The 121896-nt window shown below is 38.8% G+C and overlaps 8 protein-coding genes and 1 pseudogene across 16 annotated transcripts in view; 5 read left to right on the top strand and 4 right to left on the bottom strand.

Moving 5' to 3' along the window:
- Nucleotides 1–239: 239 nt before the first annotated feature.
- LOC143848764 (GTP-binding family protein) lies at nucleotides 240–13512 on the bottom strand. The gene is made up of 8 exons (XM_077357803.1): nucleotides 12734–13512; nucleotides 11255–11344; nucleotides 10150–10298; nucleotides 5418–5576; nucleotides 5223–5293; nucleotides 2794–2897; nucleotides 2570–2709; nucleotides 240–711 (listed from the first exon to the last, which is right to left on the bottom strand). The coding sequence occupies exons 1-8, from the start codon at nucleotides 13247–13249 to the stop codon at nucleotides 612–614; spliced, it is 1329 nt and encodes a 442-aa protein (XP_077213918.1). The 5' UTR covers nucleotides 13250–13512; the 3' UTR covers nucleotides 240–611.
- Nucleotides 13513–16352: 2840 nt separating this feature from the next.
- Nucleotides 16353–40569, top strand: LOC143848965 (uncharacterized). The gene is made up of 4 exons (XM_077358006.1): nucleotides 16353–16937; nucleotides 23674–24159; nucleotides 39501–40016; nucleotides 40111–40569. Exons 1-4 carry the CDS (start codon nucleotides 16443–16445, stop codon nucleotides 40192–40194), a joined length of 1581 nt encoding a protein of 526 aa, XP_077214121.1. The 5' UTR covers nucleotides 16353–16442; the 3' UTR covers nucleotides 40195–40569.
- Nucleotides 40570–44093: 3524 nt separating this feature from the next.
- LOC143847919 (disease resistance protein RPM1-like) lies at nucleotides 44094–46813 on the top strand (annotated as a pseudogene).
- Nucleotides 46814–49607: 2794 nt separating this feature from the next.
- Nucleotides 49608–57746, bottom strand: LOC143848721 (pentatricopeptide (PPR) repeat-containing protein). Of its 2 annotated transcripts, XM_077357721.1 has the most exons (3): nucleotides 57614–57744; nucleotides 56683–57319; nucleotides 49608–50967 (listed from the first exon to the last, which is right to left on the bottom strand). In XM_077357721.1, the coding sequence occupies exons 2-3, from the start codon at nucleotides 57172–57174 to the stop codon at nucleotides 50194–50196; spliced, it is 1266 nt and encodes a 421-aa protein (XP_077213836.1). In that variant the 5' UTR covers nucleotides 57175–57319; nucleotides 57614–57744; the 3' UTR covers nucleotides 49608–50193. The 2 variants fall into 2 exon arrangements, with proteins under 2 accessions (XP_077213836.1, XP_077213835.1); XM_077357720.1 differs by having other exon boundaries at nucleotides 56683–57746.
- A 7788-nt stretch (nucleotides 57747–65534) lies between these two features.
- LOC143848295 (uncharacterized) lies at nucleotides 65535–67710 on the top strand. Its single transcript, XM_077357200.1, has 5 exons — nucleotides 65535–66297; nucleotides 66406–66482; nucleotides 66600–66636; nucleotides 66748–66856; nucleotides 66939–67710. The coding sequence occupies exons 1-5, from the start codon at nucleotides 66045–66047 to the stop codon at nucleotides 67516–67518; spliced, it is 1056 nt and encodes a 351-aa protein (XP_077213315.1). The 5' UTR covers nucleotides 65535–66044; the 3' UTR covers nucleotides 67519–67710.
- Nucleotides 67711–74118: 6408 nt separating this feature from the next.
- LOC143848293 (Mitochondrial substrate carrier family protein) lies at nucleotides 74119–98440 on the bottom strand. Of its 7 annotated transcripts, none has more exons than XM_077357199.1 (9): nucleotides 98338–98440; nucleotides 97299–97986; nucleotides 94297–94372; nucleotides 91853–91948; nucleotides 79130–79646; nucleotides 78367–78502; nucleotides 76515–76785; nucleotides 76335–76420; nucleotides 74119–74332 (listed from the first exon to the last, which is right to left on the bottom strand). In XM_077357199.1, the coding sequence occupies exons 2-7, from the start codon at nucleotides 97413–97415 to the stop codon at nucleotides 76597–76599; spliced, it is 1131 nt and encodes a 376-aa protein (XP_077213314.1). In that variant the 5' UTR covers nucleotides 97416–97986; nucleotides 98338–98440; the 3' UTR covers nucleotides 74119–74332; nucleotides 76335–76420; nucleotides 76515–76596. The 7 variants fall into 7 exon arrangements, with proteins under 7 accessions (XP_077213314.1, XP_077213310.1, XP_077213311.1 ...); XM_077357195.1 differs by having other exon boundaries at nucleotides 74122–74332; nucleotides 76335–76429; XM_077357196.1 differs by lacking the exon at nucleotides 74119–74332 and adding an exon at nucleotides 76098–76143 and having other exon boundaries at nucleotides 76335–76429.
- Nucleotides 98441–102987: 4547 nt separating this feature from the next.
- On the top strand, nucleotides 102988–109563 carry LOC143849012 (ammonium transporter 2-like). Its single transcript, XM_077358062.1, has 5 exons — nucleotides 102988–103329; nucleotides 103723–104090; nucleotides 105173–105458; nucleotides 105738–105841; nucleotides 108904–109563. The coding sequence occupies exons 1-5, from the start codon at nucleotides 103056–103058 to the stop codon at nucleotides 109324–109326; spliced, it is 1455 nt and encodes a 484-aa protein (XP_077214177.1). The 5' UTR covers nucleotides 102988–103055; the 3' UTR covers nucleotides 109327–109563.
- Nucleotides 109564–113893: 4330 nt separating this feature from the next.
- LOC143849196 (BAG family molecular chaperone regulator 4-like) overlaps nucleotides 113894–121896 on the bottom strand; it is an 18004-nt gene continuing 10001 nt past the window's right edge. For both annotated transcript variants that reach the window (XM_077358258.1, XM_077358259.1), the window contains exon 6: nucleotides 113894–117228. In XM_077358258.1, coding sequence (XP_077214373.1) covers nucleotides 117031–117228 — 198 coding nt within the window. In that variant the 3' untranslated portion in view covers nucleotides 113894–117030. The remainder of the gene's footprint in view (nucleotides 117229–121896) is intronic.
- Nucleotides 114894–117391, top strand: LOC143849195 (ammonium transporter 3 member 1-like). The gene is made up of 3 exons (XM_077358257.1): nucleotides 114894–115669; nucleotides 115833–116118; nucleotides 116214–117391. Exons 1-3 carry the CDS (start codon nucleotides 115010–115012, stop codon nucleotides 116720–116722), a joined length of 1455 nt encoding a protein of 484 aa, XP_077214372.1. The 5' UTR covers nucleotides 114894–115009; the 3' UTR covers nucleotides 116723–117391.

The following is a 121896-nucleotide window of genomic DNA, read 5'->3' as shown; positions in this document are numbered from 1 at the left end:
TGTTGAAGATTTTTCACATGGGGTTTCTAGTATCCGATCATCATCATGGATCAGAGTCACGGATTCCCGCAGTCTTTCTGTTACGATACGAGACCAGCTTCTGTAACCAAAATAGATAAGTAGAGCAGTCATGACACCATTGCTAAGTGAGTATGTCACATTTTCCATAGGAACTAGGTACATAATAGGAATCATGATCAAATACAGGATTAAACACAGCTTCATATGAGCCCACAACCGAAAGGAAAACATTGATGAAATAAAAGATAAAATTCAAGTACAAAGAGTCCCAATTTCATATATTTTAAGGGTAAACAGAGAGCAGAATATCAAGGGCCGGACAGTCTTAAAGAGCTTTTCCTATGAACAAACACTGGTCGAAGTCAACTCGGTTGCAGGCCTACCAATCACAGAGATTTGGAACATTTGGCATCTCTACATAAAGTACATCTAATGTAGACACAATGAGAGCTTAAAGATCTTTTCCTATATCTGCATTTTCTTCAGATTACTGTTGAACTAGATTCAATAGTTCTATAACCAGATGTAGAATAAAAAGTATCTACTCGCTGATGTTCAACAAGAACAGAAAGTGGTGAATGGCAGCTGACTCATCTCTTGTTGCTTCGAGAGACTCTAACCTGAAGAATAAGATGCACATCCCTCTTGAAGATAGACCTCAACTCTTCATTGGCCTCCATGCCTATTCTCCTGCATTTAGCACATGTGCATTGGGCAAAAAACAAATCGCTGTGTTAAAAATGAAGGAAATAATATACGTATGAACATAACGAAAGTAGTATAACCAGAAAATCTTTTCTACTTCTATTAGATACAAAGTGTGGGGTAGGGGGAACCAGAAGGCCTGAGGCATAACTCAAAATATTTAGAAAATCTATATAAGCCGAAAACCTATGATTTGTGGACACGGACATGAGTGTCGAGTGTCGACACGGACACGGACACGGACACGGACACAGAGTGTCAGACTCGGCAAACTCCCAAAATTTAGAAACGGGGACACGGCTAAAATACAACGTATATATAATCATGATTGCAGATATGGATTCTTGTGTCGGGTTTCGACACGGATACGAGTTGTCTAACATGGTAACAGATTAACATCTAAAATTCTTGAAACAGTGATATGAACATACATATAAAATTACTGATTGCTATCATAATTAGTAACAATATAAATATGGTGTTCATTTAACAAACTAGAAGTGTCCAAAGGGGCCTTGACACATGTGGACACGCGTGTCTTGTCAGACACAGCAGGACACGTGTGTCGGCAATAAATTCAAAGTATCGGCTAAATCATAGCCGAAAATAGATAAGTTTCAATGACTGCATCAGAGTCAGACAATCCACAGATGGGTTGACTTCTCTTTCGCTTTGGAACTGTCTAGAGATGTTCAACCTCTTTAACAAGGTCAAGCATCCTTGTTCGCTAATCTGCACATGTGCTTAAACTTCGGATTAACCAATGCCACTAGATCTCGAATTTCCATGATTACGTCCGCTAGAGTCCAAGGTCCCATCGTTTTCCCGCTAGCCCACGATGTAACATTTGACGAATCACTTTTGATGATTCATTAGAGGCCCGACACCATTGGATAAGGACCACTTTAACCCCCATAGGAGCGCCCGAGCTTCCACTTCATTTGAGTCGCAAATGCAGACCAACCCGGAGAAGGATAATAATATAGTTTGCACATTGGAATCTAGGAATAACCCTCTAATGTCCGCTTTCCCCGGTTTCCTTTTGAGCTTCCATCAAAGTTTAATTTGATCTATCCAAGAGGTGGCGAGCTCCATTTAAGTTTAATATTTGCTTTCTTCTTCTTCTCCATCAAAATCTCCTTCCAATTTCTTAGAATTCCACTAACAATATAGCTTGGTGTCTCTTTTCTCGATTTCGCTAGCACTTCAGCAGAAGTTGTACCCCATATTTTATTGTTAAATTTTAGCACCATCTGATGTTATTGATGATGATTTGAACTGGAGGGGAAGCAGTAGTACCTCATTCAATATTGTTATCCTCTTTTTTTTTGAATGGCTAAATATTGTTATCCTCGTGGTCTCAAAAGTTAATTTCTTAAAAAAAAAAATTACTGATAAGGTGGTTTTTTCAAGGCATTCATTTTATAATAGGATCAGAGATGCAAATTTTTATTTACATCTTTAGTCTGGGAAATATTAATTGTATAATGTATCAAGTCTTTAACTGTTACCGATTTCTCAAGATGATTATGGAAGTTAAAGTCCAAATCCAATCTATTTGAATGTTTCCAACAACTTTCATGCAATGCTGCACAAATATAAGACTCATCTACCTTCAGCCTCTTTGGGGAGTATAATACAGGATAAAAACCCAGAAAAGAAACAAATCAGACATATGCCAAGATAAAGAAAAAATCGAGACACCACACCACTAGCTTTCCAAGGAAATCCAGCTAGTAATAATGAAAACCCATATAGGCTCCAACAAAGAATATCTGCAGAAAAGAATAGCAGCTAAACAGATAATAAATAAAAAACATTATGATAAATTCAGAATCAATACCCTATTTTGGAACCATTCTTCCCCACAAGAATTCTCCGTTGACTATCTTTCTTTGTGATAAAATGTTGCTCCACTCTAAGAGAACCATCCCTCAATTCCCTCCAGTCCATCAAACGATGTTCAAGAGTGTAGGGAATTTCCTGAAACGGGAGAATATCACCATATGAATTTCTCAAAAAAAGAAAAAAAATGAACGCATGCCTTAAAAGTACAACTACTAGTACCTGGTGAATTTGATCTAACATCTTTTCTCGGACCACTTCTAATGATATACTCTTCATGACATCTTCATTCATGGTAGTAGGATCTTCATCCCAGGGTCTTTTAACTGCCTACGCAGAAGAAAACCAGTGGCATGCCAGAGGTAGGGGTATTACATAGACTGGTAGATTGAAGATAATCGGAGGCAAGCATTAGAACAATGTGCTCTTAAAACAAGATGGCGCAGAATATGTATTTTTCATGTAAAATTAAACAATATTTGCTTGTCAAATGCAATAGTAACAAACAATGCTACATCCTCAGATATTGCACATACTATTGTCACAATATACGAACATATATAGCCATTTTCTCATATTTATCCAAAAAGATGAAGTGAAACCAACATGAAAGGCACAATATTTACCATAAAAATTTGGCAATATTTTCTACAAAATAAGACCAAGGTATTTTCAGGATTCTTCCTGAGAAGCTTATATTACTTTGAAAAGATGGTAGTTTCACATTTTCAAAAAAAAAAAAAGACGGTAATTTCTATTGGTGGTACTTAGCGAAGAGTTAAGTTCTCCATAAGATTACAAGAAGCACTTAATTGACATTCCCGGAATATGTCATGACACATGACTGAATGCATAAATCATGTACATAATGGAAGAAAGTAACAAATTATAGTATCTCACTCTAAGCCGCATGCAAGGGCAAGTGACTGCCTTAGAATGAAATGCAAGGGCCTTCGAGAAATTAAAAACTCGTGGATATATAACCAAACTATACTTCGAACCTGAAAGCAATGTTAGATATCAAAAGCTATAGAGCCAAACAATTTTCAGAACCAAAGACCCATTGGTAAGCATGTGAAACGTTTTCTGAAAGACACGAATATGCAAAAGTTTTTATCATAGGGGTTTCAACTTCTATAAGATAAATCAAAGTTACCCCCTACTACTTCCTAGCAAACAAGTTATTAATTTAGATACACTTTGTATCCCTTTCAATGTCGACAAAGTTGACCTTATGCTTTTAGCGCGGAAATATTAAATTGAGCCCACTCGGGCAGCAGAACTCTCAGGTTTTACAGCTGGATAATGGTGTTCTAACGAATAGATATGGAACTGTGAAAAATAAACTGTCATATGCAAACAAAGATTCGAAAAATGATGTTAGGCCAAAGGGGCAAGTCACAAAGAATGCCAATACTAAATTAATCAACAGTGTAGGAGATAATATGCAAAAATAAGAGAAACAGAGACCAATATATCCCTGACTCTCAAAACACATCATTCTCACTTAGAACAACTGCATGGTTGCCTTCCTCCTCTCAACAAGATAGATGACCATTGAATACCTTTACAAGCGGAAGAAAAAATAGAGATAATAAAATAAGGAACTGATACCATAAAGGCGTATGGAATAAATAGGTATGCAAATCAAATATGGACATGATATTTATCTTTAGGCATGATACTGAAATCAGTTAGAAGTCCAACCTCCATTGGCATCAAGCACAAGTAAATTTCATGGCTCCAACCTTTGATATAAATAGAAAATTTGAAATTACCAAACATCAATTGCTCTGCAATGCAATACGCTATCCCCACTCCACCCAGTCAAGAGATTTGCCCATTCTTTGCAAAATTGGACACAAGTCATTAATTCCTAATCAAGGTCCTCACCACTATTAAATGTAGGTCCCAGCATGAATTTCTATGCCTTCTAACTAGGGTTCAACTTTGGTCCACTTTTGAGAATTGGGGCTGAAATTTTACATTTAAATTGTGTCAGATTAGGATAGAATCCAATTCATTTCTAACCAATAGGTCCCCACCTTTGTGGAATGATGAATTTCCATTCTAACACTATGATATATTGCTCTCGGAACCTACATTAGAAAAGGGCTGCATGGATACTTCCTAGATTAACAGCAGTCACTACTGAAATTTTGTAAATCAATATGAACCACAAGTTAGCAATGCCCAAAGGTTTGTCACTGTGTTGAAGATGTTGATCAAAGTAATGTCCACTGCCAAGATAAGAAAGCACCCTTCACAACAATATTTGTAAAATATCTATGTCTATTTCACACAATCGATGCTTATGTCACTAGACGTAGCAACAATGATAAGGAGAAAGTTCTAAAGATACGCCAAGTTACTGAACAAATGGGATAGGCATGTATTGGGTAACAATTTTGGACCTAATAGTTGATGTGGAAGAATAGCTAAGAACTAGTAGTGCATCAACTAGACTAATTTAGTTGGCAATATTTACATATGAACAAATTATATGTAAGAAATAGAAATAAATAATTAAAACTTGTGGCAGGAAAAAAAATTACAGCAATCATCAGTTCAGCGAAAGGTAAAAGAGAGATACAGAACTATTATCGGATATGTCAGGAAACATTATAATAAGTCGATTGAAAGATGGGAACATGCCTGCTCAATCAAATATTCAGAGAGAGCTTTTACTCCGGAACCTTTGAGTCCTGAGATCATGAAATATCTAAAACAAATAGGATAAGACACGGAATTACAATCATTTTCCAAAAAAAGAAAGAAAGAAATGGAATTACAAAGAAATCTTTCAAACAGCACTAATTCAGAATCACAGAGGACAATAACCCAACCTTTCATAGCCAGGAAGATCTCCAAATTCTTTAGCGACTTTCAGCAAGTCTTTCTTCACTTCAACTAGATCAACCTTATTCATGCACAAGACCCTTTTTTGTTTCGGGTGTACCTTTTCTCCCATAAGTTTAATCAACTTTATCACCCTTTCATCAGGCCTATGCAAATATAAAACTTAACCTGGTCAAGGGATCCTTGATGCCACACATTTTATTAGAACCATGAGATATGAACGTAAACGTTTTTTCTTTGAAATGTAGTCAATATTGACTACATGATAGAATTGTGTACTAATTTGTAGCATGCTGGGGCATAAAAAGGAGCTACTAAAGCATGATCACAAAGTAGAATACAAAACACTTGTCTATAATAAGACACGTCAGATGTAAAAATTCAAAGAGTAATGGACAAGAAAATGCCAGAATTCAAAGAGTACATGAATAAAAAATATAATGAGAAATAACACACATAAAAACAATCATCATATACATATTTGGTGAAGGGGGTTTCCTTGAAGTAAATAGAAGGATCAGGGGTTACTCAAAATTCCACAGAGATTGGCAGATACTATAAGTCATTGCTTTGATGCATCATTTTTTCTAGTTTGGGCCTTTGAGTTTTGGATATTCCTTTTTCTTTTTGTTTTTCCCTGTTTTTTTAATTGAATGGCAAAAAATGTTACATATCGGGTTTGAGCCCGTGCGTCAGTTGGAAATATTAAGACCCTGTTCGTTTTGGATTTTGAGAATTGATTATGAGTTCAAAACTGATGATTTGACTCAAAATTGACAAATCAGTTTTGAACTCAAAATCTCAAATGAAGAGGTCCCAAGTGCGGCAACCACGAGTTTGTGATTTCAAGCCAGCTTACTTTCTGAAAAAAGCTCCTTATCGATGTAGAAAAGGAAAAAATGGATTCATGGCGTATGATACTATGACGAAGAAGAAATCAAATCAGATTGCCTCTCATTCGCTTTCCATAGTATAATTTTCCTTATTATTTATGCAAATAGTGTCCAATTTAGTGCTGGTTTCCCCATATTTTCCTACGTAGTTTATAATTTTAATACCGAACATGTTAAAATAAAGTAGCCACAAAAATATTGGAAATCTTTTGAAGACATCAACTGATCACAAGAACTTAACATAGAATACGACCATTCATAGAGTGTGGAGCATTACAGCTCCGCTTAGGGTGGTGACTTTGGCTGGACAGTCGTGCTAAACAAGATCCTCACAGTAGATGACCTGCGCAATCGCCGCATGTTTATTGTAGATCACTGCGCATTATGTATAGAAGCAGGTGAGACGGTGGATCACATCTTCCTTCACTGCAAAATGCCGAGGTTCGTGTGGGCAAAATCCTTAGGAGATTCGGCATTTTTATGTCTGTCCCCAACTAGGATAACCGACTTCCTGGAAAGTTGGTTCTTTGCTCCATGGCGAAATAAAGGAAAGATCCTTTGGAATGTCATATTGCAAGCCATCTTCTTGGTATTCTGGAAGGAGAGGAACACCGGGGTTTTAGGGGCTTAATTAAAGGTCCTCGATACATTTTGACTAAGATTGTTGAGATAACAATCTCATGGGTGAGGGCCCTTCCTAGTTTCATATTCGTTTTGGCTTATAACCTGTGGCACAGTTGGAGGTGTGTACTAGCGGTGAAAGGGTTCTAATTTCCTAAGAATAGGCACCTCCTAATCCGGGCAATCTAAATCTAAACTTTAATGGCTCTAGCATGGGTAATACAGAGCCAGGGAAATCTCTCCCACCCTTGGTTGTTTGCTTATTGGATAGATGAGATTATAAACCGAGAGGAGGGATCCACCATACAAGGTTTTAAATTTCGGTTTCAGTTTTGGTTTGGGACATAGCCGAAACCAAAATTTCAGCCGAAATTCGATAAGAAAAAAGCAAATTTCAAAGTCATGCCAAAATTTCGGCCAAATTTTTGAAAAAGAATTAAAACATTACAATTTCCTGAAATTTTGGACGAAATTACCGAAATTTGTGACTCTGGCCAAAATTTCGGTTTCAGCTGATATCGGTTTCGGTCCCAACAGAAATCCGAAATTCCGGTATTTCATCCGAAATTTAAGACCATGCCACCATATCATTCCGCCAGTAAGAAGATCGGCAAATAGTTAAGCTGATAGACTAGCCATTGAAGGAGTCATGAGGGGTGTATTACAGATCTATGACTTTCTCCCCCATTGAGGGTTTCTCTCGTTGTCCTATTTTTCACTCTTTTCTTTTAATTTTCCATCTCTATTGATTGACCATCTCGGTCAGGTCGTGGGGCTCGCCCCTTTCTTTTTTCTCCTTATTACTATAGTTTTTTACCATTTCAGAAAAAAATGACCATTCATCCAAATCTAGTTTGTATGGTACCATTGTCAGAAGTATGATCAAAAGGAACAATCCAAGTTAGTCCTTTAATTAGCAATGAAATGAAAATGTATGCACCTTACACAAAGAGGGAGCAAGTTTTTAAATTCATTTGTATCTAACAAGATCTTGAACTTAAATTAGATGGTGATTGTGTTCATAAAACTTGGACTGTCAGTGTCGAGATTCCAAAAACCATACATGGTACCAAATATGCATATTTTAGCTGATGACATAAGAGAGAAGATTTATGAAGCTGGAGTGGCACCCGGTCAGAAGATTATAGTATTAACTATGGCAGAATCAGAAACAAACACAGGACATGTGTACCTCAAAGGACTGAATAAGATCACAATTGAGCATCAATTCATAATTCCTCAAATAGACAACATAGTAGTAATGTTGGAGGGATCATAATGTTCTCGAAAACTTATCTTAGTGGGTACCATTAAAATAGAGATTAGAGAGATAAATGGAAGACGGATTTTAAAACTAAGGATTGTATGGGTGCTTAACGATGATCATTAGGGTTGTCAAATGCCCCAACCACATTTATGGGATTAATGAATAAACTTTTAGAGCATTCATTGGACGCTCTGTGGTAGTGTACCTCGATAATATCCTCGTCCATAGTCGTAACAAGGATAAAATTTTCAGCATCTTTATGAGGCTCTATACACTTAGTTAAAGAACAAATTTAATCAAAAGTTCTGCTTTATGCCCCTAGCCTCATCTTGGGGGTACATGGTGCCAAAGGATGAGATTAAAGTCGGTGAAAATAAAGTGACTACTATAGTAGAATGGCCTAGACATAAGGCCATGGAGAAATATGAAATTTCCACCATTAGGCCACATTATATGCAGGGTCATCAAGAACTTAAGTTTGGTAGTTCCTTCATTGATTTTTTTGAAGAGAATGGATGTAAAAGTTTGTTGCAAAAGCTAGTTTCTGATTAATATGTCCAAACTCTAAAGTGCCTGTTTTTGCTTTAGTGCTTTACGACACTTCAACAAAGTGTTTATTTGATGCCTCCCATGGAGGGATGAGTCAGAGGTTTTTTTTATTATTCTTAATTGAATGACGATCTATGCTTGGAAAATGAAGCACAATATTTTAGAATTTTTAGTTTTTCTTTGACTATTTTCAACTCAACTGTGCAATCTCTTTTGTTATTTTAACTTGAGGAGATAAGTGTAACCGTAGATCAACATCTCATAGTTTACTTAAGTGGTTAATGAAGAGATTTGCCTCACAAAAATATTTTACTCAAACAGTTGATAAAGAGATTTACCTCTATCACCTTGACAAGATTTGCCTTCAAGATTTTGAATGTTCCTTATATGTGTGCGCGCACACACACACACATACAAAAAAGTGTTCCTGCACTCGAGCGCAGATAGCTTATCTGTGCTGGAGTGCAAAAAAAATCATGTGGGCCCACTTTTTTGGGGTGATCCAAAGCATTCATTTGGAAGGCTCTTACCTAGATAGGATGTGGACCAAAAATCAGATCCATAGAATCATCCTAACCCAGCCAAAAGTGGAGGGAAAACTGGACAGACACTGTTCACAAATCTGCCCATTTTCGCTCCACTTCTGGATGGGTTAGGATGATCCTATGGATCTGATTTTTGGTACACATCCTATCTAGGTAAGGGCCTTCCAAATGAATGCTTTGGATCACCCCAAAAATGTGGGCCCATCATGTTTTTTGCACTCAAGCGCAGAGCGCAGGAACAGTAAGCCCATATATATATATGGGATTTGCTAGGGACCATCGCAGAAAGCATTTCGCGGAGGGTCTGTTGCATGAGAGAGCAACCACCTCATGAATAAAGACAAAATCTGTTGAAAAATGAGCCTATGTAGCTGCTCTCTCATGCAACAGACCCTCCGCGAAATGCCTTCTGCGATGGTCCCTACATTTCCACATAGTTAACTACTTGGAAAAACTAGAGAAGATTTGAGGTCTAAAATAATGTACATGAGGGTGACCGAAGTTTGCATAAGAAGAAGGCTTTCAAATGTTCTAACAATATATCCAAACAAGGCTTTCCAATTTTAACTTCAGATTTAATCTCGAAGAAAATAAACAACACTAAGACGGCCATGTAAGAATCAACAAACTGCAGCCTTGAAATGATCATTCACATTATATTCATGAGGGGAATGGTAGCCTTTAAAAAATAACAAAAACATAAAAACAGATTTCCTCGTCTTTACTCATTCAAGGTCAGCACCAAAGTCTCCATTTATCTATGTTTAAAGAAAGAGAAATAAATAAAGAGAAAACATAGATGTCATCTAAAGAAAGAAAAGGTTTAATGAATTTGATCCCTTACATTGTAAGATGCCTATGAACATCAAAAATAACTATAAGCAAATCATAGAGATCGACTGAGCCCCAAGCACTTTCCACACGAACGGTGACATCGGTTTTATAAGGGTATCCACCACGCTTCAACATGAGTCCTGGGGTGTCAAAAAAACACTGGAGGAAAGTAATCAGTACAGTTTGACATAGAAAATACAATACCAACCCATCTAGAAACATAGCATATGGTTCATTTTACCACTTCAAAAAAAAAAACCCTTTATGGTTCACTTTTACCATGCACCATGAGTAATTATAAAGAAACAAAGCACTTATAGTTGTAAGGCATACAACTCAAATTTATAATGCAACATAGAGAAGACCCAAAAGAAAGGATAACCAAACATTATCATCAACAGTACAGTAGAGCCTCATTCCCCAAAAGCAAAGGCATGTCAAGTATTGTGAAAACATATTCATTAATTTTTTGATTTGCCTGCACCAATCCTCGAAACCTCCACCTAAGGTTTAAGAAATGTTCCAAGCATGATTCATTAATCATAACCCCTTTTTTTCTTTGTAGTGAATTCTATTCAAAAGAGGTAGAAAAAGACATTCGATAGAGATCCAAACCAAAAACTAGTGGAAATAGAATACATTTAGTACTGTTTTTTTTTTCACTTTTTGTTCCCAAAATGTTCATAATTCCTACATATAGTTCTTACAAAAAATACATTTTTATTGTCATAATTCAGAAGTTTGATTACATCTTCCATTGACTTTTCATACAGTTAATAATTTCAATAGCTCATTGAGTTGGCTCCTACTTCCAGACCTAAAACATCAATCTTTGAACAAAAAAATTCACAAATCTAATCATGATAATCTCCTTTCAAAAAAGTCATAATTTATGATATTCTCATAAAATGAAAAAAAAATATTAATAGCACGAAAAGAAAATAGCAATGCATCCTTATGAATCTTCACAAAACCAGGGAACCAATGTGGATACCCATGGCTCAATCAAAGTACCAACAATATCACATACACGACCTAGCAGTTTCAATTACTGCTTCTAAGTCATGAATCATGATAAGTAAAAAGTGACTTATTATTCAAAATAAGGAACGTACAATTTGAGTATTTCCTTTGGTCATCACTCCTAGAAGTTCATGAGTGGTCGTATTTGTCTTCCGTGAAACTGCAGCAACTTTGGTACCAACCTATATCATAAAGACATTAAATAATATGGCTTGGCAATTTTAAATATTTATATCATCAAAAGCAAACCAAAAATGGATTACCACCCAAAAAATTGCAATGCATCACATTAACATTAATATGACAATGTACGTCAGCTTTTGAAGACATGCTACAAGATTCAAATTAGTGGCATTTATATGTTACATTAGTATTTGAACAATGCCCTGAAATACTACAAGAATGATAATCATCTTTTGAGGAAAAAAAAAAATAAGAAGCCAGCAAGGGTTTTCTTTCCTCACTAACAGACTTGGTTATAATTTATGCAAGTCAAGCTGTAGCTCATTATATCTCCGAGTTCTTTCATTAACATGTGTAGTCATGTTGACTGAGGCATAGATCTTTTAAGACAGGATAGGAGACATGCCCCTGCTCTCCACATGAAGAACATCACAAAGTGGACCTATTTAATGAACATTACAGGGATATGGTACATTCTCCTTGATTTAATTTTTCTCTTTTGTCGCTAGTTCCTCTTTCATATTTTTGAATCACTGTCGGTTAATCATCTGATAGAAGGTAATCCGAAGAATGTGATCATTTGATTGACCATATGAGTGATCATTTGGTTGACCATATGAATACTTATTCTCAGAGGATCAGTTAGAAACCTCAAATCAATCATCGAAAGCAGCTGAAGTGAAAGCTCTCTAGCATTCACAAAAAACAAGGGATATTTCCAATAGATTAGCAAATATACATACTACGATCAGTTTTTTTTTTTTTTTTATGGCTATGTGCTAGGATCAGTTAGGTACGTAAAGCCAATCATCGAAAGCGGCTGAACTGAAAGCTCCCTAACATTCAAAAAAAGAAAGGGATATTGCCAATAGATTAGCAATTATGAGGGTGGGCTTAGAAATATTCCAGGCTAAGCAATTCCTCTGGAAACCTATGTTCACATTTCATTTTTTCTTTCCTTATCAAGTAAAGTGCCTCAGTCTCGGAAAAAGAATAAAAGCTGTTACTTCATAGGGGTTTTTTTTTTTTGAATGGCACTATTACTTTCTTAGGTTCTAGTAGAATAACACACAATGTGAGCAACGACAAAAAAAGAACCAGTTCCATAAACTCTTCCAACTAAATCATGCAATTATTGAAACACAATAGAATGATAATGCAGTAATCACCATTCTTCTATAAACAAAAATTAGGAAAATAAAAAGAAGAATGAAAAAAACTTGTGCTTCAACAGCTACATGTAAGCAAATGTAAATAGAAATACTAATGGTTGGTAATACAAAATTAGCTTCCATTCCTAATCACAAGAGAAACAAAAGACCATTAAAATATGAAACCAAATTTAGAATTGAATCAAGGAATTGGAAGCTCATTAAGCACATGACTACCATGAAATTCGTCAAGGCGGATTTTCCAGCATTGGGAGCGCCAATGATTCCCACCGACAAAGACCGCTGTTCTTCTTCCTTCACCACCATTTCACCTTCCACTTCGTCATCAGGCTTTTCTAACGCGGCCTGAAGAAGGGCTTTTGCTAGCCTATTTGCCCTCCTCTTTTTCTCTTCATCTTCATCCTCAATTTCTTTCTGGGTATCGACACCAAACAGAGTTTTATCGACTTTGGCCCGATACGCCTTGTTCCAAGTGGGTTCTGGAGGGGATTTCTGTGCGGGATCGGATATTGGAGGCCATGTGAAATCCTTACTGTTAAAGTCAGAAGGGTTGTCTTCTTCAAGGGTTTTGATGGGGTTTTCTTGTTGGGTTTCGGCGGAGTATAATCGAAAGAGGGAGGTGGGAAGGAGATGGGTTTTGTGTGATGTTGCTCTTACTTTTGTTGTTGAATAGAGAGGTGGAATGAAGGAGGAAGAACAGGTGAGAAGCCTGAGAGCTTTCCAAGCTCGCATTTCAGTTTTCAAATTCAAAAACCAAAAGAGGGCATCTAGTAGAGGGGGATTTCGGCTTCAGATAGAGAGAGAGAGAGAGAGAGAGAGAGAGAGAGAGAGAGTTCGCTGTGTTTTACGTTTGTTATCAAAGTGGTATGTTTTATTGAGCACCGAAATGGGAAAAACCCTAAACCCTGAAACCAGAGACAGAGAAAGAGACTACCAAATTTGGCCCACTTTGGCTTCTCATGTATTTCACCCCCTCTTCTTCCTTGGGCCAAACCCCTTCTAGTGTAAAAGAGTAGTGTGTTTAGGGAGGGATGTGGGGCAAGGTCCAAGGACAAAAATGGGGTGAAAATATCATTTACCAATTTGCTGATTGGAAATTTGGAATTAGGGATGGCAGTGGGCTGGGCCAGCTGACTATTCTAATTGGGCTTTTTTATAGGCCTCAGTTCTTATTTGAGCCTCACTTGTACTAAGCCCACACAATATGTTGGCTAAAACTCGGATTAAATTTGCAATAGTTGGTTACTATCTCGAGCTGTTGTATGATGCATGTTCACATTTTTCTTTGGAAAATATGAGCCCCGAGAGTATACGGGAGGCATGCTTGTTCAATGAACCAAGCCATTTGTTTGTTATAATGATTTCACTCCTACTATTTTTCACTATTGCATGCGTGTTTTTTTTTATCTTGAGTTTTTGCCATTACAAAGACATCTCCGGACCCGAGATACTTTCTCCGGTGGGGTTAGGGGAGCAACTCGAATCAGATTGGGTCGGGAAGAGGCCAGCCCAACCTGACCTGATTTCCAACCCGATGAGGTTCAACCCAACCCAAGAACCCTTTTTTTCCAACCCGAATTCGACTCGACCCGAGTTCAACCCGACCCAACCCGAGTTTTTAAGCTTACAAAAAAAAATTGATAAAATATGTCGGGTTTCACTCGGGTCGAGTTGCCCAAACTGGACCCGAACTCAACCCAGGCTGGGAAAACTCAACCCACACACGAACCTGACCCCGAGTTTCACCCCTAGGTGGGGTAAGATTTGGAAACTTGATCCAAGTTGCAACCCTACTTAGCATAACTCAATGGAATCATACTATACTTATCTGAAAGGACATGTTAATAACAAAAAACAAGCATGATTTTATGCATCTAGTATGAATTCACTTGGGTGGCTAACTTAGTTGTGACCAATTTTAGATAATTCAACTCTCTTTCCTACTATACTTCTGGGCTGGCCATTTGCATGTCAACCTAGATTGTGCACATAACATGCTAAAATATAGATGAGCCATGCGCCAATCAAACAATCATAATTATGCCAGTGGATCTCTAGCAATACTCTAAATTTAGTAAGTAAAATTCAATTGATTAGACGGCTAAGATTAGAGGTGCAACTTGGGTCGGGTCGAGCTTTTGCTAAAAAAATTGAATTGGAATCAACCTGTGCTTCAACCCAATTTTATGGTAATAGCTCAACCTGAGGGTGCGGCTCGGGCTGGCTTGGGTCAGGTTGAGGGCTGTCCTAACGCAACCGGAGTTAGTATTACCTGTTAGGATTTTTCAAAATCCATAAAGCAATATTACTGAAAAGTTGCAATCTTTAGTGACCAGTCATGATTCTATACTTAAGCATTGCAATCTTTGGTGAATAGTCATGATTTTATTCCAACAATCACATTTGATCTGAATGGTACATCTATTCGAATGAACAGGCACATTTGTTATGAAATTGTACATCTATGCAGATGAACAGACACATCTGTTCTGAAATAATGCATTGATTCTAATAAACATATCTATTCATTGATGATCTTTCGGAAAAGACATGTCTGTAGAAAGTGAACAGACACATATGTTCTGTAAAGATGCATTGATTCAAATAAAAAGACAATAGACTTGTCTATTCATTTATGATGTTTAGAAAAGACATGTCTATAGAAAGTGACTATTGGTTGGTTATAAATATGTAGCCTATGATTCAATTCTAAGAACTTCTTCAGATTCGTTCTCTCTTCTCTATTACTTCTGTAGTTTTGCTTCAATTACAAAACTACAATTTTGTAACTGAAACAGATTAATTTCTAGGCCTAAATTATCTTGGGAGACAGATTTGCTGATTACCTTTTGCAGATTTATAAAGAGCAAATTATGTATTAAGGAGAGAACGAATTACGTTCGATTTATGCATTAATTTTCTTCATTCAATATTTACAACATTACCTCGCTTTAACTCGTCCCAATCCGAACCTCAGGTTGAGGAGTGTTAACCCCAACCCAACCATCCTTTAAATCTCCCAACCCTAACCTAACTTGTCTAACCTCGGGTCTGGTTGGGTTCGGTTGGGCCCGAGGTAAAATTAGAAAATATATATATATATATATATATATATATATATATATATATATATATATATATATATATATATATATACAAAGAATGGATATTGAGTTCGGATCGGGTCTCGATAAAATCACCATAAAATTAGGGTGTTCCTCAACCTTAACACCCCATAATTAAATGGGGTTGGCTCTTCCCAATCCTATCCTAACCCCAACTTGTCCAAAGGCCGACCCAACCCAAGTAGAAATCGAGCTGGGCTCGACCCAAGTTGCACTCCTAGCTAAGTTCATCTGATCTCTACGATGTTTGGTTATAGAATCCCAAACACTATCAATAGAGGCTCAAAATTTACAGCATTGATGAACTGAGTTCCACTTCAACCCACCTAAACGGGCTTGTGAAAGAAGCCCGTTGCAGCCCTAATTAATTGGGCCTTGGAAAGCCCATTACCCTTGTCCCTTGAAAATTTTATTGGACAATCCACCATAAAACCTCAAGCAGCAAAACATCCAACAAAACCAGCTCTCTGCACACAACCCTAACCCAACTCGAAGTTAAATCGGATTAGCTTTTACCAAACCTAACCCAACCCAACCCGAGCTAAAATCACGTCGAGCCGGGGTAGGGTTCGGGTTGACCCCTACCCAAGTTGCCCACCTAGTTCAAGCCACGTATATGGGCTTGTCAAAGAAGCCCAATGTAGCTCAATTAAGTGGACTTTAGGAAGCCCATATTGAGCAAAACATCACAAAACCTCACAGAAGCAAACAGGCAACAAAACTCCTCCTCACAGAAGCAAACACAGGCAACAAAACTCTCTCTCTCTCTCTCTCTCTCTCTCTCTCTCTCTCTCTCTCTCATGGCAACCTCCCCAGAAGCAGAATCCAAACCCCCATCAGAAGAAGAAGAAAATGAAGAAAACGGAGACGAAATCGAAGAAGAAGAAGATTCAGACGAAGAAGAAGAAGAAGATTCAGACGAAGAAGAAGAAGTGGGACAAGAAGAGAGATTGGGCTCCGAGAGGAACAAACTGGACAATCTATTCCGTCGATTAACCAAAGAACGAGTAATCCTTCGAGTCCACGATATCATCATCAAGGGCAATAACAAGACCAAGGATTGGCTCATTGAATCTGAACTCGAAGCCCTAAAGAAGGCCACAACCATGCAAGAGCTCCTCCAGGCCTCTGCCATGGCCAATGATCGCCTTCAAAGGCTAGAGATTTTTGATTCTGTGTCTATTACATTGGATGCTGGCCCTCCTGAGCTACCAGGCACCGCCAATGTTGTAGTCCAGGTCGTTGAGGCCCGCAATCCGCTTAGTGGAGATGTGGGCATTTTCTCCAAGCCTGAGGTAATTTTTTTTCTTTATTTTCTTTGTTCGTTGTTTTGTTTTTCTGGGTTTTGCTTGTTTTGTTTAGAAATTGGGGTTCTTGGTGGTTTTTTGGATTGGGGATTATGAAATTATGAAATTGAAATTGTGGGTTTTGAGTGGAGATCTTATGTAGGCTTGCAAATGTAGAATGTCTTGAGTTTGATGTGAATGGGCGTGTTTGTTTAATCAAGAGCTAGCAAAAACATAGCGTAGGTAACTGCAGTGTTGAAAACCCGAATTGGGCATTATGAGATAATGAAATTGAATTTGTGGGTTTTGATGGGTCTGAAGGTCTTACATGTTTGCAAATGTAGAATGTCCGAGTTTGATGTGAACGGTTGTGTTCGTTTAATCAAATGCTAGTGAAAAATAGCCGAAATGTAGGTATCTGCAGTGTTGAAAACCGGATCTAATTTACCTGTGATGGGATCTGGAATCAGTAAAACAAGCCTATATGTTTTTGTTCAGCATGTTATAAAATCATGGGGGAAGAGGAGCGATTCCTTCCAAAATTTTGGAAACTTAGACCCTAGTCCCGTACTTGGGGTAATATTGCCAAGCCTGAGGTAATTTTTTTCTTTATTTTTTTTTTTCTATTTTCTTTGTTTGTTGTTTTGTTTTTCTGGGTTTTGCTTGTTTTGTTTAGAAATTGGGGTTCTTGGTGGTTTTTTTGTTGGGGTTTTTGAATTTATGAAATTGAAATTGTGGGTTTTGATTGGAGATCTTATGTATGGGTGCAAATGTAGAATGTCTTGAGTTTGATGTGAATGGGCGTGTTTGTTTAATCAAGTGTTAGCGAAAAATAGCGCAGTGTTGAAAACCCGAATTGGGTATTATGAGATTATGAGATTGAATTTGTGGGTTTTGGAGGGGACTGAATATCTTACAGGTTTGCAAATGTAGAATGTATGTGTTTGATGTGAATGGTCATCATGTTCATTTTATCAAAAGTGCTAGCGAAAAAATAGCGGACAGGTAGGTAACTGCAGTGTTGAAAACCCGATTCAGGCATCATGAGATTATGAAATTGAATTTGTGGGTTTTGATGGGTCTAAAGGTCTTACATGTTTGCAAATGTAGATGTCTGAGTTGATGTGAATGGCCGTGCTCATTTCATCAAATGCGGGCGAAAAATAGCCAGACATGTAGGTACCTGCATTGTTGAAAACCGTAACTAATTTACTTGTGATGGGATCTGGAATCAGTAAAAACAAGTCTATATGTTTTTGTTCAGCGTGTTGTAAAATCATGAGGGAAGAGGAGTGCTTCCTCCCAAAATTTTGGTAAAGACGTAGAAGTCTATTCAGAGAAATGGTCATTATAGCAGATTTTTAGTGCTGTTACTCTCACATCCATTGAGAAGGCAACAATTGCATGGATGCTCTTGCTAATTTTTATGTTACTTGTACGGAATTACTTCTTTGGCCTGAGATACCTATTTTGTTGTTTGTACCTCGTATAGGCTGCCTGTTGCCTGTTGCCTCTTGGGTTTTGTTTTCTCTTTTCCATATATCTATTCCATGTGTTAAAAAAATATGAGATCTGCTTCTACGGACTACAAAGAGTCATGTAGAGTTGCCTATTTCTCAACTAATGACTCTTCGTCAAGGGATTTAAGGTGCACTCAGTGAAACAAATTTTTTTCTTTTTTTCCTGAGATCTTGTCATAGGCAATTTATAATCTTTGTAGAGATAACTCATAGCTCTTTTCAACCAAGATTCAGAAGGAGATTTGAGCAGACCAAGGCTCCACACTTGTCTATTGCATTTGAAACACATCTTGCATCTAACTGTACGAGCCACTCTGTAACCTTTAATTCTGGTGAGGATCCTCAGTGCCTCAGCCTCCCATAGTCTCTGCGTATTTCATCATCAACGACACAACATACTCCTTGGCATGGGTTGCCCAAATCCGCTCCATCAAAATTCATTTCATACCGACCATGTGGAGAAGTCCTCCATTAACTTAAGTACATGGCAAACAAAATGGTTGAACATTTGAACAGTGCCAATTTAAGAGACTTCATAGTTCATGTTGTTCATTGGCAGATGCACATCAATTGTCTGTATTAACAAGGAAGCATTCCTTCATTGCTGTACTAGGGTAGGGTTTTGCCAATTGCGGAGGATCAATAGCCATATCCCCATGAATCTCTTGTTCTGTATGTTCCTCAAACTCTAGAGTTGATGGAAAAGCAGGCTAGCTATAATGATTTAATTCTTCCTTTGCAATGAGTGCCACACATCCACTATAAGAGAGAACTCTTGGCCAAATAGGAATGGATTACTCCATTTATCAGCATTGAAGATAGCGACAATGACAATTAGAAGAAGTATGGCTAATAGACTCGGTTGATGCTCACATGATGGGCAAGAAGTTTCTTCAATATGCATGAAGCTATACGTTTAGACATGCACATTCGCACAAGTACACACATTCATTTGTACATATGCGCATACATTTTTTTTGAAAGATCTAAATGTGTGTGAATACACGTACTCAACTCAACGCACCTAAGCCTTTGTCCCAAACTAGTTGGGGTCGGCTAATGAATCCTTTAGAAAATTTTCATGAAGAAGGTGAAAGGATTTACCCTGCTCAAATTGACTAAGTCTACTCCTGACACTAGTTGGGTTCGTCTACATGGATCATTTCCTTTCATTCTATCCTATCCAAGGTCATGTTCTCTGTTATGTTCCTAGCCCTCAAGTCTTTCCTCAATGTGTGTGAATACATGCGCTTCTACAAATATAATCATGTGGATTCATACATACACTTACAAATAAATAAAAATACGTTAGTTGCTCAATGTATATGCAATGCATGTAGTTATAGAAGCATACTTAATTACATGTTTGCATGTACATAAACTTATATTAATATGTATTGTATTTTATATACGATACATATACATATAAAATTACTTAATTACATGCATGCACATATAGAAACTTATAGACATTCATATTGTGTTCTCAAATTTTTGGATACTTTCCTTAATGAGCAGTAGAAGTTACAGAAAATACAGAGATTGGGGTGCAACTATGAGTTGTCAAGAACTTTAAGAATGGAGGAGGCTAATTGGAGACAAAAATTCAAGGCGCTCTGGGTAAAGGAGGGGGGCAGAAATATGACTTTTTTTCAAGGGGAGGAAAGTTGGAGAGCCAACCTTGATGCAGTTTAGTTCAACACTATCTTAGAAGCATTATAGTCATGAATACCATTTCGCCTGGCATTTCACTTTGATTAGTAGGACATGACATACATACCAATGGTCTGCCCTTTTTGGTGTTCTGTTTTGGAAAAGACACGACGACTGGTTTTTTAAACATTTAGGGGCTGTTTGGATACAATGATTTTAAAATCCTAGATTTCCTCAAAATCCTGAATGGGAGACGAGAAGAGAAGAGACCGTCCGTCGTTTTCTGATTTCTCACCCCTCTTTCCGTTGAGTGAGAGAGTAGGAGATCGTCTCGTGTTTCCTGGGTTTCTTACTTAAAATCCAAGAAAACAATTGATATCCTAGATTTTAAAGAAGCAGACCGTCTGTCGTTTTCTGATTTCTCGCCCCTCTTTTACACTACTTTCAAGCTAAAAGCTGGATTCAAAAATCCACGTATCCAAACAGCCCCTTAAAATTTTCGAAGTATGAAATTTTTAAAAAAAGAAGAAACTATCATCTCAACCAAATTTAAGAAAACAACACATTTTATTTCTTAAAACATCAAATTTATTGTAATACATCAATAAAACTAGGAAAATTTATTCATACAAAATGCTATGTGCTAACCGTAAATATTACAAATAAAAAAGAATATTGAATTGTTCAAAGTTCTCACAAGTCGCATTTTATCTCTCAAACATATCGTAATAATTCATCTCCTAGGGACTTCCATAAGCTGGATCATCACTCAATTGAATGACACCCTTCGTTGTCACCACTAACAGCTCCACGGGCATCATCATCAGGATCGATCCCTCATTTTCGTCATTCGCAATAGCAACATGAGTAGGTTCTTCCAATTGTTCTCTGTGGTGAAAATAACAGGATCATCTTCTGCTATCCAATCCATCAAGATATCAAGGTTATTTAGTCTGATGAGTCCCTAACTCCGTAAATTCATAATATTAAATTGACCATGCACAATTAAAACCGTTCAAAAAGATATTAAATTTAATAATTTCTAATAATTATAACTTTAAACTTGAAGTGTCCTATAACCCGGCCTTACAACTCTTATTGCATCAAAGGTTAGTTACCAGTTTGGAGAATTGACAACATTGAATGTGAGGTTCGCATCATAAAAAAAAATAAAAAAGATGTCTGATCAACTGTTTCTTTCAGTGCCAAAGCACCTTTTATGCTTGGCTAAGCTCTAATGGTCATTCATGGTGTAGAAAATTATTTCAATGCAATATAATTCTTTTTCTTCCTCACACTCTCTGCCCCTTCTGCAACTTATTTTCCCTAATGCCTCGAAGTAGCTACTCGGGGGCCCTAGTAATTACAACATCATCAGCTTTTTCACCTTCTTCAACTTCTTGTGGCGTACCATATGGATTACCAATATTTATTTTTAGATTTTTCCTCTTTTGTGTGCTTCTAAAATCTTCGGAACTATCCATTTATAATATGATGGGACCTTCTTACATATGCCGTCACTTCGCTTGGAACACCTGCTACATGTTTTTTTAATCTGGTAATATCTTCATCCTGGGTTTATTACAAAGTATGCAAATAATTTTATTCCATTGATCTGGCACCAGTGTACTATAAGCCCATGACGGGTCATGGCATCTAGCAAGAGCAGAATAAATAGATGAGGCTCCTCTGGAAGGTTACAAAGTTTTTTTGTTCTTTAAATTTAATTGAGATTGAAAAGAAAATTGAAATCCATCTAAAAGATACCCAAAAGAATGCAAATAAAACCTAAAATGTAGCATATATAGTAAATATATGAGGTACCTCTTTCTAATATACCATCTTGAAGGAAGCAAATACTCCACTTCCAGGCCCCTTTCGTGTAGAATTAGAATTAGAATCCTTTGGATGTAGAAAAATATCCTTTAGGAGTAGAAGAAATGTCCTTTGGAAGTTGTAGAAATACACAAAAAAAAACATGCAAATAAACCTAATATAATGACAATAGAAGAATTTGAGGAAGATAGAAATATTGAAGAAAAGAATTAAATGAGGGATTTGATGGATTTTTATCGCCCTCATTTATTTGCGGAGGTAAAAAGAGATGATATCCTTGAAATGGTTATAAAATAGTAACAAATAAGAAAGTAAAAAAAGTGAATACACCAAATATAGTCTTTGGAGGACTATTTTGGATTTTTTCAGAAAAAAAATCAGTCTAGACGATTCAGTATCAAATCAAACTTTGATCGATGCTCCTTCAGTAACCCCTGCCTGCAGGAATGAACAGGCGGTATCTTGAGGCTCTCAGTTGGGCAATTTCTTTCATCTTTTCAGGTCCTATTGATAAAACTAACCCAAAAAAGCCGAGGCTCATGCACTCCTAGAGGGTCTGCGTCTGTTTCAGAATTCCTGCATCGGCAGCCTTCAGATTAAGGGAACTCCTAAAATGTTATTGCCTGGATTAATGGGGACAGCAATGGTCCTTTGAGGCTTTCGTCCATTATTGTAGAAATAGTGGACAGAGGTAGGGGTCATGATTATACGGTCAGACTTATTCCAAGATGTGCTAGTGAGTTGGCAGATAGGCTTGTGAAGAGTGGTGTCAATAGCCTGTCCTTAGTCGGACAACCTCTACCCTATGACTTTCTATTTCTTTTTTGTCCCCCCTAATAAATCAGTTACCTTTTAAAAAAAAAGGGTATGTTATTATCTTAAAGCATGCATTCACTCATTCGCCTGCAAACTTGCATATAAACACCCCCGTGAACATGGGTGAGTTTACTCAGGCATATGCACTTGCCTGAGAGATGGATGCCTATTGTGCACATATACATTGGCAGTTGCACACACATGAATATGATACATACATACATACACACACACACACATTAATAGATTTCCTTATACATGCACTTGCACCTGTTTCAGTAGAAAGAATTGCATAGATATATACACTAAATAGTATATCATATGGATGTATGTATATTAATTACATTCATGCCTACACATATTACCTGCAGAACTATGTAATATGCACACACATAGATATGCGCCCTTAATAAAACAGAGAATGCTATCATCAAAACAAGGGAGTGCTTATATCAAAATTGATGTAACTTGAATTATTCGGTATTTAGAAATCATAAAGAAAATGCCAAAAATGGAGGTATGAAGGCTACGTACTGCCACTAGATTTAAAGGAAAGAAAATATTATATGCAGTTAAATGCAATTTACAAAGCCCCATGACTGCAACTAGATTTGAAGGAAAGAAAATATTATATACAGTTAAAACGCAAGTTGTTGCCATATTCCTGGTTGACTCTTCTTTAATGCAGTAATAGTTGTTCAACAGAGCAAGAAACTTTGTTTTTTTTTGTTGGGTTTCCTATGTTTCCTTTCTTCTCTTTATGGTCATCTCATCCTCTTTCCTCTTTCCTTTTCCTTTGTAATGGATCTTTGTTATTTCTCAAACATAATTTGTTGTGTTTGCTGACATCTATTAGAATGCTTATACATGTAAAATTTTGTGTCCTACGAAATTCTAAATTATTAGCATGCTTTTTGTAGGCTAGATCTTGGTCCTTTGAAGGATCCCTCAAGTTGAAAAATTTGTTTGGATATGGTGATATTTGGGATGGTTCTTGGGCTTATGGGTGGGATCAAACATCAGAAATAAGCACTGGCTTGTCCGTACCCAGATTCAAAGGATTATCGATCCCTCTAGTGGCTCGAATATCACTACTTTCGCAAGACTGGTTGAAATTTTCGTCTTATAAAGAACAGTTGTTGGGCCTTTCTGTTGGCTTGGTTTCAACCAAGTATCATGACTTGGCTTACAATCTCACATGGCGTACCTTAACGGATCCTTCACACATGTCCTCCAAGTCAATAAGGAGGCAGCTAGGGCATAGTTTAATTTCATCGGTGAAGTACACATATAAGGTTGATCGGAGAGATTCACATTTGAGGCCAACACGTGGATACGCCTTCACTTCTATGTCTCAAATTGGCGGCCTTGGGCCTGATAGTAGGAGCTTACGATTTGTACGCCAGGTACAATGGTCTCTCCCTATATTATATTATTATTGTTATTATTTTTAATTGTTTTGTAACGTTCTTCCAAGGTAGCATTTTTTGTTCTTGGTTGTTTCATGGATTTATTATTGATTGAATCAACAAATGCTATGCTCCTTGTTAATTTGGATATATGTATAGGAATGCGTGTTTGTACAGACACACATAAATTAAATGTATATGCATGTGTGTGTATGCAGGTACATATAGGTGGAAAAATTATATGGTGCTTGAACGCAAAGTCTTGTGTAGGCATTACGATAGGAGTACCGCCCTTGTTATTTGATCCAACAGCAGCCTCTTAAAAGTGGGCTGCTGTTGTTGGATCAAATATCAAGGGCGGTACTGCCTACACAAGACTTCATGCTGGGGCACCATATACAAACTCTGTATAGGTGTGTGTCTGTATATATATACATATATATATATATATATATATATATATATATATATATATAGAGAGAGAGAGAGAGAGAGAGAGAGAGAGAGAGAGAGAGAGAGAGAGAGAGAATTTTATATATCGCAGATAAGCTTTTCTGCGCTCGAGTGCAAAAACAGGGGTGTGCCCACATTGTTGGGGCGATCCAAAGTATTCATTTGGAAGGCCCTTTCATGGATAGGGTGTCCGCAAAAAATCAGCTCAATTGGATCATCGTAGGGTGTCCATTTGTGGGGTGAAAGAATGGGCAGATTAGTGGACAAACAGTATATGTCCATTTTCACGCCCATATATATATATATATATATAGGAAAAGGATTGTGAGCTTGAAGCTCATATAGCTTATATGAGCTTGAGGGCCCAAACACATGTGGGCCCACATTGTTAGGATGATCCAAAGCATTCATTTGAAAGGCCCTTACAAAGATAGGGTGTGTACAAAAAATCAGCTCCATAGGATCCTCCTAACCCATCCAAAAGTACAGGGCAAAATGGACAGACACCGTTTGCCACAAATCTGCCCATTTTTGCCCTCCGCTTTTGGAGGGGTTAGGATGATCCAATGGAGCTGATTTTTGGTACACACCCTATCTATGATGGGGTCTTGCAAATGAATGGTTTGGATCACCACAAAAAATGTGGGACCCATGTGTTTGGGCCCTCAAGCTCATATAAGCTATATGAGCTTCAAGCTCACAATCCTTTTCCTCATATATATATATATATATATATATATATATATATATATTTGGGTGATGATATTTTCACCCGCTGCATTACTTGCATGATCCTATGGAACTGATTTTTTGGGCACACCCTATCTATGTCAAGGCCTATCACATGAATGATTTGGATCACCCCAAAAATGTGGGCCCACCGTGTTTCTAGCCGTCACCTCATATAAGCTTATATGAGGGGCCGCTCATACTCACTTTTCCCCATATATATATATATGAGGAAACTGTTGGTGAGCTTAAGCGCACCAAACTTATGGTGCGCTTAAGCTCCCCAATCACATGGGGGCCCACTTTTCTGTGGTGATCCAAACCATTCATTTGCAAGGCCTTAGGATAGATAGGGGGTGTACCAAAAATCAGCTCCATAGGATCATCCTAACCCCTCCATTTGTGGAGGACAAAAATGGGCAGATTTGTGTCTGTCCATTTTTGTCCTTCACAAATGGAGGGGTTAAGATGATCTTATGGAGCTGATTTTTGGTACACCCCCCATCTATGTAAGGGAATTTGAAATGAATGCTTTGGATCATCCTAACAAAGTGGGCCCCCATGTGATTGGGCGCTTAAACTCACCATAAGTTTGGTGCGCTTAAGCTATATATATATATATATATATATAGTGGCTTGCTCAGGCTGCGCGATACCTCAGAAACCTCGTCCCCATATAAGGGAAAAGGTTTCTGAGGTATCGCACAGCCTGAGCAGCCCTCTAAATGCACCATTTCCCATAGTTGTTTGACTCATCCAATCCATTCATTCTGTAGGTTATAGGTAAGATTATGGTTATGGTTATGGTTAGGATTATGGGTTATGGTTAGGGTTATGATTTCTCGAGGTTTTGAAATGGATGGCTAGAAATTAGGCTCCTATAGATCGAATGGTCAGGATTATGGTATGGAGATGGTTTCTTAGGAACACCCTATCTATGTGAGATCCTATAGAATGAATGGGTTGAATGAGTCAAACTACATGGAGATGGTGTATTTATAGTGGCTTGCTCAGGCTGCGCGATACCTCAGAAACCTCGCCCCTATATATATATATATATATATATATATATATAGAGAGAGAGAGAGAGAGAGAGAGAGAGAGAGAGAGAGAGAGAGAGAGAATAGTGTTCCTACTCAGATAGCTTATCTGAGTAGCTGCTTCAAAAACTCATGTGGCCCACATTTTTTGGGGTGATCCAAAGCATTCATTTGAAAGGCCCTTCCATGCATAGGGTGTGTACCAAAAATCAGCCCTATAGGATCATCCTAACCCAAGTCGACTCCATATGAGATAAAATTGAGTGGATAATACGAAAGATAAAAGGAATAGGTTTCCTTGAAAAGGATTACAATTATGATATTTGACTCAGTGTTGCAAAATGTGGATGCGGGCCAAAATGTGGCCAAAACAAATAAATCCTAGTGGACTCGACGCAGCATAGCACGACCCGATCGAGTACTTGGTTGATGCATCCGACTACTCCATTGGTGTGGATGAGTACTTAGATGACGCGGTCATAACTCAAGAGTGTCAAAGGAGTTATGGTTGACTTTGTAGGGCAAAACACAGACTTGGACAAGAATGTTGCCAAGGTAAAAGGGAGTCGACTTGGGTGAGTTGACGATGATGCAAAGGAGTTTTGAAAGTATGATTTTACTTATCAAGGAATTATTTTGAGACTTCCTCGGTCGTAGACAATCTCATAGACACCTTTTCCCAATGAAATCCTAATAGCGGTGTGGGGGTACAAAACATATAGACATCACAATACTCACATTAAAGATGAGACAGGTGGGTAATAATATGATAAACTAAAGGAATAAGGTTTTCTTAAAAAGGTTTGCAATTATGCTATTTGACTTGTCAAGAAATTATTTTGAGACAATTATAAAGACCTTGTTCCTTCATAGATGTGGATCTCAGAAGAAAGCCTACCATCAGCATCATTCTCCATCTTGTATAATGGATCCCCAACTTGATTCTTTGGGAGCTCAGGGTGCATCAAGAAAGGGGGATCCTTTATTACGTATTTATCTAAGCTCCCTTCTTTCAAAAGTTGAAGGTAAGGGTTACATCCATGGATTAGAGCCGAGAAGAAACTCGATCCCCATCTCACATCTGCAGTTTCCTGATGACACCTTAATATTCCTACAGAAGAAAGTCGAGTACACACGTAAACTGAAAAGAATTTTCAGGTGGTATGAAATGGCATCCGGCTTGAAAATTAACTTCTAAGAGCCTGCTAGCGGGTTTGACTATGGAGAAGGGGATAATAGTGTAGCACGATTCCATTCTTGGCTGCAGATGTGAGGAGTTTCCAATAACTTATCTAGTTATCTTGGGTTGCCTTTAGGCTACGGAATTCCAAAGCCTCATTGTGGGATCCGTGGTGAAAAGAATGGAGAGGAAGTTAGCAATGTGGAAGAGACAATATCCTTGTCTCAGAAGGAGACTCACACATTTTTTTGCGTAGGTAAGCTGGGATCGAACCTCCGACCTCAAGGTTGAAGGCCAAAGCCTTTACCATTGAGCTGGAAGCTCAATCCCGGGAGAATCATACTTAAAAAGGCATTGCTGGTGAATATGCACGTGTACGATTTGCCTCTCCAGAAAGTTCTGCAAAAGGTAGCCAAACACACAGAGAATTGTAAAGATATTTCCTATGGGAAGGAAGGGAGGCTAGAGGCCATCTAAACCACCTCATGAGATGGGAGAAGTTTTGTAGATCGAAATCCCATGTAGGGATTGGCATTGGTTGAATCAAGATGAGGAACATATCCCTCTTGGGGAAATGATTTTGGCGGTATGGGGAGGTGGAGGAGGAGGCTTTATGGAACAAGATTATCGACGACAAATATGGGTGGAGATGGGAGGATTGGGAGTGTAGGGTGCCTTGTGTGGGAAAAGGTTCGAGGGCATGGAAGTCTATATGTGTTTCTAGATAGTTCTTTGAGCCTTTTGTAAGACTATCAGTGCGTGGGGAGAGGGTAACCCTATGGCTAGGGGAGTCTTGTTTATGTTGTGCTTTCTCGGACCTTTATTAGCTAGAGATTAATAGAGAGGCGAGTGTCAGTGACTACATAGATAGGAAGAGGGACGGGAGGCTAGATTGGATCATCAAACTCCGGAGAAACCTAAAGGATCACGAGATAGTCAGCCTTCCTCTGGTACTCTTTCCTTTCTAGAGTCTGAGTATTGTTCTCTGTTCTGCCTTGATTGAAGGATTTGGTCCCCTGATATTTCTGGCCTATTTTCCGTGTGCTCTTTTTTCCTTAGGTTGATTAGCGGCGATGACTCGAATACAAGTTTTCTATAATTTAGAGTCCCCAGGTTGATTAGTGGCAATGACTCGAATACCAAGTTCTCTATAATTTGGAGTCCCCCCAGGTGGAGGCGGCCTTTGTAATGACAGTGGTCAACAAGCGAATCAATTTGTGCAATTGCCTCAAGAGGCAGAATGTTTCTTTTGCCAACATGTGTATCTTGTGCAAGTCGGAAGAAGAATCCTTAGTTCACGTCTCGCTTCATTCCCCTTGCTCCTTTGCTTTCTGGAGGGTCGTTATTAGAAGTTTTGGCTTCTCTTGGGCTTTCCATAGGTCCATTAGAAGAACTATATTATGCTGGCTCAATAGCCCCTTTGGAAAGACGGGTCAGTCCCTATGGTGTTTGGTACCCTGTGCAATCATTTGGTACATCTGGAAAGAGAGAAGGAGGAGGATTTTTTGAAGAAAAAGAAGAAGTTTTGAAAGGATACTATTGGAAGTCAAGATTGACCTCATAGCATGGGCCAAAACAGAGGACATTTTGGCATCATATTCAGCGGCAAAAAGAAAAAAGAAAAAGAAAAAGAAAAGAAAAAGGATGGTTAAAACTCAATTTTGATGGAAACAGAAGGCAAACTTGTAGGAATTGGATGCCTCTTCAGGCTCTGTCTGGTTGCTCAAAGCTTGACATTCATTGGAGTTTTGAAGTGCCAATGAACTTCCAACGAATTCCGATTCATGTTTGGTTGCCAAATTTGCATTGAAACTCCATTTGATTCCCGGACATGTTTGGGACATCATCATTGCCTTTTTCCCTATCTGGCGGCCATGTGGCTCTAATGTTCCCTTCTCTCATCTTCCAACCAAATCTCTTCAAAATGGAGAAATTTGGGTGGAAGAAGAGTGGAAAAGGTCTTTTCTTATTCTCTTTCTCTCTCTTCCCTATCTCTCTAAATTGAACTCTATATTGGTAATGGCACCCTACATTTTCTACTCTTCTAGAGGATTGCTGCGCAACCAAATACTACTTACCGCTCTTCCACAATTCTCCTATGCAAATTCTAGACATCTTCCATGTTTGTCAACTCCCATTTGACTTCTTCCACCTTTGAGCAACCAAACAGGGGCTAAGGGAATCTGAAGGTCACACTTTGCTTTCTCTCTTGGGTCCTGCCGGTATTTGCGAATCAAACGAGACAGAAACTAGATATTTATTATGGGTCCTTAGGTGGTTCCTATCTCATCTATCCTGCCCTTTGATCGTGGTGGGTGATTCTTCAAATGTTCTAGCGGCTGAGCGATTCGGTGCTAGGTCCTTGGAAGCTCTCAAGTATCATCTAAAAAGTCTGCGAATGCTGCAACATCATTCACTCTCGTTTCTCACAAATGTACAGGTCCGCAAACGACAACGCGGATGACTTGGTGAAAGACGGAGCGGAGAAATCACGAGTGGAGGTTATCCAGCCAAGCTTTGCCCACTCAGCCTTGAATGTGACAATGGGAGGAGTATCACACTAAACGCTTTTTGTCACTTTTTTCTATTAATGTTCGCGGGGGGGGGGGGGGGGGGGGGGGTTGGCACCTTGTCACCTGCTTTGGCTTGTATTTTTGTATTTGAATTTAATAAAGTGACCTCTTTCAAAGAAATTATAGAGACTATCATACACACCTTTTCCCAATGAAATATTAATGGTATCCAAAACACCCGCATAGACTATGACAAAGGGAAATTCAGCTTATCTATGTAAACTACAACAAAGTGAGGGCAAGCCTTGGTGCAACAGTAAGGTTGCTACATTGTGGCCTGGTGGTCACGGGTTCGAGTCACGGAACCAGCCTCTCTGCAAAGCAGGGGTAAGGCTGCGTACATGTAGCCCTCCCCAGACCCCCGCAATGGAGGGAGCCTCGTGCACTGGGGCCCCCATGTAAACTACAGTGAACTTATGTAATCAATAAACAAATGATAGGACATTTGAAAGCTTCTTTGCCTGAAAAATATCTATAAAGGACTACAGTCACTAGGCTACTAGTGGTGGCCATGGGCATGCAGATAGCTTGTTCGTCAGGTGATGGGCTAACACAGACTCACAGTTGACAAATAGTATATTATGCAACAAATTCGTTTACCATTTAAAAAAAAAATGCAACAAACTCATTTTATTTTGTCATCATTGACTATATCAGATACTCATTTTTTTGTAATCTAGGTAGTTGCTATAAGTGCTGATATTATTTGCAAATCATAGCTTCACTTTAGTTTTATATTCCGTCTGTTCATTTGAATACCATTATATTCCGTCTGTTCATTTGGCACCTTGTCACCTGCTTTAGCTTGTATTTTTGTATTTGAATTTAATAAAGTAACCTCTTTCAAAGAAATTATAGAGACTATCATACAAACCTTTTCCCAATGAAATATTAATGGTATCCAAAACACCGCATAGACGATGACAAAGGGAAATTCAGCTTATTTATGTAAACTACAACAAAGCAAGGGCGAGCCTTGGTGCAGCAGTAAGGTTGCTCAATTGTGGCCTGGTGGTCACTGGTTTGAGTCGTTCGAGTCACGGTACCAGCCTCTCTGCAAAGCAGGGGTAAGACTGCTTACATGTAGCCTTTCTCAGCCTCGTGCACTGGGGGCCCCCCATGTAAACTACAGTGAACTTATGTAACTAATAAACAAATGATCGAACTTAAGGACATTTGAAAGCTTCTTTGCCTGAAAAATATCTATAAAGGACTAGAGTCACTAGGCTACTAGTGGTGGCCATGGGCATGCAGATAGCTTGTTCGTCAGGTGATGGGCTAACACAGACTCACAGTTGATAAATAGTATATTATGCAACAAATTCGTTTACCATTTAAAAAAAAGAAGCAACAAACTCATTTTATTTTGTCATCATTGACTATATCAGATACTCATTTTTTTTTGTAATCTAGGTAGTTGCTATAAGTGCTGATATTATTTGCAAATCATGGCTTCACTTTATTTATTTTTATTTTTTTTAAAGGTAACGAATTTTATTTGAAACCAGGGGACAAGATGTCCCACAAGTTGAAACAGTACAGAGTGCATGGGCACCAAATGACCCCAAAATCATACTGAATTACATCGCATTCTCATCCGCAGAAGGGTATACTACCCTTGGCTCCGTTAAGAAAACTCCCGCCTTAGCCAAAGCATCTGCGTTTGAGTTTGCAGATCGGTGCTTGTGGTTGAGCAACGGTTTTAAAACCCGAATCAAATCTCTGATTTCGTCTATAATCTGATATAGACGCCATGGACCACCACATCTCCCTTGTGCCCATGCGATGACATTGCTAGAATCGCCCTCGATCATCAGCGGCCCAAGATTGTTTATTGCAAACCACTTTAATCCAAATAGGAGGCCCTTCGCTTCAGCTTCATTTGCGTCGCAAATCCACGCCGAACTCGCATACGTCATTATGGTTCTACCATTCGGGTCTCTGATTATCCCGCCAAAACCCGCCAATCCCGGATTGCCTAACGAACTACCGTCGAAATTAAGCTTTAGCCATCCGCAGGGGGGAGGGGACCACATAGGTTTGATACAAGAATTACTTTTTTTTTTCCGACATCACCTGATTCCAGTTTCTAAGGATGATGCTAACCGGATAGGGAAGTCCACCCTTAGCCTTTATCCAAGCAATCAGTGAAAGTTTTACTTCTAACGCGATATGATAGAATCCCCTACTTTTGTTTAGGAAGATTCGGTTGTTCCTCTCCCTCCATAAGTGCCACAATACAGCTATAGGGATTGCCTTCCATAAAGATTGACCCAAACAACCATTAAGACTACCACGCCAATTCAGCACTATATTGCATATGCTTCCTTGGAACACCCAACAGCATCCGAACGATCTCATGATGGCCATCCACAATCTATAAGCATACGGGCACCAAATAAATAGATGATCGATGCATTCCTCCGCCTTATTGCATAAGACGCACCTACTCGCCATCTGGATTCCCCTTCTTTTCAATCTTTCACAAGTGTTAATACAACCAGATACCACGGTCCATGCAAATGCAGCAACTCTAGGAGGGATCGTTGTGAGCCATACACGTGCCTTCTTAGATTGATTGTCACTGCCTTCATTCATCGATTTAAAAAAGGAGCGAACCGAGAATACCCCATCAGCATCAGGGATCCATATCCACACATCCTCGCGGAAAGGAGATAAGTAACATTTTGACAAGGTGCTCAGTAAGCTTGCGAAATGGACGATTTCATCATCTTTTAAATTCCGACTCATTCTGATATCCCAAAATATTTTAGAGGAGCCAGTATCACGCACCACATAATCAGCAATTGCCGCATTTGGATTAACGGCCAATTGGAACAAATTCGGATATTCCTCCAATAGAAGACGCTCCCCACACCATAGATCACACAAGAATCTAACCTTGGTGCCGATACCCACTTTAAATCTGACGTTTCTGTGGAATTGATCCCTCGAAGAGGTGATAGATTTCCAAGCTCCTGAGCCCTTCCCTGCCACCGCACTGTTACAGTTCCATTCTCCCCAACTACAACCGTATTTTTCTTTTATTAATTGGTGCCATAGCGCTTTCTTCTCCACCCCAAATCTCCACAGCCATTTACCGAGTAGGGCTATATTACGACACCTAATCTTTCCAATGCCCAGCCCCCCATTCCGACGAGCTCTACATACCTTTTCCCACTTCAATAAGTGCTTCAATCTATTTCCATGCTCCTTTCCTTCCCAAAGAAAATCTCTCTGAAGCTTTTCAATTCTTCTAGCAATCTTAACCGGAATTCTGAAGGTAGACATAAAGTATACCGGCATATTGCTTAGGGTTGCCTTGATGAGGGTGATTCTTCCCCCAAAGGATAAGTATTGTTTTTTCCAAGTGCTAAGCTTTTTCTCCACCCTTTCCACAACAGAATCTGACAGCAATGCTTTTGGAATACCGAGACCCAGGGGCAGCCCCAAGTATTTAATAGGTAAATCAACATGCAAACAACCCATCACTGAGGCATATTCATTAATACGACCCGGGTCCATATTGATACTTGCCACAACACTTTTTTTGAAGTTGATCTTCAATCCCGATATAATCTCGAACCACCAAAAAATTCTTCTGATATTAACTATCTGCTCAGGTCCATCCTCCAATAATAAGATGGTGTCATCATCAAATTGAAGATGAGATATTGAGGAGACATTTGTGCATGGTTTGAGGCCCTTGATATAGCCCTTCAATTCAGCACAAGATATGAGGAGGCTTAACGCTTCAGTGATCATGATGAATAAGTACGGTGATAACGAGTCTCCCTCTCTTAAACCACGAGAGCTTTGGAAAAACCCCGTCACAAGATATGAGAAGGCTTAACGCTTCAGTGATCATGATGAATAAGTACGGTGATATCGGGTCTCCCTGTCTTAAACCAAGAGAGCTTTGGAAAAACCCTGCCGGAGATCCATTAATTAGTATAGAGAAAGCTGCCGACGAGATGCACCCCTTCATCCACATACGCCATCGCTCCCCAAATCCCATCCTTCCCAGCACGTAATCAAGAAATCCCCAATCGACATGGTCATATGCCTTTTCCAAGTCCACCCGCACAATTAATCCGTTCAAACCATTTCTTTTTGAAGAGTCCAGCACTTCGTTGGCGATAAGAATTCCGTCGAGGATTTGGCGATTGTTGACGAAGGCACCTTGGAATTTAGATATAATGTCCCCCATGACAGAAGATAATCTACGAGCCAATATCTTGGACAACAACTTATACATACCGTGGATCAAACTGATAGGACGGAAATCCTTGATTTCAACCGCTCCATCGATCTTAGGAATAAGTGTAATGAAGGTAGTATTGGCCTCCTTATTGATTACACCTCTCTCGTAGAATTCAGCGATGAAGTCCGCCACATCCTTTTTGATAAGACCCCAATGTTGCACATAGAATGCAACCGGAAAACCATCCGGGCTAGGTGCTATATCCTTTTTAAGGTCTTTTAGGGCCTCTTCAATTTCTTCCAATGTAAAGGCACGTTCCAACCATTCCTTTTTATCTGCAGATAGAGTCTTGAATTGGATTCCATTAATTTTCGGCCTCCAAGAATCAGACTTTGAGTAGAGCTTCTTGTAGTACTCCACAATGATTTCCTTGATGTGATCCGGTTCTTCCACCAGAGACTCCTCCACCCGAAGACAATTAATCTGATTCGTCTGCCTCCTAGCACTCGCCATTCGATGGAAGAATTTCATATTATTGTCTCCTTCTTTTAGCCACACAGCACGGGATTTCTGTCTCCAGGAGATTTCCTCCCGCCTAATGATATCCTCAAGTTCCGTTTTTAACTCTGCCCTTTGTTGTTGATTCTCTTCCCCCAATACACTTTCCTCTTCCATTGCCTCCAATTCACCCAGTTTCGACATAATTTCCTCCTTTCTTTTAGCTTTAGATATCCTTGATGCCCATTCACGGATTTTTTCCTTTAACAATTTCAGCTTGCGACAGAGGATAAATCCCTTCCATCCAGATACAGCAAACTCCTTCCACCATAGACCAATCTTATCATTAAGATCAGATTCGTCACTCCAGGCCATATCAAACTTGAACGGTTTCGGTCCTCCCTTCAAATCAGAAAGCTGTAACATGATGGGATTGTGATCCGATATCGGTCTAGGAAGAGCACGCTGGAAAATGAGAGGGAATAAGTCTCCCCAATCCTTAGAGATAAGAGCCCGGTCCAATCTACTCAAAACCAATCGATCCTGTTGATTTGTCCATGTGTATTTAGCACCCTCAAGAGGAAGGTCGATCAGCTCATTTTCCAAAATGAAGTTCAATAAGTTCCGCATGCTCGTAGTAGTCCTTCCTGTAGCTTTCTTCTCCTCCGGAAATCGAATGGTGTTGAAGTCACCACCAACGATCCATGGATCACTCCAGCGGTCACGTATTCCTTTCAGTTCAGGCCATAATGCTCTCCTCTCCCTTGCTCTTACCGGTCCATATACAACAGACAGCATGCCAGAGAAGTTTGACGCTCGGTGAATCAAACAAACAGTTACTGAGTATTCACCCACGATAGCATCCACCAGTTCAAAACAGCTTTCCTTCCATATAATAATAATGCCCCCAGCCGCCCCTCTAGCTTCTTTCACGACCCACCTCCGATTTCCTCTTCCCCATATATCATTTATAAAGGCTTCTGTAACCCCCCGAGTCTTTGATTCTACCATAGCCAGCACATCTGGATTCCTGGTAGCACAAAGATCTTTTACCGCCAATCGCTTTCGCTCGGATCCCAGACCCCTTATGTTCCAGAATATAATCTTCATGGAAACTTAGCAAGTGTTAGCCCTCCAGATGCCCTGCTCACCGCAGCCGCATCAATTCCCTCTTCCCTTTTCCCTTTTTCCATCCCTTTATGGGAGCTTGTACTAGGATTATCCCTCTTCAAGATTTCCTCCACCCTCCTCCTTGTATCAGCGGTATTCTCCTGAAAATTGACACCGAGATCCTTTCCAATCCTTTCCATTTCTTGAGTTTTGATGGGGTTCAGAGATCCTACATCACTCGCAGCCACCACCGATCTATCAGCAGAAGAGATGTTTTCGCCTCGGTTGAGGCATTCTTCAATGTTATCCCTCAGTTCTCTTTCCAGAGTGTCATCCATAGAGAAGTCCCCAGGATCGCCGGAGCTCCCGTCATGGTAATTACCTCCCACGACTTTCGGACCTTCGCCTTGTTCCAAAACTCCGTTCTCTCCAATTTCTTCCGCCAATGTTTTTGTACGATCTCCGTTGTCAGTAGCTTCACATTCCCCAATTTCAATATCATCCTAGCAGGAACGGTTTCATCATCATTGCTCGGCACAGATTCCGGCACCGTTTCTTTCATGCCACCCAGGAGGGGTCCCTTTGACGAATCAGCAACCAGATTACTCAACATTGGATTTGTGTTCTTCATTTCCTTATCACGATCTGACTGAGTATTAGAGGTGTCTCTTAATACCTCAAGTCTCAAGTCCTTGCTTCGCTTCAGTTTGAGATATTCATGAGCAATTTCCTCCCTCCGAGGTGATATAGACGAGTTGTGCCGTTTGATAGAGTTTTGAAAATGATACGAGGAAGACATCTCCCTCCACAACTCCTCAATAAGCCTGTAAAGGCGAGGGTTGTTTGGGTTCTTTTGATTCTCCACACTGTTATTTCTTTTTCTATGTTTAGTCTCAGAACCCCCAGGAAAATGAACTTTGATTTTTCTTCTTAAACGGTTTTTAACGAGAGCCCCGGGTTTTTTGCCAGCGTGCCACCTCGATATCCGATGTCTACGCCGCGTGGGGCCCATCTGTCGATCATGCACCTTCATGGCTGGAACTTGTCGAGCATGCATATCCCTTCTATCCATAGGATCCCAGCTGTCTTCACAATAATCAAGAGGATGGGTACGTGATGTAGCATAAGAATAGGGTATTCGAAGATAGGGGCCCCATTTGTCATCCAGCAGGAATGATCGATCCATACGATTCGATCTGTTCCGTTTATTATCTCTTACACGTTCACGGGTCTCATCATACCGATATGTGCCACTTGCCCCACCGATTCTGGAGTGCTTATCCTTTTTCTGCCATCTATCCCCACCAGCATTATCAAAGCCAGCACGCTTCCCAACATCCGCCATATTAGCAGGCCCATGAGAATACTTTCCGAGCACGCTTCCTTCTACACGTGTCGATGGTGATATCGACCGGTCTCTTTTTGACATAACCTGCAGGTTGTAGTTCCCCATACGTCCAATGCCATGTGTCCCATCGAGGCGGTCATCCATCGCTGCCGTTAATTTTTCCGCCAAATATGTGTTTTTTTTGAAATTTGAATGGATGTTGGAGATCAAATCGTGCTCCTCTGTGTCTAGATCGACGGCTATTCCTTTCCCTTTCCTCTCCCTTTCCCGCACCCAATTAGGTTGCAGATGAGACGGAGAGCCGTTCGATTGTCTATTATTCCTAATCAACGGTGGATTGATCATCTTCCTCGTTTGACTGTCATCCCGAGGGGGAATGCATGGAATTAGTTTTTCATCCAATTGTGCTGGTTGTTGAACATACTTCTTCAATGGTTCCAGCTTCTTTGATGCCAACATTTGCTTCCCATCATCCTGCTGGACCTCCTCAAACGGATAGGGTTCGGGTTTTACAGTGCTCGACATGGCCCCCAATTTTAGTGCATCTCCATACTCACCAACCACTCCAATAGAGTACCACCTCGCTTTAACTTTTAATCGAATATATGAACGGAGAAATTGCCATTCAGAGGAGAAGATTTTTGCCCGCGCATACTCCATACAATGAGGATTTTTACCTTCCATCTTAATCTCCATCACGTTCCCAAATAGTTCACTGAGCGCTTTTACAGTGGATGACGCCCATGCATGCAAGGGTATTCCATAGAACCGAACCCATATTGCTTTAGCTCCAGTTTGATAAGCCGGGTTCCATGGACCCAGAGAAAGAAGCAGATTTCCAAAAGATTGAGCACCTTTACTGAAAACATCCATCGCCTGGCTTTCGGACTCAAAGCAGAATAATATTTCTCTTGAGTTGAGAAAATATGGTGTCGGTGGAGACGGGATTTCCTAGAACCATTTCGCCCATTCCCATGCTTCCTCCATAGTCCATTTTTCTTGCTTAACTCGTCCTATGAGGCATGTTTTCAGGAGCTTGCTTCTCACATCGACTTCTTTTCCATCTACCACAATCCTTGAGATGTCCCCTTCATCATGTACTTCAATTTTTCCGTCTTCCTGCCATTGAAACTTCATTGGGGTTGCAGGTTTTCCAGTTTCCTTCTTACGATTTACAACTTTTTTTTTATTGCACTTCCTGCATAGCTCCCTTCGCTTGAAGTTATGGTACCCACATGCAGGACACGACTAATCACCGGGGAGGATGGCGTTAGCCACTGCTTTGTTCTTCGGATATTCCATATCCTCAGCAGCCTTGGTGGGCGCATAGAGGATGGGTACTGCTTTATTCCATATCCGAGCACGCCCATGAGAATACCCAATGAAATATTAATGATATCCAAAACACCGCATAGACTATGACGAAGGGAAATTCAGCTTATCTATGTAAACTACAACAAAGCGAGGGCGAGCCTTGGTGCAACAGTAAGGTTGCTCCATTGTGGCCTGGTGGTCACGGGTTCGAGTCGTTCGAGTCACGGAACCAGCCTCTCTGCAAAGCAGGGGTAAGGCTGCGTACATGTAGCCCTCCCCAGACCCCCGCAACGGAGGGAGCCTCATGCACTGGGGCCCCCATGTAAACTACAGTGAACTTATGTAACCAATAAACAAATGATCGAACTTAAGGACATTTGAAAGCTTCTTTGCCTGAAAAATATCTATAAAGGACTAGAGTCACAGGGCTACTAGTGGTGGCCATGGGCATGCAGATAGCTTGTTCGTCAGGTGATGGGCTAACACAGACTCACAGTTGATAAATAGTATATTATGCAACAAATTCGTTTACCATTTAAAAAAAAAATGCAACAAAATCATTTTATTTTGTCATCATTGACTATATCAGATACTCATTTTTTTGTAATCTAGGTAGTTGCTATAAGTGCTGATATTATTTGCAAATCATGGCTTCACTTTAGTTTTATATTCCATCTGTTCATTTGGATACCATTATTTTATTGAACCATTTAAAGGTTAGTGGTTTTATCCCTAAAGCTTGAATGATCATAGTTAGTTTTATGTTGAAATTCTCACCAGTAATCTTGAGTTTCCGGCAGTCTGAGCTGATTTCATATGTTATGCTTTGATTTAACAAATATGAGATAATATTCAAGTTTTACTGAATGTATCCTTTGTATTTTGACAGGAGTTCGATCTCCGATACGCTCTCCCCTTGGGTTTTTATCGTTCAGCCCTCAACTTTGGGATTTCTGCAGGCGTTATCTTGCCATGGGGAAGGGGATTCATGAACATGTCCTCACCTCTTCCTGAGAGATTCTTCATGGGGGGTCATTCTTCTCCTGTTTGCAGCTTGGGTGGGCCCACGACACTGTTGGGATTCAAGTCTAGAGGATTGGGTCCAACTGAGTCCAGAAGGTTAATCATCGACAAAGACAAAAAAGATGACTCAACTTCCTCTACTGGGAGGGATGTCCTTGGAGGGGACCTCGCAGTTACGGCCTTTGCGGACCTATCCTTCGATCTTCCATTGAAAATTTTCAGAGATTCCGGAATCCATGGTCACATGTTTGTGGGTGCTGGGAATCTCGCAAAGCTAACAAATAATGAGCTTCGGTCATTTTCATTTCGAAGGTTTCTTGAATCATTCCGAAGTTCTGCAGGATTTGGCATAATCGTCCCCACCAAGTTGTTTCGAATGGAGGTTGGTCATCTTTCATTTATATTGATTGGCTCACTAAATTTAACACAACAAAGGTCTACTACTTCTCTAATGTTTTTTTTTTTTTTAATTTCAGATAAATTACTGTTACATATTGAAACAGTTCGAGCACGATCGTGGAAAGACTGGCATACAGTTTAGCTTTTCTTCTCCATCATAGATGTGTTAATGGAGAGGTAGATACCGACAAGTTATGACAACACCAGCATGTTGCCGCCATTGTTTTCGCATGCTGATCTTTCTCCGTACAAATAAGTGGGATAATTTCAGATGCTAGAAAGAAACCAGTTCTGTTGTTCAAGTTATTTTCATGAACAGTGAGGAGAGCTTGTTTCTTTCATCTAGTGGGATAAGGAGAATGACTTACAAACTTGGGTTTTATATTTACTTTGATGATTTGACAGTTGTTTCCTGCAACTCTTCATGCTTGATCCAAAGGCGTCAACGAGAGGAATCAAGTTTCTCATAGTTTCAGTTTATTCAAATAACAATTTGAACACCTATTGATTCTAACAATTGATTGCAGAGTTGATCATTGGGAGCTTTCAATTCATAGATGTGGATCTATAGGTTAAAGATAAGGTTAACTTGTTCAAAAATTCCGCCCCATAAATACACCATGATTTATTGAGCATTTTGGTTTAGTCCTTCCACCTTTGTAATCCCAACATCTGAATTTTGCCTGCAATTCCGACTTTTGGGAACTTTATCTATTCGACACTTTTACTTAAATGGATATTTAACCAACAGAAACATATTTCAATTAGCAATTAGCCACTGAGAATAATGAATTTAAGGAAAGGAAAAAAGTTAATTAAAAATAATCTATACATCTTGTTCTACAGATATCAACATATGGATGCTAAACATTTTTTTTTTAACAATATGCCCTTAAGTGAACGCGGAGTGAATTGGCCCCCAACCCCCGAAAGGGCTAGGGTGGCCATTTGATGGGTACACGAAATTGTCTTTCAAGTCACATGTTGCTTTCTACCACATTGTTTCAAACGAAGTTTTTCCATAACATTCATGTGGCCTCGAGCGGGCCTATCCATTTGTCAGAATTTCCCTTTTTTCAATCTAACTTTAACACCATGTTTGGCTACCATGAATTTTTTTCGGGGAACATTAGTTTTCTAAGTGGTGAGAAGTGAACAAATGGTGCTAAGTGGCTGAAAAATAAGAAAAAATATAGGAAAACACTATTTTGAGTAGAACCTTTCTTTTTACATGTTTTCAGCCACTTCTCATCCCTTCCTCATTCATGCTGTAACAATTTCCCCCCTCCCCCACCCTCCTTGTTCCTCTCCCCACCACTGGATTAACTAATATTCCATGGAAATTTTTTTCACAGCTGCCAAACATTACCACAAGCCAGGATTTTTTTTACCCAAACTTTTGGCTTTGATTTTCTTGTTAAAACTTCAATCTTTTTATGAAGGCCCGGGCCCAAAGAGGTCCAAATAATGTATTTGGAAGGTTGTGTGTATTTATTATTAAGAAGGTTGGTGTCCGTAATAGAAAGACACAAATAGTCACTTGTAATCGTTGTAGATTGTAGATCTTAATGGTGCCACTTCTAATGTTAATTTCATCTTCTTTGAAAAATATTTCTTGTGAGTTTGCTTTGAATGAATTGACATGCGAGCTGGGCTTCGCAGACTCCTCTCTGTTTTGTCTAAAATAATGAAAATCAGGGAGCAGATTTCCCTCCCCACTAACTTCTTTTGACCATTACGACTGCCAAAAAAGATCCACCGCCAATGCGAAGCCCAAAATAATAAGAATGGGTTGTCGACTTGTCAATATAAAGACAAAAAGTAGGGATTATCGTCTCCCTTCTAGAATGTGTGTTTTAGAATTTAACAAACCAGGCTTGTTGTTAAAAGACTCAATACCCTTGAAAAATTAACAACTAATTTGCTAGGGACTACATCAAGTAAAATTTCTAAGAAATAACTAGCAATCTTTGGCGACCAAAAGAGACAATGAGGATCAGTGTAATCTGTTGAAGTACACATGATTAAATAACATCAACTTTAACAGCTTGAGCTTCTGACTAATTGGTTGTTTCACATGGTATCAGACGTCGCAGCGGGTTCAAAACTTGAGAACACCTTGAAATTAACAATCCACATGTAGGGCCGACCCAAAAGAGGGGGCCACATATGCCACGTGTACAGCCAACCCAAAAAAGAGGGGCCCCACATGAGGGGGAGTGTTGAAGTATAAATGATTAAATAACACCAACTCTAATAGCATGAGCTTTTGGAGTAATTGGTTGTTTCGCATAATCAATCTCGGCTAGTCAATTGGGTTTGAGTAGAATCCATCCGGAGATTAATCTGAGTTGGATTCAGAATTGGACAGGCGGAGAGATTCCACAAATCAATTTTGGACTCATAATTGACGCTCTAAGTCCAAAACAAACTGGGCCCAAATGTAATCTTGAGTCCAATAATCAGTTTTTCGATTCACAATCGGTTCTCAAAATCCAAAACAGGCAAGGCCTTAATTTTTTAGTAACAACCAGTTTTGGACTTGCAATCGATTCTGAAAGTCCAAAACAAACAGGGTCTTGTAGTCCACTTCTAATGGTAATCTCATTTTCTTCTGTAAAATAATGAGAATGCGAGATCGCTCACCACCCACTTGTTTTGAAATGATCGTGTAGCATTTAAAGGGATGTGGGAGGATATTACGCTTCTCAAACTGCTCTTAAAACCCTTTAAATACTACACGACAAACAAGTGGAGCGCATGTTTATCAAAACACTTGAGCGCAGAAATCATTTCCCTTCATTTATTTTTACACTTGTCTACTTGACTGCCCTGATCCCAAAAAAGCGAACAGCCAATCAGCAGCTTAAAATAACAGGAATGGGCTGTCAATATCAAATCAGAAAGCGTGGATTTCATCACCCTTTTATAATTTGATAGACCAGGACACTTCTGAAATGGAATTGCGTCCAGGTAATAAAGACATTCAAGACAGCAGTGAAATAACCAATGATTTAGTAATTTTCTCTGTGTGTTTTTTTGCATTTCTTGGATTCGAGCTCCTCTCTTTGTTCTCTTGGTCAATGTCATGGTTTCAAATTTCGGTTTCGGAATGCGTTTTTGTCATCACCCAAACTGAAAATTCTGCTGAAATCCGACCAAATCAGTTTAAATAATATTTTTATCTCAAACAAAATTTCGGCTGAATTTCGGGAAAATATTAAAAAATGAACAAAATCAAGATTTTTGGGTGAAATTTCTTAAGGGCCCGTTTAGATGCCGAGAAGATTTTGATTTAGATTTCTCACATTTGCAGCCTTTTTTATTGTAATTTGGATCGGATGAAATTCTTGGATTTCTAATTCAGCAGCTGACAGTGAAAAAAAATTGTTTTCTAAATTTGCTATGGAAATAAGAAATTGGAAATCCACGGATCTGTCAGTTTCCTTCACTGTCTTTGCTCCTCAACCTCTCCCCTCCACTAGGAGTACCCCCTTCCCTCTTTGTCTCCCTCTACATGAGCGAGCTGCTAGATCTATTCATTTTGTATTCAAAACTCAATTCCAAATCTAATTACAAAATGGGAGGTATCCAAACGGGCCCTAAATTTCGACTGAAATTTCAGTCGAAATTTTGTAACGTTTGGGGTATACCCGATTTCAATTGCGGTCTCACCAAAACCTGAAATTTCGGATATCGGTTGAAATTTAAAACCATGGTCACTGTCACTCAAGAGAATATCTTGTTTTTTTTTTTTTTTCAAAACAAATTCTCGTTTTGTTAGCTAGCAAACCACTTAGACGAAGGGCATTTTTGTTAATTTGAACTTTCTATTTTTTTATTTTCAGATGGGCATCCCGCCCGTCTTAGAAGTCTTCCACTAATATGAATCCGGTATAATATTAGCACTAATGGGCTTGCATCTCGGGATGTGCATTGGATGAATTGTAGAGAATGCTCATATTATAAACAAAAACTAACAGAGTTTGTTAAATCAAAAGGGCAACTTTCAAGTGCAGAGAATTTCAAGGTTGAAGGTTGAGGGGGTGAAAAAGACAAGATGGTTCATGCAGTTATCGGAAGTGTATTGGGGGGATCCATGAGCTTTTTGCTTGCAAAAATAGATGAGGAAGCATCCTTGTTACGAGGAGTCCGTAGGGAAATAGATGAAGTCAAACGCGAGCCAGTGAGCATGCAATCCTTCATCAAGGATGCTGAAACAAATAAACAATTGAATGAAGGAGCTACAAATTGGATAATGAAAGTGAGAGATGTCACATATAAAGTGGAGGATATCATTGATGAGTTCATGTATCGCATGGAGAAGCAATTTGGGATGGGTTTTCTTGTCAAAGCAATTCGGCTTCCCAAGACCATTTTTGTGAGGCATCAACTTGCCACCCAACTACAAGCTGTCAAAAAAGAGATTCATGAAATTTCGGAGAGGAGAAAGAGATACGGTCTTGAGAAGGTCGAACAAGGATCAACTTCAAATGATGATACCGAAAGATGGGGACGTTATGCAGAATCTACATTATTCCTGGAGGAAGATGATATCGTAGGAATCGAGAAAAATAAGGACATGTTAATAAGATGGTTGATAGCAGAAGAAACATCACTCATGTTATTTGCGGTCGTAGGAATGGGTGGTTTGGGCAAGACCACCCTTGTCACTCAAGCTTACAAGTTCCAAGCCGTGAAGACATATTTTTAATGCCATGCTTGGATCTCTGTTTCTCAATATTATCGAATCGAAGAGCTTCTCAAAAGCTTGATCAAAGAATTGTTCAAGGAGAAAAAGTAGGCAAAGAAATTGGCATCATGGATTACAGACAACTAGTTCAGACGATCATCAACAATTTGCAGGGAAAAAGGTTCATGTTTGTTTTGGATGATGTTTGGACTATGGATGTTTGGTCTAAAATAAGTACTGCATTTCCAAATGATAAATGTGGAAGTAGGGTCATACTTACAACTAGACAAGAGGAGGTAGCTTCTTCTTTTTCTTCTTCTTTAGGAGGAATTGGAAGGCCTGTTTTCCACCTTGAGCCTCTGCACGATGATCAGGCCTTGACCTTGTTTTGTAAGAAAGCCTTTTGGAACATCATATCCCAGAAAGAATATGTCCGAGAGAGTTGGAGTTATCAACTCGACGCATTGTGAGAAAGTGTCAAGGCTTGCCACTTACAATTGTCGCTCTAGGTAGCCTCATGGCACTACGAGAGAAGACCATGCTAGAATGGAGGAAAGTTGAAAATAGCCTCGGTTCAGAAGTAAGCAACAATCCAATATTTGAAAGATTGAAGAGCGTCCTGTTGCTTAGCTTCAATGATTTGCCCTACTATGTTAAACATTGTTTCTTGTATTCTAGCATTTTCCCCAAGGATCATCTAATTATGAGGTCAAGGAAATTAGGGATAATATTCCATCAAGCATGAATACGTCTTGTCTTCGTTCTTTCATTATGTTTGTGAATGGCACTAATATTCCCTCATCTACTTTGAATAAAGGGTTTTGCTAACGAGTGCCCTAAGGGCACCCTTTAAGGTGCATTGGGAAAGAGATTTTTCACAAATTTTTACAAAGAAATCTCAAAAGTAGTGTAAAAGTATGATACTATGTGTAAAATGATTGGAAAATCTCTTTCCCAATGCACCTTAACGGGTGCCCTTAGGGCACTCCTTAGCAAAACCCTTGAATAAAATAACATCAAACTTCAGATTATTAAGGGTCTTAGATCTTCAGAATTCCTTAATTCAGAGTGTACCGGATGTATTGGGTGATTTATTTAATTTACGATGCTTGAATTTAAGGGATAATGAAGTTCGGGAGCTTCCGAAATCTTTACGGAAGCTTTATAACCTTCAAAGTCTTAATGATAGGCAAACCGAAATAGGGTGGTTGCCACGAGAAATATTAAAGCTACAGAAATTGCGACATTTATTAGCATACCAGGTTCATGCTGAGACATCCTCACGTTTTAATTGTGAAGATGGTGTGCAACTTCCCACAGAAATTTGGGAGTAAAGAAGCTTACATAGTCTTTCTTGGATCGAAGCAAAAGGGTAGATAGTAGAGCATGTTGGGAACTTGACCCAACTAAGAAAGTTTGGAATTACAATGGTGAGAAGGGAAGACGGAATAGAGTTATGTGCATCCATAAAAAAGGTGAAATACCTTCTCGTATTGAATGTAAAGGCAGCCAATGAGGAAGAAACTCTTGACTTGGAATCACCATCTCCTCCTCTCCTTCACACAATATTTTTGTTTGGGTCTTTGGAGAGCCTACCTCACTGGGTTTGCACCCTTGACAATCTCATGCATTTGACTTTGCATTGGTCTCAACTAAGAGAAGACCCACTTGCTTTCATAGGACGGTTGCCTAATCTTACTGTACTTATTTTATCAAAGGCATATGATGAGCAGGAACTGTGCTTCCATGCTGGAGACTTCCCTAAACTCAAGAGACTATTCTTAGAAGAGATGATTCAATTGAATTCTGTAAGGATAAAGGCGGGAGCAATGAAGAGTATAGAGATCTTATATCTTTGTCGATGTTGGGAGTTGAAGATACAGCCTTGGGACATTGAACGCCTTACCACCTTCAAAGAGCTAAGACTAGGGGAGATGCTAGAGCAACTGCTAGCGAGATTACGAGCAGAAGAAAGCTGGGACCGTTTCAAAGTTTGGCATATCCCCGTAATCACACATTCATTTTCTAAAGAAGGGGAATGGAAGGTTGAAGACTTGCCATATGAATTCTCCTTCCTACCGCAATAGCCTTGTCGAAAGGATGCTGTCAAAATGCTTTCACCATATTCTTTTTCTTATTATTTTTACCATTTATATTTTCAGGAAAAGGTTTTTGAGCTCGAGCTCATGCGCTACTCCCATAGTTGGTTGAGTCATCCAACCCATTTAGTTTATAGGTTATGCTTAGGGTTATGGTTATGGTAAGGGTCATGGGTTAGGGTTAGGGTTATGATTTGTGGAGGTTTAGAATGGATGGCTAGAAATTATGGTCCTATAGATCGGATGGTTAGGATTATGGTATAGACCTGGTTTGTTAGGAACACCCTATCTATGTGAGGTAGTGTAAACTGGATGGGTTGGATGAGTCAAACTACTATGGGAGATTATGTATCTAAGCGCTCAGCCTGAGCTAGAGCTCAGAAACCACGCCCTCTTATATTTTACCCAAAATGTAAATCCTAAGCTTCAAATGGTATTTGTGAGGACGTTCTCTACTTTCTGTCTATGTGCAGCTTGAGTTCTCATTCGGAAAAGGTAATTTCATTTGCAACTACTGTTTGAGACTTAAATTTCCCTAGAAACACATGGTGAAATACCCTTTTTCATCATTTTTCCTCAAAATAGCCAAAATGCCTTCTACTGGGTGATCAAAAGATTGAATCACGATGCGTATCTCGGTGGTCTTGACTTCTGGTGGTGTTTTTAGTTACAAAATTCTCTGAATAATTTAGTTTTTTTTTAAAACAATCTCATATGTTTGATTCTTCTTTTAAACTTTATAAGTCCTGAATAATTCAAAATTCTCATGTTATTTAATTTATATGCATTTTTTCTGAATCAAACCTCTTTTTTCCAAATTAAACACGAATTTGAAAAATAATTCGTTGATTACTTATATATTATCTATAAGAGAAAACTGTTGGTGAGCTTAAGCTCATCATTTTTTTGGTGCGCTTAAGTTGTTATAACGCCTCCCATTAGTTTAAATGTTTGGGTCCCACTGGGTCCCGCTTAAGCGCACCAATGTGAGGCGTTATAACAACTTAAGCGCACAAAAAAAATGGTGCGCTTAAAGCTCACCAACATTTTTCTCTATAAATAAATACATTGAGAAATTAAAGACGATTGAAAGAGACATTGTGGTGAAAACTAGACTCAAATTCTATTCCAGCAAACACACGAACTCAAACCCAGATATCGGGTAACTCTGATGCTGACCGCTTAGCTTGGAGAGGAGTAGAAAGAGATAGGCTAACTGTTTTTGACTTTTTACCTCTTTCAGAGTTGTACTGTTATCTTTCTGTTGTGTCCTTTGCTTTGTTTGTTCTTTGCTCTGGTATGTCTTTCTCTCTGTACTTGACCATCTTGGTCGCTGTAGTTTTTAATATTCTGCTTTCCAAAAAAATTTGAACACTTGCCTGACCGAATTATTCGCAAATTCGAACTTTGTGACTATGAGACATGAGTGGATCTCCCAGCTCCTTCATGATTCCTATCCTATCATGGAACTTTATGTCATGTCATGGAACAATTCTTTCACGAAATTTGATGGTCCAATGCAGTCATGTACTGCTATAATGGGTGACTTTCAAGCTCCTTGGGGTACTCTTATTCTTCAGGTTGGGATCTGCTCGTTTGAAGGCTTTATAACACAACTGACAAATTAAGGTTCTGTCTGCCGATCATTCTTTCCAAAAATGGTGGTCTAATAAGCATTACCATCCTCTGGGTAGCCAAACCCACAGGTATCCGAAGAGGCCTAAATCTGTCATGTTGCAGAACCTTAATTCTGTTGTGGCGTTCACTACTGTTTATGTGCTTTATGTTTTTGTTAGATTCTCCAATCCAGTGGTGCTAACACTACATTCTGGAGGATATATCCGCCTTAATTTGAGCTATATGCTCCTCTCTACAAAGGGTCAAACAATCTGGTAGGACATTTTTCCAAATTACAGATTTGTATCTGTTATAGTGTATGAGTTTTACACTCCATCATGACCTAATGTCATGGAAACAAATGCAGTCTAATGCATAAAGGAATTCAACATTCTTTGGCCTTCTAATGGGCATGAGGATTCCTTCCTCATCAGTTTGTATAGGGGCTCATCTATCCATTCCCCTGCAATATGCAGGGAGATGAAACTTGAAACTCTCCCCATTTATATGAAAGGTAACAGTAACAATTTTATTAAAAGCTGAAAGTGAATTACATCAAACGGAGACATTACATCCCACCAATGCATGCCATTATTAAAAACAGGGGAGTGCCGATATCATTTCCCTTTATATATATTGTTTTACGCAAAGGGAAGGAGGGAGTGCAGGTCATATTAGTGTTTGCAAGGTTGGGTTTTGCTTTTAGTTGCTGTATGAACAGCACAAAGGCTTATCTTTCAAATCTTCTTTACTACTCATTTTCAGGTTGAATTACTGCAGTCTCTATTTTGCTGAATCAACAATCGAAAGCAATCCAAATAGTACTAAATTGTTATGTAACTTACGTCTTGCTAAAAAACCAATTCAAATAGCCCAAAAGCAATCCAAATACTACTCCATGAATCATGAATCTACACCCCTGAGACTCGCTAAAGAATAAAAACTACGAGTCCATAAACAGAGAAGAACAAAGAATGTAAGTTTCAAATGAACGCAATTAATGTTGCAAACAGAAAAAAGTGACTGAAACATGAATTTGCTGCCTCTGAGAGAAAGGACAGACAACTGGGAGATATGAGGCAAAGATTGCAAGTTAAACAACGATGTAGAACGACTATAAGAGGAAAGAAATGGCAAATGTGAAAATTTTCAAAGTGCTTCACACTGATAACAAAAGATATTCCAAAAATACTTACATATGTTCATGCCCCTTCTAGTTACAATGAATGGGTACACCGTGTACATGATTTCATTTTAGTTAACGCAGCATACATCCGCATAATGCAAAGAAATGTTGGATAGCTGATTTTTTAACTTTTAACAGGTATACTGATTTTTCAAACCGCTATGCTTGACAAATTCTACAGTTCTTGACTCTATAACTATACAAATTCACATAGAAAATGGCCACACAGAAGCTCTTCTGCTACTGGACCTAACCCACCTGAATCCCGTGGACCTAAATGGTCATACAGAAGCTCTTCTGCTAGTGGTCCTCATAAACCACTACGCTTGGCAAATTCTACAGTTCTTGGCTCTATAACTATACAAATTCACATAGAAAATGGCCACACAGAAGCTCTTCTGCTAGTGGACCTAACCCATTTGAATCCCCTGTAACTACACAAATTCACATAGAAAATGGTCATACAGAAGCTCTTCTGCTAGTGGTCCTCATCAACCTTGCCAAACACAACCGGTTGAAGAGGAGGGGTGCCTTATCAGGGTCCCAAAGCATTCCTTTGAAAGCCTCAGAGCATTTTTACAATCCAAAGTTTAAGGTCATTTATATATAGATATATAAGACAGGGCCCAATTAGATCCGCATCAGAGAGGCGTTTACAAAGCTTCAGATAAGATTCAAGATTTCCAGACTGTTGGATGTTCTTTCTCAATCCTTGCAACACAGCTGCCCTGTCCAAATACTCAGGATGCAAACCCACATCGATCATTTTTATTAATGTTTCTGAAGCATCTTCAAAATGCCGTCCTTTAATGTAACCACGTAACAGCCACAAAAGTGTCTTCTTCCGAGGCATTGCATTCATAGCCTCCATTCGAGCTAGCAATCTCCGAACAGCCCCAACCTCTTTTTGGGAAGCACAAATAGCTAAAACAATGTCATAAAGCTCATTGCCGGGCTCCTTACCAGCGAGCTTCATTTGCCACAAGTGGTGCTCAGCCTCAAGCCCTCGACCGGCACATGTATACATTGCGAGGAGCCTTTCATGAACCACCCCTAAAAGTATAGTGCCTCCCTCTTGAATAGCCCAATCAGATAAACGGACCCCATTGTTGAGAAGATTTGATTGATAACTTTCAATTAGTTCCACGTCCTCTGCATCAAGTTCATGCATCAAATCAACCTTTATTGAACCTTTCAACTTACGTAGAGCTTTTGAGAACTCGTTCAGCTCTTTAACCAGCGCCGTCATTGCAATAAGATAGCAGTACACCTCAGGTTTCAACTCACATTCCTTAAACTCAATCACCAATTTAACTGCGTCCATATAGTCTCCATCTGACTAAAAAATTCAGTCAGAAAAAAAACCAGCATATTGTGAGTGACAACAGTATTGAGTGAATAATTGACTACAGTAGAGCTCACTACATATGAAGAAACTGAACGTGCTCCACTATGTATACAAAAGATTGATAATATCAGTTATACCACAAGAATAAGCTCTATGTTTTTGGTGAAATACAGATAAAATCATTGGCTCAGTGAAATGATACAACAAGAACAACATGGAAAACGACAACAGCATCTCGCTAAATCCAAAACGGCAACAGCATCTCGCTGAACCCTAAAACCATCGGACAGATTGGCCTTCAAATGGATGACAAAATACAAAATTGTCAACGGTTGATATCAAGTGGGATTCAGGTTGAGTCCAATTCATGTTTTAACAAAATCTCAACCAAATCAGACCCAAGTTTCACCTCTACCAAAGTTCGTTTATCAGAACAAAATAGCAAATGGGAAGAACATATGCTCAACAATTACAGGATATATAATGTGATCATAGCCAATGGCAGCAACACAAACATTGTGTCCTGGGCCATGGTGGACAAACTGCAGTTGAAAACCGAGAGACTTCTGATACCCTACAACATCAGTTGGAAAAAGAAAGTCAACGAGACAAAGGTATGTTAGCAATGCCGAGTTCTTTTGTCAAATGGAAAATATTACATGGATGAAGTATGTGAACATTGATGCATGCCACGTGTTACCAGGAGATCATGGCACTTAAATTAGATTTCACTTTCCTTCAGTGGTCTTACAACGAACAAGAGTTTTTCTACTATAAATTCGTATGGGGAAATCAGCGAATTTCTAGATAAATGAAGATCTGTATGACCAAATTTTGTAGTAAAAAGTGTTTTTTTTATTCCGAATCCAATAGAGCCTAGCCCCAGTGAGGGGAGAACCAACCCAATGTTTCAAAAGCAGAGGGCGGTCGTTCCTAATAACATTAGAGAAGACTTTCAAAGAGAAGGTATTAATTGGTGGAGGACCATCCACAACAAGGTACCGAAGAGAAGATCTGTCGATTCAAAGTGGCTTTTTTATTTTGATTTTATCTTCTATGTTTTAATAAGTCTCTGTAATCTTGTATAAATGTATTGTAACAGTTAGAATGTCATGTGAGTGTCTCTCATTAAATGAGAGGACCCAAGTAGATATACCCATCTCTCTCTTCTTAAAAGAAGGTTCTTTGTACATCAGTTTGGCAATGAATGGTGGAATGAATAAAAGAATTGAAGTCTTGTGCAAGTTAAAGTAATTTCATCCCCTCTTGATTGTGGGTGTGATTCACTAGAACTAATCTTACAGTGATTCCTTAACAACTAATTGTGTGATGCCCTAGTATTTATCCCTCTGCTAACTAGGATCATATTTCACCCTTTATTATTCTTTTTAATCTTCTCTTTTTCTTCTACTTCTCTTCTCAACCCTCAATTTTTCTCTTTCTTGAATTTGTAGGGTTGGAACCCTAGTTTTGGATCAATTTCAACCATTCTAGTTTCAACACCCTTAGTTGTGATTCTTAAAAGGCTTTTTGAACCCTAGATTTAGTCCCTTGATCAGTTACAGTCCCTTTGCTTCTAAAATCCCCACTTCCCTCCCAAAGGTTGTCCTTCATCATATTTATGCTGTAGTAACTAAGGGTGAGTATGTAGCAGCCAAAGGAGTGCCTCACAAACTAAGCCCGTTGATTAGAGAGTTTATGGAGACCATGCAAAAAGAATTTTCTAAGGGATTACATCCTATGAGGGACATCCAACATTACTATGATCTCATCTCAGGTGCTAGTTTTCCTAATCTTCCACACTACCCTATGATTTGGGAGTGTGAGTCCATGTGCATTACCAACACTTTTGACGACAATGAAGGATGAAAGTTAGTGCATGTGCTTCGAAATTAAGGGCATACATAAAAGTACGGTGAAGTATAGATTCTCTATACCTTGATTAGATGCCATGCTATAAAAGAGGGATCCAAAGTGTTCTCTAAAATTGATATGGGAAGTGGGTACCAGGTTATCACCTGAATAGACTGGGACACAATTGTAAATTTCGTTTCGTTTCGTTCGAAATGTTTCGGTTTCAGCCGAAAACTGGAATGAAATGACGAAAATTTCGTTTCGTTCTGGATTTTGGCCGAAATTTACCAAAATTTGATGAAATTTACTGAAAAGTTTCAAACGAAATTGTCCGAAATTTCGTTTCGGTAGCCAAAATGAAATGGCCACCGAAACGAAATTTACAACTATGGACTGGGAGGTAAGGGGAAGAAAGCCTTTAAAACTAAAAAAGGGTTCTAAGAATGATTAGTGATGCTGTTTGGGATTTAAAAAGCCTGAGTACTTTCATGAGGGTGATGAACCGAGTACTCAATGTTTTGAAAATCGGAATCGAATCGTAAATCGTAATCGAGGTCGAATTGTATCATAATGTAAATCGCATCGTAAATCGTAAGATTCATTCAAAAATATAAAAAATATGTATAATAAAAAATTATAAATAAATTAAAGAATAAAAGTAGCCAATTATTCATTTTTCATCCAAATTCATTAATTCAAACAGAAACTACCATGATTAGCATTCAATATCGTAATATGAATTGTTTGCTGACAAACTTGACACATACTAATCATCTAATTCTCATCCAAACATCTAATGACAAATGCTTTGTGCTCGACTGGTTCGATTCGTTCGAAGTCCTACTCCTTTGTCTCCTTCCTTCTAATGAGAGGGATTTCAAAGGCTTCTTGTAATGTAGAAAGGAAATGAGCTCTTTTGAAAGAAAGAAATATTTTCTTTTATACAAAACTTAATTTGGATAAATCACATAAATCGTATGAATCGTACGATTTACTATCGAATCGTAAGATTCATACAAATTAAGATTCAATCATGAGATTCAAATCATTTTGCCTAAGAATCGTAAATCGAACTGTAAATCGTAAGATTTTCAAAACAATGCGAGTACTCAAACCCCTCATCTGCCAATGCATTGTGGTATATTTTGAAGATATTATGATTTATAGCGACAATGAGGAACAACATCTCAGTCACTTAAGAGAGATGCTTATTGTCTTGAATGAAAATAAAACAGTGACGAACAAAATGTGAGTCACTTAAGAGAGATGCTTATTGTCTTGAATGAAAATAAGTTTTTTAAAAACCTAAAAAGTGCAGTTTCATGGCAGAGAGCCACATGTTCCAAGGCTATATCGTGAGCACCTCGGGCATTCATGTGGATGAGAAGGTAAAGGTTATCATAGAGTGGCCGACACCTAAGAATGTTATCGAGGTGATCATGGGTTGGCAACCTTCTAAAGGAAGTTTGTTGAGAATTTTATTAGTATTGTAGCACCCATTACAAAGTACATGCAGAAAGGAAAATTCCAATGGACAGAAGGTTGTGTAAGATTTTTTTTTCTCTGGCTAAAGAGAAGTTGTCATCTGCATGCATTTTAGCAACTCCAATGGACAGAAGGTTGGGTAAGATTTTTTCCCTTGCTAAAGAGAAGTTGTCATCTGCATGCATTTTAGCAATTCCAACGGACAGAAGGTTGTGTAAGATTGTTGTTTCCCCACCTAAAGAGAAGTTGTCATCTGCACACATTTTAGCACTGTCGAGTTTTAATAAGATATTTATAGTGGAGAGTGATGATTTACATAACACCATAGGGGTTGTCCTATCAAAAGAGGAAAGACCGGTCACATTTTTCAATGAGAAGTTGTGTTGATTGCAAGAAGTAATTGACTTAAGAGTTAGAGCTTTCTGCAGTGTGTCGAGTCTTATAAGACTAAAAACACTATCTAATACAGAGAGAGTTTGTTCTTTACATGGGCCATCAAGATTTAATATTTATTTATGGTCAAAACTAATGCTAATTAAATGCACATTAGATGGATTTCTTACATGTAGAAATTATTTTTGTATCGAAGCATAAATCAAGTTCGCAGAATAGGGTAGCAAACACATTGAGTAGAAGTATGACTTTATTAGCCACCATGGCTAATGAGGTTGTGTGTTCTTTTAGTGTCAAAATGAGCTATATAGTGACGACAAAGACTTCAAAGACATCTGGGATAAGTGGCAACTAGAGCAAGCAACATAGTTGCATGTTTAGGACAACTATATCTTCAAAGGAAATTGGCTGTGCAACCCAAGGTGTTCAACCCAATGTGTTTGCTCAGAGAGCGGATTATCCACAAGTTGCATACAGACGGATTAGGAGGACACTTGAGACGCGATAAGAGCACTGCTTTAGTGGAGGATAGGTATTACTTGCTCTAGTCGAAGAGAAACTTTTAAAAAATTGAATTTTTTTTTTTTTGAATGGCACTTTAAAAAAAAAATTGTATAGTTGTGCCATTTATGTCAGGCTACTAAAGGCCGAGCTCAAAATACTAATCTTTACACTCCTCTACCTGTCCCTAAAGCCCAGTGGGAAGATTTATCCTGCGTTGGGTCTTCCACGAACTGGACAAGGTGTGGATTTCCTGTTTGTGGTGGTTGTTAGATTTTCGAAAATGGTTCATTCATCCCATGGAAGAAGAAGATGAAAGTGCCTCGTGTAGCCAATCTATTCTTCCAAGAGGTTGTAAGATTACATGGGGTACTGAAGACCACTACCCTACTCCGTGACACCGAGTTCCTTAGTCACTTCAACATTGCAGTACAGCAATGCATACCATCCATAGACAGACAACCATACCAGAGTTGTCAAAAAGACCCCCAGAGGTCATATGAGATGAATAGCTGGTGCTAAGCACAAGCAGGACTCTTCACTTGCTTATGCCGATTTTGCTTTCAAAATATGGTGAAAAAGTCTACAAGAAAGTCTCCATTAGAGATAGTATATGGATGTGTGTTGGGGCATGCACTAAACTTGGTAGACTTGCCCAAGCTTTTATGTATGAGCATTGCAGCAGAAAAAATGACTAACAGAATCCAAGTTGTGCATGCCGATGTCAAGAAGCAGATTGAAGAGTCAACTGCCAAGTACAAGGAAAATGCAAATAATCACGAGAGAGTCATAGTGTTCCAGAAGGCAACTTAGTGTCAGTTCATCTATGCAAAGAACTACATATAATAAACTGAAGAATCAAAAGTATAGACCTTATCAGATAATCAAGGAAACCACTGACAATGCTCATGTTGATGAGCATTTTTAAGATACGGCTTCGATGTTCAATCGTAATGACTTGTTCGAGTACCATCGACTTGAGGAACCCCATTATCAGAGAGCAACTCGAGGTCGAGTTTTCTTCAAGTAGGGGAGATTGACATAAAACAGTGTGCCAAAAGTACGTAAAGTTGGAATATCAAATTAAGGCAGTTCAACGGGTTAAAACTTCAAACAACCTTAACTTCTGATCTGTGCATTGGATCAGAGCTTATAATATACCACTATTTCGAGCAATTAGGGTTTGTGAGTGTTACAGTTTGGCCCATCCACAGTAGAGCCCACCATTTGCATAGTCTAGAGCAACCTACTCTATGGGTACATTTTAGGTGGTGAATCTCTCTAATCTCTTGCAATGTACCAGAAACAAGCTCATAAAGTAACTCCATGCTAAACAGAAGAATAAGATAGATTCGAATCGACTGCACACATACTAAAGCAATAACGCAAGACACCATAGAATACAAACTAATTACAGAAACACAGATACCTATAAAAAAGAACAGTAAAGTTGGTACAATTAACAGGTCATACCATCATCTTCCAAGCAAGATACCCAGTTGGGCCTCCTCTATTGCCGTCACCATCATCGACCGTATAATCAACACCCCGCTTCAAAATCTCCTTCACAAAAAGCACCGCCTCCGCCTTCTTACCCATCTCCCAATACAAAGAAATCACCTTCTCAATCATACTAAACCTGGGTTTCAACCCAACACAATCCATATCCTTAAGCAAATCAATTACATCTTCCACAACATGCTCTCCTCTAACAAGTTTCTCCACCCAAACGCACATTATCGAAACCATAAGCTCCATGGTCTCCCCATCCACGCGGTTCTCCCTCCGAAGCCAATCGAAAACTTCCAATGCACACCATGAATCCCTCCCTTCTTGAGAAAAGTAGACCAACACAAGCTGAATCTCGCGAGCCGAGAGCCGTCCGTTCATTTCCTCCAAAATATCCGACGGTTCTCGTTCCATCAGCTCTAATTCCTCAATTGCCTCAAAGAATTGATCACTCATTTCATCTTCCTCAGTAGAGAGGAACCGGTACCGGTCCAATCCGACGGACCCAAATGACCGGAATCCCCCAATTCGGACTATTGGGTCAGACCCAGATGACCGGAATTCCCCAATTCGGACTATTGGGTTTCGACGATTGAGGGCTCTGAGACAAACCCTAGAACAAGTTTCAATCAAAATATTGGAATTGAACTGTAGAGCTGAGAATCGAAAACGAGTGAAAGATGAAGAAACAGGGGAACCCAGTTCCGTAACAGGGGAACTGAATCGATGGAGTGCTTCCATTTGTTCTTCAAAAATGTTCTGGAAAATGTAGGGCTACTTGCTTGTGATATCATCAGTTACAAAGAAATTTTAGGGTTTAAGATGAGAGTTTATAAAGCAAGAATTTGATTAGGGTTTATCATGAGAGAGAGAAAAAAGAAGAAGAAGTCCAAACCTTGGTCTTTTTGGATTGCTTGGTTCTTGATTTTGGGTCCGAATTCTGGATTTTGGGTTTTGGACAGTGGAAAGTGTTATCTGGCTTCATTGGTATTGCAGGAGAAAGAATCCGAAACGACAATAAAGCGCAGGGAGATGATTTTTTCGCCTTGCTGTAGGATAATGCGCCCCCCTCTTTACTTGAATTGTGGGCAGACTTTAGCGCTTATTGACGTCAAATCAATTTCAACGGGGGTGCATTATCCGACAGTGTGGCGAAAATATTATCTCTCTAAAGCGCATTGCAAACTGCGGAAGCGTGTCCGTACGAAGATGTGTCGGCGTGTAATAGAATTGACGGGTCGAGGACAAAAATTCACTTGGATAAGACAATCCTAACAGTCCGATTTGTGGAGATTTCTGTACGTCGATTTTGTTTTATTTTAACATTTCGTAATGTTTATGGTCTACGTTAACGGTTAGGATCATATAATAGGGAAGATTTTTCTCTCGTATCCTTTCTCGAAGACCAACAAAACAATGTCGGAGAAAATAAAGGAAGTTTTACCTGCGTGCGCGTGAACTCTTGTATTTTTTAAAGAGATTTGCTAGGCATTTTGCGGATGAGCTGTTGTTGCATGTGAGAGCAGCCACAGGCTTACTTTTCAGGAGATTTTGTCTCTCACATACCGCAAAATGCCCTTAAAAGGGATTTGCTAGGGACCAAGGTGCGAGGCATTTGGCAGGCCGGGTGTTCCATGAGAGAGCAGCCACATAGGCTCACTTTTCAACAGATTTTGTCTTATTCAATTAATTCATCATAGGTGTCTGCTATCTCATGCAACAGCCAAGCCTGCAAAATGGCTTCTGCAATGGTCTCCAGCAAATTCCTTTTTTAAAAAGTATAGTGGGCCCCACTTCATAGGATGATCGATCCAAACCGTTCATTTATTGGGCCACAATGTAAATAGGCTATACCCAGTAGTCATCTCCATAGGATGATCCTAACCCTCCACGTCCTATAGATCATTATATAGAAGCGAGGGTTAGGATCATCTCCCTATGGAGATCATGAACTATGGCGTACAACCTATTTACGTTTTGGCCCAACAAATGACAATTTGGATCATCCTATGAACCGGCCCATTGTACTTTTTAAAAATATTGGGCTTCAGAGCATATGAAAAACTCATAAAAGAGAGATTTTATAGCCTGTGAATAAGTTAGCATTAGGGCATCAAAATCCACTACTATTGGACGATTCTAACCAATTTGTGGCCGTGAGAAAACAAACAAGCAACTGTATTCACAGCCACAAATTGGTGGGTTAGAATCGTCCTCTAAGAGTAGATTTTGATACATGACCCATCCATGCAAAGTCTAACATAAATGGTTTGGATTATTGAACAAGTGGGGCCATCTTATACTTCTTCTACCAGGTCATATATTTTTTTTCTATCAGATAAATGGTTTGGGTCCACATCATTGAATTAATGATCCAAAGCTTATTTTTTGTGCCTTAACTTAAACAGCCCATGCCCAAAGAATTATCTCCATACAATGATCCTAACCCTCCAATCTAATGGAGGAAGTGAAATTGGAATTTTGTCATAGTCCTAATATTCAATGAGTCAACTCAAAGTTTGTCCGAGTTGTCTCATCTCTAGTCGAGTTATCGAGTGAGGCCATCAATAATTTTCTTATAAAATCCTATACAAATTACAGAAGTTTACATATATTTGAATAAAAATCTATTGAGTCTTGAGTGATTGTTGAGCTGACTCGACTCGGGAGTCTACCCGAGTTTTCCGAGTTACTGTCGGTGGACCAGACCGATCCACCAGAGAAGAGTAAACCAGGTGATTCTTTGGTATGGCCATGGCATGACATGCATTAGTGATGAGACATGGAGACAGACATCCTTTCTCATCAATGACCATCGATCTGTATTCACAGGATTCACGTATTCTCATGCAATAAAATAGCGATTTTGGGTTGACTTTACAGGTAAGGGTGAGGAAGTGAATCTTTTGAAACTAAACTTTTATTAATCATCACGTGAAAAAGATAATAATGACAACAACAAGCTATAATAAACCCCCTCTCTAAACCTGTATTAATTTCTTATTTAATTCACACCTTCACTAAATCACATGGTTCAGAAACTTAAACACATCTAGAATATCCCTATTCAATCGGATTACCTTTGCCTCCCTCTTATATCATCCACAATCACAACTTTCCTTCACTTACCAACCTTCTATTACATAAATTACAAATTATATGCAAACTACTGGGGCCTGTTTGGATACCTCATGCATTTGTATTTTGATTTGGATTTGAGTTTTGGATACAAAACGCATCAATCATCTTCATGATCTTGTTTTAAGAGAAAGAGAAAGAGAGAGCGAGGGAGGGAGGGATGTCTCGTTGCTGCAGGAGCAACATCGAGGAGCAACGATTGTGACGGAAGTTGCCACAAACGTTGATTTCCAAATAATGTCTCGCAGAAAAGATTTGAAAATCGGAATTTTTTGCACTGTTGTAACTTATTTGGAAATTCTAAGGATCTGATCTAGTTCAAAATATCAACTAAATCCAAATCTAAATTTTACTGGTATCCAAACGTGGCCGTACAGAATTTACCATCAGTATTCGTCTATTCCCTTTATTCCAATCCTCCTCAACACACTTTTTTTTATCAGATTTCCCATTTGAGACACAATTAACAATATTCGTATTATGCCACAAACACAGACAAGTAGACCTATTTCTCATGTCCACTTCTCCAATTTAATATCTCAGCCTATGAATTCTTCGCTAACTTCTAACTCAAAAATTACATAGCTAGTTCCATTTTTAATAGACCAAAACATATCAATTACCTATGTTATCTCATCACCATAAAGTCCTAAACAATAACATTCTAGGCAAAAACTATATTCGATCAATTCCTTTATAAATTCTTAGGACAACTCAAATGGATTCATTCAAGTTTAGCCAAAACTACCTCTAGCAAACTAACAAAATATAAAATCTAAGTAAAAGTTTCAACTACTATAACACTCCTAAGAACTTTCACTACCTACCTCTTCCATATATATGTTATCTTGGCTTAGTCATCTCATGACATCTCCTATAGCAACATCCTCTCATATTCTACAACTTTACAACTCACACTCATATATATGAGAACATACTATTAGATAAAGTAGGGTTCTTGATTTTCTCAACAAGATAACACGCTGGCAACAAGGATAACACGTTGGAGAAGTTGGGCTCCTTGATTTTCTACATCTTCTCTTATCTTGTTGAGCAAATCAAGAAGCCCAACTTTATCTAATACATACAAACTCGTAGGACTTGCCCCTATTTTTCTTGCATCACATTCATAGTGGAATATTTTTCATGTCATTTTCATATTGATGATTCGTGCCAAGTTGATAGAGAAAAAAGAGGTAGGGGCTAACCGAAAACAACTTGTGTAGAAACAATGAGAAAAGACTTGATGGCTAGGAACATAACAGAAAACATGACCTTAGATAGGAGAGAATGGAAGAAAATGATCTATGTAGACAAACCCAACTGGTGCCAGGATTAGACTTAGTCAATTTGAGCTGAGTAGATCCTTTCACCTTCTTCATGTAAATTTTCTAAAGGATTCATTGGCCGGCCGACCCCAACTAGTTTGGGACAAAGTCTTAGTTGAGTTGAGTTGAGTTTCATATTGATGATTCATATTATGTATGCTCGGGTAGCATTCATAACATCTTTAAATGATATTCTTGACAAACTTAGTACCTAAATGCCTTTTACATTGTATTTGGACTTGTAAGAAAATAAACTACGACTTTGCTTTTGATTATGGTTTTTGAGAACTTAACATACATACGCTTATAGTTCGGGATGATTCTGAACTTAATTATTATATTTACTTTGAAGAGGGGTTGTATGACTCTATCTATTAAGTAGACTTGATTTAATGGATTTTCCAAGAATTTTTCAAATAATATCTCATTAAATTTCTTCTCTCTTCATTACTCCTTATATTGCAAAAATGTTGGGAAATGATAAATGCGCCCCTTTTCATCACTTGGGACACCCAACTGCATTGTACCTGGCAATCAGGTCACTTCATTCCTTCAGATGTGAACTGCATCAGCACCTTTTCAGTCATAGATACACTGTAGCTGGGTTTCCCTAGTAATGAAAAGGGGCGCATTTATCATTTCCCCAAATGTTTTGTCTTGTTTTCATTGGCATATTTTATTTTAAATTTAACTACATTAGGTTGTGATAACTTCATTGTTGTCACCTATGATTCTCGCCAAATCAACATGATTAGTACACTATTTAGATGTCATTGTATGTTACTGCACTATGTCCTTTGCCATTTAGAATTAAATTTATTTTAATTTCCTACTAACCCTTCCTTCCCCTTTATTTTATCTATTTTCTTTGTTACACAAGCTAAGCAATCTATATGCATTTGTATCTTTCAAACTCACCTCCACTTCATTCGTATGTTTACTTCTTTTTCACTTTTTGCATACAAGGTGCCAAAGAGATGCAATTGTAAACACATTTCTTTCCAATAAAAATGACATTCACTACAAGAAAAGTGACATTCACCGACGGTCATGACCGTCGGTGCATATGCCAATGAATGTCGGTGTAAGTTACACCGACGCTTTTAGTGATCGTCACTGATACTACCGTGCCTAAAGGTATTTAATATATAAGAATGACGTAATGTCTCTAATTAAGTGAACTTCCCTGAACACATTGTTCTTTCCAATCTCCATTGTCCATAAAGAATTCTTCAAAGCCCAAATTTTGGGCTCTCCCTAAAAAATCCTCCCAAGAGGAGATCTCAAACAACTATTGTCCCCGGTGTTTCACTGCAAAACAGTAAGACTTGAATCTTATCTTTTTATTATTATCTTTGTGAAGCGCCACAATACATCATTGGCTTCTTTCAACAATCTTCATACAAGGGCTTTTGTGGATCCAGATGCCTACATCCATCCATAGCGGGGGTACCATCGATGATTGGAATGGGGTATCACAAGCCGTGGGGAAGTTCTAAACAAGCATTTATGTCCTTGTTCATCTATGGATTCATTGTTTACTTGATAAAGGCTTGATATTCTATTTATATTGGTGGATCAAATCGAACAATAAACATCATATACTACATAAAGAATATATTTGTAATTTTATATCACTTATCTCACACTCGTTTTTCATTAAAATCATTGTTTTCAAAGATATATTCGAGTCATCTCAACTAAAGGAGAAGAAAAAGAAACATGCATAGACATTCTTTTCGTAATGATCCTAATTTTATTATTTTTGAATTCAATATTCAATCACATACCTTTAAAATAATATAATTTTGTTCTCATACTGATCCTTTTTTTATTATTTTCAAATTAAATATTCAATCGCCTTTCAACTAATATAAATTTTTCTTATTTTTTCTGTTTCCAAAAACTTATACAGATGGGAAATGATAATTTTGCACCTTTTTCAGCATTTCCATTCCCCTTGTTTGCTTATTCCCAAAAGTATATGCATTTCTACCCCTCTTTGTTCGTCTTCTTGAAAAGTCATTTTCAAGTACAGACAAATAATTGGAAATTGAGGGAGTGTCTAGGCAATTTGGCACATATTCATTTTGTGGCCTTCTTTTTCAAGAGAGAAAACCACCTCATAGCTAAATTTGTTCATTTATGAGGTGGCACTTCACTCTTAAAAATGAGGTGTTGCAAGACTGCCTTGGCAAAATTGCTTAGACACTCATATGTGTGTGTGTGCACGCATGCATGTGTGTGGGCCAATATATATCTGCCTGACCATGTTTTGATAATGGGATGAACTCACCTTGTTTTACATTTCTTAACTAGCTGTCAATGGCGATTACAATTCCCAAAAAGTTCTCAACAGCCAATCAAAGATTTGCTTCTTCACTTCTAAGTTGTTTTATATGTAAGATTTGCATTCTAATAAATTTATCTCACTTCTCTAAGATATAATTTTCTAATTTTCTTAAAAGAAAAATGATATCTGCACTCTCCTGAAATGGTAATTGAGAGGAATTAAGTTGCATTTAAATGTTGGGGATTATGTACTAATTAACGCAAGAAACATTGGGTATTCACAATTCAGGTTGTATTTAGGTACCATCCCCCCTGTTGGGGTTTCACGCAAAAGCAAATAGTCCCACTTCGGATAAGTGAAATGGATGGGAATGGGTTATAAGGGAATGTGAATCCTCCCTCTAACGGCTAGCTTTTAGGGGTGAGTTCTACGCAGTTAGATTCCCTAGAAATGGTATTAGAGCTTAGGGCGTGGTAACCCCGGTTGCCTCCGAGGATGGGAATGTCCCTCGGGGAAGATATCGGAAACCCCAATGTAGTATCTCGTGGTTCACACGTTGCCGCCGCTCTAACAGCTAGGTTTTAGGGGTAAGTTCTACCCTGTTAGATTCCCTACACCCACTATCGGAGGAAAACGGGGATTAGGGATTCCAAAACCTTTATTATTCCTGGCTCCATTATACACAAACCAAACAGGCCCACAAGGAACCCAACTCGTTGGCACTGTCTCTAATCAAGGCAGACATGCTAGCTTCATAAGCCTCTAATCAAGGGTATATTGCAGTAGCCTCTAATCAAGGGTATATTGCAGTTTGATTTGGTCAACCACCCAACTTGCTGGTCGAGAAATTAAATTAAATTCTTGTCCTTATTCTATCCACCAAAAAAGAAAAGAAATTTGATTTTGTTTGCACCCGATAATTTTACCGATTGAGGGTGACACCCAAAACCAAATTAAGGAAAATTCATGTATTAAGTATCAACACTGGACTTACAGATCTGCTTTGTAAACAGTCTGGCCTTCCTTCATAGTACTAAACTTGTGGAGTCAACTCGAAAGTTGTCCAACTTGAGCCGACTTTCTAGTAAAACAAGTTGATTCACCAACAACCGGACAAGTATATATAAAAAAAGAGAAATTCAGTAGAACCCAGTCTCCTAATTTAGTAAGACACGATCTAATTAAAGCACTACAGATTGTACCTTTTTATGCATTAAACTGTAAGAAATATAAATATATCAACAAAATATTCAAATATTAGCAGGAAAAATGTGCTCGAGTTTTATGAGCCACCAGTCACTCGATCGAGTTAACTCGATTCGACCCACTTTAATTGAACCTAAGAGTTTAGGATTGGGTTTGAGCTTGAAATTATAGTATCTTTCTCCCAGGATAGCGTGATCCTTCGGGTTTAGCTTTTACCATAAAATCAGGTGGGGTTAGGGTTGATTCCAACTCATTTTTTTAGCAAAAACTCAACCAGTCTCAACCCAAGTTGCAACCCTATTCACCCCCTGGCTAGTTACACCAAACAAGTACATGCCAGTCCCATCACCTACATTGATCCCAAGTTGCACCCCTATTCACCCCCTGGCTAGTTACACCAAACAAGTACATGCCAGTCCCATCACCTACATTGATGCATGTTTCATTTGGGTCTCTTTAGAATTGTCAAAATTTATCCCATTGGGAGATGTGTTTCTTAGGAATCTTAAGAGTAATTAAGTAGAGATTAGGTTTTATTATATGGATTTCTAATGCAGGTGGTCTAAGGCAAGGACAAATCCGTGATTCTAGTAAAATGGCAGTGGCATTTTTCAAAGTGAGGGTCGGTATCACCGACAGTAGGCATCAAAGCGTCAGCAACGTGATCCGACACAGACTTCCCACCGCTTTGCTCGTGTATTCTCTTTCTTCTTCTTCCCATTATTCAAAGACATGCATGGATTGCATGCATACATACCATCCATCAAGTACATATCTGTACAAATTATAGGTATTGGTAGATAGATTGTTTGTTTACATAGAGAGATAGTTAGGTCCCCATCTTCTTCTTCAACCTAAGTTTCTTTGTGTGTGTGTGTGTGTGTGTGTGTGAGAGAGAGAGAGAGAGAGAGAGAAGAAGGGATTTTCTTGTTTCTACATATTAGGGTTGGGGTCCCCATCTTTTTCAACCTGAGTTTCTTTGAGAGAGAGAGTTTTGTCCTTACATGTCAGAATTAGGGTTTCCATCTTCCACCTTGTTTCTTTCTACACCCTTTACTCTGATCACATAGTACTACATCTATACCTCTTCTCCTCATCACATTCTATTGTAGGACCTCCAACTTGTAGGATTGATAGAATTCTTCTGTCAGAGATTGATAGGCAACCATCTTTTCCATCAATTGACAAATTTTTTGCTAATTATCATGGAAAAATGATGGTTAAAGGCAAAATAAGGGTGGATTAGTACTACCATTAAGTCTTTATGCCTATATGACTTACTTTGATCTAAATCCTTTTTTCTTTTTCTTCAAGAACTCTTAAAATTCTGAGCCCAAGAAGAAGAAATTAAAGGGACATCGATGAACGGAGACGATTGTACTGAAGATTCGAAGAAGCGGCCTTCTGACAATGATGAGGGTGAGGATGAGGAGGAAGATCGCGAGCTTAGAAGTCATGGGAGCTCGAGCAACAGCTTTTTTGAGGAGAGAGAGAAGAAGGGAAGCTCAGGGTCCATACGACAATACGTCCGATCCAAGATGCCGAGGCTACGTTGGACACCTGATCTCCACCTTTGCTTTCTTCATGCCGTAGACAGACTTGGTGGCCAAGATCGTTCGTGCCCCATCTCCTTCTTAGTAGCCCATATGATCTGAACAATCTATTTAACTAGAAATTATCCCTAATTTTTTAATTTAATATCATGTGTTGTTATTGGTGCAGGAGCCACACCTAAGCTAGTTCTTCAGCTGATGAACATCAAAGGCCTTAGCATCGCTCATGTCAAGAGCCACTTACAAGTATTTCAATCAAAATTTTTGTATCTACTTGTTTAAATTTTAAAAAACTAATTAATTTAAGAAGTGCTTTCAATTCTTATAATTACTTCATTTGGGTTTGTTGAATGATTGCATCAGATGTATCGGAGCAAGAAGATTGATGATTCTGGTCAAGGTACTCAGATTTCTGCAACTGGGCTTGGGTAGAACATGAAATTAGGCTATATGATTTTCTTAAGGGGGGGCATCTTTTTAATGTTAAGGGAATTTTGCATTTTCATTGCAGTAATAAACGAGCAAGGGAAGTTTGTAGAAGATGGGGCTCACCGTACCTTCAACCTTAGCCAACTTCCCATGCTACATAGTTTTAATCAAAGGCCTATTACTACTTTAAGGTATAGAATTTGATATTTACTTGTGTTCAAATGAGTAGGATTAGATTAACCTCATGACATGACATAATCACTTTCAATGCAGATATGAAGGTGCTCCATGGGGCGATCATCGGAACTGGATGCCTAGTCCTTACATCGGCCGTGTAATGGCACCTAATCAGGATTGTATTTCAGATGATCAAACTAGAAGGGAAATCCATGAAGGGCACGATGATTTCAGATTGTTTTATAATCATAAACACCATCAAACCCAATTTGTGCAGAGCCCAATGGAACCCGAATTCATATCCCAATTGCGTGCAAGAGGAAGAACTCAAATCAGTTGTTTCAGCAACACAGTCGCCCCAGCGACAATAGATCATGGACCTTTGCCTGTGATGATAAAAGAAGAGCAACCCATGGCAAAAAGGAAGGCTGCTGATTGCGAACCAGATTTAGATCTATCGCTGAACATGGCATCAAGACACTATGAGCGCCAAAGAGTTTTAGAGGATGAAGAAACAAATAGTAGTTTAACCCTATCCTTGTTCTCACCTCCTCCATCAATGGAGGGAAGATGTCCTAAATATTTTGAAAACCCCTCAAAGCTTAGACGGTTGAAGGATGAAGATGATAGTTGGGAGCATGAGAGAATGCCAAGTACTCTTGATCTGACTATGTGAAATTCACCTTTGTAGTGAGATCTTAAGTACTTGTCTAAGGGGCTATATAGATCATAAGGGTGTACCAAAATCCAAGGTAATGATAAACATTTCTCTTATTCTTTTAATTCCCTTATGCATGCATTATCAAGGTATTGACCTATTTATGCCAAACTAACATTGGAGGAAAAAGAAAAATTGGTTCCTTTTACATCTCCCTACTCCACTTATATATATCATATTACAAGACTTGTATCACATTTTACATCAAAAGCTTAAGTAGTTTATTCTCCTGAGAAAATGAGATGAGTGCAATGGAGAAAATGGATATATAATTTCAATTAAAGATTTTCATGCTCAAGCAAACTAAGCACTACATTTGTCCTAAGCTCGGGATTTTTCACTTTGACCTTTTTTTTACAATAGAGGAAGCCAAAAGAAAATTTGGTTATTCCTTTATATTTATGAAGTTATAAAACTTTCATCACATTTGACTATCAAAAGGTAAGTAGTTTATTCCTCTAACATGATGACATGAGTCCAAAAGAAAATTGAGTTCCTATCTAAGGTGCCTTCTAGTTCACTTCCTTGCTTAAATACGTACCTGATTTCAGAAGAACTGTTGGCCCACTTTGAATGGATTGATAATGTCCTGTTGTGATCAAAAGAGCAAGGTAAGGGAGCTTGGGAGATACAAGGCCAAAGGGCATGTGTAGAGCACTAGAGATCCACCAAAAATCAAGTGTAACACTGAAATATGAAGGACTTTTATATATATCAAAACAACTAACAAGAAATCTCTACCCTTCTGCCCCTTTGAAGCTTCTCTCTAAGCTTTCCCTTGAAGCTTTTTAAGCTTACAATCTCTACACAAAAACTCCATACATATAGACTCTAGACACACCTAAAGATAATAAACATTATACACCTTGATGCATATTAATTTGCTTCACACCTAGCTGTAGTCCCCATGAGTCCACTAGGTATCCTGAGAAACAACATAGGAGATCTACATTGAATCTTTGATAATCTAGCTAGACATTAAGAACACTAGAAAACACAAAAAACACTTACATTTTCCACACCAAATAACTACGTTAGAAGACCAAAATAACTTTTCACAAGACCATGCCAATATTAATTTTGATTTACAATTTCCAATATGAATGTCAATAAAAAGTCGATGATTACCTTATTCGGAGTCATTCCTGCAGTACAATTTCCTATTTAGATGATGAGATCACTAATCTCAATATTTATCTTACTCTAGATATGCTTGCCTTCCAATCTAGACTGCCTTCTAGCTTACCATCTATCTTGTGTGCATGCCTGTTTTGGGAAGAACATCAGGTGATGGATTGCCTTCTTCTCAGTAATTCCTTCATTAACAGAAGTTGCACAATTTGATTTATGTATTTTGGCAGGTTGTTCATTTAGAAGAATAGGATTCCCGAGCCTATTTGGTTCACAACGAGAGTTTAAAGGATTTTGAAGAGGAGAATAAAAGAAAAAATATGTGATAATTAAATAAGTTGCCTAAATTCGAGAGCACACGGAAACCTCCTAACTATCATTCAAAGAAACTTCTCTCTTTTTACAAGCCTCAAGATGGCTATTATTTAATAGTAAAATAACTGAAATCTAGTCTAAGAAATCGTAACATAAGTACTTCAGAAAGAAGGATAGAGACCTAAAGAGGAGAGTAGGAGATAAGAGAGTTTGGCCGGATCCTTGCAATTTGAATTTGGCCTAAAGTTTTATTTAATTGATATGGTTTTTATTCAACCCAATTCAATTTGATTTCCTGACGATTCAATTCATTTTTTGCAGATTCAATCTGATTTTGTCAATTCAACCTGACTTTTTTATTTTAACAGATTTTTTTACAAGTTGGACCTAACTCGGGTCGGGTTGAGGCCAACCCGACTCGACCCGAGGAACCCTTTTTCCAACCCGAACCCGACCCAACCCTACCTGACTTTTTAAGCTTACCAAAAAAATTCATAAAAAATTCCGGGTTTCATTCAGGTCAGGTTGCCCAAACCCTCAACCCGAACTCAACTTGAACCTGACTTTTTTCGGGTTGAACCCAACCCATGCTACCCCTATATTCAACACATTTTTTTTCAATCCAACCCCTTTTTTGTTGATTCGACCTGTTTTTTATTTAATTATCAATTTAACCCTATTTTATCGATTTTCTGATTTTAAGCCAATTTTTTGCTCATTTTTTGCCGAATCTTCATCTTCTTCTTCATTTTCTCTTATTCTTATAGTTCCTTCTCTTCTCTTCTCTTCTCTTCTTCTTCCTCCTCCTGCTCCTCCTCCTCCTCCTTTTCTTCTTCTTTTTCTTTTTCTCCCTCTTCCTCTTCCTATGTTTCTATAGATGAATACGATGACAAATAATAGAATGACGCAGCAACAAGGGGGCTGATGGAAGAGAAGAACAGTTGTATGGTTTACACCATATTTCAAATACCAAAAGAAAGGTTAGTAATGCACGTAACATCAAGGCCTACAGCTATGATTAAGGCTTTAATTCTTGTTTATCACGATTACTAGATTGAAATCGTGAAACAAAATCCCATTTGAATATGATTGGTCGTGTCCTGATGAAAAAAAAACATTTCGAATAAGAAATATATATGGGAACAAACGCATTTTACCACCAACAATTCGAATTTGAACACCATTAACTACCGACGATTTGAATTTTATTTATACTAAAGTTCTAGATGGCAGATTAAGGAATTAAATGGGGCATTGGTGTAGCACTTTACAAGTGTGAGGATTCGAAACGGAGATCGATCAAAATATGATTGCCACTTGAACTTAGAAACGGTTAGAAATTTAAATTCAAATCATGAGAGAAAACACGTAAGACAGTTGGACTTCTATGTGCATCATTTTGAATTCCCAGACAGTAATTCGATGAAAGTTGGATTAATTTACCTAATGTTGAAGAGACAAGGATAAGACATAGTGGTTACAGAGCGGTTGGTCATTAATCACCAGATCGAACCAAAGGGTATAAATACAAGAAGAGAAAATTGTGAAAAGCTCTCGCAAAATTGACATACAACTTGTATCTTCTCTTTTTATCTAGGAGTAGTTCGAAACGTAGATCTCGTCTTCCCTCTATATTCTCTCTCTGTAATTTGAATTGTATACAATGAAGGCATATTCAAGACATCAATGGACATTGCCTCGAATAAGATATTCTCTAGTCATGTCTTTGGGTGAATTTCTTTTCCTTTCACACTAAACGAATTATTAAGTCCTTGTTCACAAGGCATTCAAAATCATGATTTGCACTTTACTCGAATTCAAGGCACATTTTTATCAATTGGACAGGTATTCAAAAAACCTATTTTCTCTCTTATTTAAGTATAGCATGGGATTTTTGCACCAACACGGACAAAAACAAAATAAAAACTAGTAAAAAATGGCAAAATTGTCTTGTAAAAGCTAGTAAAAACTAGTAAAAAAAAGTTAAAATTGTCTTGTACAATGCCCTTCTCTGGTTGACAGTTTTGAGGGATTTGGTTGGGTCCCATCGCAGAAGGCATTTCGCGGATGGGCTGCTGCATGTGAGAGCAGCCACACAGGCTCACTTTTCAGTAGATTTTGTCTTCATTCTTGAGGTGGCTGCTCTCACATGCAACAGCCCATCCGTAAAATGCCTTTTGCAATGGACGCTAGCAAACCCCGTCTTTAAACTACAAATACAAAACTGTCCTGGGTAGACGACGTAGTTGCGGCCTTTCTGCCTTTTCCTGCTTTGAAACCGGGGAGAAATGCCTGATTGTTGGTCACAAATCTTTATTTTTCTTCACTATCTTTTTTTATTCCTGCACTTTATATTTCCTCATCACTCACTTCATATTTTCTGCCATTTACATATCCACGGACCAAGTGCCTTGCTTGCCTTCAAAATACCCTGGTGAAACCGTGAAAGACATGGGTGGCAAACCCATACTAAAATTAGCATTAAAATAATGGACCCTAACTCATCAAAGCATGAGTAAATTAGTGGGCCCGCCCCATGCATGGGATTGGGTGGAGATCGTCGGATTCATCGGACTCACCCCATTAAACAAATGAGGTAAAATGGTGGGCCCACATAATGCATGAGTGTGAGTGGAGTTGGTGGGACCCACCATCAAAACATGGTGTAAAATGACGGGCTCTACCCTAAGCATGGATTTGGGTGGATATGGTGGGCCCACCCATGGGTGTAAAATGATGGTCCCCACCATTTGCATGGGCTTGGGTGAAGATACTGGGCCTTACCTAGACCTGGCAAAAAGTGACCCGGACCTGCGGGTCCACCCGGCCCGCCCGTAAATTACGGGTTAGGGTCACCAATCAGTGACCCGTTTGAAATTGACCCGCGGGTCCACCCGGCCTGTCAAAACTGGGCCGGGCCAGGTGGACCCACGAGTGACCCTAGAGAAGTGCAAAAGGTTTTATTTTGGCACCGTTTTGACCTTTTTTCCGTAATTGTCATAACTTTTGGTTTTTCTATGTATTTTTTTCTGTAATTGTCATACCGTGTATTTTTTTTCCTTAATTGTCATATTTTAGAACATTCTTTCGGTTTTTTTTCCATATTTTTCTACTTTGCTTCCATTTTTCCGTAATTTCTCATTTAAAACTTAGTACCCCATCATTATTATTTATTGCTAGCCACCTTTTCACAAATCTTACTTCTGCCAATCTTTGCATTTTTCATCACGCGACAATGAGACAAATCTCTCAAACAGTCAAACATAAATGGTTGGCGAAGGTGGCTAGCAAATCCTTATACAAATAAAAAAAAATCTTAAAAAATATGTAAAAAATCCGGGTGACCCACGGGCCGACATGGCCCATACGGGCCGGGTGCGGCTCCAAGCTTAGTGACCCATAAAATTTTGCGGGTCAAAATGACCTGACTCGGACCCATACAGGCCGGATCAAACCCGGCCGCCCTGCCCGTTTGCCAGGTCTAGCCTTACCATATCAAAACATGAGATGTAAAATGATGGACCTCATCTCATCAAATCATTTGTTGTAAAATGAACGCCCCCATCATGAGGTGTAAAAAAAATTACCATAGAAAAAATTCCATTAAAAATTCTCCAAGTTGAAAAGAACACGAATGACAATGGAAAGAAACATGGTTAGTATATATTATAGATTATAGATAGATATTTGTGCTGAATCATGAACAATGTTTACGGGATCATAAGTTTAGGGGTGTCAATGGATCCACTTCGGATCGGATCCACCTATGTCACGGTCACGATCCATTCAAATTCCTTATCGGTTGGATCGGATTCGGATTGTTCTTTGGATCCTACTTTCCACGTCACGATCACGATCCATTTTAAATCGGACCGTCCATTGGAGTGTCCTATTATGTCCTACTAAGCTTAGTACACAATTAATTTTTTTTAAAAAGAATTAGAATGTCAGTCCACCATAATGAAAAGCAGTGATCGACTTCAAAGAAGTGACTAAAAATAGGAAAAAATATGTATCCACTATCCAGTATTCTAAGAAGATAATAGAAACCAAAAACTTAGCAGGAGTTTTCTGTGCATACTGCTCGGATGCTGGGAAGGCAAAGGTGCTGCGATGGCGAGGGTGAGAGCAATGACTAGCGATAGCGAGGGTGAGAGCAATGACTAGGGAGAGAACATTAATTAATGTCAATGGAGTAGATGGGTTATGGTTACCGATAGGAAGATGAGATGTTCGTTCCACAAATGGGGAAGGGATACTTACACGGGAAGGAAGAGGAGATTTATTTCGAAAAGGAGATTTCGTTCAATAAAGATGGAAACCGGTAAGTACTAAAAGAATATGACTATTTTAACGAGAATAATACCTTCACTTAACATTGATGTTTTAATGATTTTGAGGGTATTTCTGTAAGATGATTTCGGACGAGAGGAAGATGAGATGTTCGTTCCACAAATGGGGAGGGGATACTTACACGGGAAGGAAGAGGAGATTTATTTCGAAAAGGAGATTTTGTTCAATAAAGATGGAAACCGGTAACTACTAAAAGGATATGACTATTTTGACGAGAATACCCCCACTTAACATTGATGTTGTAATGATTTTGAGTGTATTTTTGTAAGATGATTTCGGATCGTGACTGTCCCTAAGGACTTTCGCAGCATGCCTGGATCCGATCCAAAAAATTTCGGATCATATGATTGGGAATAAGAAATATGCCCATGGACCCTCTTGGTATGCTTATATCCCGTTCATTAAAGTTCGGATTCGGATGGTCCATCGGACCGTCTAGATCCATTGACACCCTTACATAAGTTGATGGATTAAACTGTTGCACTTCTCGAAGTATATTCTATTAATTTTAATATTCCATTAATTTTTTTGTAGTATATTCTTTAATATTTAAATGCGTTAGAAAAACCTAATTTCCATTATGATGGAATGATGGATATTATCTAGCATGCAGATACAAAAAGAACCATCATTTTCACAACCAAAAAAAAAAAAACAGCAAAATTATGAGGCTAAAAAAGCATACCTTCCATATAACATACGATCTCGACTTCCATCGATCCGTGTAAGGGAGAGACCGAGAGACTATTCACAGCAAAATCAATGGTTCTAACTCTCACATTCATAAGAAACAGTATCAGGTTTTGTTACAGCTCTGGTTTACAGAAATCTGATTCTTTAAAACCAACCCACCCAATCTCCAATTCTAGAAGTAGTTTGGGCATTAAGAAAGAAATCTTTAGACAAGCTGAGCACCCTTTCCCACTACTGTAATCCCTTTGCAGAAGATCAAACTCAGCTGCTCTTGGCTTTTCTGCGATGGAGAAAGAAAGAAAGAAAAAACTTATATCAATCTTCTCTTTCTCTAACGCACGTTAATATCAAGAACCCATTCATCCCAAGTGTATGAGAATAGAACAAGACGTGCATGGTTTTAATCTGTCCTTTTCGAGGAACTTTATGTGATAGTTTTACATGAATGAGCTCATACTCAACCCAACAACATGCGGCATTCCCCATCTGGACCAGGCCTAAGGATTAATTTATGGGTCCCATGTCGAGGATATATGTATGTAATCCAGACCGTTCAGATCATAATGAAGCTACCCACATGAATGGACATCCCATCCGTAAGATGAAGGGCTATAAAAATCGATGGTTTAGTTGTTCTTGGCAGAATTGTGAACAGGATCAATCGGTCAAGGCGAGGTTAACGGCAATTGACAAGACCTGTGGTCGCCAATCATCGCATGAACAGATCTAATCACATCGCCATTCATCTATTAGGCTTTACAACGCATAGGCCATAAACCAAAAAGTTCCATGCATCCGAAATCAGTTCTAGACTCAAAATCAATTCTCGAAATTGAGTTTAATTTTGAGTCCAATAATCCGTTTTGGACTAAATCTCACAATCCAAAACAAAGCGGCCTTATCCATTGGTTATCTTCCCCATTCACAAACTCCAGCTCAATCTAGACTCTATTTGTTTTGGAATTTGAGTCTAAAAGTGATTATTCGACTCAAAATCAAACGCAAATTTTGAGCCCAATAATCAGTTTTGGATTCAAAATGAGTTCTTATAATTCAAAGGGAAAAACACACTAAGACCCCCTGTAATTTCTGACACATTCAACTTAACCCCTAATGTTTAAAAGGTTTTCAGTTTGTGTAAGGTAGACACCCTCAGTTGAGGGTTCGTCCGCAGATTGAAGGGTTAGGATGATCCCATGGAGCTGATTTTTTTAGCACACCCTACCTATGTCAGGGCCCGTCAAATGAACGCTTTGGATCATCCAAACAATGTGGGCTCAAACCCATACCCGAATCCAAACACTACCAAAAACACAGTGGGCCTACATTGTTTGGATGATCCAAAGCGTTCATTTGATGGACCCTGACATAGATAGAGTGTGCCCAAAAAATCAGCTCCATAGGATCATCCTAACCCTTCAATCTGTGGACGAACCATCAACTGGGGGGGTCTACCTTACACAAATTGAAACCACAGGGGGTCTACTTGTAACTTTTGAAACATTAGGGGTTAAGTTGAATGTGTCAAAAACCACAGGTGGTCGAAATGTATTTTTCCCTAATCCAAAATGAACCGGACCTTAGGAAAGCCTCGTTTATTGTTGCCATTGTGAAAGACCAATTAGTATGAACAGTGTATTATAACTAGGCCACACTATAAAATGACTAAAATTCCCTTTGTATAGTATTCAAGGAATGATAGATGCAAGGATCCTGTATGAACAAAATTCCCCAAAAACTGGAATAATTGTTATTTTTAAAGATAGAGAAAGAAGAATATATATAATGCTACAGAGAGGAGTACCATATGAAGGTAGTCTGAGGGCCCTGATTGGTTGAAGTAAAGGGGGCTACCTGTTTTCAGTTGGGAAAATGAAATACATAACTCAAATTCGGCTCCGCCCAAGGACAAACTTCAAATGGTGGTTCACGACTTCACGTCCTCCGCAGGAAGCCCATGAAGACATACTTACAACAGGAGAAGATTTGGTTGATGTTTCTTTCTATGGAGCATGTTAGTCTTTCCTAACTTGTAAGCCGTAAAAGAGAAAAAGATAAATTACATTTCATCAGCTCTTCAATACAATCAACCTGGAAAAAAGTGTTGTTCTGAACTTTCATTTGTTTAACCTCTATTATTTTCTCTGATAATGTAAAGGTATCCATTCTATATTTCATTCATGACTATCAAAAACTAAAATAAAAACTAATGAATTATTCCCTCTTTATCAACCGCAATAGAACATTGTAACCCAAAATTTGGATGAGGAGAAGAGGTTTACCTCCATCAATTCCTTTTTTTTAATGTTTGATTGGCTTCTAAAAGATTTTGGTGATTAATGTGCCTCAAACCCAGCCAAAATAGATTCTGCAAAACCTTGCACACAAAAAATACCTCACTGACTTGATACTGGTGGGATTCCATATGAACTGACAGTCAACCAATATTGTTCATGACATACCTCAAATATTCCTGCATGTAATGCATCTTCAAAGGAGATGATCAACGCCCAAGAAGTAACTCCCAAAAATTGTAAAGGATGCTTAAAGAAGATGATCAAGTGCCAAGAAGTAACTCCCAACAATTGTGAAGGATGCTAGTCCACAGCGGGCCATCCGCAATGAAATACCACGGAACAGAATATTTCTATCCGATGGTGAAATCCCCGCAACTCTCTCAAGCCAAAATCCTGGTGGTTTCCATCTGAGAAGCCTCCTCTCCATGGAGATATACTGGGGAAAGGGAACAACAACAATAGTCAACATATGTATATTCATCCTTGAGACTAATCATCTAGTTAGTCTTTGTTCCATATCCTGATTTATGTTTTGTAAATACAGGTGAAGAAAAAAAAAATTTGCAAACCCCTGGTGGTAAATGAACTCCGAAGCCCAAACAAACTGGCTTTGGGTACATTTAAATTACCGCATGACCCCACCCTACAGCCTCATTATAAAAAGATTAAATTCGAACAAAAAAGAAAACTTTGGAACATCAGGTGCTAAATATGCCAGGAAATGAATTTCAAGCTACAAGAATAGAGGACACAATGTAGCAACCTGTGAGTGCAACAGGCAGGAAAGATAAAAGGATAATAAATCATCAAATCCAATTTGACCCAAAAAGCAACGCTCCACGAAGCAACAACTCCAGTGATGAAAGGAACAAATACAACCTCGTCACTGAATGTAAAAATGAACATAATACTTTGCTCAAAATTGAATATTGTATTGGATAATTCATTTTTACTCAAAATGAAACCGGTATCCAACTTCAATGTGGCTAGGTAATGATATGTAAGTCAAAAGTATGAAGCTCATACAGGTAGGTTGAAGCATCAACTTCAATGTCGCTAGGTAATTAAGCTCATTAGGTACCTATATGGCTAAAACATAAAGTATATATCATCATGATTTGCCGACACGAAGACATGGTGTCTGACATGGCAACCCTAAAAATCTAGAAATTGGGACACATCCATACACGTAGATACATATAAAATTATTTATTACTATAATAATTTGCAACAATATAAATACGGTATTCATTTAACAAACTAATAAATATTAGGATCAAGCAAATACAATTTAAAACAAACATGAGATAATCAGATAACAGCGCATTCATCAATTCAATCTAATTCTCTTTAGTCTCTAATATGCAGCGAGAAAAAGAGACCAATAGGATACAATGAATATAATATTGGAATAAGAGTTTGTTTGCGGTTTGAGGTTTAGGGGAGTGGATATAACAATAAATACTAGCCAATAAAGAGCTAAAAGAAGAGTATATGATAAAAGTTAATAATAAAAGAGGTAAACACAATATTCAATAATAAAAATGGAATCTCACACTTGATTAGATACAAAAAACATGTTGACCCACCCACATTAAGTTTGATACTTCTAGCAGAAAATTTGCAAGTGTTGAAAGGAGTGTCGACGTGTGTACGTCCGTCAGCATTAAATTCAAAGTGTCGGCTAAATCATAGGAAAACAGTCAACCAAAATCATATCACTATGCACTTGAGATTGAAAACAGTCAACCAAAATCATCTCACTTTGCACTTCAGGATTAACGGCTTCATGGAAGTGATAAAAATAAAGGTACAATGGCATACAAGACATCGCAAGGTGTGAGTAACCTTTCCATTCAAAAATAATGCTCAAGATTGAAATGTTGTAATGAGGCCAGGATGTGAGTAGGGTGATGGCCTCAATCCAATACTATACAATCAGGGTTTGTAACCCGTTACATGACAAAACTGATCATGCTACAGATTGTACATCTTTCAGTAAAAAGCATTTAAGTACCTTGGGCATTACAATACATTGTGATCGACTTTTGGCAGTATCAAAACCATGAGAAGCGGCAGCGGCTATTGAACCAGAAAATCCAGCCGCAATACTAGCAGCCAAAGGGGAAACAGGGCCAATTTCTTCCGCAGAACTGAGAAAAAAAAACATCAGGAAGATAGAAAAAAGAGGGAAAATAACAGGAACATATTAGTTTCCTTTTCTGAGGAATTCCTTGACATTCATTTCTAAATAAGCACCACTTCCCATTGCTAAATCCAATGGGAGGGTTGTAGATCTATATTAATAATTGAGAAATTTAATGGGCAGTGAGATATAGCAGAAATGATATCACAATGATTCAGGAAGGGCTTTCAGAATGGTGACAACTGACACGTTTGGTGCACAACCATATAAAACAAACCAACGGATACTAAACTAAAATGTCAATGTCAACCAATTCAACTCTCCGAAATAGAACACTATAATCACCCCATTGCATACTAAAAGGAACCGCATTTCTGCATGTTAACTGTTTAAGTAAAAAATGATGAAGAAATCTTGGAGAAGACCCAAGTTTCGGGATTTGATTTGGAGAAGAGAGAAAAAAAATAAGACAAGTAGAGAAGGAGTTCCTGTGGTATGAATTCCAACCTCATGACTCCCATGAAAGTTTTATATAGCATTCATTAAAACAAATTTCAATGATTAGGATACGCATTATAATGAGTATGTAAAGAAATAAAATTATGAACAAACAATGGTATAATGAGTTGTGAACCTGGGTTGCGGGTCCATATCGATTGCCTTCCAGTCAAGCATTGCGATGTGAAGGAATTGCCAGCTTGAAAAGAAAACCCCACCAAAAATGCAATCTCGAACTATTCCTGCTCGAAGACCTCTCCACAATGCATGCCATCCTTCCAAGGAAATGATATTTAAAGGCCCTTTAACTTCATATATGAATGGTGTTCTTCCAGATCCAGTCATCATCCATGGGTACTCTTTAAGAGCGCCAACTATTTTGGAATTTTTGTTTGATAGGGTTGACAGAAGACCAACAGTATTCTCCCACGCCTTTGTATCAGGAGCATATCCACGTTGTAATTTTGACATAATGGGAGAAGTTCCAAGTATTTCCTTAACAGTGCTTGAGGTTGGCAAGTGAGAAGCCGAGGCCACCTGTGCACGAAGCTTACAAAATTCAAAAGGAGTGCTTACAAGAGCTTCTAGTGCACCAGCTGCAATGCCTGCCAGAAGAGCCTCAGAGACATGGACATAATCTTCATTGCGTCCATCTGAAAAATGTCGGTAAACAGTTCATACTGTATTGGAAGCATGGTTTAATTTTTCAACCGAAACTGAAATCAACTGAAACCGAAATTTCGACCAATATACCAAATTTCAGCAAAAATTTTGGAAAATGCAAATTTTTTAATTTTTCCCAAGATTTCGGCCCCATAATGAAATTTGCTTTTTTTTTACCGAATTTCGTCTGAAATTCCGTATTTCGACCGAAGCCGAAACCGAAATTTAAATCCTTGATTGGAAACAGGGGCGGAGCCAGGAATTTTCTTGAAGGGGGGCAAATTTGTTTGAGGGTGGGAGCAAAGAGGATGTCTGTTGTAACACGTTAAGAGCTCACCGCTTTACACTACACTTCATATTTTGAGGTAATGGGGCCCACTATTTACACCATGGGTGGGGTCCACTATTTTTCACCCGTGCATAGCATTGCCCAAGTGCTAGTTATTTAATAAATTCCAAGCCCCCCTAGAATAAAATATAATAAATTTGCTTTTTACTTTGAAATTTTCAATAATTCCTAAAATTTTACATGTTGCGGTGAACGTGAAGTACTATATTTTTTAAAAAGGTACTATGACGCCCACTTCATAGGATAATCCAAATTGTTCATTTGTTGAGCTACAACATAAATAGGCTACACCGTGTAAATCATCTCCACATGATCATCCTAACCCTCCGATCTATAGAGGTTTCTATAATAGGCAATCCAATGGGCTACAAATTTACACATATAAAATCTCTAGCAAAAGGGGATTTCGTTCTGCAAGGTAAATATGAAATTCTTTGTGTTGTGACACCTGCACAAAAGACAAGGTAGTGAACTCATATCCTCACAAAATGCAAAAATACCTGTATCTTTTTTACTTTTGCCCTCAAACCTCATCATTACCTATATCTTTACTTTTGCCTTTTGCCTTTAATGCAGAATTTCTTTTGGCACTTTGTACTTGGTCAGAAACTAATAAAGAAATGAAGACTTTAGTCGGTCAAGAGAGAAAGGGGAGGGCATTAGAGAGAGGGAGGGGGTGCAATTGCCTATATAAACCAGTACTCATGAAAAAATTTCAGAATCTTAGGGGGGCAGCTGCCCCCCCTTGACCCCCCCTAGATCTGCCCATGATTGGAAGTTATACAGGCTAGCAGAATAAGCATTAAATCTATTATCCACATTAATGTAAAAGTAGACATATAATAGAAACATCGGGTGTTAAATACAAATGCGAGTGAGTGTTTTTGTGATGTGTGTGTGCGCGCGAACGCGGCGCCGGGGGAGAGAGGGGGGTGGGGCGTTATTTACATTTTTTTCTGAAAATGGGAGGGTTTTATTTACAGACTAAATAAAATCTATCTTCTATACCTTGGCCCCACTTTTGATAATCTATCTTTTTCACCCTCAACAAATGGGTTTTTTTCCCGAAACTCCTAATAAGAAAAACCTCTTCCAGCCCATCAATCCCAATCATCAAGAAGACGCCTCAAAACAACAAGAGTATTCTCAATTTTATGGAGGAATTGTAACCACGACTTGAAATCCATTGCAATCAAGCTCCTATTGTTCTTAATTGCAGTCAATTAAAACTAAATGCTTCGATTTCCTTTAAACCAGCGAATAATCCATGGATTTTTACCCTAGTTTCATTCCCCCCTTTCATTTTGCCAAGGATCACTTCTCCTTTTTGTAAAAAAAAAATATGGAAAACGATTTTGATTTCATTTTTATTTTTTTTTTGAATGGTTAAACGATTTTGATTTCATTTCCTGACACCAACTCCAATTATGTCAAAATCGAGCTCCTACTGTTCCTAATTGAAGTCAATTAAAACTAAATCCTTTGATTTTCTGTAAGAAGCAGTATAATCCATGGATTTTACCCTAGTTTCATTGCCCCTTTCATTTTGCTAAGGACCACTTCTCTTTTTGATAAAGAAAAGATGAAAACGAGCTTTGATTCAACATCAATTTGATGCCAGTCTAGACTCTAGAAAAGGAAAATCCCACTATTTTCAGCTAAACAGCAGTTAAAGATATGAATATAGATTTTCCCAACTTTCTTTGTTCTCTCATTTGATGGTGCAGAGAGTCACTATTCATCTACACAAAATTGTTCAAATAATGAATGTCAACCTTTTGACTTTGCAGATGATTTTTTTGCAGATAATCAATTTGGTGGGTACTCTCCCCTGTGATTTTGCAAATACTTGGTTTGCAGATGTGTATTTCTCCTACAAGTTTTTCTTTGGGAAATGTTATCAGCACTACTGTATTTTGATGAGGGCACTCCTCACTTTATTAAAAGTACGGTATGGCCCGCACCATAAGATGATCCAAACGGTCCATTAGATGGGCCACAGCCTAAATAGGTTGTGCCCGAAAAATTATTTCCATAGGTTGACCTTAACCCTCCAATCTATAGAGGGTTAGGATCAACCCTCTAACATTCAGATCGGAGGGTTAGGATCAACCTATCGAAATGATTTTTGAGGCACAATCTATTTAGGCCGTGACCCATCTAATGGACGGTTTGGATCATCCTATGGTGCGGGCCATACCGTATTTTTCATAAAGTGAGGAGTGCCCTCATCAAAATACAGTAGTGCTGATAACATTTCCCTTTTCTTTCGTTCTTTCTTTCTTTATTTTTTTGAATTTTGTCCTACAAGTTTGTCTTCCTTTTTGTTTTAAAAAAAAATTATTTAAGAAAAGAAAAGGAAATGGTGACCGAACCACCCAAACTGCAAGTTGATAGGGCTTATACCTATGTTACTGGTTCACCGGTTTGCTTGGTTCTTGTTCCGGTTCTGGTTCACAGATCATAACTATCATATCGAACCTGATACAATGGGTGGGCTGGTTTCATTCACTTTGGCTACCTCTTTCATTGTACTGAGAAAATCATTCAAATCCTCAAGTGACTAAATATACGGGAGGAAAATCAAGACTAAAAAAGGGCGGCCCAGTGCACGAGGCTCCCACCATTGCGGGGTCTGGGCTAGATGTCGCAGCCTTACTCCTGCTTCTCAGAGAGGCTGTTTACGTGACTCGAACTCGTGACCACCAGGTCACAATGGAGCAACCTTATCGTTGCGCCAAGGCTCGCCCTCTAGGAGGAAAATCAAGACTAAAATATGGAAAGCAGAAAATATATGGATCTCGAAATAAGAAAGTCGAAAGTTGAAGCTGGGTGTCAAAATCAATATTTTCCTTTATGGGTTCTTTGGTTCATTTGCCTTCTAGCAGCTCTATGGGTTCTTCAGAAAGAAAAAAACCACAGGGTGTTTGATGGTTCTACTAAATCTTCATATTATTTATTCATCCAAGTGATAGCCTTGTCTATCTCCTGGGCGAGAATTCTCCCCTCTCCTGGACGAGAATTCTCCCCTAATTTCGGTTTGTGTCGACCTTTGATCTATAGGAGGGCTGGGGGGAGGTTTGCTTCAGTATGGAGAGACGTCCTCATATGGTGCAAGCATGAGAGGCCCCTCCTTTTGGATTGCTTAAGCTTAATATTGACGGTTCAAGCTTCGGTAATCAAGGTCCAGCTGGTATAGGAGGTATTCTTCATTTGGGCCTAATCTGGCTCTCTTGGGTTGGAGGATGCTAGTGAAGCGGAGGTTGGAGCAGTCTAGTCTATTAGGGGATAAAAAGTTTGGACAAAGCTTGTTTGGATAAGCTGATTGTGCAGGGTGACTCCAAGAATGTTATACGTTGGCTTTGCGGATCGATGGTCTCCCCGTGGAGATTTGCCCATTTTTTTGGCGAGATCTCAGGTCGCGTGCTTGGGTCTTATATAACTTTCAAACACATTAGAAAATCCTCCAATAGTGAGGCAGACAGACTTGCAAGGGAAGGTGTGGGGAAGATGGAGCTAGAGATGTTTAATTTCCTACCCTCTTGACTTTATCTTCTCTTCTCTTCTTTCTTACTGTATTTTATTATCATTGCTTTCCTTAGTTGTATCCCTTGGTGGACCACCTCGGTCTTCCTCTTTTCTTTGAATGAAATTGCAACCATTCAAAAAAGAAAATCAAATATTTTCCTCTCCTCATCTGGACTTGAGAACTGTTTACGTTTCACGTTGACATAATTTGCTAGTCTTGGCAAATTATCATGAACTGTATTGAGAACTTTTTCACCACAATACCAATTCGCAATAGTGTGCCATTGATCTAACCAAGAAACCCAAGTTACGCCTTGCACGTGTGGGGACCCCTTCGGTCCTCATAGTAAAACTCAAATTACCAATAAAGAGATGGGTAGAAAGATACCAAAAAAAAGTGGGTGACAATATCAGCTTACTGTGTGTATATAGGCAAATGACATGTCACCCACCTTTCTCCTAGTTTTTGCTCATTTCTTCTATTTAGAATTTTTTAATTGGTTTGCACATCTCATAGTAAGTTGAACATACACAAATAATATCTACACAAAAGAGAAGGGTGGCAATGACAAACGCAAGCAGTGGCAACACCAAGTCACGTAGCCACACCAATATTATATATATATATATATATAGCCAAATGGTATATATAGCCACACCGGCACACCTATATGAGTGTTTGTGTGTGTGTGTGTGTGTGTGTGTGTGTACACACGTATAGGGAAATGGTATTTCCAGCCCGAATTTTCTCCATCCACTTATGTTGTGCTTGCATTTCTGTGAATCTTGCCATGGGATGAGAAGAGAAACTATACATTGGCAACTGTATTTTTCGGGTTCCCCTATTTTATTTGTTTTTAATATTAAAGGATTTACTTTAAAAGGGAGATAGGCAAGACTCCTGCGAGGCATATGCCATAAGGCCTAAGCTGTATTGAGATGTACTGAAGTGTATGTCTCAAGTTGGAGGCATATGCCTCACTGATGTCATGGTAAGTCGCGGTACCATGACTTTTAAAATTGAATTTTTTAACTTGACCTATTATAAACCTTAAGTTTGGTGGATGGGGAATCTATAATGCCCATTCATTAATATAAGCAAATGAGTGATTTTTTGTCTCCAATAAGTTTTTCTACCCACCTTTTCTTTTCTTTTCTTCCTATTAATTTTGTATCCTTTCCCTATTAACCTCCACCTACTCAGATTTGATTTGTTTCTTTTTTCATTCCACCAGATTACACTTGATTGTATCCAATTGGCGGAATCCAAACATGGTGCAGCCTGCAATCCGAATTGAGGAACGGTTTTTGGAGTTAGCTCCCCCTCACAGGATAGCAACCGGTTGTCCCGGCCATTGTAGCATGTGTATCACCCGGGGCATAAGGAGCATGATGACTTGACATCATCTTCATCTTCATCTTCCTCTCTTTTTCCTCTTAGCCCCTTTTTTTACCTCGAATTTATCTAGGAACCCAGGCGCACATGAATTTTTTTTTTCTTAGCTATTGTCTGGCAAGTTGTTCTAATTTTTCGATCAGATCTTTAATAACGGCCTAGAAACATTCATATTCATGATTTATTTGATAAAATAAATTCAATTCTCAAAGTTCATCGGAATTGATATACGTCGCTTACCTAAGATTTCACTCATCAAGAGCAATTTTTTAGTGGTGAATTTTGTGGTGCATGAATATCTAGTCAAAAGGTGAGTAAAATTCCTTATTTTCTACCTTTCCTTTTCATTTTACTTCCATTCCTTGCAAATTTTTTCCCCTTTTTTTTGTGTTTTGTTGATTATTTTAGAATTGCAGAGTAGTGAGACACTAGACAAAAGGGATTTTGCATGGAGATATACACGTGAGGTATGTTTCCTAAGTATGTTTCTTGATTAGATGGATTCGTTGTATATCAAGTTTGTTCAAAGCAGTGGTGTGTAGGATTCTTGGGGCTTCTTCTGAGACCAGTTGTTTTAGTTTGCTTTGAGCATCAAAGAAGATATCATTGAATGCTTTCTTTTTTCCCAAACATTCACTCCTGCATGTAAGATAAAGTGCATGACCAAACTAACAGTTGTTGCAATCTGTCCATCACCCTTCATAGTTCTGTGAATACAGTGCCTTCCTTGATACAACATTCTAGCTTTCTTCTATATTGAATTTCTAATCACAAATCTCCATATCCATAATCAATAATGTTAGAGTAACATGGACATGGCCTCAAGGGAAGAAGAAAAAGACGAAGAAGAGAGGGAGAAGATGAGAGTCTCTTTAGGGAGCTCCTATGAAATATGATATATATGTGTGCGCGCGGACGCAATAGGGTTACATGTACAAAGTTTAAAATACCCTTCTAACACTCTCCCTCAAGCTGGAGTGTATATATCATACAACCCCAGCTTGTTACAAATATCTCTCAATTTGGACTTGGCCAATGGTTTAGTGAACACATCTTGTTACAAATATCTCTCAATTTGGACTTGGCCAATGGTTTAGTGAACACATCTGCCAACTGATCTCCAGATCAAGTGAGAAGGGGGGTTGAACCAAAGGCAAAAGAGGGTGTGGGAAGACGGGATTTGCAGAGTGCTAGGATTAGGGATTGGTGGAGTATACAGCAATAAGGGAGAAGTATCGAGTGGGTGGGGTACGACAACCAGAGAGGTGGTGAGGTTTCGGAATAGGGTAGGGTTACGGGATGGGGATTGGGTTTGGATATGGCTATGGGAGTGCAAGGTTACGGAATTGGGTGGGGATTGGGTTACAGGGAGTGTAGGTTGGAGGGGTCGTGGTGGTGGAATAGGATGGGGCCGCGCGGGGGGGGGGGGGGGGGGGGGGTTACGGGGTTGGTGCTATACGTTAGTGGAAGGAGGTGGTGTATGAGGGCAGCAGATAGGGTAGGTGGAGATAAGGGTGTCAATTTTGGCTCGGGCTCGGAAGCTCGCTCGAGCTCGGCTCGAATCCTTAACGAGCCGAGTCGAGCCGGCTGTCCAGGCTCGTTAGGCTTAACGAGCCGAGCCCAAGATAGGCCAGGCTCGGCTCGGCTCGTTAAGGTTCGTTAAGCATTTAATATATTTAAATATATATGTTATATATTTAAATATACACTAAAAGGGTTGTCCAGGGAGTGAAAGGGAGAGGCAAAATATGTCACTTCTTTTTTGGAACCCCATTTGTTACTTGGACCACCCCCCGTAGTGTAAAAAGAGTAGTCGAATTACACTAGATAGGGCTGTCCAGGGAAGATGAGCGGTGTGAACTTAATATAACAAAAGCTCGTTAAGGCTCGCGAGCCTGGCCGAGCCAAGCCGAGCTTTGGAGCTTAAAGAGCCGAGCCGAGCTCGGCGGCTCGGCTCGGCTCGTTTACACCCCTAGGTGGAGGTGGAGGTGGAGGTGGAGGGTGAAGGTGAAGGTGAAGGTGAAGGATTAGAGTTTTGGCGGGGTAGTGGGAGGTGGAGAGAGAAGGTGTAACAAAGGAGGTGGGGCGATAACAACTGGATGATGGAGAGGGAAGAGGGTGGTGGGGCGGCGACAAATGGAAAGGACGGAGGTGCGACGATGATAGTAGGGGTGACGAAGGGAAGAGGGTGGTGACCGGAAGAGATAAGGCGATCAGAGAAGATGTTGGAGGAGCGGCTAGGGTGGGGGCTTTAAATTTTTGTTTGTGTTTTTCTCGTCTCCATTTTGTTTTCTACTTCACTACTCCAAGATCAGCTCTAATACCATGTTAGAGTGGCATGGACTCAAGAGAAAAAGAAGAAGAAGAAGAAGAAGAAGAAGTGAGGGAGAAGATGAGAGTCTCCTTAGGGAGCTCAGATACTGTTTGTCCACAAATCTGCCCATTTTTTCACCCCACAAATGGAAGGGTTAGGTTGATCCAATGGAGTTGATTTTTGGTACACAGCCCATACATGATGGGGCCTTTCAAATGAATGCTTAGGATCACCCAAAAAATGTGGGCCCACCATGTTTCCTGTACTCGAGCACATATAAGCTTATCTGCGCTCAAGTGCAGGAAGTGTTCTCTCTCTCTCTCTCTCTCTCTCTCTCTCTCTCTCTCTCTCTCTCTCTCTATATATATATATATATATATATATATATATATGAGAAAAGGGTTCCTACACTAGTGTAGATAAGTTATCTACACACTAGCTTAAAATACAGTGGGGGCCCACATTGTTTGGGTGATCCAAACCATTCATTTGAAAGGCCCTCACATAGATAAGGTGTCCACAAAAAATCAGATCCATAGGATCATCCCAGCCCTACGATTTGTGGAGGTAAAATGGACATGTTATACCTTCACAAATTAGTCCATTTTTTGTCAATATATATGCACAGTAGGGTTACAGACAGTAAACCCTACGAATAGTGAGAAATATCACGCCCCAAAAGAAATCTGCTTTGATAGCCTCCTGATAAATCTTATATGATCAAAGATTCAAGGCAACAGGAGGTACTACTTAATTCAAAACCCAAGTGACCCTAGCATTGTTCTTTTCTTCTTTTTTTGAATGGTTGCAAATTTTATTAATAAAAGGGAGAGACCAAGATGGTCAGCCCCAGCTTTACAAGAGCACAAGAAAAATAAAACAGATCATATAGGAAAACAAGGACCCGATCAATCGAGGGAGGAAATCAAACATTTCGAGTCCCTACTTAACCACACTATCTCTCGCTATTTTATCCGCCACAATATTGGTACAGCTTATTCCCTTATGGATAGGGAAAGAGCTGAGACTGAAAGCATGAATTCGTGCACAGCAGACCGAGATGGTCAGCCCCAACTTTACAAGAGCACAAGAAAAATAAAACAAATCTTATAGGAAAACAAGGACCCGATCAATCAAGGAGGGAGGAAATCAAACATTTCGAGTCCCGACTTAACTACATCGTCTCTCGCTATTTTATGATCCGCCACAATATTGGCCAACCTCTGAACATGCATGAAGTTAATCGAAGATCCTTCAACTTTATCCTGAATCTCATCAAAATAGGGGGCAAATCTCCAAGGGGGGACCGAAGAGCCCCTACGCCATTGGATGACGTTTAGGGAATCTCCTTCCACAATCACCCTATCTAGACAATCTCTATCTAAGCTTTTTAACCCTTGATGAACGGCTCGAACCTCCACCTCACTAGCATCAGTAACCCCGATTGGCCCTGTAAAAGCCCAAATGACATCTCCCGAATTTCCAAGGGCATCTCCAATGCCCAACGAACCCAACGAACCTGGGTTTCCCATACTCGATCCATCAAAGTTCATTTTTAGAAGCCCTGGAGGAGGTGGATCCCAATTCTGAACAAATTTAATGGTCCATTCGGTACTAATTTCCTTCCATCCCTCCCAAAGATCGTAGGCCGATACAAAACTGAAGGATGGGAGGATCCGAGCCCATGATATGGACAGGGCAATCGCTTTGATGAATAAGAAGTGGGACGACTTACCTACAGATTCAAACACTCTATATTCCTCTCTCCATAGCACCCACAAGGTAGCCAGAAGAGAGATATACCATAGAGTTTTGCTTTTCTTCTTCCATGGAACTGCTGACCAACCCTCCAATAGATCTGATAGTTGTACTATAAAGACCCATGAAATCTCGAACCTGGTGAGAATTTTACCCCACACCTCCCTTGCCAAGTTACAATGGATGAATATTTGATTGACCGACTCCTCTAAAGTCTACAGTTAGAATCCGCTCACAAACGGCTGCCCAGCTGAAGATCCTGACGGAGGGCGGTGCTTTGATTTTCCACACTACGGCTTCTCTTAAGAGCACAGGGAAAGGCAAAAGTTTGTAGTAGAAGGATTTGACAGTGAACACCCCGGTAGAGTCTCAGATCCATACCCTTTTATCCATTCCAGTCCGCTTCACATAGCACCCTTCTAACATTTCAAGTAATCTAGCCACTGGCACCAAATCTCTCTAAAAGAAATTCCTTCTAAAGGCCGGCCTCCATAAAATTCTATCACCACTACTGTCAAAAGACTCAAAACAGTCTTTCACCAAAGCCTCCTTCTGCACCACCACCGCAAATAAGTCCGTAAAAAGATCTTTTAAGGGGATTGGAGAGCACCATAAGTCTTCCCAAAACCTAATCCGATCACCGGAATACACTCGGAATCTAACTCCTTTAAACATGTGACTCATACGAAGAATGTCACGCCATAACGTTACCCCCGGTTTCCTGAACCTGTCAACGGATTCCTAATGACCTTGCCCTGCTCCATATTTGCTTTTAATAACTTTAGCCCATAATTGAAGATCCTCCTCCCCAAATCTCCAAAGCCATTTACCTGCTAAATTTACTTCTTAATTCTCCTTATCCCCAACCCTCCTCCCTTGATAGGCTTGCAAACATTTTCCCAACTCACAAGAGGAATGCCATGCTTCTCATCAGAGCCCCCCAAAGGAATCTTCTTTGGATTTGTTCAATACGATTCACTATACTCATAGGCATTTGAACAAGGAAATTTGGTAAATAGGGATGTTAGCCACTAAATCATTGTTCATCTACCACTATAGCATTGTTCATCTTCCACTAAATCATCTTCTTGTTAGAAGATGTTTGTTTATTAAATCCACCTAACATTCCCATCATTCATTTTTTTCCCCAAAGAATATGAAAAAAATGGGATTCAAGGGAAATAATCAGTTTCATCAAACCTAACGAAGATGGAATCAGATCAATCACTTGAGGGAGTCATGACAGATCACTTAATAATGATGTGAGTACGAGTGCTTGATGTTGAAAACTGGGATAGGACATAACATAGCACAAATTCCAGCAATAGGGAGCATGCAAAGAACCACTTTTATCCCAAATAAGATCAATTCCAAAGTGACAAAAAATTCCTGTATGATAGACTAGACAAAGACCACTCATAAATTGCTCGAGGGGTCATAAATCATAACAATTTCAGTCACAAGGTCTCCTTCAAAAAGGACTTCTGATAAATCCTAGGATTCTAGATGGAAGCACGCAACTTATATCATAGTCCCATGATCCGACATAAGTTTAGGGTATGCAAGTCGGATCGTATAAACAGCTCGAGATGTGTTGCAATCCTCAAGCAAAATTCCTTTAGCAAACCCAAACTCCATGGCGGAATTGTAAAAAGAGGAGTTAATGTTCCCTCAAACACATCTCACAGAGAGAGAGAGAGAGAGAGAGAGAGGAAAGGCATTGATTCTCATGGCAACCAGATCATAAAAAACAAAAGTCATGAAAGTTCTATCTGGACACAAAACACAGATGTAGACTAGACTACCAGATCAAATCTCATCCCCACAGCTGGATGGATGAATCTCTTCTTCCTCATCGAAAAAAATTTCCCTTGAAAAGCTTCCCTTCTTGACAAACCAGCAAAACAAATCCTTACTCTAACGAATCAGCATATGTTACCATATCAAGTTGTAGTGGATTTGAGAAGAGAACAGAAGGAGAAGGGAAGAGAGAAAGCTAGAAGCAATCTTACGGAAGTGTGAGGAAAGGCTTGGAGTGCCCTACAACTTGTCTCTTATGACTTATCTAATTTATATTAAGTGAATGATAAATGAAATCACACCACTGCCCTATGGGTAAACACATAACTACAAGAAGACTAAAGCACATGTAAATGACCATTTCACCACCCCTATGACCAATGTTTTAAATTTTGGTTTCGTTTTGGTCCCCACGGATATGGAAACATTTTGGTTTCAGTTGAGAATTTCGGCTGTAAAATCACGGAAACATATGTAAATGACATAATTTCATATGAAAGTTCGAGAAATGCTAGAATAACCTCAAATACATGCTTAGAAATCATCACATAAGCAAGGCAATCATCGATAATAGTTTTAACAACATCAAACACCTAGTGACATGGGTTGTCGTGCGTGTTTGACAATTCAGCACATACCACATTTCACATGCAATTCATACAAACATGTAAACATAATACATATATTGCATTTCACATTCAATTCATATAAATATAAATATGTAACATATAATATACCAATAAGACACTTACGATTTTGGTTTTGGTATACGTTTCAATTTCGGTACTGGTTTTAGTGGGGAGGGAAACAGAAACATTACAGTCGTTTCATGTCAGTTTTGGTGGAAATTTTAAACCATGCTTGTGACTTGTATACACCATAAAGATGATTATGCACGAACAATACACACTTTCCATACACACACAGACACATACATATGCACTTAATACTTTTGAAAGATGAGGTCCTTTACCATGTCTTCATAAAGATAAGGCAAAAGCTACATATTTCTTTATAAAGAAGTGAAAACACACAAAAACAGAGAGAATACCTTTATAAAAAGCAGTCAAAAGTTCATAGATTCCAAAACGTACACCCAGTCCCGAAATTCTACCGAATATCGACCATCCAAGCCCACTATACAAACCTGAGAAATCATGAAAAGAGAATAATTCACTAACCAAATAATAATAATACATTTGGAAACAAAGTAGAACTTGCCCATACCAAAACGAAGCTAAGAAAAAAATTTGAAAAAGGGCATCTCTAAATTTAGCCTGCAAAATAGGCATCATAGTTGCATGTTTCATCTCCTTTTATCATATAAGAGCTATCACATTTTTCCATATGTAAAGTATCAAAATATAAACCTAAACAATAGAAGCAACTATTCCAGAGCGAAATTCTAACTTAAGCGCGTCTTAACAATGTATAAAAGCCACATTAAAAAATAACTTATAAAAGCCGACACCAACAAGCTTAGATCATTCAGTAAATAATTTAATTAAAAAAAGTTCAGACTATTCATAGCCAACTAACATCGAGTGTATTAGTCTAGACTGAAAATTGATGGGTATAAACCTCAACAATAGAAGCAACTGTTTCGGAAAGAAATTCTAACTTAGGTGCGTCTTAACAATGCATAAAAGCCACATTAAAAAAAAACTTATAAAAGCCGACACCAACAAGCTTAGATCATTCAGTAAATAATTTAACTAAAAAAAGTTCAGACCATTCATAGCCAACTAACATCGAGTGTATTAGTTTAGAGTTTAGACTGAAAATTGATGGGTATCCACCTCTACTGTGAGTTCAAGTCACTTCAGAGTTCCTTGAAGGTTTTTGGATCCTGTGAAGCAAAATGTAGAAACTAAAGGAGTATAAACTCTAAACAAGGTTTCTGGTCATGTAGGAGAAGATATGACAGGTTGAGATAGGTGTGGTTTCTCACTTAGAACTAATGAAAACCTGATTTACAAAATTATGGAGTAAAAATAATATAAAAAAGGATTGTAAACACTATAAGTGGTTCTACAATGTTGCGAGTTGATAAGTCTCACAAAACAATTTAGAAATACTATCATGGCAAAGGGCAAGTGCAAAATAATAGACGATAAGCAAAAGAATAACATGTACATTTTCTTTTCTTGTTGTACCAACGAAAGAACCCCCAACTATTCTGAGTATCTAAATCAAATAAAGAAGGGAAATGAAAAATTCATTATCCTCACCTGTTGTATGATCAAAAGATTGTGTACATATAATCCAAGAGAAGCTAGGTGATGAAGTGAGACATAGTTAGAAACATGGATTCAAGTTTCCACCGAAACGAGTCGATTCTACATCCACTAACACGAAACTCTAATGGAATTGTTTGACTACCGTATGCCGATCGAAATTTCGATGAAATCGATGTATCGGCCATTTTGACCAAAACAGTCAAAAGACCAAAACACAACAAAAAAGATTTGCTTTACAGTGCCCGTGATCATCACAATGTTGATTTTTTCTAAAAAAAGCAAAAAACAACTGTAAAGGAAAAAATCAAAAGAAATACCCCAAAGGATGCATATAAGGTCGTTGCCCAGCATTAATAGATTGTTTTTTTCCTGGAGAATCATTAATCAATTGTTCTTCTCCGTCTCCATCTTTTTCTTCTCCTTTTTGTGATTTGTCTTGTCTCCCACTATCTTTAGCGTCATCATTTCGCTCCTCACAACACAAGCTGCCATCAAGCTTCTATAATCGCTACAAGTGACCAGCAATGTAATCCCTTCTTATTTTCTTCTTCTTCAATCGAAAACTCGCCTTCTCTTCACCATTTGGTAAAGGGGACAGAAAAGAAAACCTAATTATAATCCCTATCTTGTAGGCTTTATAATGGGGCTAATATCAGCATTATTATATTTTGATAATGACAACACTCTCTTCATTTTTACTCTTTTTAAGTGGCTGACAAAGGCTATAAAATGAAGACAATGGTGTCATATCAAAATATGGTGAAATGAAAAGAAATACTACATATGGAAATGTTTATCAGATAGATGACTGTCTGTAAGATGTATAACAAAATATCGATCAATCCTCAATCCGCTTTTATAAATTATAACAGTTTATTTATTCAACACTACCATATTTTGATAATGCACACTATTATTCCAAGCATGGTGACAACATGAGTCACTAAGTATTCGATGTTGTTAAACCATTATGTACGGTTGTCGTGCTTATGTGATGATTTCAAATTGTGTATTTGTACATATTCTAGTCCAATACATACCATGTTTCAAATACTTAAATTATTGGTCAAGCAAATAATTTTTCCATCAAGCATACACAATTTTGCGGCCATTGATGTATTTCCAACATAAGTGTTTCACAAGTGCATATGTCACCAATGGCAAGGTCAGAAAGCTCCTCATTTCACTCTACTTAGAAAACACAGCAAACCCACACAAAATAAAAGTGAAAGAATTAATCATTGAATGTAGTTACCAAAACTCCCTGATACAGATCTAACTCTGTCCAACACTTGAGCGGCGACCAATTGTTGACTAGAACCTGAACCAACCTGTTCAAAAATTCAAAATAAATTAAGCTGTAACAAAAGATTATTATGCAGACATTCATATGTAAGAGAACATATCCATTGATAGAGAAACCCCATCAACTTTAAATATAATCTCCTAATGAGTAAGGTTCAGGAAAGATGTTTCATGTGCAACTCTTCTTAATCCTTACATAAAAATGTTGAATAAAATTCAACTTGGAAGGAGACAAACTTATATGCAAAATCAAAACAATCATTGTTGAGACATTAGTCAAAGCATATTTGAATTAAGACTAGTGCATAATTGCCTTCGGATTCATACTCGCTCCCAGAAACATAAGCGTACTTCCTGAGCGACCCATAATCCATGTACCACGATTGCAGCCATAAGATCTGATGTACAGTAGGTTGTTCATGATGAATTCAAGAAACTATAAGTAAGCCAATTGTATCCAAGTTGTAGAAGCGTAACAAAAAATCTATTTTCGGTGATTACAGTTTCCTGAGTTGTACGATATGGACCACCGCCACTTGTATGGTGATCAGGCCTATGCATATTATTGGCCATCACAAATTCGGCCTATTGGCCTTGGTCCCACCCTCATCTGATGATACTACTCCGGTACTCCCTTGGTCAAAGGTGATGAATAATGCATATGTTTAAAATGACTCCAATACATTGATTATTTGCATGCCTCAATCTCATGAATGGGATCTCTATTCAGCATGGGAAAGCACCCACTACATCCCCTGTGATAGTCTGTTAGATAAATGGCCTCGATCACCAAACAAGTGTGCCAGTGCCACGTGTACAGCATTTGGCCATTTTCATCCATCAAGATAGCAGACCATCAAAGGTGATGAATAAGGCATATGTAAGGGAATGGAGTGACATTTTGGGTTGATGTGTGGGTGGGTTCGAGTCTATTATGTCAGTCCTTTTTGGGCCTTCTATAGGTTGGTGAGGGGGAAATGGGGGGTTGTGTCTTCTTGCTATGAGAGAGTGGGGGAGGTTAGTATGGGCTTTGAAGTACTATTGTAATCTTAAGAAAACCTAGCTCGATTATTTGGTCAGTCTTCTCTCACTTATTGAAAAATTCTATTTTCCACTGGTCGAAGAAGACAAACCATTCTGGTTACCAAATCCCAAAGGAATGTTTTCAGATAGATCCATGTTCAAGTTCATCACAGCAAAGGACATGGCCAACAGTCGATAGAACAGCATATGGGAGGCCCCGATCTCACGCTGCACCCAATGCTTCTCACGGACAGCAATGCTTAGGAAAATCAGCACGGTGGATCTTCATCAAAGAAGATAATTTCTCCTAGATAACAAGTGTATACCCTTTGCAAGTACTTCGAGGAAACCATGGACGACCATCATATTATACATTGGCCCCCTTTCATGCAAGGTTTGGAGAAGAGTGATGAGAATGAGATGGTTTGGTCTGATGAGGGTCATGCCAAGGACGATTACAGAGTTGTTTCATGCAAGGTTTGGAGAAGAGTGATGAGATGGTTTGGTCCGATGTGGGTAATGCCAAGGACGAGTACAGAGTTGTGTGTTCGCTGGACAGCAATGTGCCCATTTGGAATCTTTGGGGAGACCACTATGGTAAATGCTTTCTCCGCAGTCAAATGGAGCATATGGACAGAGGGGGGATGAGATAATTTTTTAGGATAAAGAGGTCTCCTTCAATGTGCTGAGTTGGTAGATCAAAGCACAGATTATCCAGCGGCTGCTGCATAGGAAATAATTTGGTATATTCCACATTCATAGGAAAGAATTTTTTATTTTTTTTTATGTTTTTCAGGACTTGCACAAGAAAATGGAACGACATTTTAAGGGAACCTATGCTGGACATTTTAAGGGAACTTACCACACCCCCCACCCCCCACCCCCCAATCAAAAAGAAAAAAAACAGTGCGGAGAGCTTCCCCCAACCAATGCAATCTAGTTGAATTTCGACAGGAGCTCGCATGGAAATACAAGGCTAGTGAGAGTGGGAGGAGTGTTTAGAAATTTGCTGTCTTCTAATGAAGTTAATTCCAAGGTTGCCAGAGCGGGAATCGGGAATCGAAGGCTCCCAGGGACAAATCCTACTCACGGTTGCCAGAGCAGGAATCGAAATTGGGAATCGAAACGGGAATCGAAAACGGGAATCGAAAGCGGGAATCGAAGGCTCCCAGGGAGAATCCTGCTTCCATTAATTCGAATGAAGCTGAAATCCACTCTCTTCTAATCGGGCTTAGGATCTTCACTAGAGAAATTCAAGGAGTGTTGTACATTGAAAGAGACTCCTCCAACGCTATCTCTTGGCTTAAAGGCAATGCTATGGGTACTTGGAGGTTGGCCAGATACATTGATGAAGTTAGAGGCTCCTGAAGAAATCATCCTTTTGAGTTTAGTTGTATTCTTAGATGTGCAAATGATTTAGCGGAATATGGCTAAATTGGGTGTTCATAGAGGTCATATGTGAGGAGCAACCTCTACCCCCCTCTTTGTCATTTGCTTTGTATTATATCACTCTACTTTGTGTTCTAAAAAAAATGTGTCTTCTTCTTATCTGAATCTTGAACATGTCTACTGATGTTTCACCAAAATATTGAGGATAAAGAAGAAAAAGAAGACGTATACCATTCAAAAGAAGAAGAAGAAGAAGAAGAGAAAAATGTAGAAAAAATTGAGGTAGGTAAAACCCTGATACTTCAATAAGCCTTAAGTCTTTTATTTTATGAACTCTCCGTTTGATTTTATGCCTGCCATTCCAAATCTATTGCCTCTACATTGTAAATTCAAATTCTCTTTGGGGAAAGAAATGGAAAAAGGAGACCATTGCTCTTAAATTTTGAGTTTCCGGTAACCAAATGCAAAATCAATTCAGAAGCGGAACATATCTCCTCCATTATAAAGCGAAGAAATAGAAGAACTATGGCAGAAACTTACCTGAATTAGGGTTTTCAGACTGTCGAGCGGATGAGTGAGGGCCGTGCCTAATGCGACAGACCCAGCAGCAGCAATGGCGTGGGTTGCGAACATGTGATGATTTAATAGTTCCTCCATCGCCCACAACCAGGTCCAACCCAAACTCTCTCTCTCTCTCTCTCTCTCTCTCTCTCTCAATATACTCGAGAATTAAAGCTGATTTCAGAAGAGTAGGGCTTCTACGGAAATATCTTTGAAGACTCGGGTCGGGTTCAACCCGGAAAAAGTACGGGTTAGGTTGTATCTGAGTCGGTTCGGGTTTAGGTTGAGGAAGTTGAACCCGAGTGAGGTTTGAGCTCGGGTTGGGTATTTGGTGTCAGGTACGTTTGACCCCCCCGGATCTGCATCAAAACCCGACATTTTAAAAATATAATTACCATTTTTGTGTTCTGGTTTTTGAGAACAAAACCTAAAGGGGAAAGTTATCACTATAACCAGGTCAGCCAAACCCGAATTGGGAAATCAGGTCGGGTTCGGGTTGGCTTTGGGCTGGGATATTAATTTTTTGGGTTGGATCGGTTAGCCTTCATTGGGTTGAGAGTCGGTTGGGTTCAGGTTGACGGTAAAGAGTTTCAGGTTGGCTTCAACCTGACCCGAGTTTCACCCCTATCATCATCGATTTTGTGAAGGATCTGTTTGGTTGTTTTACCTGTGTCACCGAGGAGTAATAAAATAGTAGTGAAGTGGTTTTCAAGTAGTCTTCCAGTTGATTTTAAAAATGTTGCTTGATTGTCCCATGAAAAAAGGCTATTAGAATATAAGAAAAGGGGAGTGATAAATCAATCCCCATATATCTTAAATCAACTCCCCATGTGTCTCTCTCTCCTCTTTCTCCACTCCCCATGTGTCTTTCGCTCTCCTCTTTCTTAGAGAAAGACACATGGGGAGTCGATTTAAGATATTTGAGAGTTGATTTATCACTGCCCGAAGAAAATTAGACTAATATTGGTGGCATAAAAAAGGGTACTCTAAATCATAGATGCCCTAAAAGCAAACACACCTTTGATTGGGCCATCGTCCATTTCTTAGGCTCGCCCACATCTTTTACTTCATCCATGTCATCGCGGATGATCATGAAACCATCTTACTCCCTTCTATTGTTAAGAGAGAAAGAGAGGGATACTTTGTTCCTTAGAATACCTTTGCCGATTCTTGTCACAATCCGTGAACCCGGCAACACGAGAAAGTGACATGCCAATGACCGCATACCCATGGTCTCAACCCCACAAGCATGCAAGGTCTCATATCAGGACAATTCATGTTAATATCAATATAAATCTCATAAATTCTATTTTTATAACAAGGCCAAAGTTCTAAAGAGATCCATGATTCTCAAACCACTTCTCAATAAAGTAAAACAATTCTTCCAAAATCCCTCCTTGACATTGCTGTGGAAGATTCCCTAGGAGTCCTTTATCCTCGAAAATAATGTCGTGCTCTCCTGTTTCATTGTGTGCTTGCTGCCTAGCTTGTTCTCCTCTTCTGAGGTAGTCAGGCTCATAGACCACAGTGTTAGCTATTATTTTGCTGCTCTTTTGATTTATTGGCTTTTGTATTGCTGGGAGCTTATTCCCTTTCTGCTGGCCTTTGAGCCTCCTTAACTCTTGTACATTTCCTTATTTTAATGCATCTGGTCGAGGTCTTGCCTAACCCCAATTACTTACCCAAAAAAAAAAGAGTAAAACAAAGTATGAGCTTCCAAATAGGGAAGTTATAATTCTTTTAGTGAGTTCCCTACCAACAAGTCAACGACAATAACAAACAAACAAACAAACTCCTTAAGCTTTCAAATATTCCTTATATATAGGGATTTGGTTAGGGGTGGCAATGGTTCGGTTTCAGTTCCGTTCGGTTTGACCCCCAAACCGAACCGAACTGAAATTTGAATTGGTTTGGTTCTACCAAACCGAAATTTGAATCAGTTTGGTTGGTTTAACCAAACATAATTTTCGGTTCAATTTCGGCTAATTTCGCCACCCCTTACTCATATTCATTGGAAATCGGGGGCAACAGTTCGATTTGGTTAGGTTTGACCCCCAAACCGAACCGAACCGAACCAATATTTGAATCAGTTTGGTTTCACCAAACCGAAACCGAATTTTCGGTTCGGTTTCGGCTCGGTTTCAGTTCGGTTCGGCCAATTTTGCGACCCCTAATTTGGTAGGCAATTTTGCGGAAAGCCATTTCGCAGTTTACTTTTGTACGAGAAAACAGCTGAAAGGTGAGCTTGTGTGGCAGTTCTCGTGCAAAAGTCAGCTGCGAAATGACTTTCCAGAAAATTCCCTAGCAACACTCCTCCCCCCACCCCCACCCCCCCCCCCCCCCCAAACCACACACACGTGTGTGTAATTTTTCGCTTGCAGTGAACTAATCCAGCCGATCATCAAAAACAAAATAAATGTAGAGTGAGTAAAATGACCAGTAAGTGATTATCAACCTTAACTAGTCAGATCAAACATTCGAGATCAAATAGTTCAAACAGAGATTTTTAAGAAAATCATTTTGAAAAGGTAACTAGACAGATCTATAAAATTTATAAAATGATAAGAATTTGCAAATCAATGTTCCCAAGGTTTTACAAACTCTATTTCCATAAAACAAATTATGAATTTAAAAACACTTTTAGAAAGCTATGGCCATTGCAAGCCTTTGTGAATACGGCTATATTATCCCAATGACAGGGCCTATAAACACATACCACCATGTGGCATGGTTCAGAACAAGAAGGCACATATCTCCCCTGTACTCGGGTTCACAATCATAAAAGCCACATGGTACAGAAAACATGATCATGGTTTAACCAACAACTGGCCGGGTCCAGACCATAGTCAGGCTGTGTATCAAAACAAATACAGAACAGAATATGTGTGTGTACAGAGTTTACTAAAATAATTTCAGAATATCAGAGTGTGTAATATGTTCTCAATCTAGAGTCAGGGCATTGAACATCAAAATAAGTTTCCAGTGATACAAGTCAAATAACTGTTTTGAATGCTTGATTCGAATAATTTATTCAAAACATAATGCATTAATCAAATAAGATTCAATGATAAGATTATTTTTTTTCAAAAATCAAACAAGGTTCAACGATAGGATCACTTTTCAAGGATTTTAATTTGACAGCCGAGTCACTTTTCAAAATATTTTTCACATAAAACTATTTCATTTATCAAATATGAATTAATAGAAAAGTATTTTCTAAACTACATTAAAATAATAAGTTGGAATAAATTAGAGAAGGTGGAAATCACTTGCTCTGTTTGGTTGCTTGTATCTGGCTGGGAGAATAGGAGAAAAATAAGTCAAAGAGAATTAGACAAGAATGGAAGAGAATGGAAGATGGGGAGAATATTAGGAGGGAGATTTGTGAGTAGTGTTTGGTTGCGCGAGGAAATTAACGGAAGATGTAGGGTGTCATTATCAAAATATAGGTGGAAGAGAGAGAAAAGTAAGAGAGAGAAAGAGAGAACAATAATAAGACAAGAATTTCTCCTAATTCCCCTAACAAATTTTGTCCATTTTGGTGAAAAAAGAGGAGAAGATTATGAGGGGAACATCTCCGCCACATAGGCGCCACCTAGGATAAAAACCAATAATGATGTCTAGAAGTTGTCTTGTGATCAAAGGTGTAAATGACAACCAAACATGCTTTGGGGAGATCTCTGGGAGATCTCATGATTTGAAACTCCAATCCCCCCAAAACAAGCAACCAAACAGAGCAAGGGTGCGTTCTTTACCTATTCTCAAGATTTTCATTCTAAAAATTATGATTAATTTTTATCCTTTAGAGTCCTTTGGAATTAGAATTGTGTTTTTTTAACTATCAGTAACAAAAATGTGGTTTCACGCTAAAAAGTTTGAGAGGACACGTTTCACGCTAAAAAATTGAGCACTGAGAGAGGGGAGGATCGTGAGATAGCGCTTGATTCCCTGGAGCAAGAAACTTTCGCTCCAAAAAGTAATTGCTAAAAATTAGGATGAATTCTTAGACGCATAGTTGAAATCGCTAAAGAACACTATTCTCATTTATTTTAGGCTAAAATAACGGAATATCACTCTAAAAGAACATTAAAGAAAACACCCTTACATTCCACGCACAACCTAAAATGCCCCACACAACTAATTTTGAATCCTTTTCAAGGTTCCTCCTCCAAACCTAGAATAAATAGAATTACAATTTCAAAATTAAATTCGCAATCAAACCCCAAAATGGCCACACCATTTAAATTTACACAATTCCACAATAATCCAAAATTAAAAGTCCATCATATCAACCAAATACAAACAAATAACTATCAATAACCCAACTTAAAAATTTTCCACCGGTTAACAACATAATATCCATTATTTCCAGGTATCGAAGGGTTGGAAAAAAACTAAAAGGACTAAAATATAAAATACAAGTTACCCAAGGAAGAACGACAGTAAGAATTGTGGAAAAGGGTATGTGGAAATTATGAAAATGGATTAACAAAGAGATGTGGAAATTGTGAAAAGGGCTAGAATTTTAGTCATTCATAACAGATGGAAAGAATGTTGGTTGAATAGGGATAATTTGGTTGGGAATAAGGTAGTCTTGGGTGGTTTCTTGAAGTTAGGGAAGGAGCTAGCTTTTGGTTATGTCAATAAGGTAGTGAAGGCGCTTAAAATCAAGAACGGATCTTGCGTTTAAACTAAAGAGTTTCTGGTTGGATTTCAAATGATAACTAGTGGGGAAAAGGGGTGTCCTTGTCCTTTGCAACAAAACAAAGGGATGTATCATGCATTCTCTCATCTGCGGTAAAGAAGCGCCAAAATGCATTGACTTGGTAAGTCTATCAACAATCACCCAAATAGCACAAAGCTCATGATGATATGTACCCACTTTCACTCTAGCATGGAAACAGGTTCCAACTTCCTTTTTGGTCGCTGGTGTTCAAATTTCATGTGTCGGCATCTACTAAGCACTGAGCCACATACTAATTGTAAAATTTGTATTAGGCCCATATTATTATAGAAAGAAATAGAGCATTGACAACTTAAACCCTTCTAATACCTCCATTTGTCTAATGCCCAAATGGACCCCAACAAAAACAATTAGGCCACGTTTGGATACCCACAAGATTTAGATTTGGATTTAGTTGATATTCGGAACTGGATCAGATCCTTAGATTTCCAAATCAGCTACAACAGTGCAAAAAAATCCGATTTTTAAATATGTTCTGCGAGACATTATTTGGAAATCAAAATTTGTGGCAACTTCCTTCACCGTCGCTGCTCCTCAACATTGCTCCGGCAGCAGCGAGACACCCCTCCCTCCCTCCCTCTCCGTCTTAAAACATGAACATGATCATGAAGATGATTGATGTATTTTGTATCCAAAAGTCAAATACAAATGCACGATGTATCCAAACGGGCCCTTACATCTTTTCTAAATTAACTCTCCAGATAACATTATTTATTTTGGTCATTTTCCACCATAAGTCTTTTAGACCATGTGGTCAACCGAGCGCCTACCTCAACTTTTTTCTCTTTCAAACGAACCTTCCGTACCTCCACTTTTTTCTCTTTGAATATTATTCTCCACACCCATGTTTCTCTCCTTCCTCATCTTTTCCCATTCTTTTCCACCTATCTAATTTCCCACATCTTTTCCACATATCTAATCCTCAAAACCATATTCACATCACCCAAACCCAAACCCAAAAAACCACCCATCAAATTGATACGTCCAACCCAATGGAGACCGCCAACGCCTACCACCCCAGCCTCCCCGCGGCCCCGGAATGGCTGAACAAAGGCGACAACGCATGGCAAATGATCGCGGCCACTCTCGTCGGACTACAGAGCATGCCTGGTCTCGTAATTCTCTATGGCAGCATCGTTAAGAAGAAATGGGCCGTAAACTCGGCCTTCATGGCGCTCTATGCCTTTGCGGCGGTCCTCATTTTTTGGGTCCTTCTCTGCTACCGCATGGCCTTTGGAGACAAGCTTCTACCCTTCTGGGGCAAAGGTACGCTGTGAAGCAACTAATTATATACTCTAAAAGCTTAAGCTGTTAGAGATGGTGTTATATGGTGCCCGAGCATGAAGCAACATGTGGGCGGTGCCACCCTTATATTTGATCCAGATCAACTATCAAGGCGGTACTTTTGTTGTACGGGGCTAGGGGGCTTTACTAGTGGGCACCATATAATTTCTCTATAACTTAACACTCTTCCTTACGTGTGCCGCACTTGGCACTTTTCAGGGCTTGCCTACAGGTGACACAGGTGCCCCTTTTTGGGTTGGCCATTAGATATGGATTTTTAATAAACTTTGCTCTAAATACCATGTGAAACAACCAATTACTCCAAAAGCTTAAGCTGTTGGAGATGGCGTTATTTTATCTTTTATACTTTTACAGGTGCACCAGCACTCGGCCAGAAGTACCTTCTCCGGCGAGCGATCGTGCCGGAGAGCAGCCATTATTACAAAAATGGCACCTTAGAGACTCATGCCAACGAGCCATATTTTCCCATGGCTTCCCTGGTTTATTTTCAGTTCACTTTCGCGGCTATTACGCTTATTTTGTTAGCTGGGTCGGTTTTGGGTCGCATGAATATTAAGGCTTGGATGGCTTTTGTGCCTCTTTGGCTCATTTTTTCATACAGTGTTGGGGCTTTCAGTTTGTGGGGAGGGGGGTTTCTTTATCAGTGGGGCGTTATTGATTATTCGGGTGGCTACGTTATACATCTCTCGTCGGGAATTGCAGGTTTCGTTGCCGCATATTGGGTAAGCAGTTAAAAGACATGATCTTCACTCACCCCTTTTTTTTACTTTATTTCTTTTTCTGTGTTGACTCGGGCGAGTCATAAGCAATATGACTCGTTCACTCGGTGCATGAAGACGAATGAATAATGAAACTATGTTTTCAGCCCCTTTCCTGGTGTTTCCGCCCCTTTTGCTTTGTCATTTCCTGAACTCTTTTCGTAATTGAAAATAGGGTCATTTTCCTTTTCAGTATAACTACAAACGAAAAGGGAGGAAATAATGAGATAGAGGGGCGAGGAGTGTGTTGGTGGGGGGAAATATCATTTCCCTTCATAAAAATTAGGAAAAGACAAGCAATGAGTGCTAGAAATGCAATGTTTTAAGGAAAAGACAATCAAAACGGTGTGAAAATGCTGGTAATGGGGTGGAAATTTCAGTCTCACAATACGCGATGGCTATTGATATTGGCACTACCGTGTTTCAATAGTTGCACTAACTCATCTTGTCTTCTATTATTTAAACAGCTGTAAAAGTTTATTACCATTCCCAAAAAGCAATCCAAGCCAATTAAAAAAAAAAGATGAGCTGAGATTGTGTAATTATTAAAACATGGTAGTGCCAATATCAGTAGCCTATGCGATATTTATATATATATATATATATATATATATATATATATATATATATATAATTTTACCTTAGCTCCGTTCCTTTCGACGTAAAAACGGACGTAAAATTTGTTTTATGTTCATTTTTACAACATAAAACAAATTTTACATCCATTTTTACGTCGAAAGGAACGGAGCCTTAATTTCAAAAAGACACAGTAAAATACTAGTCAGGTTCAATCTTTTTTTAACCGACAACAGAAATTTATCGTACTCGGAAAACCCAAATACTCTTATGACATCCAATAATGTGTATTTTTTGCCGATGAATGTAAGTCAGTGTTTATATGCAATTCTCTATTATTTGTATGGTTCAGATCAATCAAAGGTGAGACCCATTATGTCTTAGTGGGCGCCCCTACAATGTTATAATGTGGTCGCATATCCTACTGAAGCACTCATAGATAACACATATAGTGCAATCACATAATGTAGGTAGGGCCTAGACTGAAGAGTGATCGGGAGAGGTTCCCTCCGAATAACGTGTTGCTTATGCTCGCCGGAGCCGGGCTTCTATGGATGGGTTGGTCGGGTTTCAATGGCGGAGCGCCTTATGCCGCAAACATTGATGCTTCCATCGCCGTTCTCAACACCAATGTCTGCGCGGCCACCAGCCTTTTGGTGTGGACTTCTCTCGATGTGGCCTTCTTCGGGAAACCATCTGTCATCGGAGCTGTTCAAGGGATGATTACCGGTCTCGTTTGCATTACTCCCGGAGCAGGTACACCCAAAATTTGTGCATTTCCAAAAAACAAATACCTAATGGGAGAATTTGTCATCTTTTTTTTTTTAATGGCTTCATTTTTGTAGGCAGTTGATACAACCACTAAAATGGTAGAATTTTTCATTATGTAGTAGTATATCCACAGTCCCTTGTTTTGACAATGGCCCTCCATTCGCACATTCCTAAAAATTCATCACCAGTCAATTGAAAATTTCTTTAATAATGTAAGAAGTGCCATTATCAAAATTACTTGATAGACCATGGGTATTTTTGCAGGAGTGGTGCAAGGGTGGGCAGCGATGGTCATGGGAATACTTTCGGGCAGCATTCCATGGTTCACTATGATGATCCTTCACAGGAAGTCTACTTTCCTACAGCAGGTATCAAAATATTTTACTTGGAAAAGACTTTCCAAACTTTCGTTTCCTTTTGGTAGCTAGATAAACGACGATCATAAATTCGCACCCCTTTTACACGTAAAAAAGCGTCAAAGTCTATCACAATTCACGTATCAAGGGGTGCGAATCATCCTACAAGGAGTGCAAATTTATCATCTCTACTAGATAAAATGAAGGTAATTAAAATTAATGATGAAAACACCCTTGTTAAGGGTTGAATTTTCTAGCAATGCAATCAGTCCATCACCACTAAAGATGTGACGAACACCGACCGACCTCCAATATAGCCTCACTGGAGAATCCAGGGATCATTAGCTATTTTTTCAAAAATTTATTCCTAAGACATTATTATTTTTATCAGTTGCTTAGAAGCCAAACTCAACCCCAGTCTCTTTTTTTCTTGTCTTTTGCACAAGTGTCACTACATTATGCTCCGTTGTTTTTTATCATTTTTTTTTCCTAAGAAATGGATTCCAATTTCCGTGGCAGCCCTTTTATCTAATTAAGAGAGCGAATGAACAACCTGTATAATCTTCAATCCAATTTTTTGATGGGGGAAGGAGACCTCATAAATTCATAATGTGGCACCCCCACTACGATATAATGAGTCTCATATTCATTGATATGAACCCTCCACTTGATAGTCCTTAGCTTTTGATCTTATATAACCTAAAAATCACTCAAATCATTAGGGCTGCAACTCGGGTCGGGCGGGTCGGGTTTTGGAGAACCCAACCCTACCGAGAAATATCTCGGCTCGGCTCGGGTCGGGTTTTTTTTCGGAAAACCCACGATTCCCAAACCTAGCCCTACCCATGATAAATCTCGGGTCGGTTCGGGTCGGGTCGGGTTTTTTCACGTTGACGCACTTTTTTAAAGAAAATTCTTATTTGGCAAGGCAATTCAACTCATAGAAGCAGAAATTACACTCACATTACACTTGAATCAAACAATGATGTAATTGCACTCACATTACACTTGAATCAAACAATGTTGTAATCAAACAATGTTGTAATTACAATCAAACAATGCTGAATCAAACACTTGAATCAACTCAATTCATAGAAGCAGAAATTACACTCACATATAATAACAGTGGGAGTGTGGGTTTTCACTTTTAACTTTTAACTAACAATAGAAAAAAATGTACATACTATAACTTATGTAACTCGGGTCGGGTCGGGTCGGGTCGGGCCCCTTCAAACCCGGCTCAACCCGAGATTCATGCAGGCTTTTGAATGCTCAACCCGGCTCGACCCGAAACCCATGAAACCTAAACCCAACCCAGGCTATTTTCGGGTCGGGTAAAACCCGGCTCAAGTTGCAGCCCTACAAATCATCCAATCCTAACATAGGATACTGTGTATTTCTTGTCATTGAATATGGATGATCAAAAATCAGCGTGTGTGGCTTGTCCTCTAGTGCAAAAGTCTTCAATGAAGTGCTTTACAGCAAAATTCCCTAGCAAATCCCTTATTATATATAGATGCAGTTTGCTAGGGACCATCGAGAGGGCATTTTGCGGATGGGCTATTGCATGTGAGAGCAGCCACACAGGCTCAAATTTTGTCTTATACATTTAATTCATCTGAAGTGGCTGCTCTCACATGCAACAGCCCATTCGTGAAATGCCTTCTGCCATGGTCGCTAGCAAATCCCATCTTATGAAGAGCATCTAGGCGATTTCATAATTCAGATTTTGTGGTCCCTCTTTGTCACGAGAGAAAAGTCACATATAGAATGAATTTAATTAATTAACTTAAAGCCAGCTGTAGAAGTAATGACGTGGCTCTTCTCTCGTGAAACAAGAGGGGCCCTCTTTCTCAGGAGAGAAGGGCCACCTATAGACTGAAGCCAGTTACGAAAGTAGTGAGGTGGATCTTCTACCCTGAAAACTAGGGACCCTCTTTCTCATGAGGGAAGGGCCACCTACAGAATCAATTTATAGTAGTAGTGATGTGGCTCTTCTAACGTGAAAAAGAGATACCCTCTTTCTCATTAGGGAAGGGTCACCTATAGAATCAATTTTTAGAAGTGATAAGGTAGCTCTCCATCATTAAAAAGAGGGGCCGTGGATTCTGATTTACAAACTTTTCAAGATACTTTTTATTGTATATTACAAGTAAAACCTGTAATATAGACGGCTTAGATCAATCATTTTAGATCCACTATATTGTAGTGCACGTGCCCCATTGTGATAGGTCGCTTATCTTTGAGGGTGCGCTATCCACAAGTGTTGCAATCTCACTTGTGGATAGGAGGTTTCCCCTCCTCTTGTATGGTCCCAACTTTTATATATAAATTTGCCGATCCACCCCGGGGTCGTTATCTTTCCGGGTTAAAAAAAAAAAAAGTGTTGCGATCTCACATATGAAGGTTTTAAATTTCGGCAAACCGAAATTTCGGGGGTAACCGAACCTAAATTTTTGCTGAAATACCGAGATTTCGGTAATGTCAGCTGAAATTCGGTAAAGGAATAAAAAATTAATATTTATTTTCCAAATTTTGCCAAAATTTGGTAAGTTTCGACCGTTTTGGTTTCATTACGTTTCAGTGTCGGTCTCGTCCAAAATCTGAAATTTCGGTCGAAATTTCAAACCATGCATGTGACCACCCATCTTACCGTACGCGTTAAGTTTGTCATTATTGGAAAGGAAAATGATATTTCCCCGAGCTTTCTCGACATTTCCTCCCTCTTTTGTTTGTCATTTCCTGAAAATGACTTGTTTTTAAGAAAAGAAAAACAAAAAGAGCTGAAAATGTACCCATTTGAGGCGAGGGGTGTAATTCTAGAAAAGAGGGTAAAAATATCATTTACCATTACTCTCTTTCTTTTGACATAAATGGGTATAAAACAAATTTTACACCCATTTTAAGTAAAAAAAAGGGCTTAAAATTTGCATTACACCCATTTTATGTAAAAAGAAAGGAAGCCATACTGAAAGTTTGTTGCAAGTAATTATAAGGGATTATTCCTCCTACTAATTTGAATAAAAGGGTTAATAGCATCTGTACTAATTATAAGGGATTATTTCTTTACCTAGGTGGACGACACACTCGCTGTATTCCACACGCACGCAGTGGCAGGGCTACTAGGCGGTGCCCTCACCGGCCTTTTCGCCGAGCCTGAGCTCTGCAATGTCTTCTTACCAGTGACTAAATCGAGGGGCGGGTTCTACGGTGGGGTCGGCGGGGTTCAATTCCTAAAGCAATTGGTGGGGGCATTGTTTGTCATCGGTTGGAACATTGTCTCTACCACTATCATCCTCCTTGTTATAAGGTTCTTCATACCCCTAAGGATGCCCGACGATCAGCTAATTATAGGAGATGATGCAGTACATGGCGAAGAAGCTTATGCCCTCTGGGGGGACGGCGAGAGGTATGATGCTACAAGGCATGGATTGGGTTCCGATGAAACCTTGACTAGACGCGCCAATGGTGCTCGAGGTGTAACAATTCAACTATAGAGGGATGGGGAATGAGTGTATGTATCATTTGTACATATCGATGAAAACTTAGACTTCTCATGAGTCATGGCCCACCATTTTACACCTCAAGTTTTGATGTGGTGGGGCCCACTAATCTACACCCATACATAGAATGGGCCCATAAATGCTAGTTATACATCTCATGTTAGGATAATAAGAGCAATCCATGAACATCTGTAATTTTCTTTTATCAAATTGGACGGTTTCGATCGAGTATGATTCAGCCCAAAACTCTTATAGGATCTCCAATGCCACTGGGCTAGACTAGTGGCTTTTTGCCCCAAGTCAAGAACCAAAATGGCTTATTTTTTGAAGATTTTTTTGGTGGGTTCTAATTTTTTCAAAGAAAAATAAGGACAAGTGAACCGATTATGGATCCAAAACTGATTAGTAGACTCAAATTTACGTTTGGTTTTGAGCCCAATAATCAATTTTAGACTCACAATTGGTTTTTAAAATCTGAAACAAGCTGGGCCCTACTTGGATTATAAGAAAAACATTGTATCAGGAAACAATTTTCAAGGAAAATATTTTTATTTCCAATATTTAGCGGGAAATGATGATTCTTTTTTAATGGTAGGGAAATGATAACTTTTAGGGATATATTTATAAATTAAGGGAAATGATATCACCACTATTGTATTTTGATGAACGCATTCCACACTTTAATAAACAATATGGTATGGCCCACACCATAGGATGATCCAAACCGTCCATTAGATGGGCCACATCGTAAGTAGGTTATGCCCCAAAAATTATTTCCATAGATTGATCCTAACCCTTCGATCTAGAGAGGGTTAGGATCAACACTCTAATATTCAGTCCCTCTATAGATCGGAGGGTTAAGACCAAATTGCCCTTGTGTTGGTTTTTCCCGTAAGAAAATAAGCAACGGATCCCAATGCATTTCACCTAACATTTTGACATTTTTACCTTCTTCTTCCCCGTGCCAAAATGAAACTCCATTGCCTAGGAAATGTTGTAAAAATCCATTCAAATTCCATTGCAGAGAGGTGAAAGTCCCTTTTCCTAAAATCAAGATTTAATAGGATCACTTTATTTTTCTTTGGCTATGAAACCTAAGCTTCTCTTCTAGGTGCATTGTGATACATTTGCATAGTTTTAACATGTTCCTTACAATGCTATGGTGTATTGTCATCAGCTTGTGTATTTGTTAGGGATTTGTTATGGTTTTTTAGCCATTTGTTATTATCATCATCATCTTTACAATGCTATGGTGTATTTTTATAATCTCTCTATCTCTTTATTGCCCTCTATGTTTCTATTTAGAGTAAACCTGGATGAAAATCATGTCTATACAATTACAACCACTATTTAAATGTGTAGAAGCAATATTTTATTCTCGGAACCACTGTTGATATCTGGGAACCAATTTGTAAACACTCAGAAGCACCAATTATACCTAGGAACCACTATTTACCACTGTGTAGTGGTTCCGAGGTATAAGTAGTGGTTCCAAGGTATAAATAGTGGTTCCAGAGTAGAAATGAAGGTGCCAAAGTTGCAATGAATGAACAATGGGTTAAATAGTTGTCTAAACAGTCAAATCTTATGGTGGTTCATAGTTTAGATGGCCTAATAATTGTTCTGAGAGTTTAAATTGTGAGATTGAAAAGTTATGCAGTCAAAACCACTATAAAAAGTGAGAATAACTGTATTTATAGGGTTTTAAACACTCAGAAGCACTCATTATACCTAGGAACCACTATTTACCACTATGTAGTACTTCCGAGGTATAAATAGTGGTTCCAGAGTGGAAATATTCTTCACACAATCTAATAGTACTTCATTGGGTGTCAATCTTGCAATAAATTATGTAGTGGTTCCTAGGAACCACTAATTATACCTAGGAACCACTATTTTCCATTATGTAGTGGTTCCAAGGTATAAATAGTGGTTCCAGAGTGGAAATATTCTTCACACAATCTAATAGTACTTCATTGGGTGTCAATCTTGCAATGAATTATGTGGTGGTTCCTAGGAACCACTAATTATACCTAGGAACCACTATTTACCATTATGTAGTGGTTCCAAGGTATAAATAGTTGTTTCAGAGTAGAGATATTGATTCACATAATCTAATAATACTTCATTGGGTGTGAATCTTGCAATAAATTATGTTGTGGTTCCTAGGAACCACTAATTATATACCTATGAACCACTATTTACCATTATGTAGTGGTTTCGAGGTATAAATAGTGGTTCCAGAGTAGAAATATTGCTTCACACAATCTAACAGTACTTCATTGGGTGTCAATGTTGGAATGATTTTATGAACAATGGGTTAAATAGGTGTCTAAACAGTCAGATCTTATGGTGGTTCATAGTTTAGATGGCCTAATACTTGTTCGGGGAGTTTAAATTGTGATGACAAGAAGTTATGCTGCGGTCAAAACCACTATTAAAAGTGAGAATGGCTATATTTATAGGGTTTCAATTACCTAGGAACCACTATTTACCCAAGGTATAAATAGCGGATCCAAGGTATAAATAGTGGTTCCAAGGTTTAAATATTGCTTCACACAATCTAATAGTATTTCATTGGGCGTGAAAGTTGGCATGAATTTATGTACAGTTGTAAAATATTAACTTAAACCCTCAGATGTTATGGTGGAGTGGAGGGATTTAGGGTTTGGGGAGGAAATGCACGGTTGTAATGGGGGGAGGTGTGGAAGTGGTCTTTATGGGGAGTGGTTTCCGCAAACGTCTTTATGGGGAGTGGTTTCCGCAATCGACGTTTGGTTTTTTTTTTTTAAATCGCAAAAAAACCAGTCGACCTTTTCATATGTTTTAAACCTATCTGACGGGATGGTGGAAAGGTCGGGGTCGACCGGTTTTTTTGCGATTTTTTTTTACGTTCTTCTTCCCCATGATGACAATAACAAATGCCTCACAAAACCATAACAAATCCCTAATAAATAAACAAGATGATGGCAATACACCATAGTATTGTAAGGAACATGTTAAACCTATGCAAAATGTATCACAATGGACCTACCTGAGAAGCTTAACTTTTATAGCCAAAGAAAAATAAAGAGATCTAATAAAATTTAGATTTTAGGAGAGAGGAGTTTCACCTCTCTGCAATGGATTTTCAATGGATTTTTACAACGGAGAATGAAGTTTCATTTTGGCGTGGGGAAGAAGAAGGTAAAAAGGTAAAAATGTTAGGTGAAATGCATTGGGATCCGTGACTTACTTTCTTGGAGGGAAAACCAACACAAGGGCATTTTTGTCCTCAAACACTCATTGGGATACGTTTTACCCCCTTTTTGAGAATTTAGCCAACTCCACCCTTTTTTGAGAATTTCAGATAAAAAACACATTTTCTTGAGAATTTTCCCATGTTTAAAATAAAAATATCACTATTTTTTTAAAATCTAGAGATTATTTTGAGATTTTGTTGTGTAATAAAATTATAATATTTTGTAAATGGGAGATGATTTTTTCAGCCCACTGTAGGATAATGTGCCCCACTTTTATACCCTGCTTGTTTCAGATTGTGGCCACCGATTGTAAGGCCCAAACTGATTATAGGATTCAAAATTAAACATAATTTTGAGTTCAATAATTGATTAGGGGCTAACAATCGATTATCACGATCTGAAACAAACAGGGGCATTAGCCTGAATTGTGGGCAGACTTCAACGCTTTTTACGCCGAATCACATTAATAGTGGGACGAATTATCCTACGGTAGGGGCGAAAAGTTCATCGTCCTTTGAAAATGTGTGAGATATTTGTGACGTAGCTCCGGACAGCTTCGGTGTTTTGTTGTTAAAAAAACAAAAAAACAACACTTTACGTGGTAGGCGAATGCTTGAACGCCTTTTTTGACTTTGAATGCTGTAAAAGTGTTACGTGCACCCCAACTTGGACCCAAAAAGTACAAAAGGTAGACCGACGTTCTTTACTATTGGGACGCAGGCAAACCTTTTTCTAATTGAGAAAGGGTGGTGGGACCCAGTGGTAATTGGATTGCTACTTCATCCATCTCCATCGTCCACGTGTCCTATGTGGATGGAAATAGATTGTTCTTTCGATGGGTGACTCTTTTTTTTTCCACACCCCATTTCTACGAGGTGACACCGTATCTATGATAAAATAAGAACCCGTCAATTATATATTAAAAAAGCTATAGTAATCAATGACTAATCTTTGTTGAAATCCCCCCAAAAGAATGCCTTTGGATCAAAGGATTAGGGTCAAAGGGGTTTAGCATCAATAAACAAGACTTTGGTACTCCACCAGATCAATGTCCTAGTCACTTGATCCCACAACGTAAATAGACTGTATCGCGTAAATCATCTCCATAGGATGATCCCAACCATTCGATCTGTAGAGGGACTACACATTACATAAATCTCTATAGATCAGAGGGTTAGGACCATCCTATGGAGATGATTTACAGGATAAAATCATTTTAAGTTGTGGCCCATCAAATGAACGGCTTGGATCACCCTATGAGGTGGGCCCCACTATACTTTACACGTCCACACACCATATAATACCTTATATTCAAAATAGAATCACAACCTTATTCATTACTCCAATGTCTTGGGCAATCATAAACATGGCAAGTGCAATGCAAAAAAATATCGACCCTGTTGAGTGTTGACCACCACATGTACAATCCTCACAAATCCCACGCCCAATAAATGATATTAACACCTCATCCAAAATGGGGTTGCCTAGACACCCTACATTTTGCCCAGAACTGTTATTTTTTCTTCTCAGAGTAAGATTTGAGCTGTCAAAAATGGCAGATCCCACTTGGTGCTCAGAATTGATATTTCCAACCCCTTTTTCCAGCCTTTCGAATCCATCATTTCGGCTTCATAGAAGTCAAACCACCTTAATTACATGTGATATTTATGTGTAATCTTCGATCACAGTAATATATAGAATATAGAACTAAACAATAGGGATGCCTTAGTCGTAAATTCGTAATGCTGATGTCTTGTACGGCTCTTTCTTCCTTTCAAAACGAAAAGCATTCCAAGCTCTCTCAAAAACAGGCATGAAAATTCAAACTCTGAGGCAGTGTTCCAACCAATAATTAATCATCATGATTTGGAAAGTCCTTTGATCGTGTATCTACCATAGGATTGATTTGATGAACGGTCAAGATCATGGTGGGGTAGACAGAATCAATTGTATTTGAAGAAAGAAATATCAGCCCCTAAATGTCAAAATATCTGGGTCCCACTTTCTGTCTTTCTATAACATCAAACCAACGGTCATAAGACTCAGCTTTCATATGGGTGTTTCTCCACAGATTCCTGTTAGAAAAATTGAGCCGTATATTGATATGGGCCTTTCACCAAATTTTGAGCCCCATGTTGATAATGACACCCCCATAACGAGATTGAACGCATCCAAAAGGCTACCTGTATGTGTGTGGACACTAAGAAAGTGTATGAACAAAGCAAGATACTAAACGTCTCCTCCATTAATGGGCTTTTGTCTTCCACAAAAATATCATTGACTTTGACTCCAGTTTATAGCAAGAGAATCTCAGAACCTTGTTCTTTATATAACTAACTAAAATCATAGTAGAGAATCAAAATATTCAAAATAGGATGTGCCTTACCTTGCATTCTGTGTGAGAACTCTGAGGATTTTGAGCAAAACCCAGCAAAATGGCAAATTCTTCAGTAGTTCCAGTAGCATACTTAGGCAACAACACCTCCGCCAACGTACCCGAATGGCTAAACAAAGGAGACAACGCATGGCAAATGGTCTCGGCCACGCTCGTGGGGATGCAAGGAATGCCCGGCCTCGTAATCCTCTACGCGGGCCTTGTTAAAAAGAAATGGGCTCTCAATTCAGCTTTCATGGCCCTCTATGGCTTCGCCGCGGTCATGCCTTGTTGGATCCTCTGGGCTTACAAGATGTCCTTCGGCCATCGTCTCCTCCCCTTTTGGGGAAAAGCTGGCCTCGCAGCCTCACAAGATTTTCTGATCAGACAAGCGCTCCTACCCTCCACGCTTCATCACTTTAAGAATGGTGCTATTGAGACGAATGCCACTGGACCTTGGTATCCCATGGCTTCCATGGTGTTCTTTCAGTATGTCTTTGCGGGTGTCACTGTTGTGCTACTCGCCGGAGCCCTTCTGGGTCGCATGAGTATTAAGGCTTGGATGGTGTTCGTACCTCTGTGGGTTACTTTTTCTTACAGTGTAGGGGCATATAGTGTATGGGGAGGCGGGTTTCTCTACCACTGGGGAATCATGGATTATTCAGGCGGTTATGTCGTCCACCTCGCTTCTGGGACCGCCGGATTTACAGCAGCTTATTGGGTATAGAATCATTCTCCCATTTGAACATTCACTTCACTAGATTCATAGGCACTCTGTTATCAAATTATACAAGTAACCATAGTCATTTTTTGGTGCCTGTATTCATATCTGAGTGAGAGAACCCACAGGTTAGACATGAATTATTGTGCTTTCCTTGTTGCAGGTTGGACCGAGACTGAAAAAGGATAGGGATGAATTCCCCCCTAATAATCTGTTACTCGCGTTGGCTGGAGCGGGAATCCTATGGATGGGTTGGAGCGGATTCAATGGCGGAGACCCTTTTGCGGCGAATGTGGATTCTTCAGTTGCAGTTCTCAACACCCATATCTGTGCAGCTACCAGTCTTCTGGTATGGACTTGTTGGGATGTCATTGTCTTTGGCAAGCCCTCTGTGATAGGAGCTATCAATGGAATGATAACCGGACTCGTCTGCATCACTCCGGCCGCAGGTAAACTAAAGCAAACCAGAAGGGTACCAAGGTCTTATCTCTTTGATTCTTGAGAAGTTCTCAAGGACTTGATTGTCTACAATCCTTGTTTACAGGTTTAGTTCAGGGATGGGCGGCGCTGATAATGGGTATTCTTTCTGGAAGCATACCTTGGTACACCATGATGTCTCTGAATAAGAAGTCCCGGTTGTTGCAGAAGGTAGACGACACCCTAGGAATCCTTCATACGCATGCTGTTGCGGGCACTTTGGGTGCGGCTCTCACGGGACTCTTTGCTCATCCGACCCTCTGCAACATGTTCTTACCAGTAACCAACTCCAAAGGGGCCTTTTACGGTGGCGTGGGTGGGGTCCAGTTCCTTAAGCAATTGGTTGGTGCGTGTTTCATAATTGGATGGAATGTTGTCGCTACATCCATCATCTTGCTAGTCATCAGAGTGGTCATACCCCTGAGAATGCCTGAGGAACAGCTTGTGATTGGGGACGATGCGGCTCACGGAGAAGAGGCATATGCTCTGACCGGGCAAGGAGAGAAGGATGACCCCACACAATACGGTGCAACCCGAAATGGTGCCGAGTTAACTCCTCGAAGATTGCTTCCATGAGGCCGGAATAGCTCGACACAAAAGATTTTAGATTTGGATGAGACAGTGTGAGGTCCTTGTGCGTCTATAAACATACGAAGGTTTTAAAGTTTTCCAGTATGAATTTGGGAACTAAAGTCATTGCACAGATAGGTAATTCATATGTACAATAGTCACTTGTGGTGATTCAACAGAGGCCTTCTCTATAGACATGGAGGCTTCTAGTAAAGTAGAACTTGAGCAATCAAGAAGCAAATGTATTAATTATTTTGTTCATAATATGCTAGATACATTCCTGTAGAGAAACTGTGATAGTGGGGAATGTTGGGCTAGTCGAATTGTTCCCAGTCCTTGGTTACTTTTGTGGATGATTGTATTGGAGGTGGAGCAGTGAGGCTTCCGATTCCGGACTCGAATGCTTCCCATTGGGTTGTAACAGATACTGCATTACTGCTACTGCTGAATGGGTTGGAGTTTCTCGCCTTTAGGATGTCAAGTGTCTCCACATAGTTTTGCACACGCCGAACCTGTAGGGAATTGTAAGCTATGAAGAAAAAGGCCACAGCTTTATGTTGATTATCTGAATTAATAGTTATTTGGAAGAAATTTTATCTGCGGTTCCTTTTGCCTGTATATTGTACTTTCAGTGGGAACAGTAAATTCTAGTTTTTATTAGAGAACTTCCCATCCTATCACTTGCCATTCCTGAATTTTCTCTCACAATGCAAACCAAAAGCATCTGATGTGGAAAATATGAGAGAGATTCTTATTACACTTGTTTACAGAAATTAAACTATAACATGCAAATCAAAGAAACACGCATAAGCACATAGAATTTAAGAGCTAATAAACTGTTCTTAGTATGTTTTGTTCAAAATTTCAGATGCAAGCACAATTCAGGAACAAATTCATTTTCAGAAAGATGATTTGAGAAAAGAAGAGGATCAACCCAGTTCCAAAAGAGGCTTGAATGTGACTGGAACAGAATGCGTTAATAGTTCGCCATATAGAGCTCTGTTTGTCACAGACATTGGCAGGCTGAACCATAATGATTTATAGTAATTTCCATGATTTTTATTTAATTTTCAGGTAAAGTTTAATTAAATTTTTTGTGGGTCCTATGCAAAAGATGCCAATAGTGTTTTTATCACATATGGAGTCTAATTTAGAAGTTAAATAGTTTTAGAATTTGTTATTTTGGTTTATTGTACAGCAATATGTAATCGCTTCCTTTTTTTCTTTTTTTTTATTTGTTTATGTATTTATTTATTTTGTGTGTGTGTGTGTGGGGGGGGGGGGGGGGGGGTTCTAAAATAGAAATTGAGTACTATTTACGCTGATCTATGGGCTGAAATTGATCCTATATCAATGGCTAAACTAAACTAAACTAGGTGTTTTTTGCTCCTATATATAATGGATGTATTTTTCTGGGGGTCAGTGAATAGCTATGATATTTTCCTATTGGATCCTAGGTCTTACCCTTCTTTGACCTCGTTAAATGTACTGTCCTCTTATCTCTTTCTATCAACATTTGTGATGATATATTGGATTTTTGTGCAATTGAAAATTCTAGTAAGTTTTCTACTTTTTGTGGATTCCTAGTAGTTTAGTTGCATCAATTTCAAAGGCACTAGTTTCAAAAGAATTGCTTGAAAATCTCTTCATTAGAGAAGAATGTATTTGAACTACAGTTCTTCCCTCAATTGACAAACAAGTATAAGACAAAGAGACAAGGAAATAATAATGGAAGAAATAAGAGAAAACACTACCTCCCAATACATCAAATATGTTACAATGTTGATGTGGACAGAAAAATAATGACAAACAACATAAAAAATGGCAATGATGCCTTCATACTTATCAAATCAGGTGGTAACCTGTTGCATAAGATGAAATGCCAACACTTGCCTAGAGCATCAGTCAATATATCAGCAGTGGAATAGAGGAGACACAAATAATCTCGACCTCTCCATATGTGATCTCTAAAATAAAATCAGTCAATTTCATTTATGTTTAGTTCTGGGATGAAAAACAGGGTTGGCATAGGTAGAAGAATATTATTACAAAACAGAATGACTGGGTTAGGAACACGAGGCAAGCTCAAATAGGCTAGAAAAGAATGTAGAGCGACATTAATTCAGCACTGACGATTCCATGAATTGTTCTTAAGATTCAACACTAGAACATGCAACAATTGGTCGTCTCTTGGCGTACCATGAAAGGAGAATGGGGTTGAGAAAATAAAATAAAATCTGCTGGCAGAACGATAATCACTAGGGAAGCCAGTCCAACTGACATCACATGGTTAGGAATAAAAGAACCTTTGAAAAAACTAAGGATGTCTTTAGAAATTGAAATATGGGAAATTGAAGGAGTTGCATACTTGGGAAATGAGGTTGACGGAGAAGGAACTATCTGATATTGTGAGACCCAAATATTGTAGATGGCCTACAGTGAATTTGATAGGCAAGGGTGGAAAGAAGAGGACCATTCAGCACTACAATGCTTGGTGTTGCTAAGGGCGTGCCTGTGGGTCTAAAATCAAGCATGTTGGCACATGACAATAGTTCTTAGTTTTGAGTAAGGAAGATGAAGTAGCTACCGGCTAGTAGAAGTAGCTTCAACGCTGGGAAACAGTGGAGAGGAACCAGAACTTTCACATCACAATCAGCATGGATTTGAGGAATAAAGGAGAGGAGCACTCTTGCCACATGTACGGATGATATCATCCAATTTTATGCTGCGAAGAGGAGAGGCATCCAGTCCATCCCAAGAGGTGTGGCATAGGCCTCATGGGTTTTGTTTTTTAAAAATAAAAATAAAAAAGGACTGATACACGCACGGCCATGGTTTGATATTGGGATGAACTCACTTTGTTTTACATTTATTAACCAGCTGTCAAAGGTTATTACAATTCCCAAAAAGCTCTCAGCAGCTAATTAGAGAAGTGTAAAACAAAGTGAGTCATCCCATCATCAAAACATGTTCATGTGGATATCAGTAGCATTTAAAAATCATATAAGTAGAAAAGAATAAGGAAAAATGTAATCTAACTACTATATATAAAGGCAAAATGATGGGTTAATGTGTTCCACCCTTTGCCAAAAATTCCGTCTATATCCCAGTTGTATTATGCCTATTCTCTTCAATAAGACGTTATGATATTACCTACTTTCTTTAGGGTAAAATCGTAATCTACATCTACATATATAAAGGCAAAATCTTGGGTTATTTTCTTCCACCCTTTGGCAAAAATTCCATCTATATCCCAAGTGTATTATGCTTATTCTCTTACATAAGACGTTATGATATTACCTACTTTCTTTAGGGTAAAATCGTAATCTACTTACGAAAAGTACCGACACGGGTACCTGTCTATGGCAATTACTGAAAAAAAGTACCGGTAAAGACATATGACAATGACAAAATAACTACTTGATATTACTCATGCAGGACACTTGCAAAATATTGACGGATTCCGGGCACCTTAAGCGGAACAACAATTATGGAAACCTCTATCAATTAGAGGGCTAGGATCAACCTATGGAAATGATTTTATGGGCACAACCGATTGATGTTGTGTTCCATCACATGGACAGTTTGGATCAACCTATAACCCTCTATAGATCGGAGGGTTCAGATCAACCTATGAAAATTATTTTTGGGGCACCACCTATGTAGGCAGTGGCGCATCTAATGGACGGTTTGGATCATCCTATCGTACGGGCCATACCGTACATTTTAATAAAGTGAGGAGTGTGATCATCAAAATACGGTGAGTAGTGCTATTACAAAATACAACCTATAGAAATGATTTTTTGGGCACAACCGATTGATGTTGTGTTCCATCACATGGACGGTTTGGATCAACCTATAACCCTCTATAGATCGGAGGGTTCGGATCAACCTATGAAAATTATTTTTGGGGCACCACCTATGTAGGCAGTGGCCCATCTAATGGACGGTTTGGATCATCCTATGATACGGGCCATACCGTACATTTTAATAAAGTGAGGAGTGCGATCATCAAAATACAGTGAGTAGTGCTATTACAAAAACTTCGTTGTTTTACCGCTTCTTTATCAATGTTCATGTATTAATAATTTTTCTTTTACCTTTAGGCTATGGAGCATATAGGCTATGGGGTGTATTCCATATTACTTTCTTAAGAGGATATCTTTCAAGGATTAATGCAATTATTATTTTTTAATGCAATATTATGTTTGATTGACAAATGTTTAGAGCTTTTTAGAGCAATTACTGATATATTTAGCCTATTTACTTTCACCACCACCTTGCTCTATTTTTCATGTATTATAGCTTTTTCCCCTTTTTTTAAATCAACTTTCATTTTCTCTTTGAAACTATTGCTTATCCTATATATATAAGTAAAGTGGAATCCTCTAAGCCATGTGGTGCCACGTGTCAGCCCCTCTCCAAAATCGCAATTAACAATGGTTTCAAAAATCGCAATTTGTTGCTTTGTGAGGAATTTAAACGCCTTTTTTTGAGGTGTTAAATATTGCATGCTACTATCCGTTTTCTCTCTTCACCTTTCCCGATTTACCTCCTTAAATTAGTAATTAAATCACATACAGACCCCACAAATCCTCCCAAAATCAGCGACCCTCTCTTTCTCTCTCTTCCCTTTTCTTTCATCTTCCCCCTCATCTCTTAAAATCCCTTAAAATCAGCTTCTTCTATACCCAATCAATTACGTTACTCAAAAAGTCATAACTTTTCTTTCCAAATAAGTGCCCATTAGTTTAATATAAATGATACCCAAAGAAACAACCACGATTTAAAATAATGCATAAAATCAAGGATTGATATAAACGCCTAAAATCAAGGCTCTGAGCAAAAGTATATTTATTTTCGCATACAAGGCAATGACTTCCACTTTCCAAACATCCGAAACCCTCTCTCTCAAACGTATCTCTTTGTAACCCTTCCAATTCCAACTACCATAAATCCCTTAAAATCAGCAATAAATTCATTTCTTATTCCAATAAACCTTTCTAATTCCACCTTGGCAACCTTCCATACGAAACAAATTGCATTTGGTATTCCCTACCTTTCTAAAACAGTTGGTTGCATCCAAGTCCAATATTACACCGATCAATATCAATAATAGCAAATTAAATCTGGCATATTCTTATCTTACCAATGTATGTTTCCGTAAAAAACATTTCAGA

Source organism: Tasmannia lanceolata, unplaced genomic scaffold, assembly GCF_043159265.1.
Source record: "Tasmannia lanceolata isolate RefF3 unplaced genomic scaffold, GAP_Taslan_0.1 ptg000016l, whole genome shotgun sequence".
NCBI classification, from domain to species: Eukaryota; Viridiplantae; Streptophyta; class Magnoliopsida; order Canellales; family Winteraceae; genus Tasmannia; species Tasmannia lanceolata.
Note: the sequence above shows the minus strand (reverse complement) of the source record. Positions and strands in the feature narration are given on the sequence as shown.

What these genes read in the sequence shown, in the direction of transcription:
- LOC143848764 (XM_077357803.1), bottom strand. Translation starts at nt 13,249, where the DNA reads ATGCGAGCTTGGAAAGCTCTCAGGCTTCTCACCTGTTCTTCCTCCTTC. An exon ending in CCGCCTTGACGAATTTCATG is followed by an intron (nt 11,345 to 12,733) that starts GTAGTCATGTGC and finishes TTTATGATATAG; the next exon opens with GTTGGTACCAAAGTTGCTGC. An exon ending in AAGAATGGTTCCAAAATAGG is followed by an intron (nt 712 to 2,569) that starts GTATTGATTCTG and finishes TGCTAAATGCAG; the next exon opens with GAGAATAGGCATGGAGGCCA.
- LOC143848721 (XM_077357720.1), bottom strand. Translation starts at nt 57,459, where the DNA reads ATGGAAGCACTCCATCGATTCAGTTCCCCTGTTACGGAACTGGGTTCC. An exon ending in ATCTTGCTTGGAAGATGATG is followed by an intron (nt 50,968 to 56,682) that starts GTATGACCTGTT and finishes TGAATTTTTTAG; the next exon opens with TCAGATGGAGACTATATGGA.
- LOC143849195 (XM_077358257.1), top strand. Translation starts at nt 115,010, where the DNA reads ATGGCAAATTCTTCAGTAGTTCCAGTAGCATACTTAGGCAACAACACC. An exon ending in GATTTACAGCAGCTTATTGG is followed by an intron (nt 115,670 to 115,832) that starts GTATAGAATCAT and finishes TCCTTGTTGCAG; the next exon opens with GTTGGACCGAGACTGAAAAA. An exon ending in CTGCATCACTCCGGCCGCAG is followed by an intron (nt 116,119 to 116,213) that starts GTAAACTAAAGC and finishes CCTTGTTTACAG; the next exon opens with GTTTAGTTCAGGGATGGGCG.
- LOC143848293 (XM_077357199.1), bottom strand. Translation starts at nt 97,415, where the DNA reads ATGGAGGAACTATTAAATCATCACATGTTCGCAACCCACGCCATTGCT. An exon ending in GTCTGAAAACCCTAATTCAG is followed by an intron (nt 94,373 to 97,298) that starts GTAAGTTTCTGC and finishes ATTTTTGAACAG; the next exon opens with GTTGGTTCAGGTTCTAGTCA. An exon ending in GATATGGACCCGCAACCCAG is followed by an intron (nt 78,503 to 79,129) that starts GTTCACAACTCA and finishes TTTTTTTCTCAG; the next exon opens with TTCTGCGGAAGAAATTGGCC.
- LOC143848965 (XM_077358006.1), top strand. Translation starts at nt 16,443, where the DNA reads ATGGCAACCTCCCCAGAAGCAGAATCCAAACCCCCATCAGAAGAAGAA. An exon ending in GCTTACGATTTGTACGCCAG is followed by an intron (nt 24,160 to 39,500) that starts GTACAATGGTCT and finishes GTATTTTGACAG; the next exon opens with GAGTTCGATCTCCGATACGC. An exon ending in CCAAGTTGTTTCGAATGGAG is followed by an intron (nt 40,017 to 40,110) that starts GTTGGTCATCTT and finishes TTTTAATTTCAG; the next exon opens with ATAAATTACTGTTACATATT.
- LOC143848295 (XM_077357200.1), top strand. Translation starts at nt 66,045, where the DNA reads ATGAACGGAGACGATTGTACTGAAGATTCGAAGAAGCGGCCTTCTGAC. An exon ending in CAGACTTGGTGGCCAAGATC is followed by an intron (nt 66,298 to 66,405) that starts GTTCGTGCCCCA and finishes TTATTGGTGCAG; the next exon opens with GAGCCACACCTAAGCTAGTT. An exon ending in GATTGATGATTCTGGTCAAG is followed by an intron (nt 66,637 to 66,747) that starts GTACTCAGATTT and finishes TTTTCATTGCAG; the next exon opens with TAATAAACGAGCAAGGGAAG.
- LOC143849012 (XM_077358062.1), top strand. Translation starts at nt 103,056, where the DNA reads ATGGAGACCGCCAACGCCTACCACCCCAGCCTCCCCGCGGCCCCGGAA. An exon ending in TCTACCCTTCTGGGGCAAAG is followed by an intron (nt 103,330 to 103,722) that starts GTACGCTGTGAA and finishes ATACTTTTACAG; the next exon opens with GTGCACCAGCACTCGGCCAG. An exon ending in AGTCTACTTTCCTACAGCAG is followed by an intron (nt 105,842 to 108,903) that starts GTATCAAAATAT and finishes TTCTTTACCTAG; the next exon opens with GTGGACGACACACTCGCTGT.